General features: G+C 50.7%; 3 protein-coding genes across 3 annotated transcripts in view; 2 read left to right on the top strand and 1 right to left on the bottom strand.

Moving 5' to 3' along the window:
- Positions 1-38065: 38065 nt before the first annotated feature.
- Positions 38066-101971, top strand: LOC144946730 (neural-cadherin-like; the record flags this gene model as incomplete). The annotated part of the gene is made up of 37 exons (XM_078875860.1): positions 38066-38174; positions 50595-50792; positions 51227-51455; positions 51762-51972; positions 53284-53395; positions 55363-55621; positions 56535-56677; positions 56938-57110; positions 57399-57567; positions 58591-58761; positions 59214-59386; positions 62178-62345; positions 64312-64546; positions 65202-65329; positions 67932-68118; positions 69865-70008; positions 71334-71620; positions 72704-72993; positions 73510-73912; positions 74473-75487; positions 75719-75812; positions 77127-77311; positions 78019-78381; positions 81640-81756; positions 82103-82233; positions 83235-83323; positions 83748-83871; positions 84495-84711; positions 85539-85717; positions 86138-86456; positions 86864-87077; positions 88412-88761; positions 92203-92345; positions 94340-94562; positions 95145-95272; positions 95363-95655; positions 101782-101971. Coding segments are annotated over 37 exons (8163 nt in total), but the record flags the coding sequence as incomplete, so codon positions are not given.
- Positions 101530-134839, top strand: LOC144946682 (uncharacterized). The gene is made up of 21 exons (XM_078875766.1): positions 101530-101937; positions 105383-105593; positions 109832-110003; positions 115099-115204; positions 116892-117196; positions 117296-117544; positions 117856-118226; positions 118831-120409; positions 121609-121800; positions 122949-123064; positions 123677-123856; positions 125001-125093; positions 125623-125741; positions 127223-127293; positions 127772-127886; positions 129123-129225; positions 129618-129800; positions 131126-131256; positions 131962-132151; positions 133396-133500; positions 133966-134839. Exons 2-21 carry the CDS (start codon positions 105540-105542, stop codon positions 134446-134448), a joined length of 4917 nt encoding a protein of 1638 aa, XP_078731892.1. The 5' UTR covers positions 101530-101937; positions 105383-105539; the 3' UTR covers positions 134449-134839.
- Positions 134840-142238: 7399 nt separating this feature from the next.
- Positions 142239-144179, bottom strand: part of PIGU (phosphatidylinositol glycan anchor biosynthesis class U) — a 15874-nt gene continuing 13933 nt past the window's right edge. Inside the window, exon 12 of the mRNA XM_078875767.1 lies at positions 142239-143488. Coding sequence (XP_078731893.1) covers positions 143375-143488 — 114 coding nt within the window. The 3' untranslated portion in view covers positions 142239-143374. The remainder of the gene's footprint in view (positions 143489-144179) is intronic.

Genomic DNA, 144179 nt, shown 5'->3' with positions numbered 1-144179 from the left:
ACCAACCACCACTACTCCACTACCAACCAACACTACTCCACTACCAACCGCCACTAATCCAATAACAACCACCACTACTCCTCTACCAACCACCACTACTCCACTACCAACCACCACTACTCCTCTACCAACCGTCACTACTCCACTACCAACCACCACTACTCCTCTACCAACCAGCACTACTCCTCTACCAACCGTCACTACTCCTCTAACAACCACCACTACTCGTCAACCAACCACCAATTCTCCTCTACCAACCACCACTACTCCACAACCAACTGTCACTACTTCACTACCAACCACCGCTACTCCACTACCAACCAACACTACTCCACTACCAACCGCCACTACTCCACTACCAACCACCGCTACTCCTCTACCAACCGCCACTACTCCACTACCAACCACCACTATTCTTCTACCAACCGCCACTACTCCTCTACCAACCGCCACTACTCCACTACCAACCGCCACTATTCTTCTACCAACCGCCACTACTCCACTACCAACCTCCACTACTCCACTACCAACCGCTACTACTCCACTACCAACCGCCACTACTCCTCTACCAACTGCCACTACTCCTCTACCAATCACCACTACTCCACTACCAACCGCCACTACTCCTCTACCAACCGCCACTACTCCACTACCAACTGCCACTACTCCACTACCAACCGTCACTACTCCACTACCAACCGCCACTACTCCTCTACCAACTGCCACTACTCCTCTACCAACCACCACTACTCCACTACCAACCACCACTACTCCTCTACCAACCGCCACTACTCCACTACCAACTGCCACTACTCCTCTACCAACTGCCACTACTCCTCTACCAACTGCCACTACTCCTCTACCAACCACCACTACTCCTCTACCAACCGCCACTACTCCTCTACCAACCACCACTACTCCACCACCAACCACCACTACTCCACTACCAACCGCCACTACTCCTCTACCAACTGCGACTACTCCTCTACCAACCACCACTACTCCACTACCAACCAACACTACTCCACTACCAACCGCCACTAATCCACTACCAACCAACACTACTCCTCTACCAACCACCACTACTCCACTACCAACCACCACTACTCCTCTACCAACCGCCACTACTCCACTACCAACTGCCACTACTCCTCTACCAACTGCCACTACTCCTCTACCAACTGCCACTACTCCTCTACCAACCACCACTACTCCTCTACCAACCGCCACTACTCCTCTACCAACTGCCACTACTCCTCTACCAACTGCCACTACTCCTCTACCAACTGCCACTACTCCTCTACCAACCACCACTACTCCTCTACCAACCACCACTACTCCACTACCAACCAACACTACTCCACTACCAACCGCCACTAATCCACTACCAACCACCACTACTCCTCTACCAACCACCACTACTCCACTACCAACCACCACTACTCCTCTACCAACCGCCACTACTCCACTACCAACTGCCACTACTCCTCTACCAACTGCCACTAATCCTCTACCAACTGCCACTACTCCTCTACCAACCACCACTACTCCTCTACCAACCGCCACTACTCCTCTACCAACCACCACTACTCCACCACCACTACTCCACTACCAACCACCACTACTCCACTACCAACCACCACTACTCCACTACCAACCACCACTACTCCTCTACCAACCAGCACTACTCCTCTACCAACCGCCACTACTCCTCTAACAATCACCACTACTCCTCAACCAACCACCAATTCTCCTCTACCAACCACCACTACTCCACAACCAACTGTCACTACTCCACTACCAACCACCGCTACTCCACTACCAACCAACACTACTCCATAACCAAACCACCACTACTCCACCACCAACCACCACTACTCCACTACCAATCAACACTACTCCACTACCAACCGCCACTACTCCACTACCAACCACCGCTACTCCTCTACCAACCGCCACTACTCCACTACCAAGCACCACTACTCCTCTACCAACCGCCACTACTCCACTACCAACCGCCACTACTCTTCTACCAACCGCCACTACTCCACTACCAACCTCCACTACTCCACTACCAACCGCCACAACTCCACTACCAACCGCCACTACTCCTCTACCAACTGCCACTACTCCTCTACCAATCACCACTACTCCACTACCAACCGCCACTACTCCTCTACCAACCGCCACTACTCCACTACCAACTGCCACTACTCCACTACCAACCGTCACTACTCCACTACCAACCGCCACTACTCCTCTACCAACTGCCACTACTCCTCTACCAACCACCACTACTCCACTACCAACCAACACTACTCCACTACCAACCGCCACTAATCCACAACCAACCACCACTACTCCTCTACCAACCACCACTACTCCACTACCAACCACCACTACTCCTCTACCAACCGCCACTACTCCACTACCAACTGCCACTACTCCTCTACCAACTGCCACTACTCCTCTACCAACTGCCACTACTCCTCTACCAACCACCACTACTCCTCTACCAACCGCCACTACTCCTCTACCAACCACCACTACTCCACCACCAACCACCACTACTCCACTACCAACCGCCACTACTCCTCTACCAACTGCGACTACTCCTCTACCAACCACCACTACTCCACTACCAACCAACACTACTCCACTACCAACCGCCACTAATCCACTACCAACCAACACTACTCCTCTACCAACCACCACTACTCCACTACCAACCACCACTACTCCTCTACCAACCGCCACTACTCCACTACCAACTGCCACTACTCCTCTACCAACTGCCACTACTCCTCTACCAACTGCCACTACTCCTCTACCAACCACCACTACTCCTCTACCAACCGCCACTACTCCTCTTCCAACTGCCACTACTCCTCTACCAACTGCCACTACTCCTCTACCAACTGCCACTACTCCTCTACCAACCACCACTACTCCTCTACCAACCACCACTACTCCACTACCAACCAACACTACTCCACTACCAACCGCCACTAATCCACTACCAACCACCACTACTCCTCTACCAACCACCACTACTCCACTACCAACCACCACTACTCCTCTACCAACCGCCACTACTCCACTACCAACTGCCACTACTCCTCTACCAACTGCCACTAATCCTCTACCAACTGCCACTACTCCTCTACCAACCACCACTACTCCTCTACCAACCGCCACTACTCCTCTACCAACCACCACTACTCCACCACCACTACTCCACTACCAACCACCACTACTCCACTACCAACCACCACTACTCCACTACCAACCACCACTACTCCTCTACCAACCAGCACTACTCCTCTACCAACCGCCACTACTCCTCTAACAATCACCACTACTCCTCAACCAACCACCAATTCTCCTCTACCAACCACCACTACTCCACAACCAACTGTCACTACTCCACTACCAACCACCGCTACTCCACTACCAACCAACACTACTCCATAACCAAACCACCACTACTCCACCACCAACCACCACTACTCCACTACCAATCAACACTACTCCACTACCAACCGCCACTACTCCACTACCAACCACCGCTACTCCTCTACCAACCGCCACTACTCCACTACCAAGCACCACTACTCCTCTACCAACCGCCACTACTCCACTACCAACCGCCACTACTCTTCTACCAACCGCCACTACTCCACTACCAACCTCCACTACTCCACTACCAACCGCCACAACTCCACTACCAACCGCCACTACTCCTCTACCAACTGCCACTACTCCTCTACCAATCACCACTACTCCACTACCAACCGCCACTACTCCTCTACCAACCGCCACTACTCCACTACCAACTGCCACTACTCCACTACCAACCGCCACTACTCCACTACCAACCGCCACTACTCCTCTACCAACTGCCACTACTCCTCTACCAACCACCACTACTCCACTACCAACCAACACTACTCCACTACCAACCGCCACTAATCCACTACCAACCACCACTACTCCTCTACCAACCACCACTACTCCACTACCAACCACCACTACTCCTCTACCAACCGCCACTACTCCACTACCAACTGCCACTACTCCTCTACCAACTGCCACTACTCCTCTACCAACTGCCACTACTCCTCTACCAACCACCACTACTCCTCTACCAACCGCCACTACTCCTCTACCAACCACCACTACTCCACCACCAACCACCACTACTCCACTACCAACCGCCACTACTCCTCTACCAACTGCCACTACTCCTCTACCAACCACCACTACTCCACTACCAACCAACACTACTCCACTACCAACCGCCACTAATCCACTACCAACCACCACTACTCCTCTACCAACCACCACTACTCCACTACCAACCACCACTACTCCTCTACCAACTGCCACTACTCCACTACCAACTTCCACTACTCCTCTACCAACTGCCACTAATCCTCTACCAACTGCCACTACTCCTCTACCAACCACCACTACTCCTCTACCAACCGCCACTACTCCTCTAACAACCACCACTACTCCACCACCACTACTCCACTACCAACCACCACTACTCCACTACCAACCACCACTACTCCACTACCAACCACCACTACTCCTCTACCAACCAGCACTACTCCTCTAACAACCGCCACTACTCCTCTAACAATCACCACTACTCCTCAACCAACCACCAATTCTCCTCTACCAACCACCACTACTCCACAACCAACTGTCACTACTCCACTACCAACCACCGCTACTCCACTACCAACCAACACTACTCCATAACCAAACCACCACTACTCCACCACCAACCACCACTACTCCACTACCAATCAACACTACTCCACTACCAACCGCCACTACTCCACTGCCAACCACCGCTACTCCTCTACCAACCGCCACTACTCCACTACCAAGCACCACTACTCCTCTACCAACCGCCACTACTCCACTACCAACCGCCACTACTCTTCTACCAACCGCCACTACTCCACTACCAACCTCCACTACTCCACTACCAACCGCCACAACTCCACTACCAACCGCCACTACTCCTCTACCAACTGCCACTACTCCTCTACCAATCACCACTACTCCACTACCAACCGCCACTACTCCTCTACCAACCGCCACTACTCCACTACCAACTGCCACTACTCCACTACCAACCGCCACTACTCCACTACCAACCGCCACTACTCCTCTACCAACTGCCACTACTCCTCTACCAACCACCACTACTCCACTACCAACCAACACTACTCCACTACCAACCGCCACTAATCCACTACCAACCACCACTACTCCTCTACCAACCACCACTACTCCACTACCAACCACCACTACTCCTCTACCAACCGCCACTACTCCACTACCAACTGCCACTACTCCTCTACCAACTGCCACTACTCCTCTACCAACTGCCACTACTCCTCTACCAACCACCACTACTCCTCTACCAACCGCCACTACTCCTCTACCAACCACCACTACTCCACCACCAACCACCACTACTCCACTACCAACCGCCACTACTCCTCTACCAACTGCCACTACTCCACTACCAACCACCACTACTCCACTACCAACCAACACTACTCCACTACCAACCGCAACTAATCCACTACCAACCACCACTACTCCTCTACCAACCACCACTACTCCACTACCAACCACCACTACTCCTCTACCAACCGCCACTACTCCACTACCAACTGCCACTACTCCTCTACCAACTGCCATTAATCCTCTACCAACTGCCACTACTCCTCTGCCAACCACCACTACTCCTCTACCAACCGCCACTACTCCTCTACCAACCACCACTACTCCACCACCAACCACCACTACTCCACTACCAACCACCACTACTCCACTACCAACCACCACTACTCCACTACCAACCACCACTACTCCTCTACCAACCAGCACTACTCCTCTACCAACCGCCACTACTCCTCTAACAATCACCACTACTCCTCAACCAACCACCAATTCTCCTCTACCAACCACCACTACTCCACAACCAACTGTCACTACTCCTCTACCAACCAGCACTTCTCCACTACCAACCGCCACTACTCCTCTACCAATCACCACTACTCCACTAACAACCGCCACTACTCCTCTACCAACCGCCACTACTCCACTACCAACAGCCACTACTCCACTACCAACCGCCACTACTCCACTACCAACCGCCACTACTCCTCTACCAACTGCCACTACTCCTCTAACAACCACTACTACTCCACTACCAACCAACACTACTCCACTACCAACCGCCACTAATCCACTACCAACCACCACTACTCCTCTACCAACCACCACTACTCCACTACCAACCACCACTACTCCTCTACCAACCGCCACTACTCCACTACCAACTGCCACTACTCCTCTACCAACTGCCACTACTCCTCTACCAACTGCCACTACTCCTCTACCAACCACCACTACTCCTCTACCAACCGCCACTCCTCCTCTACCAACCACCACTACTCCACCACCAACCACCACTACTCCACTACCAACCGCCACTACTCCTCTACCAACTGCCACTGCTCCTCTACCAACCACCACTACTCCACTACCAACCAACACTACTCCACTACCAACCGCCACTAATTCACTACCAACCACCACTACTCCTCTACCAACCACCACTACTCCACTACCATCCACCACTACTCCTCTACCAACCGCCACTACTCCACTACCAACTGCCACTACTCCTCTACCAACTGCCACTAATCCTCTACCAACTGCCACTACTCCTCTACCAACCACCACTACTCCTCTACCAACCGCCACTACTCCTCTACCAACCACCACTACTCCACCACCACTACTCCACTACCAACCACCACTACTCCACTACCAACCACCACTACTCCACTACCAACCACCACTACTCCTCTACCAACCAGCACTACTCCTCTACCAACCGCCACTACTCCTCTAACAATCACCACTACTCCTCAACCAACCACCAATTCTCCTCTACCAACCACCACTACTCCACAACCAACTGTCACTACTCCACTACCAACCACCGCTACTCCACTACCAACCAACACTACTCCATAACCAAACCACCACTACTCCACCACCAACCACCACTACTCCACTACCAATCAACACTACTCCACTACCAACCGCCACTACTCCACTACCAACCACCGCTACTCCTCTACCAACCGCCACTACTCCACTACCAAGCACCACTACTCCTCTACCAACCGCCACTACTCCACTACCAACCGCCACTACTCTTCTACCAACCGCCACTACTCCACTACCAACCTCCACTACTCCACTACCAACCGCCACAACTCCACTACCAACCGCCACTACTCCTCTACCAACTGCCACTACTCCTCTACCAATCACCACTACTCCACTACCAACCGCCACTACTCCTCTACCAACCTCCACTACTCCACTACCAACTGCCACTACTCCACTACCAACCGCCACTACTCCACTACCAACCGCCACTACTCCTCTACAAACTGCCACTACTCCTCTACCAACCACCACTACTCCACTACCAACCAACACTACTCCACTACCAACCGCCACTAATCCACTACCAACCACCACTACTCCTCTACCAACTACCACTACTCCACTACCAACCACCACTACTCCACCACCAACCACCACTACTCCACTACCATCCACCACTACTCCTCTACCAACTGCCACTACTCCTCTACCAACCACCACTACTCCACTACCAACCAACACTACTCCACTACCAACCGCCACTAATCCACTACCAACCACCACTACTCCTCTACCAACCACCACAACTCCACTACCAACCACCACTACTCCTCTACCAACCGCCACTACTCCACTACCAACTGCCACTACTCCTCTACCAACTGCCACTAATCCTCTACCAACTGCCACTACTCCTCTGCCAACCACCACTACTCCTCTACCAACCGCCACTACTCCTCTACCAACCACCACTACTCCACCACCAACCACCACTACTCCACTACCAACCACCACTACTCCACTACCAACCACCACTACTCCACTACCAACCACCACTACTCCTCTACCAACCAGCACTACTCCTCTACCAACCGCCACTACTCCTCTAACAATCACCACTACTCCTCAACCAACCACCAATTCTCCTCTACCAACCACCACTACTCCACAACCAACTGTCACTACTCCACTACCAACCACCGCTACTCCACTACCAACCAACACTACTCCATACCAACCACCACTACTTCACCACCAACCACCACTACTCCACTACCAATCAACACTACTCCACTACCAACCGCCACTACTCCACTACCAACCACCGCTACTCCTCTACCAACCGCCACTACTCCACTACCAACCACCACTACTCCTCTACCAACCGCCACTACTCCACTACCAACCGCCACTACTCTTCTAACAACCGCCACTACTCCACTACCAACCTCCACTACTCCACTACCAACCGCCACTACTCTACTACCAACCGCCACTACTCCTCTACCAACTGCCACTACTCCTCTACCAATCACCACTACTCCACTACCAACCGCCACTACTCCTCTACCAACCGCCACTACTCCACTACCAACTGCCACTACTCCACTACCAACCGCCACTACTCCACTACCAACCGCCACTACTCCTCTACCAACTACCACTACTCCTCTACCAACCACCACTACTCCACTACCAACCGCCACTACTCCACTACCAACCACCACTACTCCTCTACCAACCACCACTACTCCACTACCAACCACCACTACTCCTCTACCAACCGCCACTACTCCACTACCAACTGCCACTACTCCTCTACCAACTGCCACTACTCCTCTACCAACTGCCACTACTCCTCTACCAACTGCCACTACTCCTCTACCAACCACCACTACTCCACTACCAACCGCCACTACTCCACTACCAACCACCGCTACTCCTCTACCAACCGCCACTACTCCACTACCAACCACCACTACTCCTCTACCAACCGCCACTACTCCACTACCAACCGCCACTACTCTTCTAACAACCGCCACTACTCCACTACCAACCTCCACTACTCCACTACCAACCGCCACTACTCTACTACCAACCGCCACTACTCCTCTACCAACTGCCACTACTCCTCTACCAATCACCACTACTCCACTACCAACTGCCACTACTCCTCTACCAACCGCCACTACTCCACTACCAACTGCCACTACTCCACTACCAACCGCCACTACTCCACTACCAACCGCCACTACTCCTCTACCAACTGCCACTACTCCTCTACCAACCACCACTACTCCACTACCAACCGCCACTACTCCACTACCAACCACCACTACTCCTCTACCAACCACCACTACTCCACTACCAACCACCACTACTCCTCTACCAACCGCCACTACTCCACTACCAACTGCCACTACTCCTCTACCAACTGCCACTACTCCTCTACCAACTGCCACTACTCCTCTACCAACCACCACTACTCCTCTACCAACCGCCACTACTCCTCTACCAACCACCACTACTCCACCACCAACCACCACTACTCCACTACCAACCACCACTACTCCACTACCAACCACCACTACTCCACTGCCAACCACCACTACTCCTCTACCAACCAGCACTACTCCTCTACCAACCACCACTACTCCACTACCAACCACCACTACTCCTCTACCAACCGCCACTACTCCACTACCAACTGCCACTACTCCTCTACCAACTGCCACTACTCCTCTACCAACTGCCACTACTCCTCTACCAACCACCACTACTCCTCTACCAACCGCCACTACTCCTCTACCAACCACCACTACTCCACCACCAACCACCACTACTCCACTACCAACCACCACTACTCCACTACCAACCGCCACTACTCCTCTAACAACCACCACTACTCCTCAACCAACCACCAATTCTCCTCTACCAACCACCACTACTCCACAACCAACTGTCACTACTCCACTACCAACCACCGCTACTCCACTACCAACCAACACTACTCCATACCAACCACCACTACTCCACCACCAACCACCACTACTCCACTACCAATCAACACTACTCCACTACCAACCGCCACTACTCCACTACCAACCACCACTACTCCACCACCAACCACCACTACTCCACTACCAACCACCACTACTCCACTACCAACCACCACTACTCCACTGCCAACCACCACTACTCCTCTACCAACCAGCACTACTCCTCTACCAACCACCACTACTCCACTACCAACCACCACTACTCCTCTACCAACCGCCACTACTCCACTACCAACTGCCACTACTCCTCTACCAACTGCCACTACTCCTCTACCAACTGCCACTACTCCTCTACCAACCACCACTACTCCTCTACCAACCGCCACTACTCCTCTACCAACCACCACTACTCCACCACCAACCACCACTACTCCACTACCAACCACCACTACTCCACTACCAACCACCACTACTCCACTACAAACCACCACTACTCCTCTACCAACCAGCACTACTCCTCTACCAACCGCCACTACTCCTCTAACAACCACCACTACTCCTCAACCAACCACCAATGCTCCTCTACCAACCACCACTACTCCACAACCAACTGTCACTACTCCACTACCAACCACCGCTACTCCACTACCAACCAACACTACTCCATACCAACCACCACTACTCCACCACCAACCACCACTACTCCACTACCAATCAACACTACTCCACTACCAACCGCCACTACTCCACTACCAACCACCGCTACTCCTCTACCAACCGCCACTACTCCACTACCAACCACCACTACTCCTCTACCAACCGCCACTACTCCACTACCAACCGCCACTACTCTTCTACCAACCGCCACTACTCCACTACCAACCTCCACTACTCCACTACCAACCGCCACTACTCTACTACCAACCGCCACTACTACGCTACCAACTGCCACTACTCCTCTACCAATCACCACTACTCCACTACCAACCGCCACTACTCCTCTACCAACCGCCACTACTCCACTACCAACTGCCGCTACTCCACTACCAACCGCCACTACTCCACTACCAACCGCCACTACTCCACTACCAACTGCCACTACTCCACTACCAACCGCCACTACTCCACTACCAACCGCCACTACTCCTCTACCAACTGCCACTACTCCTCTACCAACCACCACTACTCCACTACCAACCGCCACTACTCCACTACCAACCACCACTACTCCTCTACCAACCACCACTACTCCACTACCAACCACCACTACTCCTCTACCAACCGCCACTACTCCACTACCAACTGCTACTACTCCTCTACCAACTGCCACTACTCCTCTACCAACTGCCACTACTCCTCTACCAACCACCACTACTCCTCTACCAACCGCCACTACTCCTCTACCAACCACCACTACTCCACCACCAACCACCACTACTCCACTACCAACCACCACTACTCCACTACCAACCACCACTACTCCACTGCCAACCACCACTACTCCTCTACCAACCAGCACTACTCCTCTACCAACCACCACTACTCCACTACCAACCACCACTACTCCTCTACCAACCGCCACTACTCCACTACCAACTGCCACTACTCCTCTACCAACTGCCACTACTCCTCTACCAACTGCCACTACTCCTCTACCAACCACCACTACTCCTCTACCAACCGCCACTACTCCTCTACCAACCACCACTACTCCACCACCAACCACCACTACTCCACTACCAACCACCACTACTCCACTACCAACCGCCACTACTCCTCTAACAACCACCACTACTCCTCAACCAACCACCAATTCTCCTCTACCAACCACCACTACTCCACAACCAACTGTCACTACTCCACTACCAACCACCGCTACTCCACTACCAACCAACACTACTCCATACCAACCACCACTACTCCACCACCAACCACCACTACTCCACTACCAATCAACACTACTCCACTACCAACCGCCACTACTCCACTACCAACCACCACTACTCCACCACCAACCACCACTACTCCACTACCAACCACCACTACTCCACTACCAACCACCACTACTCCACTGCCAACCACCACTACTCCTCTACCAACCAGCACTACTCCTCTACCAACCACCACTACTCCACTACCAACCACCACTACTCCTCTACCAACCGCCACTACTCCACTACCAACTGCCACTACTCCTCTACCAACTGCCACTACTCCTCTACCAACTGCCACTACTCCTCTACCAACCACCACTACTCCTCTACCAACCGCCACTACTCCTCTACCAACCACCACTACTCCACCACCAACCACCACTACTCCACTACCAACCACCACTACTCCACTACCAACCACCACTACTCCACTACCAACCACCACTACTCCTCTACCAACCAGCACTACTCCTCTACCAACCGCCACTACTCCTCTAACAACCACCACTACTCCTCAACCAACCACCAATGCTCCTCTACCAACCACCACTACTCCACAACCAACTGTCACTACTCCACTACCAACCACCGCTACTCCACTACCAACCAACACTACTCCATACCAACCACCACTACTCCACCACCAACCACCACTACTCCACTACCAATCAACACTACTCCACTACCAACCGCCACTACTCCACTACCAACCACCGCTACTCCTCTACCAACCGCCACTACTCCACTACCAACCACCACTACTCCTCTACCAACCGCCACTACTCCACTACCAACCGCCACTACTCTTCTACCAACCGCCACTACTCCACTACCAACCTCCACTACTCCACTACCAACCGCCACTACTCTACTACCAACCGCCACTACTACGCTACCAACTGCCACTACTCCTCTACCAATCACCACTACTCCACTACCAACCGCCACTACTCCTCTACCAACCGCCACTACTCCACTACCAACTGCCGCTACTCCACTACCAACCGCCACTACTCCACTACCAACCGCCACTACTCCTCTACCAACTGCCACTACTCCTCTACCAACCACCACTACTCCACTACCAACCGCCACTACTCCACTACCAACCACCACTACTCCTCTACCAACCACCACTACTCCACTACCAACCGCCACTACTCCACTACCAACCGCCACTACTCCTCTACCAACTGCCACAACTTCTCCACCAACCGCCACTACTCTACCAACCACCACTACTCCACTACTAACCTCCACTACTCCTCTACCAACCACCACTACTCCTCTACCAACCGCCACTACTCCACTACCAACCGCCACTACTTCTCTACCAACCACCACTACTACACTACCAACCGTGACTACTCCACTACCAACCACCACTACTCCACTACCAACCGCCACTACTCCACTACCAACCACCACTACTCCACTACCAACCACCACTACTCCTCTACCAACTGCCACAACTTCTCCACCAACCGCCACTACTCCACTTCCAACCACCACTACTCCTCTACCAACCACCACTACTCCACTTCCAACCACCACTACTCCTCTACCAACCGCCACTACTCCACTACCAACCGCCACTACTCCACTACCAACCACCACTACTCCACTACCAACCACCACTACTCCTCTACCAACTGCCACAACTTCTCTACCAACCACCACTACTCCACTTCCAACCACCACTACTCCTCTACCAACCTCCACTACTCCTCTACCAACCGCCACTACTCCACTACCAACCGCCACTACTCCACTACCAACCACCACTACTCCACTACCAACCACCACTACTCCTCTACCAACTGCCACAACTTCTCTACCAACCACCACTACTCCACTTCCAACCACCACTACTCCTCTACCAACCACCACTACTCCACTTCCAACCACCACTACTCCTCTACCAACCGCCACTACTCCTCTACCAACCACCATTACTCCTCTACCAACCACCACTACTCTTCTACCAACCACCACTACTCCGCTACCAACCACCACTACTCCACGACCAACTACCACTACTCCTCTACCAACCACCACCACTCCACTACCAACCACCACTACTCCTCTACCAACCACCGCTACTCCTCTACCAACCACCACTACTCCACTACCAACCACCACTACTCCTCTACCAACCACCACTACTCCACTACCAACCGCCACTACTCCTCTACCAACCGCCATTTCTCTTCTACCAACCGCCACTACTCCTCTACCAATCACCACTACTCCACTACCAACCGCCACTTCTCCACTACAAACCACCACTACTCCACTACCAACCACCATTACTCCTTTACCAACCACCACTGCTCCACTACCAACCCCCACTTCTCCACTACCAACCGCCACTACTCCACTACCAACTGCCACGTCTCCACTACCAACCACCACTACTCCACTACCAACCACCACTACTCCACTACCAACCACCACTACTCCACTACCAACCACCACTACTCCACTACCAACCACCACTACTCCACTACCAACCGCCACTACTCCACTACCAACCACCACTACTCCTCTACCAACCACCACTACTCCTCTACCTACCACCACTACTCCACTACTAACCACCACTACTCCACTACCAGCCACCACTACTCCTCTACCAACCACCACTACTCCTCTACCAACCACCACTACTCCACTACCAACCACCACTACTCCACTACCAACCACCACTACTCCACTACCAACCGCCACTTCTCCACTACCAACAGCCACTACTCCACTACCAACTGCCACGTCTCCACTACCAACCACCACTACTCCACTACCAACCACCACTACTCCACTACCAACCACCACTACTCCACTACCAACCGCCACTACTCCACTACCAACCACCACTACTCCACTACCAACCGCCACTACTCCACTACCAACCACCTCTACTCCTCTACCAACCACCACTACTCCTCTACCTACCACCCATACTTCACTACTAACCATCACTACTCCACTACCAACCACCACTACTCCTCTACCAACCACCACTACTCCACTACCAACCACCACTACACCTCTACCAACCACCACTACTCTACCAACCACCACTACTCCACTACCAACCACCACTACTCCTCTACCAACCACTACTACTCCACTACCAACCACCACTACTCCACTACCAACCACCACTACTCCACTACCAACCGCCACTTCTCCACTACCAACCGCCACTACTCCACTACCAACCACCATTACTCCTCTACCAACCACCACTACTCCACTACCAACCGCCACTTCTCCACTACCAACCACCACTACTTCACTACCAACCACCACTACTCCACTACCAACTGCCACGTCTCCACTACCAACCGCTGCTCCTCCCTGAATGCGGCATGGCTGTCCCTAATTGGTGCTCACTAACAGCATTAGACCAAGCACTTTAGCCTGCCTAATAGATAAGGGGAGCTCTGCTTTTTGTGTGTGGGGGTAGGGGAGCGGTGACGCAGTGGTTAGCGCACGCCGCGCTACGAATCCGGCGAGTTAGATTCCCCATCATGGCTAAGATCAGTGTCGAACTATATTCGAATCGGCACAGGGTCTCGCTTCCACTCATCAACCAGCAATTTACCAGCGTGGTGAAGTATGGTCGAACCAATCCAGCAGTGCATTGGCACAGGGCTGTAGTTTACGATTGTTCTCATTGTATTTTCTCATTGTGTTATCTGGCTGTATGATATCATTGTATTATCTCATTGTATTATCTCATTGTTTTGTTATCTCATTATGTTATATGGTTTACTTTCTCTGGACTCGTGGCGTAATTCGTCACAGAACAGGAACCACCTGAGTTTGATTTCCAACGACGGCTAACATCAGTGGCGAGTGATCATCTAAACCGCTCCCTGGTCTCCCCAAGGTCCATCCAGCCTGACCATGATTACGTTGTGCAGTTCGTGCTAAAACATCGCCCCTGGGGGAGACAAAGGCGGCCGGCCGTGGTGCTGTCCACACCGACTCCTCATGCGCCCTGCCGGCCTTGATAGGTAACTCGCTAACAGCACTTGTCCCAAAAGTCTATGGAGGTTATACGGGGAGAGTCTTTGCCTTTTGTGTGTTCATATCGTGTGGGCGGGGTATGTGTGGGTGGGAGGCGTGGCGTGCGTGTATGTTTGAGTGTGTGTATGTGTGTATGTGTGTGTGTATAGCATTCCAGAAATCGCCTCTCTGATTAATGCGTTTGCGTAGGCGTGGGTTAAACGGGAGCTGTCTGTCCAAACGAGATGACCACTGCTGAAAAACGGACATATGCGCTCGCATACAAAATATAACAAAGACACAGATCCACCAGCCTTTGACAAACTGCTGGGGAAAGTGCTTTCGCGAGCACCCATTAAGGCCGAAAAGGAGGAATGACGAGATGGGAATGGCCAGGCCGTCTTTGTCTCCCTCGGTGATGACGTTTAGACACCGCCAGTAGCTATTTCTGTTAAGGCTGCGTGAGCCATCTCTCGCGGTACTGCGATGTCACGCTCCACCCAGCTATCGTGCATTTAAACACTCATTCAGCTGCCGATGTCACTTTAATATTTCATATATATCGAGGACTGCGGAGCTTGGGTAATTGTTAGTGCCGGATGATCACCGCGTGGCTGCTGCTGCTGCCTTTCCACTCCTCGTCTGTGGTTCCTCCTCCTGGCGCCTCTGAGTCGTCCTTTCTCTCTCTCTCTGAGTCGTCCTCTCCCTCTCTGAGTCGTCCACTCTCTCTCTCTCTGAGTCGTCCACTCTCTCTACTTGAGTCGTTCACTCTCTCTCTCTCCGAGTCGTCCACTCTCTATCTACCTGAGTCGTCCTCTCTCTCTGAGTCGTCCTCTCTCTCTCTCTGAGTCATCCTCTGTCGCTCTGAGTCGTCCTCTCTCTCTCTGAGTCGCCCTCTCTCTCTCTCTCTGAGTCGTCCTCTCTGGCCCATTCACTCCTTTGGCTGCCACTCTGTGCTTCGTCTCGACCGCCGGAGAGCATCGTCCCGTCAAGGCGTTTCTTCGCAGTGTTCATCATCTGGGTGCGTGTTCTCTATTCCTTGTGCTCCTCTGTCTCTCTCCCTCCTACTTTGTCTGCGCAGTTATTTTATACGCCGTAGAAGCTGGGTGCGTACATATATACATTAAAATATACACTCTGCACTCAGGCCCAAAACACACAAATGTACTCTATATCGCATTGACAATCATTCACATAAATACAAAAATACACTATCTCATACACAAGCACACATACATAAATGCATAAACACATACTATATTGGACGGACACGTGTGCACGCATGCATACACAATTGCGCGCACACACACACACATTCAGGTTTTCGCGCAGTCGCATAGTGTGTGTACCTGTGTTCACAAAAACAAAGATCCCCCGTATAGCCTTGACACACCATGGGGGAAAGTGCTGTTAGCGAGCACCTATGGAAGCCGGCACGGCACACAGGAGGGTGGTGTGGCCATTACCACGACTGACCGCCTTTGTCTCCTCAGTGCAAATGTTAACACACCGCACTGGATGAACATTCAAGGCTGAATCGACTTAGGAGGGCGCCCAGGACCGGTTCAGATATTCACCACTGTTATTAGTCGTAAACGGGAATCGAACTCGGGTCGCCGGGTTGGTATTCCCGTGTGCTAACCACTGCGCCACTGTTCTCCACGGGTTCAAAGACAAAGATCCCTCGTGTAGCCTTAACAGACTGTAGGGGAAAGTGCTGTTAGCGAGCACCTATGAAGGCCAGAACGGCACACAAGTGGGTGGGTGACCAGCACTACGCTCGACCGCCTTTGTCTCCCCAGTGACGATGTTTACACACCGCACCAGGTACAATTTGAAGCTGAGTCGACCTAGGGGAGGCCCAGGACCGGTTCAAATAATCGGCACCGGTGTTGACCGTGAGCGGGAATCGAATCCGGGTCGCCAGGTTCATAGCGCAGCGCGCTAACCGCTACACTACCGCTCCCCACGGGTTCGCACGCACACACGCATTGTGTGGGTATATGTCTTTATCTTTGTGGGGAGCGGTAGTGCAACAGTTAGCGCACTGCGCTACGAACCCGGCGACCCGAGTTCGATTCTTGTTCACGGCCAACACCAGTGACGATTATCTGAACCGGTCCTGGGCCTCCCCAAGGACGACTCAGCCTAAAACGAGTACCTCGTTCGGTTCGTAAACATCGCCACTGAGGAGACAAAGGCGGTCGGGCGTGGTGCTGGTCACCCACCCCCTTGTGTGTCGTTCCGACCTTCATAGGTGCTCACTAACAGCACTTGCCCCTACAGCCTGTTAAGGCTACACGGGGGATCTGTGTCTTTGTCTTTGACGCACACACGGGTTTGACGCACACACACACACGTGGACGGGTTCGCATTGAGTGGTCCATACGAGCGCCTGTCGCAACATCACATTTGTGGCCTTTTAGCCACTAAGTGTTTCAGGCGCAGACAAAAAAAAGTGTGGTTTCTTATCTCATTCACATATATAGCATACACAGTACACACAAATACAAAAATCCCCGTGTAGGCACATACATCGTTGGGGCAAGTGCCCATTAGACGCGATGGGGTGGTCGCTAGCACCATGTCCAAGCCGCCTTTGTCTCCCCAGTGCTGATGTCCACACACTGCTCAAGGTGCTGAATCGACATCCGGGTTTACCTAGAGGTGGCGTAGAACCGGTTCACGATATCCGCCGTGAGTTGTAGTCGAACTTGGGTCGCCAAAAATAAGTGATTGGTACTCATTCTAGATTTGAAGCTTTCGTGACTGCAAGGATTCATACTCTTAAGTTTTTTCGGTAAAGTCACGGAGGTAAAAAAATAAAAATAAAATTAATAGAAGTAATAATAGAAATAAAATAATTTATTGGTACTTGTTTAAGGCTGAGTCGACCTAGGGGAGGCTCAGGATCAGTTCAAATATTCGACACTGATACTGGACGTGAGCGGTAATCGTACTCGGCTCGCCCAAACTGAAGTGATTTGGGTCGCAACAGTCCATGTCAAATTCCAAGCACGTGGTTCATCATTGCATGGCACGTTGTGTGAACAACCTCCCAGTAGACATCATCAACTGCACATTTCGTGTACGAGCCAATTCATCGCTATTTTGACTGCATAAAAGCCACATTTGAAAAAAAGAAAAAAAACGGCGAAAGAGGATTTCACTAAACATCCAATTAAAACCACGAAATCTGTTTTATCGCAATAAATACGCGCTCACGCTCCATGGGGTCTAAGGTGGTTGTTGAGTGAAATTACCACACAAGTGGAAAATCAAAGCATCTCCCCCGCGTGTGACTGCAGCTACCAAGTCCAGACCATGGATTGTGTGACTCTGCGCTGCCCTAAATATGCAGGTGGACGCGGTGAGTAGGTCAGTGGGTGAATGGGTGAGTTAGTGAATGGGTGAGTGAGTGAGTGAGTGGATGAATGAGTGGTTGAGTGAGTGGGTTAGTGAGTAGGTGGGTGTGTGAGTGAGTAGGTGCGTAAGTGGGTGGATGGGTGAGCACGTGGGTGAGTAAGTGGGTGAATTGGTGAGACGTGGGTGAGTAAGTGGGTGGATGAGTGAGTTCGGTGAGTCGCTATAAATGAGTGGGTGGTAGTTGCTCTCCACAGTTATATTAAAGAAAGAAGTTACATCCCCCCAAATCAGACATTGCTACGTACGTTGAACTTCTTTCGCACCGTACGTAGCCAACCGTGCTAATCGGAGGTGCGGGGTAAGGACAACAAACTAAACACAAGCAGCTATACACATACAGACAAGGGCTACATGAAATCCGATACGACGTTGGCGGTGGCATAATAAACAAAACACTCAACACGTTCGTCAATAGCATTGCCCTGAAGAAGAAACATAATCTCAAAAAGACGTTTCGGCCAATATCCCTTCTTCATCGTACAGAGAGGACGACTCAGAGGCGTCAGGAGGAGGAACCACAGACGAGCCAGATCTGCAGTCCTCTGTATATAAAGTTGTTCTTTGCCCGTTAACGTGTTTACGTGTGATTGGAAGGGTGAACTGGATCACCCACAGAAATACTTTACATCCCAATTTAAAAATATATATTCTAAAAAACTACTTTTATTTGACCAAATAAAGCCCACTGGGATATGTAGCTCAGTAGGGCACGCACGCGGCACACGGAGGCTGCTGAATGCTATCGCCATGAAAGGCCACCAACACGTGGTCGCCTCTTGTTGTTCCCGGTGGCGCGGAGACGAACTTCTCCAATCCGATTTGGCACGCACGGCTTGAGCCGCCCCCCCCCCCTCCTCGATCCTCTCCATACAAAAAACTAAGACAACGATCCCCCGTGTAGCCTTAACAGACTGTCGGGGCAAGTGCTGTTGGCGAGTAGCACCTGCGAAGGCCGGCACGGCACAAGAGAAGGGTGGGTGGCCAGCACCACGCACGGCCGCTTTTGTCTCTCCCATTGGCGATGTTCATTTGAGGCTGAGTCGACCTAGGGGAGGCCCAAGACCGGTTTAGATACTCGTCATTGATGTTGCCCGTGAGCGGGAATCGAATTCCGGTCGTCGGGTTCGTAGCGCAGCGCGCTAACCGCTACACTACCGCTCCCCACACACACACAGGCATAGACAAAGATTCCCCATCTAGACTACACAGGATGACCGGTCAAGTGCTGATAGCGGGCAGTACTTACGAAGGCCGGAAAGCGGCACACGAGAGGGTGGTGTGTGGCCAGGCCTACACTCGGCCGCCTTTGTAGAAATATCAGGCTGAGTCGACCTAGGGGAGACCCAGAAATAGTTATGGTCGGGAATCGAAGATTGAACATGTGCTATGAATAAAGGCCGTTGCCCGAAACATCGCATACTATATATATACAGTTTCATATATAAGGCCACAGTGTTATTGACGGATTAAATAACTTTGTAAATGTTCGCAATCACGGGGAATTGAACTCAGCTCGGCCGGTTCGTAGCGAAGTACACGAACTACTACATCATCGTACATACACACATGCATATACATACCCGCGGAGACCTCGAACGCATACACATCGCCTGTCAGCAGAGAGTCACCCAAATTCTAATAATCTTGATTTGAAGCTTTCGTGACTGCAGGAATCCATACTCTTTGTTTTTTCGGTAAAGTCACGTAGGTATAAAATAAAATAAATCACGACGTTTCGGGCGCAACACAAGCGTCCATCATCGCAAAGACAATGGGAAAGCGCTTTCCCACGTGACTTTACCGAAAGAACCAAAGAGTAGAAATTCGAATAATGTTATACAAGCGCTAGAATATGACATTTGGGGCAAATTTGGTCCAGCCCATATGTTTGTAACGAGAAAATCGATATTTTTTTGTGTCAAATATTGGCTGAGTCGACCTTACACAAGTTCGATTCCCGGCAATGGCTACAAGTTCCCGGGCCTCTGCTAGGTCGACTCAGCCCAATTAGATGTCTGCATCCAACATAGCGGGTCCTACAGTTTTTCACTCCTAGTTTAGAAACATGCGTTTAGAGCATTTGACTGTTATACATTTCCACGCGATAAGCCACTTCGTTGCGCTATCATTTGTGGCCAAGTCACTTCTGAAAAATAGCTATATAGCTCAGTGGGCCTCAGCTGGTAACGTAAAAATAGTTCATAGTTAGTTAGTTTCTGGTCGCCGGGTTTAGAGCGCAGTGCGCTAACCACTGTGCCACCGCTCCAACATCAATACACACGCATAGCTTGCATCTCAAACACACACGCGAATGCATGCATATATACAATACATATACGCGTTTTGTGGGTGAGCGTGTGAGTGAGTACAGTAGTTGGTATTAACGGTAAATACAACAGTCTTGTAAGGGCTAGATGAATGTAATATCGTAGAAAATAAGCCAGTGGTGAGTAGCTATAACTTGAACTGTTTGAAAGTCAGGTTTATCATTACTTTGAAGCGCCCCAAATAGTTGGGTCAAAAATGCTGAACGCGTTCGCTCTCGATTCTTGGGTTGACCAAAATCTGTACCGTATCTGGAAATCTCGAAAAGTTTAACATCGAAATATAAAATCAGAAGTTCAAATAAAAAAACAGTATTTTCAATGTTGTTGGACGTGTGCAGGAATCGAATTTGGATCGCCGGGTTCGTAGCGCAGTGCCGTATCTCCCTTGTATTCACTTGCCACGCACACACACAAAGATCCCCCGTATAGCCTTCACAAACTGTTGGGGAAATTGCGGTCAGCGAGCGCCTATGAAGGCAGGCATGGCACACGAGGGGGTTGGTTGGCCAGGACCACGCCCGACCCGCTTTGTTTCCCCAGTGGCGATGTTTATACGCGGCACCAAGTATTCATTTGAGGCTGAGTCGATCTAGGGGAGACCCAAGACCGGTTCAGATAATCGTCACTGATGTTGCCCGTGAGCGGGAATCTTACTCCGGTCGCCAGGTTCGTAGCGCAGCGTGCTAACTACTACACCACCGCTCCCAATCCCACACACACAGAGACAAACATTCCCCATCTAGACTACACAGGATGACCGGTCCAGTGCTGATAGCGAGCAGTACTTACAAAGTTGAGGCTGAGTCGGCCTAGGGGAGGCCCAAGACCGGTTCAAATCATTGTTACTGGTGTTAGCCGTGAGCGCGGGATTACGAACTCGTGTCTCTGGGTTCGTAGCGCAGCGCACTAACCGCTACACTACCGCTCCCCACTATTCACATGCCACGTACACACACACACATACATTGACAAACACACACACACACGTGGACAATTCGTCTCTCGCTCGACACAAACACAACACGCGTTCCACACGCGGCGCGGTGAGACTCGAGCAGCCGTGGAGGGCATGCAATCACACCTAATTGTACGTAATAGTAGTTCTTAGTGGGTGTACAATAGATCATTATGATACACACACTAATTATAATCATTGCATTTCCATTGAATATGGAGAGGGCCGTGGCGCAGTGGCTAGCGCACTGCGATAATCAACCCAGGTGGACCCGAGTTCGATTCCTGGCCACGACTAACATCAGTGGCGAATGTAAACTTCTTTCGCACCATACGTAGCCAACCGTGCTAATCGGAGGTGCGGATGATACAACCCACATACCGTATCGGTCATGGGGGGGGTTGTTTGACCATATTTCACCACGCTGGTCAGCGCAGGCTAGTTGAAGTGATTAAGACTGAGACAGGACCGATTACAGATACTGATGCTAGCAGTGGCCGTCGTGGTGTGGATACGAGGTGAGCGAATTAGCGGTGTGGTCAAAATAAGAATCATGATTGTTTATTCTGGAGAAATCCGATGAGCTGTGAAGCTCTTCGCCACGCATGTCCGGTATGGGCGGGTCAGAGAGTTGCAACAAACAATACAAACACACGGTCGGAGTGCAAAGTGTAGTAAAGGTAAGCAAATCATATTCTTGGGTTTTTTCGGTAAAGTCACGTAGGTAAAAAACTTAAAATTAATAAAAGTAAAATAAAAATAAAAATCACGACGTTTCGGGGGCAACACAAGCTTCCGTCTTCAGGTGGAACCGTCACAGCACGCTTGCTGTATCAAGTAAATGAGAGATTCCAAGAGATACTACCCCGTATATATACTGGTTGAGGGGGGGGGGGGATGGGCCAGGAACGGCCCCCTTTTTATTATTATGGTAAGGTGCGGCTTGAGACTACGGCTAGTCTACATAACAAAGGACTGAGCCTTTATTATGGTAAGATGCGGCTTGAGACTACGGCTAGTAAGCAAATCACTAAAAATAATTACATAAACTGAAACTAAATTTCGATTTAAAGCTTTCGTGACTGCAGGGATTCATCTTCTTGGTTCTTTCGGTAAAGTCACGTAGAAGGGAAGTAATAAAATAATAAAAAAATAAAACATAATAAAATAATTCTCACGACGTTTCGGCCACAACGCAAGCAGCCGTCCTCAGGTGAAGAACATGTCTGTCGATAAGACAGAGTTTAAATGAACACGTCTTAAACCTAAGACGTATCATTAAACCTAAGACGTGTCATTTAGACTCTGTCTTATCGACAGACATGTTCTTCACCTGAGGACGGCTGCTTGCGTTGTGGCCGAAACATCGTGAGAATTATTTTATTATGTTTTATTTTTATTATTTTATTACTTCCCTTCTACGTGACTTTACCGAAAGAACCAAGAAGATGAAGCTAAATTCTGTTTAATTTTACCAGGTAAAGCCCACTGAGCTATGGATTATTTTTCAGAAGCGACCTGACGGCAGACGATAGCTCAACGAAGCGGCTTGTCACGTGGACATTTATATCAGCCCACGACTCGAAATGCGTGTGGCTTCTACATGTGGAGGGAAAAACCGAAGGACCCGGAGAAAAAAATCCACGCAACTACGGGGAGAGAGAGAGAGACACGCACACTCCAAACACACAGGCATCAATCTTGATTTGAAGGCATCGTCAGAGTGGGGATCGAACCATGTACCCCCCAGTTTATGTGTTCAAACACAGCGCGAGATAGACATTCAAATATGCAGCCACACGATGTTTTATAAATACTGTCATGAATTACATATACATACCAGATATATAGACGCACACGAATCCATACGTACGCCTTCATACACGAGTCTACGCGTGCATATATTTGTCTCCTCGGTACTTACGCTCGCACGGCGCAGCAGATCATTATTTAAGGCTGAGTCGACCTAATGAGGGGAGGAGGACAGAGAACTGCTTCAGACATCGCTCGCCACTGATGTTGGGGCTGCTGAACGGGATCGGTAGGGCGGTGCTCTCACCACCGCGCCACCGCTCCCCATTCACATGCACACGCACTGCACCCGTGTCTCCGTGTCCCTCCGTCGTCTCATGTATCCACGTCACCGTGTCTCCATGTCCCTGTGTCCCCATGTTCCCACGTCCCCGTGTCGTCAGTTAAGCACGTCGTAGGCTTTCGCGACCAATATTATCCATAATAGAGTTTTTTTTGGGTTAGATCGCGTAAATATATAAATGTGTCGTTAAACCCGCCACCACCCGACACAGCCAATTAGTAAGGTTTGTCACGTAAACAGAACGTACCAATTCATTACTAGCTCAGCACACCGGTGTGTTGGAGAGTAAACCCACAACATTTACAATCTGAGCACGACGTTTCGCCAGTAATTACAACCGGCATCATCAGGCGACCGCCAGATTTGTGGAGAAATCCTCCTCCTGTTTCGTTCCTGAAATCCCCGTGCCGTCCCCACAACCCCGTGTCGTCGTCAGGTAACCGGGCCGTGTATGCGTACATCATCGCCGGCAGTCACACCGTGAATCGCGCCAATCATTGTCCCACCGCTCCACCCTACACGTGCCACAGCACTCGGCACTCAGGCTCTCCAGACCCACGCGGAGGAAGGAGGAGGTTGGAAAGCTCCCTCCTCCTCCTTAATAAAGCCGATTATGTGGCGTCCCAATAGATTTGCGCCGTGCCGAGCCGCATTCACGTCTCTCGCACAATAAGCCAGCCAGGGGAAGCCGTGCGCTGGGGCATTGCACACACGCACACACACGCACACGCGCGGCGTGTCGCACAGAGAGACACACGCGTACGTTGATCGATAAACACAACAGCGGCGGCAGCAGCAGCGGAGCGGCGTATCGCACGGACTACAGCCGCTCACAACTGCGGGGCTCCAGTTCGACGCCTCCCTTCTCCGTGGTCGCACTGAGATTTGTTGCGGCTGCTGCTCCACCTGCTTGTGCTGGTTTTGTTTTTTATATCGCTGCTGCTACTGCAGCTGCTAACATAGCTGCTCGGGGCTTGTAGTGGTGGTGGATGCAGCAATTGCGTTGCTTACTGCCGCTGTAGCTACTGTCACAGCTGCTGCGACTTCTGCTTGTCGTAATTAGTCTGCTACTGCTATCGCCGCTGCTGCTGCTGCTGTCGCTGCGATAGCTACTCCTGCTGCTACATTTACCGCCGTCGTTGCTATAGCTGCTGCTACTGCTGCAGTGGCTGCTGCTACAGCTGCTGTCCACGATGGCTCTGCCGTGTTCGAACTGCGGCGCTGGCTCCCTGGTCCGTGTGGCCTGGGCCGGTATAAGTTCGAGTCTGGGTGACCTTACGAAGAAGAGGCGCTGGACGATGATGATATCGACGATGATGAGCATGACGATGATGAGGAGGAGGATCGCTGTGGTGGTGATGATGTTGATGATGGTGATGATGACATCGGCGGACGATGCGATCCCACGGGGGGATCTGGCTGAACCCCGATTTCGACGGTTCCCGGCGGCCCAACGGGGTCTGGGATGTGGGGATCTCGAGACGCGGAACCGGTAAGAGGGCATGGGGACACGGGGACATAAGGAGACGGGGACACGAAGACATGGGGACACGGGGACACGTGGACACGGGAACACAAAGACATGAGGACACAAAGACATGGTGACACGGGGACATGGGGAGACGTGGAGACAAAGACACGGGGACATGGGGACACGTGGACACGAAGACATGGGGACACGGGGACACAAATACATGGGGACACGGGGACATGGGGAGACGGGGACACGGAGACATGGGGAGACGGGGATAGTGGAACACAGGGACATGGAGACACGGAGACAAGGGGGCATGGGGACACACAGGGATACGCGGACATAGCGATATGTTAGAATTGAGAGATTAGTACACTGGGATAAGGAGACATGGAGGTAAGCGGACACGGGGACACGGGTCAGTGCGCGTGTCTGTATAAATGTGAAAGGTGGCGCAGTGGTTGGCACACAACGCCTACGAACTTGGCAATCCGGGTTCAATTCCCAGCCACGGCTAACGCAACATTAGATGGGTATACGTCACGGTGTGTGAACATCAGCACGGGAGAGACAAAGGCGGCCGGTTGTGATAGCCGCACCACTTGCATGTGCGCCACATAAGCCTCAAGGTGTGCTTGCCAACAGCACCTGTGCACATCGGTGGCAGCTTGAATCATTGCCTCCCCCTAGGTCGACTCAGCCTTAAATTAGTACCACCTGCGGCTACACGCTCATGAACATCGCATTAGGAGACAACGGCAGCCGCGTGTGTATATTAGTGTGTGTGCGCTACGAACCCGGCGATCTGTGTTCCAATCCCGCATCACGACCAACGCCGGATGACGATGATCTGAATCGGTCCTGGGCCTGTCCTAGGTCGACTCAGTCTCAAATGGGTATACGTGGTGCGATGTGGAAACATCGCCAATGGGGAGACAAAGGCGGTCGGGCGCCGTGATGGCCACCCACCCCCTCGTGTGGCGTGCTGCTACTCACTGGCCGTGCTTGACGGCCGTCACTCAGTGATTTATGTAAAATTATAATGATGTCTTCGGAAGGCTAACCAGAGAGGTGACATTTAGCACGGATTTAAGTTAAATATATCCTGAACAATCTTGATTTTAAGCTTTCGTGACTGCAGGAATCCATACTCTTTGGTTCTTTCGGTAAAGTCAAGTAGGTATAAATTGAAATAAATCACGACGTTTCGGGCGCAACACAAGTATCCGTCATCATGCTTTCCCACCTGATGACGGACGCTAGAGTTGCGCCTGAAACGTCGTTATTAATTTCATTTCATACCTACGTGACTTTACCGAAAGAACCAAAGAGTATATCCTCACAACTAGAAACATCCGAAAGTCGAAAAGTGCAAACTAGAATTTTTTTTCAAAATCAAGATTAGAAAAATTAGAGCAGAGAGATTTTATTGATTGTTCTGACAGGGTAGTAGGATCTGCCCAGAGTCCCACATCGCCCCAACTATCGCGCCAAACACTTACAAAAACACATGACCCAAACAAATGACCTCCAAGTGAACCGAGTAATTCGCCTTCGTTGAGTGTGACGCTAATGCCGATAGAGAGCGCACGAAGCTCACCGTGGGGGTTCACTTCGCGCTTTCGTCGGCTGCTCTGTGAGCCCGGTATACCCCAGTTCGATCCCTGGTCACATTGTGGCATTGGTTACATCAGGGGTCCCCAACCCCCGGGCCGCGGACCGTGGCCTGTTAGGAACCGGGCTGCACAGCAGCAGGAGGTGAGAGCGGTGCGTCCGCACGTGGCCTGCCCCCATTATTTTGTTGACTACTTCCGTCCGCGCATCATTCCCCCATGGGGCACTTGCCTCAGTCACAGTTGTGGTAAGCCCACACACAAGCTAATCCCTGGCCAAAATGAGTAAAAAACAAACGTCGCTGGAGAGCTTCTTTGAAAAGGGGGAAAGACCCAATGATGACCCCCCCGCCCCCCGGTCCATGAACAAATTGTCTTCCACGAAATTGGTCCCTGGTGCTAAAAATGTTGGGGACCGCTGGCGTCATGTGAACCTGTTGTGGGCCCTCAACTAGCTCAGCTCAACCTAAAATGAGCGCCTTGTGTGGTCGCTGAGAAGACAAAGGCGTCCCGGTATGCATGGTCTTCGTCGCACTTTTGTGCGTGCCTTTTGGCGTCATCTGGTCGAACACCATATGAGACTAGGCTCTAAAGAAAGCTGTCTCTGGTGTGGACCAATCAGTTTCAAGGACAATGCATAAATTATCAGAGTATTGTTTTTTGTTTGCATTTGACTGCAAGTATTGTGGTTAATGTTAACGTGATTCCTTGCAAAAGGTGTCAGTTTTGTTGCCAGAAAAAAAGGGGAAAACCCCTATTAGTATATCTTCGACATTCTTATATTCTTGGGTCTTTCGGTAAGTCACGGAGATAGAAAAAATTAATAAAATGATTCGACATTGTTCACGAGTACTCGCTGAGGGTGGGCCTACTGTGGTACAATACTCAGGTGAAACCCTGGCTCGTAGTATTTTTATAGTTACAGGATTAATATTGTATTATTAACCAATGAGATAGATTCTCATATAAGAATAGGTTTTACCCTCTCGGGCAATAAAACAGCTGTGTTAACATGTTAAAACACCAAACAGAAACCTTTTGCGAGAAATCATGTCAGCTTTAACCACACGTACTTATGGTGAACATGCAAACAAGCACATGCTCTGGTAATAAATGTATTGACTTTAAAACGGATTGATCCACACCAGACTAGATAGATCCTCGTAATGTCAATCAATATTAATAAAATCGTTATTTTAAGAAAATCGCCTCTGCTCACATTACATTTTCCTAAATAGGAACCAGTCTATGAAACCGTTAACATGCTCCAATATAATGACATAAATGCGACCCTTTTATTTTGCTGTATTCTACAAATATATAACATTGCGGAATTAGCAATGCACAGCAAATCGACTTACTGAATCCATCTGTGTGGAGATTTGTTATCTGCCACACCAAGTCAAACACTCGCTTTTGGCATTGCCCAAATATCCCAAGTTGGCAGGACCCTCCTGAAAAGAGTTGTGGGACTCAGTGAGACTTTCTTCGATGCATAAAATGACGTTACTATTATTCTAATGAAGCTGATGTATTGGTGTTGAGTAAGACGGGATTGTGTTTTGAATTGTTTTAAACGAGAGGGAGGAACATTATTTATTATTTAATTAAAATAGGATGTCCGAATTATGGCGTCTGTAGGTCCATTTGTTTGTTTGTTGTTGTTGTTGGTTTGTTGTTGTTTGTTGTTTTGTTGTTTGTTTGTTGTAGTTTGTTTGTTGCTGTTTGTTGGTTGGTTGTTGGTTGTTGTTGTTTTTGTTGTTGTTGTTTGTTTGTTGTTGTCAGTGTCTATACGTTTCTGATCCGCACGTCACAGCCGACGATACCCATTGATTGAAAACTTTCTTCTTCGGGCACTTCGGTTTGCTACGAATCACGATCACAACTCACAACAACTCCACTCCACGCTGGTCTCACCCAACTCCTTGTGTAGCCCCAGTAGCTGCCGAACGCAGCTCATTGTGAGTGCAGGCACGCTTCTCTGCACACTTTTTTATTATTATTTTTGTCTGCAATTCTCATCGTGAGTGCCCATGATATAACAAGTTCAAATTAGATACGAGACAAGACAGAGACAAATGAAAATAAAAAAAAAGTTCCTTGGAAAGACGAATACATTTAATGTGTGTGCCGTTTTAATATCAATTGCTGCTGTGTGTTTAGCCTTTGCAGACTCTGCCAAGGAATTCGATTGAAAACTAATTCCTTTAGATTTACTTGTTCTGCTTAGTTTGTTGTCCTTCCCCGCATCTCCGATTAGCGTGGTTGGCTACGTATGGTGCGAAAGAAGTTCAACATACATACGTTATGGAATGGCTTTGATGCACATACTGTACGTATGTTGAACTTCTTTTGCACCGTACGTAGCCAATCGTGCTGATGCCAGAGCCGCAATCAGCACCTGCCCTCTCGGCTCACGCACGCTGCCGAGTTTTCCACTCGCGTCTCCACAACTTTCATTAATCCATTTGCCGAGTGAAATTGTTGAATTCGGCGCTTCTCCCCCAGAATTTCGCTGAAGTCGAACTTTGCATCCGTGTTTATGACGATCTTCAATTGTTTTGTCGTCGCTTTTTTTACGTGCTTATGATTATGACCATGATAACCTGATATGGTTGTTACTTTCTTAAGTTTAGTCGAAGCCTTGTTTCTAAAATCAGTATATAATTATGTATTCATCAGGGGGTTATCTTCTGATGCTGATGCATCACGGTGTCGAGATGTTAACTACCTCGCCTGGTATACAGGAGGTGGTGGGTTCGATCCCGACCCTGACGCCTGCTGAGTTAGCCTGTTCTCTCTGTGGTCGCGTGTATTTTTCTCCGGGTCCTCCGGGTGTTTCCCCTCCACATTAAACATCAACATCCGTTTAGAGTATTTGGCTGCTATACATTTCGACACGATAAGCCACTTCGTTGAGCTATCTTTGTGGCCAGTTTGTTCCTGAAAAAGAGCGACATAGCTCAGTGGGTCTTATCTGGTCAAATAAAATTCAGTTTAGTTTAATAGTAACCATCGTGGAGATGGAGCGATTCTACGATGCGCAGGAGCAATATACAGAATTGTGACAATTTCAGGATTGTAAGGGATGGTGATGGCACTGAGAGGCATTATTGAATTAAGCAGTGGATTAATATATGCCAGGAATTAAACTACATTTTTGCGTAAGGAGGATGAAGATTACTGATGGGGAAAAACACTGGACCAGGTGGTGTAACTGTGAACAATATGAACACCAGCGAGATCACTTGATGGTTAACAGCGAGCAGCTCTGTTTACTAAACGTTAACACAGACAGATGAACGATCTCAATTCAATAAACGACGCCTCACTCATTCTTCAATTCAATAAGGGGACTACAGAGCGTCGTCAAGGGATCACTAGACACTGAATCTAATTCAAGGCAATAATCTACACAATTTGGAATTACAGAACCATTAGATTACACATCCATTAGCATCTTACCACACGTAGGTAAATTGACAAAGTTCACTGGGAGAGGAATAACGGACGAATCAGAGACCCAGCGACTAAGGACCAAGCGAAGTTTGGAAAAGGTTTATCTACTTTGCAGCACTCACATCAAACTCTAAGCCAGATTCTGGAAAAGACCAAGGAATTTCAATAACCATTGTGCCTGATCGTTGGAGGCTATGATACGGTATTGATACAGCCATCCAAACTCTCGCAAAAACCCAACCGTAAAATATAAACTACTTTATAGATTATTAAAACCCATTTACAAAAACGTAATAACCACAATTACACAAATACATATACACATGATAAGCCACTTCGTTGAGCTATCATTTGTGGCCAGGTCGCTTCTGAAAAAGAGCTACATCGCTCAGTGGACCTTACCTGGTCAAGTAAAAAATATATAGTTTAATCGTTTACTTTAAATAAGAGATAAAACAAACGTAATGCAGTATACGAGGAGCGGTGTCGCTATTGGTCCAACACGTTCACACAAACAGGTTCGCTAGGCGAGATTACCTGGGAGAGGAACGTTCACAAAAAGACTGAGTATTTATTCATTCCTAGGGCAGCCATTGACAGGCCACTGGGATGCTCTAAAGAGGAAAATAAAGAGGCGATATGAGCTCAGTCATGGAAAGCCACAGCAACCAGTCTGCCGTGCAGCGTTGTTGTTGGTGGTGGTCATGGCTATGCACGTGGCCTCTCACCCAGCACTGTGGAGACGGCAGCGAGGGTTGCTGGACCACCACACGTGTGTATGTGTGTGTGTGCTGAACTTCTTTCGCACCGTATGTAGCCAACCGCGCTAATCGGAGGTGCGGGTGAAAGACAACAAACTAAACACAAAGTTGCAAGTAAATAGGTTTTCAATCTAGATTATTTAAAAGTGCATTGCTCCAGAGGCTTCCTAATATCGGAAGGAAGAGCTTTCCAGCGCAACTGAAAGCGCCGCGCGATGTTGCGGTGACCACCGCCTTTGTTCGATGTCCAGCAGCCAAAAGCCGCTGCTGCCGCTGCTACTGCTGCCGCTGCTACTGCTGCCGCTGCTGGTGCCGCCGCTGCTGTTGCTGCTGCTGCTGCTGCTGCGAGGATGACGACGGGAGTTGTCGTGATGGTGGTGGTTGATGCTCCTTCTAAGATGTTGTGGAACTCACTCCCAGGAAAAGGCGGCACAGCAAGCGGGCTGATCTCCATCTGTTTCCATCTGTCCCCGCTGTGCGGTTTACCGCAGGTGCTCCGGTTTCCTCCTGCCACGTGAATTCACAATTCATATATCGGCTGAAAACATCTTATTAAATAATAACCCATTGTTGCAGGACTCGCTGCGGCTACCATGGATAAATGTTGTTATGATTTTAAATAAGGCTTTTTATCTGTGAATGTGTAATGAGTTTGCGTGTTCTCCCCGTGGTGGCGTGGGTTTTCCCTCCACATTTAGAATCAACATCCGTTTAAAGTATTTGGCTGCTATACATTTCCACATGATAAGCCACTTCGTTGAGCTATCTTTCGTGGTCAGATTGTTTCTAAAAAAAAGATCTACATAGCTCAGTGGGCTTTACCTGGTCAAGTACAAAGTTTAGTCAAAATCTGCCATGACGTATGGATCGGAAAAACGAACCTCACAAAGTTGTCCATTATTTCTCATGCAGATTTTTTTTTTTCGTGCTTAAATAGTTCGACCAAACAATGCATTACATTTTTTGACTAACCGGTCAAGATTCGGGTTCCATTCGTCAGTGTCTGACCCACAGAGACACGAACAGACACACGCGCGTGTCCGCGCTCGCTAATGTCTCCCTGGCCTAGCTGTACAGACGAAGGGGTTGTTAGCAAGCAAGCAAACCGCACCCGGTCGCCGAAATCTCTCCCGCGTTTGTGTTTACTTACACGGTAACGTTTAAGGACATATCGATAGAGGACAGGTACAGGGGAGATATACGATATCACTCGTCGCTGCTCCCTCCATAACAACATGCACACAATGACACAACAACAGCAACCGCCATTCGCCACTAAGTGGCGGGGACGTCACCACGGCGCTTGTGCCAGGCTAGGTGCACTTAAGGCCACTTGAAGTGTCGAACGCCCGCTGGCAGGAGGTCACGGGACAGACCCAGATGCCATGGGTTGACTGAATGAGATGATTGGCTGATGCACCACCTGTGCCCCCTACTGTGCCAACTTGCTGTGATTTCTCCACCCTGCACCCAGCTCGTTGTTGTGAGCGTCGCTCCTGCACAGAAACCGATCTTGGCACCGCTAGTACTGGTCATCGGAGGGTCCACTCAGCTCCACATCATCTTGTACCGCATCAAACCCAACATACACAAACATATACATAAGAGCACAATCTACATACACGCAAGAATACGCAGTGGCACATAAACACGTTCGCGAATAAATAAAAACGTGCATTTACAAAGAGGCAAAAAAAGACAAAGATTCCCCTATAGCCTTTAGTTAACTGTTAGGGCAAGTGCTATTGGCGACTTCCAAGTAAGGTTGGCACGGCACACTAAGGGTGGGCGGCCAACGTCATTCTTAGCCGCCTTTGTCTCCCCAGTGCTGATGTTTAAGCCGCACCAGGCCATCATATTCAGGCTGAGGAGACCTTCGTGAAGTTCGGCGGGACCGTTGCAAATATTCATCGCTGTTATTGGTCGGTAGCGTCGATATCAATTCCTTCAAGGTAAACGGGGAGATGTTCGCTTTTTATCGGCTTTGGTGTCACACTCCACGTGTACACATACGGGAGCGGTGGCGCAGTGGTTATGGAACTGCGCCCTGAGCCCTGGCCAACTGAGTTCGATTCCTGGCCACGGCTGACACCAGCGACGAATGATACCGGAGGCGCTCCTGGGTCTCCTTCACCAACCAAAGGCAAAAATCCCCCGTATAGCCTTAACAGACTGTTGGGGCAAGTGCTGTTAGCGAACACATATTTAGGCCGCAACGGTACACGAGGGGGTGGGTGGCCAGCACCACACCCGGCCGCCTTTGTTTCCCCAGTGACGATGTTTACACACCGCACCAGGTACTCATTTGAGGCTGAGTCGACCTAGGGGAGGTTCAGATAGTCGTCACCGGTGTTGGCCGTGAACGAGAATCGAACCCGGGCCCGCCGAGTTCTTAGCGCAGCGCGCGAACTGCTACGCCACCGCAACCACTCCAACCCACGGCGACAAACCCGCATTGACCGGCGTGGTGAAGTATGGTCAAACAATCCTACAATGCCGTACACGGAAGTGGAGCGAGGGACTTAATCTAGCAGCGCGTCGACAAAGGGGCTGTAAATAGTCACAGTTCATTCTTAATGAGACGATTATTGTTGCCAGCGTTCGTCTCGTTTCGTCTGGGCATTCACAGAAAGAGGGTCGAGGTTTTTCTCTGTGAATGATCCCCCCCCCCCCTGCAGCTGCCCCGTGCGAGAGCCGCTGGGGGTGATCAAGCGGCACGGACCCCGCGTCCATGGGCCTGACCCAACAATTTAGCCGATAACGTTCACGGCTAGGAAGCGCGTGTGCGTGTGTGTGTCCGTGTGTGTGTCTGTGTGTGTGTCTGTGTGTGTGTCTGTGTGTGTGTCTGTGTGCGTGTCTGTGTGTGTCTATGTGCGTGTGTCTGTGTGTGTGTCTGTGTGTGTCTATGTGCGTGTGTCTGTGTGTGTGTCTGTGTGTGTGCGTGTGTCTGTGCGTGTGTCTGTGCGTGCGTCTGTCTGTCTGTGTGTGTGTCTGTGCGTGTGTCCGTGTCTGTGTGTGTCTGTGCGTGCGTGTGTCTGTGTGTACGTGTGTCTGTGCGTGTGTCTGTGCATGCGTGTGTGTGTGCGTGCGTGTGTCTGTGCGTGTGTGTGTGTGCGTGTGTCTGTGCGTGCTTGTGTCTCTGTGTGTGTGTCTGTGCGTGCGTGTCTACTTCGCGGGGGAGCGGTAGTTTAGTGGTTAGCGCTACGCTGCGCTACGAACTCGGTAACCCGAGTTCGATTTCTGCTCACGGCCAACGCCGGTGACGATTATTCGAATCGGTCCTGAGCCTCCCCTAGGTCGATTCAGTCTCAAATGAGTACCTGGTGCAGTGTGTAAACATCGCCACTGGGGAGACAAAGGCGGCCGGGCGTGGTGTTGGTCACACACCCCCTCGTGTGCCGTGCCAGCCTTCATAGGTGCTCGCTAACAGCACTTGCTCCAGCAGTCTGTTAAGGCTACACGGGGGACCTTTGTCTTGTGTCTACTTCGCAGGGAGCGGTGATTATCTAAACAGGTCCTGGGCCTCCCTTAGGTCGACTCAGACTCAAATTAGTACCTCTTGCAATATGTAAATATCGCCACTAGAGAGACAAAGGCGACCGGCAGTTGTACCCAACACGTCACCCCCATCGTGTGCTGTGCCGGCCTTCATAGGTGCCACTGTTTGGTTATTTCGGTAAAGTCACGTAAAAGAAAATAAATTAAATAATAGAGTACAACGTTTCGACTGCAACACAAGCAACCGTCATCAGGTAGAACTACATTTGAGAGAGAGACAAAACACAAGACACGTGTCTCTCTCTCAAATGTAGTTGTACCTGATGACGGTTGCTTGTGTTGCAATCGAAACGTCGTACTCTCTTATTTAATTTATTTTCTTTCTACGTGACGTTACCGAAAGAACCAAAAAAGTAATTCCTGCAGTCACAAAAGCTTCAAATCAAGTTTCATAGGTGCCGGTTTGTTTGACCGTCCACCTGAAAGCCACTCGTCATGGAACGCAGATGAAAGGCGTGGTCACGTTGACTCTAGATTTGAAGCTTTCGGTTTTTTCGGTAAAGTCACGTAGGTAAAAAATTTAAATTTAAATTAATCAAAGTAAAATAAAAATAAAATAAAAAATAAAAATCACGACGTTTCGGAGGCAACACAAGCTTCCGTCTTCAGGTGGAACCGTCACAGCACGATAGCTGTATCAAGTAAGAGAAATTCCAAGAAAACAGTCCTTGTATATATACTGGTTGAGGGTGGGAGGAGCCAAGGTAGGCCCTGGATTGACTGTTTAAGAAGAGTCAGTGGGGGGCCTTGGGCAGGAGGCGTCACGTCTAGAAGGGACCAATACCATCCAGTGGTCGACACTAAAGACGAAGTTGAGCAGCCGAAGTCGGGGAACGGCGCACTAGAGAGCAACGTCCATCGCGGAGATGGAGCGATGTGCACGTGCGAGGGTGGATGGCGGGGGCTTGGGGAAGGTATCTTCATTTCGGCAGTGGATACATCATGGTTGGTTGATGTCGATTACCAGGAAATCCGCGACGTTTGTCGCGATCTTGTTCCTCTTTGCTCGCGCGTTCGCTGCGCGGCGCAGAGAGATGCCGTGGGGTGACAGCGCCCGTCTGAGCGTCATATAAATGCAAATCGTGATCCGGACTGTAATTCATTTCCTATGGGAACCTGAGCCGTGTGCCCGTATGCCACCATCACCGCACTGCCGCCACCACCACCACCACCAGCCAAATACTCTAAACGCCTGGTGTTGATTCAAAATGTGGAGGGGAAAACCTGAGCACCCTGAGAAAAATCCAGGCGACGACGTGGAGAGAGAGATAACATGCAAACTCCGAATATACAGCAGGTGTAGGGGTCGGGATCGAACCCACGACCTCCTGCATACAGGCGAGGTAGTTAACATCTCCTAGCCACCGTGGTGATGATGAGAGAGAGAGACACGCAAACTCCAAATATACAGCAGGTGTCAGGGTCGGGATCGAACCCACATCCTCCCGCATACCAGGCGAGGTAGTCAACGCTAAGGGTCACAGGATGCGGTACACCCACGGGCTTGCCCCCACGTGTGTTGTTGGAAGTGTGTTCATCACCGGCTGTGTGTCTGTGTGTACGGCCTGCAAACGGCCACTCTGCGGTTCCGTGTCAATAACGCGATGATCCGAAGAGGAAACATATACGGTACAATTGGCGACGTTTCGGACAATGACCCTTCCTCATCGCAGAAATGCTACTGAGAAGGGTAATTGCCCAGTATGCAGTATAATCATCAGTATTGGCCATGGTCGATCCACTGCTGGATGAAAGTTTGATTTCATAGCTACATTTCCTGAAAACTGCTTTTTGTGTTTAATTTATTGTCCTTATCCAGCACCTCCGATCAGCACGGTTGGCTACGTAGGTATGTATGTTATTGAACTTCTTTCGCGCCGTACGTAGTCAACCGCGCTAATTGGAGGTGCAAGGGAAGGACAACAAACTAAACACACACACAAAAACAGTTCTAAAGAAATTAGTTTGTCAATCTAGATTTAAAAGTGCAGAGCTCCAGTGGCTCCCTACTATCGGGAGAGCGTTCCAGACGGCCGCAGAAGCACTCGATGCAGTGGCCGTCTTTGTTCGACGGCGAGCCAAAAGTACGGTGCGAAAGAAGCCAGTGTTATGTACACACACAGTTGTTTGCTGTTCGGGTCGCGCTACTGGGGAGTGTGTTGACCAATGTGTACAACAACAACCACAACGTCTCGCTACGGGGTTGCCGTTCTCTCTCTCTGCCACAGCCCCAGGCGAGCCACGGCAACGCTCAAACTCAGCGCCGAGGTTTCAGAAGATGCCCGCCCTGGATCTCCCGTCGCGCGGATTCCACAGGGCAGGTTCCTCCTAGCCAGGTTCGAGCTCGTGCCTGAGCCCCAAGGACACGGCCACCACCACCACCACCAGCAGCAGCAGCTACACCCGTGGCTCACGCAGCTCCCTGCCGACCAGACGGGCACTCACCCGGCACAGGCCCTGGCCGTGGATGGGGCCACGGGGCAGGTCGTGACGGCGAGGACTTTGGATCGGGAGACGGAACCGCAGGTGACCTGCACGGTGCGGGTTCGAGATTCGAACGGTGAGACGGATTTTTCATTGTGGGGCGGGCATAGGCGCAGCACTGCAATTTCTCGCGCACGCCACTGGTGGCAGAAGGGCTCCCGCTATTTTGGCCTACTCTTTCACGCCGGACAGACGTCTCTGGAGGAATGAGAATACCCACACTCTAGGCCACCACACGCGACTTGCCCGTTTGACTGTGAGTTTTATTACCATAAATTAGCAATTCGAATGTAGTCTACCCCCCATGTCACGTCGTTAATGCCATGCCAGAGGCAACAGCGGCAGCAGCAGCAGCATCATTAACATAATCACAATCACTTGCAGTTGTAGCATCAATATCAATATCACCGTCAGCATCATCAACATCATCGTTATGTCTCATTTAAAACTCCCACTGAGACTGAAGTTTATTTTTCAGGAGAGGTGTTGTCGAGACCACCACCTGCTTACGCGTTCGTTTTGCGCGGGGGTTTCTCTTTTCTTTTCTTCACTATTAGCAGCAGCCTCGGATTATGTCGAACAGAGGCGGGCATTGAACCGTGAGAAATTGGCGCAGGGGCCGGCCGAGCGAGTGGCCTTCAAAAGAGCGATCGATTAGAGAGAGAGAGAGAGAACGAGCGAGTGAGCGAGCGCCTCTTTGCTCGGGTGCGCTTATTTGAAACGTCGCCCAACAGACGCGCCCGAGACACCGCGGGGTTATGAAATAAACACAGAGGCCAACATCGCGCCACTCATACTTTTCCAACTTTGAAACTCTCCGTGCAACTTGCGCCTTGGCTTGTGGCTGTGTACGAGCCTTTTAAGATTCTGTTTGTTCGCGGCAATCTTGTAATGGGGTCCCACTGATATAATACGCATGCAGCTGATGATATGAAACACATTTTTTTTATATATATATAAATCTCGTGTACTACGCGTGTTTGTATTCTTGTTACAAACAAACGTTCATAAAGACAAAGATCCCCCGTATAGCCTTTAACAGGCTGTTGGGACAAGTGCTGTTAGCGAGCACCTATGAACACGAGGAAGGTAGTGGCCAGCACCACGCCCGGCCGCCTTTGTCTCCCATGTTTCTACATCGCCCCAGGAACTCATTTAAGGCCGAGTCGACCTAGGGCAGGCCCAGGACCGGTTCAGATAATCGCCACTGTTGTTGGTCGTGAGTGGGAATCGTACTCGGATCGGCGTGGTTCGTAGCACAAAGCGCTGAACACTACACTACCGCTCCCCACATTCACATAGACATTAACACACAAAGACAAAGATCCCGCGTATAGCCTTCACAGACTGTTGGGACAAGTGCCATTAGCGAGCATCTCTGAAGACCGGCACGGTACACGAGGGAGTGGGCGGTCAGCAGCACCACGCCGGGCCGCCTTTGTCTCCCCATTGGCGATGTTTACACATGCCACCGGGTACTCAATTTTGAGGATGAGTCAGTCCCACGCACACATGCCTGTACACACACACGCTCCAACACACACACACACACTCCAACACATACATACACACACACGCACACACACCTGTACACACACGCACACACACCTGTACACACACACGCTCCAGCACACACACACACACACTGCTGGTGGCTTGAATGCTCCCCCGCGTGTCCCAGGGGTTCTCTGCCCCTCCTGAGTCCCCCCCCCCACTCCTTCCGTGCCCCCACGCAGCCATGCGGAATGAAACGAGAGCGACAGACGAGACCGGGTCGCTGAGCGGAGAGCAGGGATGTGGGAATGTGATCGTTAAATGTCAAGACACACACACGCCCACACGTGTATGTGTGTGTGTCCAACACGCCAATAGAGAGCATGTATACATACACGTGTATGTGTGTATGCATCCACCCACTACAATACAAGACATCCATACACACCACACATGTATACATGCACGTGTATGTGTGTATGCATCCACCCACTACAATACAAGACATACATACACACCACACATGTATACATACACGTGTATGTGTATATGCATCCACCCACTACAATACAAGACATACATACCACACATGTATACATACACGTGTATGTGTGTATGCATCCACCCACTACAATACAAGACATACATACATACCACACATGTATACATACGCCAAACAGACATGCTCAGGCTGTTAAAACAGGTTAAATTGCGTCACCGGTAACCGCTTACAGAAAGAAAAAAAACACGGTTATAACGGTTACCGGTTTGTCGCACGAATCGAAATGTATCTATTGACTCACGGTAGCGTTGTTTAACTTTTCAACCGCAAAAATTTAAGGAAAACGTGCCACGCGGTGACTTACGCCGCCGTGCCGTTTGTACGTTCGCCCACGCCGCTCATTTCGTGCATTCACGACTCAGATTCCACCGGATATTGATGCCGGCTTGCCGACTCATCGGTTCGCGGATAATGAAACACGATTTCAAATCGCGGATTCCACAATCCCCCCTCCACCGTTACGCGCAGCCACAGTCAAGGGGGTGTTCATTTCCTTCCAGGCTGAGTGACAGCGCGGATAAAACTTCTTTTTCTATCCTCTCTCTCTCCCTGCCTCTCTCTCTCCTTCTCATCCAAGCCGAATGCAATAACGGCAAGCGGGAGAAAACTCCACACAAGAAGACAAAGCGATGCAATAAATGAATCGAAGGCCCCTTCTCTGGAAGCTCTTCGCACACGGGACACACAAAGGCTCGCCGATGCGATGGGTATTAGGCGGAGAGCTCATTACGATGGGATTAGAGAGCTCTTCTCGAGAAGGGATGTTAGCTGCCGCTGCTGCTGCTCCAGGTTCTCATTGCAGAGTCACTCACTCAAAAGCCGGGGCTGACTGGCCTGCCTCTCTAAACTAAATTGTTACATTTTTTTTTATTCTACCAGGTAAGACCCACACTGAGCTATATATAACTATTTCTTTTTTTAGAAGTGACCTGAAATTTACAGCAACCAAATGCTATAAAACGCGTGTTGGTTATAAATGTGGAGGGAAAAACCGGAGGACCCGAAAAAAAAAAATTCACGGGACCACGGGGAGAGCGACACATTGCAAACTCCAAATCTACGGGATCGAACCCACGACCTCCTGCATACCAGGCAAGGTAGTTAACATCTCTCCTAGCCACCGCGTCTGCCTGCAACGCCTGCCGCAATAACGAACCACAATCTCGTCACCTCCCTGCACCCGCCTCCACGCGAGACGAAAGAAGGGGAAGGGGGCAGAGTAAATAGACGAGAGGCGCAACAACTCCGCCAAGACGATGTGGAATTCAGGGTTGAGCGGTGGCGCAGTGGTTAGCGCACTGCACGCGCGTTACACGAACCTCGCGATTTGAGTTCTGTCGATGGTTCCCCTGGCACGGCTACCGAGGAAAGGGAGTGGTCTTCAATCTCCAACCCCTTGGCACCCTGTAAATGAGTGTCTTATGGGTATGAACGAGAGATAATGCATGGAATTGTTGATGTGTATTGAACCCTATTTTTATAAATCTTGACATTCCGGGAGAGCTTTAGCTTCTAGAGCTAAAATCAGCGGCGGGTGATCTCTGATACGGCTCTAGGTCGACTCAGCCTTAAACGAGTGTCGGTCTTGTTGTGTTTAGACATCGGCGCTCGGGGGCAACCGAGGCGTGTTCATGGCCACACCGCCACCTGCTTGTGTGCCTATCCGACCTTAATAGGTGCTCGCCAACATTACAGCCTGTGTGGCTATAGGGGGATATCTTTCTTAGTCCGTGTATACGCCTCTGAAATTAACAATGCACTGTCTAGACCAGGTGTGGTGTATACATGAGCCTTGAGTGGTATTAAATCCTTAGATTGACACCCGTGACTTAATGTGCCTCTCTGATCCTCGGCTATTAACGCTGAATCACAATAACCCTGAAGGTGTCTCTGTGAAACTCACCTCGAAACTGAGACCCCCCCCCCATAGGAATCCCAAACGTACATTGATCTATGCGAGTCTTGGATAACAATAATGTACCCTCCGAATCATGAATTTGCCTTTGCCTATCTGAGCCTTGCGTATTCATCGTGAACTTTACAAATCCTACAAAGGCTTTAATCTGGTTATCTGAGAGCATAATACAAACATTAGTGGGTGTTAGCTACATATATAACAGTTATCATAATTGCGTCTAGTCTGATATAACGCATAGTTGCTTTGGAACCATAGACGAGCTCGCAAAGTAGCAGCCAGGCTGAGCCGGCGCTACCAACAATTGCCCAAGCTCTGCAGTTCTCTATATATTAAGATGTTTTCAACCAATTAATGAGCGTTTATTCGGAATGATTTCCCATCCTGGTTCACAAACTCAACGAGCACGTGGGCTTGGGCAGGACACGTGGTGGCTACAAGAGGGGACGATGGGCAATGGACGAGACTGACATTGGAATGTCAGCTAGGGCAGAGAATGTCTCCCCGCGATTGTAGGGTGCCAAGGTGGCGTTACGTTAACTACCTCGCCTGGTATACAGAAGGTCGTGGGTTTCATCTCGACCCTGACGCCTGTATACTTGGATTTTGCATGTTCCTCCTGTGGTCGCGGGGAATTTTCTCCGGGTCATCCGGGTTTTCCCTCCACATTTAGAATCGACATCACGCGTTTCGAGTATTTTGCTCCTCTAAATGTCCACAGTATATACCACTTCATTGGGCTATCATTTGTGGCCATGTCGCTTCTGAAAAAGACGCTATATAACTCGCTGGGCCTTACCTGGTAAAATGAAATAAATAAAAATAGGTTAAGATTATAACACTGAAACCTAAAAATCCTGAATGTGCCTTAGTCTGGCTCAACGCGTGTTTGCCGTGTACAGACTTAGCCACGGGCGTCCTCACGGAACCCTCAGATATCCCGACGTGGCCGGAAGGAAGTGGTATATATATATTTATAGTTTGATGCACTTCTATGAACCCATTGAAGTTTGATTGAATTTGACTTGATAAATGCCACCGAAACATGATGTAATTCGACGTGAAAAGTCGCGCCGCAACGCAATAAGCTCGGACGTGAACTACATGATGAGATGTGACGTGAAGAATATGAACCTGGCGTGACTAAAACTGACCTGGAAATATCAACGGGGATATGATGGGGATGATGATGATTATTATGAAGGTTGCCCTAACACTTACCGGGCATCGCTCTATTGCTGCGAATGTGTGCGCGCGTGCGTGCGTGCGGCTTGGTGAATATCGTTAACTTAAATTAGCAATCCACTCCTTTCCTTTGTACGGCTAATGATGTTGATGGATAGCAACAGCTGTGATCTTACATTGTGGTGCCGTGGTGGTGAGATGTTATCTAACTCGCTTGGTATGGAGGAGGAAGTTCGTGGGTTCGATCCCAACCCTGTATATTTGGAGTTTGCATGTTCTCCCCGTGGTCGCGTGGATTTTTCTCCGGGAATTTTCTTAGGATATTTGGCTGCTATATATTTTCACGTGATAAGCCACTTCATTATTGTTATTATTACACGCCTTTACTGGTAGGAACCTCCTGGTTCCACCAGCCCACAGGGGATTATAGTGTCCATCCGTCGTGCAGGGAGGGGCTGGGTGGGGAGGAAGGGGAGAGTGGGGTGGGGAGTGTGGGGTGGGGCTGGGCGGGGAGGGTGGGGAGGGGCTGGGTGGGGAGGGTGGGGCTGGGTGGTAGTGGGAGGGGTGGGGCTGGGTGGGGAGGGGCTGGTCACCCCGTGGTGCCCTTATAAAACTCAACGTTTAACCTACTCACGCCGGCTTGTGCCCACCCTCACAGTCGGCCATATTTGTGGAATACACCACGCCGCCGTTGACCCTGGCCATTGACCGAGCAACCCAACGTTCCTACCAGCTCCCTCCGCAGGAATGTTTTATTTAACCCACTCTGTTGTCGTTGTTGTATCCTCAAATCTTGTAACTCAATTTAACCCACTTCCCAATTTGGTATCGCTGCTAACTTGGTATACTTATGTCATACTGATGACAATACTATATTCTATCATGAAAAATAACAAAATATTTATTTTTAAACAGAATTTTTTATATGTTATGTTTCGGCTTGGGTCTAATTGTCCACGGTCAACTGACGTTGGCTGTAATTGCCCACGGTCCCTTACGTTATGGAAAGTTTCGGGGCAACTTCCTAGAGTCGTGGAGTTCTTCCATTACCAGCACATTTCATAACAGCGTGTTTTTAAAACGTTTTTAAAATATCTATTTTTTTGGCTAGGTTGCTTCTGAAAAAGAGCTATGTAGCTCAGTGGGCCTTACCTGGTAAAATAAAAACATTGTTTAGAGTTTAGTGTTTATATGTGGTTAATGCGCCATATCATTGCGTCAGTGAGTAGTGGAGTATAAGCTCCGACGATGCCTCCTTCTTCGTACAGCAATACCGCGGTTTACGTCGGGGATGCGTTCCTGAAATCTGCAACGAATATCGAATCGACGTAAATCGAAGCGATGTACAGGGTAGGTGGTGGAGGCGAAGGCTGAGAGGCGACGGATAATGAGATATGACGGATGACGATGCTGTCAGCGACTTCAGTGTGGGTTGAGGCGACGCAAATCAGGTAGCGGTGTTCATCAAGTGACGAGGTCTTTGCGAAACGACGTAAACGGGAGAGACGTAAGTCGGGGTATGACTATATTTGTGAATCGGGCACAGAGTCATTGCTATATCTGACCACGGTTTATGTTCCTTTGCAGTGAACGCAGTCGCCGCACACTGCCGGAGAGTTTTTGTTTAATTTTTTTACAATCTAGATTTGAAGTTTTCGTGACTGCAGAGATCCATACTCTTTGGTTCTTTCAGTAAAGTCACGTAGGTAGAAAATAAAATACATTAAATCACGACGTTTCGGGCGCAACACAAGCGTCCGTCATCAGGTGGGACAACCACAGCAAGAAACAATTGCTGAAGTGGGCATCAAGTGTCCTCATCCATGAGAAAACCATTACCACCCCCTCTCCCCCATCACCCCATTGTTGTTCGGATCCTGGTGCTAATGAAGTGTAGCCGATGAATGAATCAGAATATTTATTCCGGAAGAATCCGAAGAGCTTTCAAGCTCGTTTTTACAGTTGTCCAGTAGAGACGGCTCCGAACGTTACAACAACAAACAGTACAACACACATCTCATAACGCCATCTCGGAAGCTAAGCAGGATTTTTGAGGCTTGGATAGTGCTCGGATGGGCTATCACCATCCGCGCCATGCACGCAACAGCGCTATGCACGGCACACTCCACCGTTGTACTGTACCATGCTCCAACGGCTATGCTCCCCGCCATTCACCAACCCTCATTGTTCTGGACATCTGAACCTCATGGCGGGACCCCGGGGTCCCGAATAAACGGAAGTCAAAATCGTAATTAATATTTAATTTTTCGATTTAAAGCTTTCGTGACTGCAGATATTCATATTCTTGGTTCTTTCGGTAAAGTCACGTAGAAGGGAAATAATAAAATAATAGAAATACAACATTAAACGTCATATGTTTCTTATTTTATTATTTCCCTTCTACGTGACTTTACCGAAAGAACCAAAAATATTAATAATTAATTTATTCATTTTTGGCGACTCCGTCCCACCGTGCACATCAACGCCGCGACCCGCCAGAAATCAGTCCTCTCGTTCTTCACCGAGCACCCGTCGTTGCCAAAATTTCCGTAGTCACAAACAAAACGTTGAAACTTTGATTAGCGCATCGTGCAGAGCACGTCGAGAGGGACAGATCGCCGTGTCGTTCGCCTTCAACAGACATAAAATGACGTCGCAACGCAGTTCATGCGGGAGCCGGGGGCTGATGGAATCCCGGGGTCCCGCCATAAGGTTCATCTGTGAACAAAAGCTTCATAACTCATCGGATTTCTCCAGGATGAATAACGATTCTTATGATTCTGTCCTCTCGTGATCTCCGTTCGCATGTCTGAGCCAGTGGTGGAAATTCCCCGATGCTGTGACGGGGACCCTGCTTATTAATCATGCGGGTGGAGTTATACAACCATCAAAGCACATGCAGCACTCCATTGGAACCTCCTTGCCAGTAGCAAAATATGATCATTGTTTTTTACCCTTTTATCTGGCAACAAAACTGACACGTTTTTTTTACAAGGAGTCATGTTTGCATTGACCACAATACCTGCGGTCGGAATGCAAACAAAAACACAACTCTGATAATGATATGCACTTGTCCTTGAAATTGATTGGTCCACACCCGAGACAGCTTTTCTTAGAGCCTAGTCTCACATGGTGTTGGACCAGATGACGCCAAAAGGCGCACAACTCAAAGACAATGGTAGTCAATGCAAACATGACTCCTTGTAAAAAAAAGGTGTCAGTTTTGTTGCCAGATAAAAGGGTAAAAAAACAATTATCGTGTGCAGCACTCTTTCTCTGGCGATGTGCAGGGTTCCGTGGCGTTGTTCAACAACGAGTGTGCCAGCGTTCCGGAGTCACGGTCTACATTCGCCAAATATGAAAACACGACTGAGCAATTACTTAATTGGGTAAACATCGCTCCCCCTCCGACTGGCACCCAATACCCGTCTGTGATGCACGGCGCTCTCGTAATAGCCCTGCACAGCAACACCAATAATTACTGTGGTGAAAATGCTAAATGTGGATGTAACGTTGGTTCGATTGTATCGAGTCTTAAAAGTTAGCAAGCTTGGACGAAGGGATGATGGGGGCTGGCAATGACCGAGTGGCAGCCGAGGGAGGGAATGCTGCCGAGAAAGTCGCCCACCGCTGAGATGGAGCAATATTATATTAATTATATCATTATAATCGCAGCGGCTTTGACGAGCCATTGGACAAAGACGGTCACCGCATCGCGCGCTGTCAGATGCACTGCTGCGGCCGTCTGGAACACTCTTCCTTCTGTAATTCGGAAGCCACAGGAGCTATGCACTCTTAAATAATCTAGTTTGAAAACTAATTTCTTTCGAACTGCTTTTTGTGTTTCGTTTGTTGTACTTCCCCCATACCACCGATTAGCACGGTTGGCTACGTACGGTGCGAAAGAACTTCAACATACATACATAAAATCGGATCGTGTGCAGGCGGCACTTGGGTAGATTATTGAATCATTGAATCGCGGGGTCGCGATAGAGGACGACAGCTTGGCAATGCCTTCATCTAGCAGTGTTTTGATCACGGATAATGATGACGACGACGACGACGATGTCGATGATGAGGGTGACACGCGCTCGTGCAGTAGCACGGCTTTGAGAGGCGCACTGAAGGAGCGCTGGCAGGAGACAGGAGACAGCTGTCGCCAGCTGTGATTAGCTTTGGCGAGGGTCTCGCCGTCCGCACTGGCCGCTGGGGAATATTGACAGCCAATTGCAGCCCGTGTGTGACCAGACATTGAAGGGGGTCATCTGAGCAAATGGGATTAACGGGATTATGATCCCAGCGCCCCTTCCCCGGCAGTGCCCTCTGGACAATCCACGTGGCACCACGCGGTAATCCCAGATTTGCGAAGCTCCACCAGCCGCCTCCGATGCGGTGTTGCCGTTTGCAGTTGGGCAGGAGCGGTGGCGCAGTGGTTAGCGCGCCGCGCCAACGAACCAGACCGACCCGAGTTCGATTCCAGCGCACGGCCAACATCAGTGACGAATTATCTAAAGCCGATGCTGGGTCTCCCCTAGGTCGACTAGGCCTCAAATGAGTACCTGGTGCGGTGTGTAAAACGTCAGCACAGGGGAGACAAAGGCGGCCGGACGTGGTGTTGGCCATCCAACCCTCGTGTGCCGTTGCGGGCTTCAAAGTGTCTATGTGTGTCTGTGTATTTGTATCTCTGTATTTGCATGTCGCGGAAATGTACACGAGATTGTGCGTGTACATGTCCGCGTGCGTGTTTATGTGTGTGCGATTTTGATAAGTGTGTGCGCGCCTATGTGTGAGGCTGTTTGTCTATGCGGTTTTGATGTGTCTGTGCGTGAGGACAAAATATAGCACACTAAAACATTAATGGGCTCCCTTGGCTACGATGCAAAAATATAAACTGAACACATATCTCATTAGCGATAATTCTCTGCAATACAGCAGTGATAATGCCCAATGCTGTGGTGTGTTTTGATTTGTGTGCGTGCTTTTATACTGTGTATGTGTGGGGAGCGGTGGCACGAAGGTTCGTGTACTCCGCGACGAGTTCGATTGCCGCTCACGGCCTACATCAGTGACAATTATCTGAACCAGTCCTGAGCCTTCCCCTAGGTCGACTCAGCCTTTAATTAGAATGTGGTGTTGTGTGTTAAACATCGCCGAGGAGACAAAGACAGCCGGGAGTGGTCTTGTGTGTGAGTGTGTGTGTGTAATGGAGCATCTTCGCCGGTTTGAAACATTTAGGCTGGCCTGCCTACGATCCATCCTGGGTTTAACCAGGCTGGATTGTGTGAGGAGCTCACAAATCCTTGAAAGATCTGGGCAAAGTCCCATCGGTGAGCTCCTCCGGCAGGCAAGGCTGCGTTGGCTGGGTCATGTAGCCCGCATGCCCAGCCATCGCATGTCTAAACAGCTTTTGTTCGGCGGGATCGAGGGGGCTAAACGGGCGCGGCACGGGTTAGAGAATGATGTGGTACAGGAGGACGTTGAGCTGAGTGGACTTGCCGATGACTGGTACCAGCGGTGTCAAGATCGGCCTCTGTTGAGGAGGCTCGTGAAGGACGCTACTGGGCAGTTGGAGGCAGTCGTCCTCCAACAACAACGGAGGGCGAGGAGCGACGCTCACAACAACGAGCGGAGCGTCGGGTGACTAAAGCACAGCAAGTTGGCACAGTAGGGGGCACAGATGGTGCATCAGCCAGTCATCTCGGTCATCTCAGTCAGTCGACCCGTGGCACCTGGGTCTGCCCCGTGACCTCCTGCCAGCGGGCGTTCGACACTTCACGTGGCCTCAAGGTGCACATGGCCTGGCACAAGCGTCGTGGTGACGTTACCGCCACTTAATGGCGAATGGCGGTTGTTGTTGTTGTGTTTATATAGGTGTGTGTGTTTATATAGGTGTGTTTATATAGGTGTGTGTTTGTTTATATAGGACTATAGGTGTATGTTCATATAGGTGTGTGTTTATATAGGTGTGTGTTTATATAGGTGTGTGTTTGTTTATATAGGACTATAGGTGTATGTTCATATAGGTGTGTGTTTATATAGGTGTGTGTGTTCTTTGTGGGGAGCGGTGCTGATAAAAATTTCCACACGATAAGACACTTTGTTGAGCTATCATTTATGGCCAGGTCGCTTCTGAAATGTAAGTTAATACCTCGGTGGACTTTGCCTGGTAGGATGGGGATGGTTTAGTTTGTGTTTGTTTGTGTCTGGGTGATTTGTTTACCTTTCTTGTGGTGTGCACTACTACTATTGTGTTGTTGCACTGTTTGTTGTTGTGATTTTCTCATCCGCCCCTACTGGACATCTGTGTAACAGAGCTTTAGAGCTCATCGGATTCCTCCACGATAAGTACATATGAACGTGTTGGCGGTGCACCGGTCCGCGGTTTTAAAGCAGCAACATTTTGCAAACTACATTTATTTTATTTCATGTTCTCGCAATTCGCAACCACGCTCCGAAACTCTTGCGGGGTGGTGGGGAGCGCATCGTCACTTCTCGTGATGTCCAAGCAGTCGGAAGACGAATCTTAAGAAACGGCTGAACACCAAGACGCGTCACAGTCTGGCTGCCGTATCGCAGCACCCAGCCTGGTGACGATTTGGCTGGCTCCGTGGTCCCACAGGCAGCGAGATTTGACTCCTCGTGCCCGAGGCTTGGTCGGAGGGTTCCTCGATTCATTTCCAGAATTATTTCTTGGCGGACGGCGGCATCGATAGATTACAGCTCGCTCGAGTGTGAAGGCAGGTGCTGCATCGAAGGCGACTTCTGATGGAGAGTCTGCAGCTCAGTCGAGGGCGACAGCGACATTGTCAAGACTGTTTCATGAGGAGCCGGGTGTGTTATGCTGCACAGGTCTTAGGGGTCGTCCATAAATGACATCACTCGATTCTGGACGATTTTTGACCCCCCCCCCCACCGAAGTCACATGGCGTCACAAAAAGTCAGACCCCGCCTGAAATATGACGTCACCAATATCTGCCCCCCCCCCCCAAAAAAATATATAAAACTTGCTTCAAATCGCTTTAAACTATTGTCATTTTAGTGCGTATTTAATGTGCCGCTGCACTCTAGTGTTGTAGGAGAAAACATTTATAAAAAAAAGTCGATTTAATTAAGTAGGACGTGTTGTCTATATTTATTTAAAGTTGCGCATTTTGATGTGACGTCACATTTATCAAACCCCTACCCCCCGCCTCGTCACACATCGTCACAAATGTCTGACCCCCCCCCACCCCCCCTAGGTGCGCGACGTCATTTATGGACGGCCCCTTACCGCCAGTAGGTCCATCTTCTGATGTTGATTCTGTGCTCGTGGTGTGTGTGTCACGTGTGTGGGTGCACAGGCGCGGACTGGTTCGACGTGGAGCTCGCGGTGGCGGTGACGGACGTCAATGACAACGTCCCCGAGTGGCTCATGGAGCCCTTCCCCTTCCTGGGCGTCGTGGCGCCGGACGCGGCCCCGGGCACCGTCGTGTACCGCCTGGCGGCACGGGACGCCGACTCGGGGCCCAACGGGGAGGTCCGATACCAGCTCATCGGAGGTAGTGCCGGCACGCCAAGAGCCCTGTTGAACGCGCCGACGTTGGGCCGACGTTGGGCCAACGTTGAGTGAACGTTGGGTGAACGTTGGGCCGACGTTGGGACAACGTTGAGTGAACGTTAGGTGAACGTTGGAACAACGTTAGACCAACGTTGAGTGAATGTTAGGTGAACGTTGGAACAACGTTAGACCAACGTTGAGTGAATGTTAGGTGAACGTTGGGCCAACGTTGAGTGAACGTTGGGTGAACGTTGGACCAACGTTAGACCAACGTTAGACCAACGTTGAGTGAACGTTGTGTGAACGTTGGGCCAACGTTGGGCCAACGTTAGACCAACGTTAGGCAAACGTTCCATATCCACTGGCAGCACCGCGTTGCACAGGCGCCATGCGCGGCCAGGGCTGATTGTTCGTGCGACCCCGCGGTGTGCGCAGGCGGGGAGGGCCGCTTCGAGGTGGACGCGGAGTCGGGCGCCGTGCGCACCGTGGGCAGCGCGCCGCTGGCCCGCGAGCGGCCCTTCGTGCTCACGGTGCTGGCGAGCGACGCGCTGGGAGCGCAGGGCGCCTACGCCTCCCTGTCGGTGAGCTCGGCGCCGCGCGCCCCGCAGTTCGGCCGCCAGGCCTACGAGGTGGCCATCCCCGAGGGCACGGAGCCCAACCGCACGTGAGTCGCCGTCGTCGTCATCATCCTCGTCCTTGTCACGGTCATCATCATCATCGTCGTCATTGTCGTCCTCGCTTAAGCAATCTTGTCATCGTAGTCATCATTGCGACATCGTCATCATCGTCGTCGTCATTGGCAGCATCATCACGAGTACAATTGTCATCGACGTGATTGTGATCTTCATTATAATCATAATCAGCAGCAGCATCGGGATCATCATCGTTCGCATCAGAATTCGAGTTGTAATGCGTCGCGCGTGCGTGCCCGCGTCTGTCCGTGTGCGTGCGTGCCCGCGTGCGTGTGCAGGGTGCTGGTGGTGACGGCCCGCTCGTTCCAGGGGGGCCGCGTGTCCTTCTCGCTGCTGGGAAACCCGGCGGGGCTGCTGGCCGTGGCGCCGCGCACGGGGGAGCTGTCGCTGACGCGCGCCGTCGACTACGAGAGCGAGCAGCGGCGCTACCTCGGGGTCATCCGCGCCACTGAGGAAGCGCCCTCGGGGGGGCTGAGCAGCGAGGCGCAGGTCAGGCCCAGGGGTGCGGGCGGTGTCGCATTGAGCACCTCGCAACAACGGGCCACCTGGGTTCGATTCGCGACTCGGGAGCCTTTGTGCGTCGAGTTTTGTTCGTTCTCCGGCCGGTTCTGGCGCAGAGTGTGAGCGAGTGTGTGGAACCCCCTGTGTTCTGCAGAGTGTGAGTGTAGCAGTGTGAGTGTGTGTGAGTGAATGTGTGGAGCCTGTGTGTTCTGTGTGTTCTGCAGAGTGTGTGAGTAGCAGTGTGAGTGTGTGTGAGTGCATGTGTGGAGTCTGTGTGTTTTCCCCCTGTGTTCTGCAGAGTGTGAGTGTATCAGTGTGAGTGTGCGTGAGTGAATGTGGAGTCTGTATGTGCTCTGTGTTCTACAGAGTGTGAGTGTAGCAGTGTGAGTGTGAGAATGTGTGGAGTCTGTGTGTTCTGCAGAGTGTGAGTGTATCAGTGTGAGTGAGTGTGAGTGAATGTGTGGAATCTGTGTTCTGCATTGTGTGAGTGTATCAGTGTGAGTGTGTGTGAGTGAATGTGTGGAGTCTATGTGTTCTCTTCTCTGTGTTCTGCATTGTGTGAGTGTATCAGTGTGAGTGTGTGTGAGTGAATGTGTGGAGTCTGTGTGTTATCCCCCTTTGTTCTGCAGAGTGTGAGTGTAGTCTAAATATTTTACGCTTCGGGTAATAACCCTGCTTTATAGAATGTATTGAGTTTTTTGTTTGATCATTGGGCTTGTGCACCACCGACAACACGGCATCACTAAACAATTTATTTCACAATTATTAATATCAGCAGCAGCACAAACAGCAGAACCATCGGCAGAAAAACACAGCGATTCCCTGTATAGACAGAGCGGACTGTTGGGGCAAGTGCTGTTAGCGAGCACCTATGAAGGACGGCACGGCACACGAGGGGGTGGGTGGCCAGCACCACGCCAGGCCGCCTTTGCCTCCCCAGTGGCGATGTTTATACACCGCACCAGATACTCATTTGAGGCGGAGTAGACCTAGGGGAGGCCCAGGACTAGTTCACATAATTGTCACTGGTGGCCATGAGCGGGAATTGAACTCTCCAAATGGTGGCGCAGCGCGCGAACTGCCACACGACCGCAGACAAAAAGAAACATACGTGGATGGACGTTTGTTGAACTTCTTTCGCACCGTACGTAGGCAACCGTGCTAATCGGACATGCGGAAAACATCACCATCACAAGAGCGGCGACCACAGCAGTGCAATCGTCATCATCGTCGTCGTCGTCAGCTGACGAATCGCTGGTGAATCGATAAGAGGGGGTGGTGGTGATTTTCTGTGCTCAGGTGACGGTGATCATCCTGGATGACAACGACTGCGTCCCGGAATTCCTGCACTCGACCTACAGCTACGACGGCCTGGCCGAAGACGCGGAAATCGGGACGTTCGTCTTGCAGGGTGAGCGCCCTGCCTGTCTGAGCTTCATAATTGGCCGTGTCGGAGTCGATGGTTCTGGAAACTCTGAGATCCTGCGGTTCAAGCCCTGGCGATGTTTGCGTGTGTCCCTCAAATGAGTACCTGGCGCGGTGTGTAAACATCGCCGCTAGCGAGACAAAGGCGGGCGGGCGTGCTGCTGGCCACCCACCCCCTTCGTGTGCCGTGCGATGCACTTGCCCTAACAGTCTGTGAAGGCTATACGGGGGTTCTTTGTCATAATGGCCATGCCAGAACAGCGTAGATCCTGGGTTCTACATTAGATTGATCATAGAGCTTTAGCAACTTCGTGAATTTAATAATACGTAATATTAAAAAATACTTGTTTAAAAACATGCTTTAATTAAATGTACCCTACTCGTAATGGCAGAACTCCACGACTCTAGGGAGTGGCCCCGAAGCTTGCCATAACGTAAGGGACCGTGGTGATTTACAGCCAACGTCAGTTTACTGTGGACAATTAGACCCAAGCCGAAACATAACATCTAAAAAATTATATTCTTGGTTCTTTCAGTAAAGTCACGTAGAAGGGAAATAATACAATAATATTAATATAAAACAATAAAAATTCTCACGACGTTTCGACTGCAACACAAGCAATCATCATCAGGTGTTAATATTATTTTATTATTTCCCTTCTACGTGACTTTACCGAAAGAACCAAGAATATGAATCCCTGCAGTCACGAAAGCTTTAAATCAAGAGAAAAAAATATGTTTAAAAACATTTACTTTTAATTTGCAATGATAGAATATACTATTGTCATCAGTATGACATAAGTATACCAAGTTTGCAGTCGATACCACATTGGAAGTGGGTTAAAATTGAGTTACAAGATTTGGGGATACAACAACAACAGAGTGAGTTAAATAAAAGCGTGTAATAAAAAACGAAAGGGCAGGTAAGATGGTGTGGTTCTGACCCGCCCCTACTCAACATCTGTGAAAAAGAGCTTCATAGCTCATCGGATTGCTCCAGTATGAATACAAGTTCTGATTCTAATTCTGTTTTTATGCTCTGGTGGATTGGAGACTACGTTTCCAGTTTATTTTTCTTAACGAGGTCGTGAGAACCCAAGAGACATACGACGAGTAAAATTTTTAAGAATCACCAAAATGATAAAATCAAAACGAGTGGAATTAATTACAGCAATGAACCAAATTTAAATCAGATTTTAAAAAATGCGTTGTCACACGAGGAATCGAAAATATTGCACGAAACACAAATCTATGTGAAATAAAACATTCCATGTGGCGTGAGTCGGCTCGGCAGGGTTATTTTTAGACCGATCACAGCACCACGACAAATGAGTTCACTCCGGCTCTGACTCCCACACTTGACGTGAGTCGACTCCACTGTCACCCTCTCTCTCTCTCCATGTGTCTGTGTCACCCCCCACTCCCTCCCCCTCTCATTCTCTCTCTCTCCATGTGTCTGTGTCACCCCCTCCCCCTCTCATTCTCTCTCTTTTTTTTACGATCAGTGGAAACAAGAAGATGCTCGGTGTAGTCGGCAATTTGCTTCGTTCATCATCTCGTTTTTTTAAATGCTTTGCTTAATGTGCCCCCCCCCCCCTTTTAAATGCTCTGCTTTCCTTACCCCTCCCCCCTCTCTCTCTATCCCTTCTCTCTCTACCCCCTTGTCTCTCTACCCCATCTCTCTCTACCCCCCTCTCTCTCTACCCCTTCTCTCCCTACTCCATGTCTATGTTCCCCCTATGTTGTCTATGTAATATTTGTAATATTATTCATCTTTTTTTTTACGACAAGTGCTGCATCTGCTCTCTCCATGCGTCTGTGTCACCCACTCCCTTCCCCTCTCTACCCCCCCCTCTCCATGCGTCTGTGTCACCCACTCCCTTCCCCTCTCCCATTCCCCCCCCCCCTCCTTGTCGCCCGCTCCATCCCTCCCCCTCTCCCGGTCGCCGGCAGTGTCGGCGCGAGACTGCGACTCCGGCCTCAACGCGCTGCTCTCCTACTTCGTGGCGGGAGGCGGCGGGGGCGACTTCACGGTGTCTGCCGACGGCTCCGTGTCGGTGGCGCGGGCCCTGGACCACGAGCGGTCCCGCGGCGCCTACGAGTTCGCCGTGGCGGCCGTGGACCGGGGCCACCCACCCCGCACGGGCACCGCCGCCGTGCGCGTGCGCGTCGCCAACGTCAACGACGAGGCGCCGCGCTTCTCCCGGAGCACGTGCGTGTGTGTGCGTGTGCGTGTGTGTGCGTGCGCATGTGTGGGTGCGCGCGTGTGTGTGTGCGTGCGTGTGTGTGTGTGTGTGCGTGCGTGTCTGTGCGCGCGTGTCCGTGCGTGTGTGTGTGCACGTGCGTGTGTGTGTGTGCGCGTGCGTGTGTGCGTGCGTGTGTGTGTACGCACGTGTGGGGGTGTGTGTGCGCGCCTGCGTGTCCGTGCGTGCATGTGTATGCGGGCGTGTGTCTGTGCGTGTTCGTGCGTGTCCGTGCGCGCGTATGTGTGCGCGTGTTTGTGTGTGTGTGCGCGCGTATGTGTGTGCACGCGTGTGCGTGCACGTGTGTAAATTCGCACTTGCGAACCGATCCGCGGAACTATTCTGTTCAGCGGAGCGTTCCTCCATCAGATGTGATGAGTCGCAGCATTGCGCTGGGAGTGTGTGCGTGTGTGTTTGTACAGATCGGTAGTGCAATGGTTAGCGCTCTGCGCTACGAACCCGGCGATTCCCGCTCACGGCCAACACCAGTGACGATTATCTGAACCAGTCCTGGGCCTTCCCTAGATGGACTCAGCCTCAAATGAGTACCTGGTGTGGTGCTAGCTCCCCCTTCACCCCCCCCCCCTCGTGTGCCGTGCCGCCCTTCATAGGTGCTCGCTAACAGCACTTGTCCCAACAGTCTAAGGCTTACGAGAGATCGTTGTCTCGATGTGTGTTCATGTCAATTCGTGCGTGCGTGCGTCCGTGTGCGTGCGTGCGCAAGCTTCTGTTTGGCCGGATAGAGGGAGCTCAACGGGATGGGGAGCTGAATGGACTTGCCAATGACCGGTAGCAGTGCTGTCAAGATTGCCCTCTTGACAGCGCTGCTTGGGCTCGATGCGTGTCGCTGAGCGAAGGGCCCCACGCGTGTCGCTGCGTCAGGTACCAGGCGCTCATCTCGGAGGAGGCGGGTCCGCACGCGCTCGTGGGCTCGGTGCTCGCGATCGACCCCGACGGGGACGCCGTCTCCTACGCAATCGCCAGCGGCAACGAGGACGGCAACTTTCTCATCGACCCACACGAAGGCACGCTCGCTCACTCGCTCGCTCGCTCGCTCAGTCACTCGATAACTGTTTTACTCACGAACTCGTTCATTCACTCGATCACTCATTAACTCAGCGCACTCACTCATACATTCGCGCAGCAATGTATGAATTCGTTCGTTAATTCGCTCACTCGTTCGCTCACGCACTCGCTCACGCTGATGATACAGCAGCTGTTGCTGATGGTGATATTTGTAATGCTGCTGCCTATAATGGTGATGCTGCTGCTCCTGCTGTCGCAGGCATCATCCGCTTGCGATCCTCACCGCCGCCGCGCCTGCTTGGCCCCTCGTACACGCTGGGGGTCACGGCGACGGACGACAACGCGTCGGGTGGCGCGGGGCCCCTGCGCGGAGACGCCACGGTCATCGTCACCGTCCGCGACGTCAACAACAACAAGCCCCACTTCGCCGAGGTGGCGCACCCCCCGACCCCCCCTCCCACCCCCTCTCCCCACCCCCTCTCCCCACCCCCTCTCTCCACCCCCCCTCCCACCCCCCCTTCCACCCCCCCTCCCACCCCCCTCCCCACCCCCACTTCCACCCCCCTCCCCACCCCCCCTTCCACCCCCCTCCCACCCCCTCCCCACCCCCTGGCCACCCACCCCCTCATGTGCCGTTCCAGTCTAAATAGGTGCTCGCCAACAGCACTTGCCCCAACAGTCTGTTGAGGCTACACGGGGGATCTTTGCCTTTGTGTGCAGTGTGCCCGCTACAGCGAGCTCGCCGTGGTTGCCGAGAACCTCCCGGCGGGCCAGGCGGTCGTGCAGGTTGAGGCTCACGACGCTGATGAGGGCGACAATGGGAGAGTCCGCTACGGGCTCATCCAGCGGGCGGATGCCTCGCCGGCTCTGCACATCCACCCCGAGAGCGGTGAGGCCTCGCCCGCACCTGGGATCCAACCCATCCCGCAGAGCTGCCCTGCCGGGTGTGGTCGCTTGCAGCGCGAGGTCAGGGGGGAGCATCTCCCCTCCTCCTGCAGCCTCCCTCGATCCCATCCCCCTTCCTCTCCCTCCGCTCACAACCGCCTCTCTATCGCCGTCTCATCTCCCCTCCCCTCTTATCTTCGAATCTACAATCTCTCCCTCTCCCATCCTCTCCCATTCTTGCTCATCCCCCCACCTCGCTTCACTCCTCTCCCATTTTTTTTATTTTTTTTATTTTCTTTTTTCTCTTTCCTCTCCCACCCCCTCCACTCCCTCACCATTATCTCATCTCCCATCCCCTCTACTCCCTCACCATTCTCGCCCCTTCCATCCCCTCCACTCTCTCACCATTTTCTCATCTCCCATCCCCTCCACTTCCTCACCATTCTCTCCTCTCCCATCCCCTGCACTTCCTCACCATTCTCTCCTCTCCCATCCCCTCCACTCCCTCACCATTCTCTCCTCTCCCATCCCCTCCACTCCCTCACCATTCTCTCCTCTCCCATCCCCTCCACTCCCTCACCATTCTCTCCCATCCCCTCCACTCCCTCACCATTCTCTCCCATCCCCTCCACTCCCTCACCATTCTCTCCCCTCTCCTCCACTCCCTCACCATTCTCTCCCCTCCCATCCCCTCCACTCCCTCACCATTCTCTCCTCTTCCCTCCCCTCTACTCCCTCACCATTCTCTCCTCTTCCCTCTACTCCCTCACCATTCTCTCATCTCCCACCCCCTCCACTCCCTCACCATTCTCTCCCCTCCCATCCCCTCCACTCCCTCACCATTCTCTCATCTCCCACCCCCTCTACTCCCTCACCATTCTCTCATCTCCCATCCCCTCCACTCCCTCACCATTCTCTCATCTCCCACCCCCTCTACTCCCTCACCATTCTCTCATCTCCCACCCCCTCCACTCCCTCACCATTCTCTCCTCTCCCGTCTCCCGCACCCCCCCACCCCACCGCTCAGGGCTGATCACCACAACGCGGCCGCTCGACCGGGAGGCTCAGCGCGAGCACGCGGTCACGGTGACGGCCACAGACCAGGGCTCGGAGCCGCTGGTGGGGGTGTGCCGACTCGTGGTCACCGTCGCCGACGACAACGACAACACCCCGCGCTTCGAGGCGGCGCGATACGAGCGTACGACGAGAACAAACAGCTATAACAACAACAAACAACAACAAACAACAACAAACGAAACTGTAGATGGCTCGACAGTTTTAGTTGATATTCTTTGGGTCTTTAGGTAAAGTCACGTAGAACAACATTTTTTAACAAAAAACTACGACGTTGCGATCGCAACACAAGCAATCGTCATCAGGAGAAAAAAGAGTGGGGAAAGCTGCTGAGGCAGGCTGTTTTAAATGTTTGAAATGGGTGTAGCCCAAGGGTCATAAACGAAGTGGGCAGGGCTAGTGATGTTAAAGTGAGAAATTAGCATGTCGATGTAAGCGTCATCAGGAGGAAAAAAGAGTGTGAAAGCTGCTGAGGCAGGCTGTTTTCAAGGTTTGAAATGTGTGTCGTTTATCCGGGTGTCGCCACTCTGCCACCCACCCACCCCCCTCCCTTCTGTGCCCCCCCCACGACCGCAGACATCCTGCGAGAGGACACCCCGGTGGGCACGAGCTTCCTGCGCGTGGCTGCGCACGACGAGGACCAGGGCGCGAACGCCGCCGTCACCTACTCGCTGTCGGGCGACCAGCCCGAGTACATGCGCGTCAACCCCGCCACCGGCTGGGTCTACGTGCACCAGCCCATCTCGCTGGTGCGCTGCAACGGAGAGCGGTGGGATGCCCTGCCGCGGGGGGGGGGGGGGTTGGCGTCGCTCTGCCACGTGTGCCGTGCCGGCCTTCGAGGGTGCTGCTCGCAAACAGCACTTGCACCAAGTCGTTTGATTTATAAATTTATTGTTTTATCTTTATACGTGACTTTACCGAAAGAACCGAAGAGTAATTCCTGCAGTCACGAAAGCTCCAAATTAAGTTTGCACCAAGTCGTTTAAGGCTACGCGGGCAGGGGGGGGGATCTTTGCACGAGAGCTGGGCTGGGGGCGGTGTTGCGGTGGTTAGCGCTACTTGCGCTACAAACACATGCAGCCCGAGTTCACTTGCAGTCCTTAGCCCTACATCGGTGTTGATTATCCGAACCGGTCCTGGGCTCCCACTATATGTCGATTCGACCGGTTATGATGCAGCGACGTATGGTGTTGGCCTTTCATAGGTGCTCACTAACAACACATGCCCCAACAGTTTATGTAGGATCGTTGTCTTGTTTCCTTCAAGTGTGTGATTTCAAGTATTTATGTATGTATGTGAGTGTGTGCATATTGGTGTGATTGTGTTTATTTGCATACGGTAAATATGTGTGCGTGTCTGTTCACGTATGCATGTGTGTGTGTTCGTGGGCATGGATATGTGTACACGTGTGTAACCATGTGACTGCACGCATTTGTTAGTAAGTATCCACGTGATATGTGGTGCGTGTGTGCTGGTGGTGGTAGCAGCGGCACACCAACCCCCTGGCACTCTGTTCTGGCAATCATTCATCCACCAAATATCCACAGACACATCGTGCAAACCGCAAGGCAGTTTCCACGTTTTCTTGCCAACGACAACCACCTATTCTTAGGTTTTTTCGGTAAAGTCACGTAGATAAAAAATTAAAATTAATAAAAGTAAAATAAAAAATAAAATAAAAATCACGACGTTTCGGAGGCAACACAAGCTTCCGTCTTCAGGTGGAACCGTCACAGCACGATTGCTCTTACTTGAAACAGCAATTGTGCTGTGACGGTTCCACCTGAAGACGGAAGCTTGTGTTGCCTCCGAAACGTCGTGATTTTTATTTTATTTTTATTTCACTTTTATTAATTTACATTTTTTACCTATGTGACTTTACCGAAAAAACATAAGAATATGAACCCTTGCAGTCACGAAAGCTTCAAATCTAGGACAACCACCTACCCATCAACTAAAATCCTCAGCAGTGTCACTTCGCCATCGAATACCCAAGTCCCAATCCCCCTTCTGGGATCGCGCTGCTGCCGTTTACCATTTTCTCGTCAAGGAGCAGAAACCATCATCACGCCAACTCCGGTGGTCATCCTTACAGCAGCAGCAGCAGTAGCGGCTTTTTACTCGCCATTCAACAAAGACGGTGGTCACCGCATCACGCATTCTAAGATGCGCTTCAGCGGCCGTCTGGAACGCTCTTCCTTCCGATATTAGGAAGCCACTGGAGCTCTGCACTTTTAAATCATCTAGATTGAAAATGCATTTAGAACTGCTTTTTGTGTTTAGTTTGTTGTCTTTCCCCCGCACCTCCGATTAGCACGGTTGGCTACGTACGGTGTCGAAAGAAGTTCAACATACCTACACATGCAAAATCAACAGGTCGATACGCACATCTCCTTCATGAATGAAAAATGAAAGACACAAGAGCCACAGTGGTAGCGTGGCTGTGGCCATACAACTATAAACCACTCGCTGTACTACCCGGCTTCGCCCGGGACTTGGATTCACCACACCCGGCCGCCTTTGTTTCCCCAGTGGCGATGTTCACACCACAACAGTTACTCGTTTGAGGCTGAGTCGACCTAGGGGAGGTCCAGGACCAGTTCAAATAATCGTCACTGGTGGTGGCCGTGAGCGGGAATCGAACTCGGGTCGCCGGGTTCGTAGTGCAGCGCGCTACCCGCTACACTACAATACGTTAAGCTGCCACATGCGCGGGTCACGTGACAGATTTAACGTCACAGCCCACTTGCCGTGCAAAAAATAAATGCATTGTTGAGCTCCCCACCCCTCCCCCCAAAAATGTATTTTAATAATTTTTGCATGGTGCACAGTCTGGAAAGTACCCACATTGGAAATGTGTAGTTTGTTGCATGTCGGGAAGTACGCTAAACATTTTGAACAGACACACATTCACAACGTTGCCTTTTATATATATGGATATTAACGAAACCACTGTGCTCTGCACTCCGACGGAGGAGGAGGAATAGCAAAGCGACACGAACTCTTGTCTTCTGAAGGAAGCCCTCTCGTGGCCAGCAGCTGACCTGAACATCTGTGAAAGAGAGCTTTACAGCTCATCGGATTCCTCCAGTATAAATAAATGTTGTGATTACGGCCTCGACATTGGCGCCTCTCGATCCTGAACACATCGCTGCTGCCATCTGATGGTGGCTTTGGAGGCCATCACCTCACAAGCCATGGCAGTAGATGCGGATACCTGATGCACAAATAGAAAATTAAAAACTTTCCAGCAGTGTGCGATTGTGGTCATCCAGGACAGACCGTACAGAGCGTATAACGACGCAAACCCCGACCCACAGATGCGAAGCAGACATCACAGCGATATACTCCGCTGCTCCTGACTCGGTTATCTGACTTGACCACCCGAATGTGAAGTTGTCGTTGTTGCTCCGCATTTAAATCGTCAGCCGTACGACAAGAACGAGCCGCAGTTGGAGCTTCTTCTTCTGACGTTCTCGTCTCCGCTGACGGGGCCGGTCACGTGTGCGTCTCCCCGCCTCCCCTCCCACCCACGCGTAGAACCCGCTCATCCGCCGCCTCGTGGTGGCGACGGACGGAGGCAACCGCAGCAGCTCGGTGGAGCTGTCGGTGAGCATCACCAACCTGCGCAACCAGCCGCCTCGCTGGCACAGCGACCGCTACGACATCACCGTGCCCGAGAACACGACGCGCGACACCGTTATCCTGGTGCGCGCACGAACACACGCATTCACGCGCGCGCACACGTAACGCGCACAGCAATACATGCACATAGCTGTACACAGTGCGTTTAAATGCAACTGCATCGCAAGACACTTTATACAATTGTAGTGGCTTCAACTGAGTCGCAGACGTAGACTTTGGAGGCAGCGCATTTATTTAGTTCCAGCACACGGGGTAACTTCCCCTTAACAGAATAACACCCGGCTAACTGCACTAGTTACTGCACTAGTTACTACACCAGTTACCACGTAACTGTTACTACGGACCTGGAACCAACAGCATCTGCCCGGGTCCACGTGCTGGAAGACTCGTAGAACGGAGATCGTAGACGAAGGGTTTTTTTCCCAGGATGAACAAACCCGGTCCCTCTCGGGACCCGGCTTCTATTCTCTGCGGCGTGGCCGACTCTGCCCTTAGCCACGCCCACCTTCTAGAACCATCGGGAAGGACCTGGGTCCCAATCACGTGACCCCCCCCTAGCCCCCTCTTGGGGGCCACTCTGTCATCTTAACCGGTCACGTGTCCTCCCGGGTCAACCAGAGTGCCATGGCCTCACACGACCTTCCCCTTTGGTCGGCACACACACCGTGTCCTGTAGGGCCGGCACTGCACTTACAACATGGTGACATCCAGTGATGTCGCTACACAATGAAAAGAACCGCATTAGGTAAGGGTGGGTGGGTGTGGTGGGATTGGGGGGGCAGGGAAACGGGGGGACAGGAGAGGAGAGAGTGACAGCCCAAACCAAAGTGTTCCCAGGGCCAGTGGGTCACGTGGGGGTGCTACCTTGCCGGTAAAATTCGAGTGGGAAGGACGCGGACGCCGTGAGATGACGGGGGTGGGGGGGGGAAACTCTAAAACAAAAATAGTGGAAAGTGTCACTGGGTACGCACCCCATGGCAGCGCATTCCCGTCACGTTCAGCTGTATCTCGGGGATACTGGGGAGGCGAGTGTGATATTTCACGCGCATTGAAACGCACCACCAGATGAGAATATCGCCACAATATATTACGTGTGGATGCGCGATGGAATAAATGATTCACCGTGGTTCCAACGGGCTTTTGGGGGGAGCTGTTCGAGGGCACGGTGGCTAGGAGATGTTAACTACCTCGCCTGGTATGCAGAAGGTCGTGGGTTCGATCCCGACCCTGACACCTGCTGTATATTTAGAGCTTGTGTGGTTGTGTGGATTTTTCTCCGGGTCCTGCGGTTTTTCCCCTCCACATTTAAAATCAACATCTCACGTTCGGAGTATTTGGCTGCTGTAAATATCCACGCGACAAGCCTCTTCGTTGAGCTATCACTTGTGGTAGCCAGATCACGAATCTGAAAAAAGAGACGTACAGTTCAGCGCACTGGCGGAGCCTGTTGGGGGGGGGGGTGGCACGTACCCGCCCCAATTATCCAATCTAAATCCCTAATTTCGATCAGATCATTGGGGTTTATTAGTAATAAATCGGCATTTGCGACCCGCACTGCCACTGTGAAGCATATTATTACGTGCCAGGGACTCTATGAGATGATAGGACAATAGTCTGAGTCCATAATTGGCAATAAGTAACGGCAAAGCGGTTATAAGTGACTCAAAATTGTGCGCAGTTGCGTATACAGTACAGCGAGCTCGATGCCGATCACACGACGCTGTTCGAATTCGACCCTCGATCGATGGCTGCGTCATCGCCGCACATGCGTCGAATAAAAAGCAAGGGACAAGTCCTTATTTACTAACAACTCCTCTATCATTTTTCATTGCTGGAGGGGTTGCCCCCCCCGTACCTGAAAATCCTGGCTCTGCCATTGGCTCAGCGGGCGTTGTACCTGATAAAATAAAATAGTTTAGTTTACAGTCACCCTGGAACAGTCTCGGTGTGTGGTCGTGAGCCCTTGATGAGCGAGAACCTCTCCCCCGGGGCCTCCACGCCACCGCTCTCTCCGTGGGGCCGCGCGCAGACGCTGAAGGCGAGCTCGCAGCTGGGCGACCCGCGGGTCACCTACACCCTGGAGGAGGGCGGCCCCACCGCCCTGTTCTACCTGAGCCCCAACCGCGCCGACGGCTCCGCCTCGCTGCTGCTCGCCGAGCCCCTCGACTACGAAGCCGCCCCGCGCCTCTCGCTCCGGATTCGGGCCCAGAACGTGGCCGCGGTGCCGCTGGCCGCCTTCGCCAGCGTCTACGTCTCCGTCACCGGTCGGTGCTCGCTCGTTCGCTCGACCGCTCGCTCGTTCGCTCGTTCATTCGCTCCAACGTTCGTTCGCTCGACCGCTCGGCCTTCCTCGCTCGCCAAAGTCACCCGGAGCCAGGGGTGCACGTGATGGCTGCGCCACATCGAAAAGCACCCACATGTTCAGTTCTCTTGAGTTACGTGGCCGGATGCAATGTGGCAGGTTTGTTGTGCAGTCATTGGTGGCCAGGCTGAGAACATTAATTGACTAAACTTAACAACCCAATTTAATCACAAGCCAGTCTATTGTGTGAATTCATGTTTTTTCTGTGCGAGCCTATGGGGTTTCTGTGCGAGTCTCTGGGGTTTCTGTGCGAGTCTGCGGGTCTCTATGTCAGTTAACGGGCGACTCTACTGAGACAAGTCGCCTTGCAACTCTTCTTTGAGACAGCTGTAGAATGAGGCAAAGAGGAAGCGACATCAATGCGTGGGGTGGCGTCAACAGCAACCGGCCACGTTGACCTCGTAGTCTCTCAGATGTCTGGCTGTGGCCCTCACGACCTCCCGACCATGAGGTCAATACGTGGGTGACCGTTACATCGTCCTGACCTCCACGTCTGCGTAATGAGCCGCGATGACCTCTTGACCCTGGCCGTTGTCGCCCGTGTCCGCCACGCTCAGACGTCAACGACAACGTCCCCTTCTTCACGGCGCCCAGCTACGAGGCCTCGGTGCCCGAGGGCGCCAGCGTGGGCACGTTCGTGACGCAGGTGTCCGCCACCGACCTCGACTCGGGCGAGCACGGCAAGGTGACGTCGTCATCGTCGTCGTCGGTAGCGGCGTCGTCATCTCTTCTCTGTGGCCCATCCTGCTACTGCTACTCCCTGCCCCTGTCCCCTAGCTACGATCTGGCTGAGCCCAACCCCTACCCATATTACTACTGCTATCACTACCCCTATCACTACCCCTGTCACTAACCCTATCACTACCCCTGTCACTAACCCTATCACTACCCCTATCACTACCCTTATCACTACTCCTATCACTACCCCTATCAATACCCCTATCGCTACCCCTATCACTACCCCTACCACTACCCCTATCACTACCCCTATCACTACCCTTATCACTACTCCTATCACTACCCCTATCACTACCCCTACCACTACCACTACCCCTATCACTACCCCTATCGCGACCCCTATCACTACCCCTATCACTACTCCTATCACTACCCCTATCACTACCCCTATCACTACCCCATCCCCTATCGCTACCCCTATCACTACCCCTATCACTACCCCTTTAACTAACTCTACCCCTATCACTACTCCATCCCCGATCGCTACCCCTATCACTACCCCTATCACTACCCCTTTAACTAACCCTACCCCTGTCACTACCCCATCCCCTATTGCTACCCATATCACTACCCGTATCGCTATCACTACCCCTATCACGACCCCAACCCCTATCACTACCCCTCCCTAACCTCTCCCACCTATTCTCCTATCACCATAACTACACCACCACATTTAATAACAATCCCACTCTAATCTCAACCACTGTCATTTTACGTGCAATTTCATAATTACTCTAAAAGCGCTTTTGAATAAGGCGCAATACAAATCCTTATTCGATAAGATAAGACCAATATCATCATCGTCATCTTCATCATCATAAAATTACTCGATAAAGATTCATAACAGAGGTTTGTTGAGTTAGATTGCGTTTATATATATAAATGTGTCGTTAAACCCGCCACCCACCCGACACAGCCAATTGGTAAGGTTTGTCACATACACAAAATACGGCAACTCGTTACTAGTACAGCACTAACCGGTGTGTGTTGGAGAGTAAACCCACGACATTCACAATTCGGTCATTATGACCAGCATTGTCAGGCGGGCAGCCAGAATTGTGGAGACATCATCCACCTTCTGCTGCTGCTGCTTCGGCCATTGGCACTGCAACGCAGCAGCAACTGTCGCCCCCTACCGGCAGACGGGGTCTGAACAACCGCCAGTTGCTGTCCATGGTGCTAACTCTAGATTTGAAGCTTTCGTGACTGCAAGGATTCATACTCTTAGGTTTTTTCGGTAAAGTCACGTAGGTAAAAAAAAGAAATATTAATCGAAATAAAATAATAAATCACGACGTTTCGGAGGCAACACAAGTCTCCGTCATCAGGTGGGACCGTCACAGCTGAATCACTTAATACAGTAAATTCAGCTGTGATGGTCCCACCTGATGACGGAGACTTGTGTTGCCTCCGAAACGTCGTGATTTATCATTTTATTTCCATTTTTTTATTTCATTTTTATTTTTTACCTACGTGACTTTACCGAAAAAAAACCTAAGAGTACGTGGTGCTAACGTTAAGAAAAAACCGCCACTTTTTTTCAAATTTTCCTGCTGTGGTTTTCACACCTGATGATGATTGCTTGTGTTGCAATCGAGACGTCGTGAGAATTGTATTGTTTTATTTTTATTATTTTATTATTTCCCTTCTACGCGACTTTACCGAAAGAAGCAAGAATATGAGACCGGGTTCTGTTCGCAGGCCGCGCGCCGAGTGGACCTCGTGCCGCCCGCACGCGGACAGCTCTGAGAGACGTTCGCTGTTCGAATCTGGCAGGCCGCCCCGAGTTAATACCACGATGCGTATTGACCGCGAAGCACAACGCTCGCTCTGATGTTCACGGTGGACGTTTTAAAATAAAAAATCCCGTGACATAATATGAAGAAGCGTAAGAGATGCCCTCATGGCATCCAATTTGACAGATTCGAAAATTTTACACCGAAATAATTCAATTGCAATTACGAATTGCCCCCCGTATTGGCAGGCTAATGGCATGTGCTGAGTCAACTTGTGCTCACAGGGACAGCTGCCGCTGGGGGTGCCCCTTTAAACGTGTTGCGACAAGATGCAAGGGGCTTTGAGATGATCCGGCAAATATGGTGCATTATCATTGTCACCATCATCAGCAGCGCTTATTAGTATAGCCGCAAGGGACTGGGATTGACATCGTGATCATAATGATGCTACTGATCTATTGGTGATAATAACGATTATCTTAATAGAGTTAATTTTAATCTTACTTATCCTATTGTCGATGATTGATTGTGATGGTAATGATGCTGATGACGATGGTGATCCGAATGGTGATAATGCTGTTGATGCACGGTGATGTTGGTGACTATCATGATGATGATACCATTTGTTTTTTTTACACCGGAAGTATTTTATTCAAAGTAACAAAAATAACCAGGGGGAAGGTTGAGCGTACGGTCAGACAGGGTTCAATGGGTGAATGCGAGGGCTGAAGCGAAACGGATTATCCGGTGCTAATTTTTGGTGGCACCGTTCCGAATGCCGGCGACGGATGTTGACGATGGCGGCGGCCGCAGGTGAGCTACTCGCTGCTGAAGGACGCGAGCGGCGATCACCGCTTCTTCTCGGTGGACGAGGGCAGCGGCGCGGTGTTCACACGCGCCGTGTTCGACCGCGAGAGCAAGAGCTCCTACGTGGTGGAGGTGCAGTCGCGCGACGGGACGGAGAGCGCGCGCACGGGCAGACGCGCGCAGCCAAACACAGGTGAGCCACGCACGCGCACACACACACACACGCACGCACACATGCGCACACACGCACACATGCGCGCACACGCACACACACACACGTGCACACACACACACGTTCACACACACACATGCGCACACACGCACACATGTGCGCACACACACACAAGCGCGCACACACACGTGCACACACGCACACGCGCACCCACACACACACGCACCCACACGCGCACACACACAAACGCGCACGCACGCACACAAACGCACACACACACACAAAGACCTCCTGTATACTCATACTCGTTGGTCCTTTCGATAAAGTCACGTAAGTGAAAAAATAAAATTAAAATAAATAAATTAAATCACGACGTTTCGGGCGCAACACAAGCACCCGTCATCAGGTGGGACAACCACAGCAAGAAAACAATTTCTGAAGTGGTCTAGAGAGCTGCTGCGAAACAAGAGGTTATATACCCAGTAAGAGAGGGGGGGGGGGGGAGGAGCCAGGGAGGGGCGGCAGGGGGGGGGGGTGCGTGGGGCGGGAGGAATGGTGAGGCTGTGCTGTTAGCGACCACTTATGAAGGCCAGAACGGCTCACGAGGGGGTGGGTGGCCAGCACCACGCCCGGCCGCCTTTGTCTGCCCAGTGGCGATTTTTTACGCAGCGCATCAGGTGCTCATTGGAGGCTGAGTCGACCTAGGGGAGGCCCAGGACCGGTTCAGATAATCGTCGCTGGTGTTGGCCGTGAGCGGGAATCGAACTCAGGTCGCCAGTTTCCTAGCGCAGCGTAGCAAACTGCTACACCACCACACACACACACGCATGCACACACACGCATGCACACAGACACACACACGCATGCACACGCATGCACACACACACACACGCATGCACACACACACGCATGCACACACACGCATGCACACACACGCATGCACACACACGCACACACGCATGCACACACACGCACACACGCATGCACACACACACATGCACACACACGCATGCACACACATGCACACACGCATACACACACACACGCATGCACACACACGCATGCACACACACGCATGCACACACACGCACACACGCATGCACACACACGCACACGCATGCACACACACACATGCACACACACGCATGCACACACATGCACACACGCATGCACACACACGCACACACGCATGCACACACACACACACGCATGCACACATACACGCATGCACACACACGCATACACACACACGCATGCACGCAGACATACACACGCATGCACACAGACACACACGCATGTACACACACGCCCGCACACAGACACACACGGGCTGGGTCAGGGGACTGTCGGAGTTTCAGAGCCATGCTGAGGTATGGGGTGGTTAGGCTCAATGCCCCAACCTGCGGGGATCTGCCATCGGTGGTGGGGGGAGCTTATATATGGGGGGGGGGGTCCTGGTGGAAGGGGGGGGAAGGAACACTCTATAAATCATAAAACGTGGGCAATTTATAACTGCTTCAGCACAACCGGTAGTCTTGTGGCTGAAGAGCGACCCAGTTCGCGTTTTAACCGGCATCAGGACCGGTTTCAGATAATCATCACTGGTGTAAACATCACCACTGGAGAGACAAAGGTGGCCGGGCATGGTGCTGGCCACCCACCCCCTCGCGTACCTTTCCAGCCTTCATAGGTGCTACTCACTAACAGCATTGCCCCAACAGTCTGTCAAGGCTATACGGGGGATCTGTCTTTGCGTGCGCGTGTCAGACTCGGTGTACGTGCGCGTCGTCATCAGCGACGTGAACGACAACGTCCCCACCTTCGAGCGGGAGCTCTACGAGGTGACGCTGGACGAGGACGTGGAGGTGGGGACCATCGTCGCCACCCTCGTCGCGGTCGACGGAGACGAAGGTGAGGTCCGCCTCGTCGTCGTCATCGACGTCAATTTCAATAGCGCCATCATCGTCACCGTAGTCATCAATGTTAATATCATGGGCAACGCTTGCTGTGTCTTTAACGTCCACTGTGAGCGAAGCAAATGGCGCGTGGCCATCTGTGAAACTACTGGATGTCTGTGATAAAGAGCTTCATAGCTCATCGGATTCCTCCAGTAAAAATACAATAACACATTCCTGCGGAGGGAGCTGGTAGGAACTTGCTCGTCAACGGCCGTGGTCAACGGCGGCGTGGTGTATTCCGCAAATATGGCCGACTGTGAGGGCGGGCACAAGCCGGCGTGAGTAGGTTAAACGTTGAGTTTTATAAGGGCACCACGGGGTGACCAGCCCCTCCCCACCCAGCCCCACCCCTCCCACCCCCCACCCAGCCCCACCCTCCCCACCCAGCCCCTCCCCACCCTCCCCTCTCCACCCAGCCCCACCCTTCCCATTTTTGGATGCACGACGGACGGACGGACACAATAATCTCCTGTGGGCTGGTGGAACCAGGTGGTTCCTACCAGTATTATTATACTGATACTGAACACAGCCGCGGTATTAAACAGGGCGGCCACTGGATTCGAACGGTGAATGCGCCGACGCTGCGCCGTGGTGTCACCGCATCTCTCCGGCATTGTAAAACGGCTACGAGTGGGTTGAGCCAGCGGTCGTTGTCAAATGGAGAAGAATGTGAAATGTGGAATCTCCACCACTGGTAACTTCTTACGAACTAAACCACCACCTTGAACGTGCCCCGATCTCGGGGTTGAGTCTGGTTGAGGAGTCTGGTTCGTACCCGGACGTGGGACTGCCAGACATTAGCATGTCATTGTCAACTGAAACTATTAGACATCTCCACCATTGGAACCTTATTTGCCAGTAAAACATATGATAATTGGTTTTTTACCCTTCTATCTGGCAGCAAAATTGACACCTTTTTTTTTACAAGGAGTCATATTTGCATAGACCACAATACCTGCAGTGCATATATTATCAGAGTTATGTTTTTTGTTTGCATTATGGCTGCAGGTATTGTGGTCTATGCAAACATGACTCCTTGTAAAAAAAAGGTGTCAGTTTTGTTGCCAGATAGAAGGGTAAAAATACAATAATCATATTAGACATCTGTCAGAAAGAGCTTTATTGCTCATCGGATTCCTCCAGCATAAAAAAATATTCGGATTCCTTTGTCGGCTCGGCTTGCGTCCCGAGTGCATGGCGGCGGAAACTCCTTTTCTCGCGCAACCGGCCACGCGCCGCGGCGATTTCACCGGCGGCCGGCCGCACCGTCTCGCGCAGGCGCCGACGGCCTCCTGCGCTACCGCATCGTGTCGGGCAACGAGGACGGCGCCTTCGAGTTGCGCGCCGAGACGGGGGCCCTCGCCGTGGCGCGCCCACTGGACTACGAGCGGGCGGCGCGCTACGCGCTGCGCGTGGCCGCCTCCGACGGCCGCTGGGAGGGCCACGCGACCGTGGCGGCGGCGCTGCGCAACCTCAACGACGAGGCGCCGGTGTTCGCCAGCGCCGAGTACCGCATCCGCATCGCTGAGGGGCTGCCAAGCGACGCCCCCGTGCTGCTCCTGCAGGTGCATCTTTTTGTATTTTTATATTTTTGTCATTGCTTTGATCGTTTCATTATTTGTCGTCGTGATTGTTTAAACTGTTAAACTATTTTTTTTAATGCCGGGTAAGGACCCTGCTGAGCTTTTTAGCTCTTTTTTGGTTTACCAAGGAAAGCCTCTCAAGACTGCTTTGCAGGAGGGTCCTGCCGAGTTTTCACGGAAGCGGTGTGGTGTGTACTTGTGTAGTACGTACATTGAACTTCTCTCGCACCATATGTAGCCAACCGTGCAGGGGAAGGACAACAAACCAGCTTGCTGCTGCTGTGTGATTCCAATCGGGAATTTTACAGGGAGTTTCTCAGCATTGGCGAAGTTTTGGCCCGACACCTGCTCACATTGTTCCAAAACCAGACGACCCGGTGGGCCCTGCTTCAAAGCAGGGGGAGAAAATACAAACACCACACAGCAACGTGCCCACGTCGGAAACTGAACCGAGGCCCTTGTTCCTGCGAGGCACGAGTGGTACCACTGCGTCCGCTGACAGTCGTGGCTGTAAGGGGCTTTGCTGTTGTGGCGGTGGGTGGGTTGGTTGGTGGGTGGGTTGGTTGGTGGGCCCAGTACAAAGAGCGAGCAATAAAAAGAGAAGGGGCCACAGGAATTCCGCGGACAGAAGCCCAAAACGCGATGCTCATGGGTCAAGGGGAAAGGGTGAGAGACGAGCTCGCTCGCCTACTAGCGTAGGGACTACGAGCGGGAGCACGGCAAGGGGAAAAGGAACAATAGTGAAGGGAGAAGAGAGTTCATATGAATCCTGAAGAGCAGTGATTACATTGAGTCCAACCGTTGGGTGGTGCATGGAACGTCCGTCCCCACCCCACATCTCCTTTTATGAGGCCACGTGGGAGCCATGTGGCAGTTTGGTCGTGTCGGTACAGTTCTCGGTGGTGAATATGATGTCTTTAAAGATAGCGGTGCTACTACGCCTCCGAAAATAAAATGAATGTAGAGCCGCTTGCGCATTCCGGACCCCACCCTGCGACTTGCAGATGTCTTGAAATGGGAGCGGATTAACGCCTTCCTTTGCGTTTTGCCCATCGCTCCTTGCAGGTGTCTGCCCACGATCCCGACCGCCCGTCATCACCACCGCCGTCATCGCCGGCAGCGGCGGCGGCGGGCGTGCGGTACTCGCTGCGTGGCCAAGGCGCCGGCACACACTTCTCGGTGGACGCGGTGACGGGGGAGCTGTGGGCGCGGGCTCCGCTGGACCGGGAGGAGCGCCCGGCGTGGCGTCTGCTCGCCGTGGCCACCGACGAGGACGGCGCCGGCCTCTCGGGCTTCGCCGATGTCGTGGTCGCCGTCGACGACGTCAACGACAATGCGCCGGCCTTCGTCTGCGCCGGCGACGAACGAGGAGGCGAAGGAGGAGCCCGGAGCGATAACGGCGAAGGCCGCGAAGGAGCAGGATGGCACTACCACCACCACCACCACCACGACGACGATGGTGATGGCAGCGACGGCGGTGATGGAAACCGAAACAGCGATGGGAGCACGATTGCTGGGAAAACGAAGGCCGGCATCCTGGGTCATGATTCAGCTACTGGTGGTGCTGGTTTGGGCACAATCGGTCTTGGTGGTGGTGGCATTGGTACTGGCAGCGGAGGTGGTGGTGGTAAAGTGGGCGGCAGTGTTGGTATTGCTGGCAGCGGTAAAATCGGTAGCATCGGTGTGGCCGGTGGCAGTAATGTTGGTGATACTGGGCCTGGCGTGAGCGGTGGTCATCTCGGCACTAAAGGCGGTGCTGATCTTGGTAGAGGCCACCTCAGTCGTGGTACCGGCACCGGCATTGGCGGTGAAGGTCCTGCGTCGCGCTCCCTCGCCGCTCCCCCTTCCGCCGACACTACAACCTCCTCCGGGCCGTCCGGCTGCCTCGTGGGCGAGGTGCTGGAGAACGCCGCTCCTGGCACGGCCGTGATGCAGGTGCTGGCCGTCGACCCCGACGACCCGGCCGCCGGCGGCAACGCGGCCGTGCGCTACCGCATCGTCGGTGGCGACGCCCCGCGGCTGTTCCGCGTCGACCCGGCCACCGGCACGGTTCGCACGGCGGCGGTCCAGGGCGGCGCCGACGGCACGGAGTCGGCGCTCGACCGCGAAGTCCTCGGCTCGCCCCTCCTGCTGCTGCTGGAGGCCGCGGACGGCGGGGGCCTCTCCGCCACGGCCACCGCCACCGTGGCGATCGTCGACGTCAACGACAACGCCCCCCGCTTCCTCGTGCCGCCCGGCGGCGTCTACCGCTGCCGCGTGCCGGAGGGCACCCAGGTGGGCGGTGTGGCCCTGACCCCGACCCCTGCACAAATCCCCTACCCCCAAACCCCTACCTCAAACCCCGACCCCCAAACCCTTGCCCTAGAAAGTCCTGGCTCGAACCCCTTGCTCAAGAGTCGGGCAACCAAATTAATAAGAAGAGCCTCAATATGTCCGCAATGCATGTGGTCAAAACGAGACGGTGGTCCTTCATCAACAACGTCACGAGGCAGTCCTTAAAAAGCCGCATGCGGCTCCAGAGCTGCACGTTGCCGACCCCTGGTCTATTGACAACTAATTTCTTTAGAACTGCTTGTTGTGTTTAGTTTGTTGTCCTTCACTAGCACCTCCAGATAGCATGGTTGGCTACGTACGGTACAAAAGAAGTTCAACTTACATTAGTCGTGGCCCTAACCGCTAACCCTAACCTGACCACAAACCCCTACCCAAACGCCTGCCCTACGTAATCCCTACCCCTAAACCTCACATCCTATACCTAACCCCCATAATCCCTCCGCTTTCCCCCTAACGCTGAGTCCACCTTACCCCCCTACCTCCACGCTGCGTGGGCGCAGGTGGGCACCGTGATCGCGACCGTGTCGGCGTGGGACGGCGACGCGGGCGACAACGCCCTGGTCTCCTTCTCGGTGGAGGGCGGCGACGTGGCCGGCGCGGGCCGCACCTTCTCGGTGGAGTCGGACCGGGCGGCGCGCGTGGGCACCGTGCGCCTCGCGCGGCCCCTCGACTACGAGCGGCCGCGCGAGCGCCGCTTCAACGTGACGCTGGCGGCGCGCGACCCCGACCACGGCGACCGCGCGTCGCTGCTCGTCGAGGTGCTCGACGACAACGACAACGCGCCGCTCTTCTCGCGCCAGCTCTACGAGGCGTCGCCCGTCTCCGAGGCCGCCGAGCCGGGCCACCCGGTCGCCAGCGTCTCGGCCTCCGACGCCGACTCCGGCGCCAACGGGGAGGTGTCCTACTCTCTGGCGCCCCGCGGCGGCGACGGCAACGGAGCAGGAGGGACGGCGCCGCCGTTCGACGTGCACCCGCACCTCGGGCTGGTGTCGCTCCGCGGGCGCCTCGACCGGGAGTCGAGCGAGCGCCACCTGCTGCTGGTGCTGGCGACGGACGGCGGGAGCCCGCCGCGGACCGGCACCGCCACGCTGCTGGTGCCCGTGCTCGACGTGAACGACAACGCCCCCGAGCCGGAGAGCGAGTACCGGCCCGTGGTGTTCGAGAACGGCCCGGCGCCGGCGGACGTGCGCGCCAACGCCACGTCGCTGGCGCTGCGCTTCGTGGACCGCGACGGCGCGGGCGGCAATGGCGCCGTGGCGTCGCTGCGGCTCGCGGAGGCGTCGGCGAGCGCCGGCGACTTTGCGCTGCGGGACGCCGGGGATGGCTCGGCGGTGCTGATGGCGCTGCGGGCGTTCGACCGCGAGGCCGGCAAGCGGCTGCTCGTGGCCGTGGTGGCGACCGACGGCGGAGAGCCGCCGCGCAGCGCCACCGCCACGCTCACGGTGACCGTCGGGGACCGCAACGACAACCCTCACCAGCCTGGCAGCACGGGCATCTACGTGTACAAGTACCGCGGTGAGCGTCTGCCGGCCGCACGCTCGCCAATGGAACCGGCACGCTCACGCTCGTCGACACGTGCCGAAAGATTTAGCCACCTAGAAACCACCCCGCCACAACTCTGCCCCTGATCCTGCTCCTTCTCCTGACCTTGACCCTGACCTTGTCCCTGACCCTGCCACTGCCTCTGACCCCGACCCCGCTACCGTCGCTCACTCCCCGTGCCACTGCCCCCGTGTGCTGCTGCAGGTGCGCTGCCCTCGGGGGAGCTGGGACGAGTGTTTGCCCCAGACCCCGACGACTGGGATAACAAGACGTTCACCTACGAAGGGCAGGAACCCAGGTGAGTTGACCGAGCATGCGATTGTGAGTTCCTTCTCAGGGCCCCCACAGTGTAACGTGCGGTCTGCCACTGCCAGTCGGTCAGTCTCTCTGAATGTTCACGTTCTGAAGGAGCTGCCAGCGCAGGGAGTGGAACGCCGGGAGCCGTACGGCACAACCGCGAAAATCCTACGCTGTGTTCTCTCTCTCTCTCCAATCTAAATCGTCAGCCTGCTGTATATATACACATATATATATTGAGCCTCTTTCGCAATGACCTAGCCAACCGTGCACATCAGAGGTGTGTGAGCAGGACAACAAACTAAATAAAAAAAGTAGTTCTAAAAGGAGTTTTAAATCTAGAATGGAACCAAAACATAGAAGCTGCGTTGGCCTTCATATGTGATTGCTAACAGTCCAATGCCCCGACAGCCTCTGGGCACTTAAACTAAAATAAAAACGATATTTTTATTTTACCAGGTAAGAACCACTGAGCTATTTTGCTCTTTTTTTTCAGAAGCGACCTGGACTCAAATGATAGCTCAACGAAGTGGCATGTTGATTCTAAATGTGGAGGGAGGACCCGGGGAGAACACGCAAACTCTAAATATATGTAGTGGTGGTGCTGACGCGCGCCCGCAGTGAGAGATCACGGGGCGGCGCGGGGTGCGTGGTTGGGCACGCGATGTAGGCGTGGTGTTGACGCGCGCACCGAGAGTGAGAGATTACGGGGTGGCGCGGGGTGCGTGGTTGTGCGCGCTGACACAAGGTGGGAAAGAGGATCGTGGGCAGCGCGCAGTGATTGGTCAACTGGGGTGGGTGCTCTCAGCGATGTCCGCATGAAGGACTATAAAGGGGGACGCGCGGGAGCACTCGAGGAGTTGTTAACCAGTCGAAGACCGAAGACGGAGTTCAAGAGGTAGGCCTTGAGACCCCTAGTCCCGCTGTCCTTGCGAGGGCCGGGGCCCTGTGTGGCTCGGAGGCGAGACTATGGGACCCGTGGTCTGACGTCCATGTGGGCCGAGACTGTGGGACCCAGAGTCGAGACGGACACCCCGGCTGGGTGTATTCCGAGAGGCTACGGGGCGTAAGAGCCCGTGTGGGTGTAGCCGGGGGAACCCCGTGGGTTAAGGCTGGAGTTAGCCACCCGTGTAATATAAGTTGGTGTTAATAAAAGAGTGTGCTACCCGTAAGGTCGTCTCCCGCCAAGTTCCTACATTACATATACAGCAGGCGTCAGGGTCGAACCCACAACCTCCTGGATACCAGGTGAGGTAGTTCACATCTTGCCACTGTGGCGCGTCTGACCGCGTGCGACCGCTCGCTCCGGGCCCAGGTGGTTCTTCCTGGCGCGTGACTCCGGGGCGCTCTCCCTGAAGTTGGCGCCGCCGCCGGGGGAGCACAGCTTCCGCGTGCGTGTGGCCGACGGCGTGTGGCCCGACGCCGTCTCCACGGCGACCGTGCTGGTGGCGGAGCTCCCTGAGGAGGCTCTGGTCCAGGCCGGGTCGCTCAGACTCGCCGGTGAGGCCTTTACCTCCCTCCCATCACCTATCACCTCCCTCCATCACTTCACTCCATCACCTCCCTCTCCATCACTTCATCAACCACCCCCGTCCAGTCACTCATCACCCCCACCAAGTCACCCAGCCACCCATCCCCCCACTTGATAAACTACTGACCAGCCAACTCAGCCACCCACCATCCTGCTCAATGAAATACCCACAAACCCCGTTGCCCACCCGCCCACCCACCCGCCCGCCCGCTCACTCACCGACTCATCCACCCAATCTGAATTTGAAGCTTTCGTGACTGCATACTTTCTAGTTCTTTCGGTAAAGTCACGTAGATAGAAAAAATAATAAAAGAACACAACGTTTCGGTTGCAACACAAGCGTCCGTCATCAGGTGAGAAAGAATGATCTGCTGTTGTGACTTTATATAGGCACGGGAGGGGGGGGAAGGGGGGGTGGTTTCACGACTCTACAAACCCTCCCCTCTCCCCCGTGCCTATATAAAGCCACAACAGCAGATCATTATTTCTCACCTGATGACGGACGCTTGTGTTGCGACCGAAACGTCTTCTTTTATCATCCACCCAACCTCCCAGCCTACCAACTAACCGCCCGCCCACTCGCGCACCCAGCTCAATCATCATTTATTTTCCGGGTCGACTGCTGATGATGCCCCTTACCCCCTGCCCCGTGTGACCCGACCCCTCGCGGCCACAGACACGACCGCCGAAGATTTCCTGTACGACCCACGTGACGGCGTGAGCCGCTACGAGCTCCTGCGTGCCTTCATCTCCTCCGAGGTTTTCGGGCTGCAACGACGACCACCGCCGCCGCCGCAGTCGTCGCCTTTACCGGCGGCGACGGGCGCGAGCGTGCACGTGTTTGCCGTGAGCGACGCGCCGGGCGCGCCGGGCCGCGTGGACGTGTGCTTCGCCGTGCTCGGCGCCGCCAGGACGTACCGCGCCGAGCGGCTCAACGGCAACGTGGCCATGCACAAGGCCAGGGTACGGCCGCCGGGTCTCGTTGCCGCCGCCACCGCCGCTGCCACTGAAACTACATTAATAGATCCGTGGGCGCCGGGTGTCGAGCCATTTGGCAAAGCATTTTGAGATGTGATGATGTGTGCAGCGCGGTAATAAATATTAAATAACGATGACAATGATGATGATTGCGGGGATTGTGATGGCCGTTCGTGGCTCCGGGTTGAGGAGGGCAGCAATGTCCACCCCGGATTTTCAGGTGAAATCATCACAGGTGGAATCATCGAGAAACTGGAATTTGCTCTTCACACAGAGACCCACAGACTCAAATGCATGGGCAGTGGCTTAATCATCAGTGCTTATTCAGAAAGAGATCCGTAGACTCGCATAGAGACCCATAGACTTACATATTTAGCGAATGCTTTTACACTTGACGTTCATACAGTGAGAGCACCAGATATTGCGTATAGACACGTAGGTAAAAAAATAAATATTAATAAAAGTAATAATAGAAATAAAATAAAATAATAAATCACGAAACGTCGTGATTTATTATTTTATTTATTATTTCATTTATATTATTACTTTTATTAATTTTAACTAAACGTCGTGATTTATTATTTTATTTATATTATTACTTTTATAAATTTTAATTTTATTTATTTTTTACCTACGTGACTTTACCAAAAAAACCTAAGAGTATGATTCCTTGCAGTCAAATCTAGAATTGCGTATAGACTTAGAGATACATAGAGACCCATTGAGTAACTGGAGTTTCTTTGTTTTACAAAAAACAATTAATATATTATGCATCACCGGAAGCTAAGCAGAGTTTAGCCTGGTTAGCATTTCGATGGGAGACTGCCTGCTATTACAGGGGGTTGTAGGCTTTGGCTGTGAGGATGGCGGTGCAGGAATGGATTCTTGAATCTATCTGTGCAGAGCTTTGCATGTTATCCTCTCGAAAGTTTGGTGGGTTTTCTAAGGGTACAACGGGGAGAGCAGAGGTCGCAAACGGGTTTTGATTCGGTACCCGTACCCGGCTGGGTACGGGTACCCGGCTGGGTACGGGTACCCGTTCCCTACTCGTACCCGTACCCTACACGAAATGAGTGACAAACGGTTACTCACCAGTGACTCACGGCCTACCCGTACCCGGCCGCACCAGGGTCGCAAACGGCTACCCGTACCCGGCCGGGTACGGGTAGCCGGGTATCGGGTAGGGTACGGGTATCGGGTACCCGGTTGCGACCTCTGGGGGAGAGTGTCTCCTACCGGACCAGACGGGAGAGTTGTCACGTTTGTTGTTGGTCTTGTTGTCTACCGTTGACATCGATGTCGTCAATGTTGTTGTTGTGTGGCCCAGCTGGAAGAGGTTGTGAATGTGTCCGTGGCGAGGGTGGGGGGCCCTGGCCCGTGTCGGACGCCCCCCAACGGCGCCGCCCCCCGCCCCCCGGTCTCGCGCTCCGGGGCCGTCTCAGTTGCTGTGGGAACGGTCGCCGTGGTCACCGACTCCGACCGGGAGGACGAGCGAGACAGTGGACCCGTGTGCCGGAACGGAGGAGTCCCCATCGCACCCTCCACGTCCGCATACGGGTGACGCCCGCTCTCGTTGTCACCCGCTCGCTCGCCCGCCCACTCCCTTGCCTGCTCACTCATTCACCCACCCACTCACTCACTCGCTACCTTGCCCACTCACTCACTCATTCACCCACTCACTCACTCGCTCACTACATTTGTAGGACTCTTACTGACGCGACAACTTCTTTGTCTTTCTCGTTCCTTTTATTTCGCATATAGTTCACATCTCCGACAGCATCGTTCAATGTTCCTCCATTCTCTTCAATGTACAATTCTCCATCAGCCCCACGCGTGGCGAGTGTCATTTCAAGTCCTACACATTCACCACTCACTCACTCATTCACCCACCCATCCACTCGCTCGCTACCTTCACCACTCACTCACTCATTCACCGACTCACTCACTCACCCACCCACTCACTCACTACCTTCACCACTCACTCACTCATTCACCCACTCACTCGCTAACTTGGCCACTCACTCACTCATTCACCCACCCATCCACTCACTCGCTACCTTCACCACTCACTCACTCATTCACCGACTCACTCACTCACCCACCCACCCACTCACTCACCCACTCACTCACTACCTTCACCACTCACTCACTCATTAACCCACTCACTCACTCGTTACCTTGACCACTCACTCACTCATTCACCCACTCACTCACTCGCTCGCTACCTTCACCACTCACTCACTCATTCACCCACCCACCCACTCACTCACTTGCTACCTTCACCACTCACTCACTCATTCACCCACTCACTCACTACCTTAATCACTCACTCACTCAATCACCCACCCACTACCTACACCACTCACTCAATCACCCACTCACTCACTCGCTAACTTGGCCACTCACTCACTCATTCACCCACCCACTCACTCGTTACCTTGACCACTCACTCACTCATTCACCCACTCACTCACTCGCTACCTTCACCACTCACTCACTCATTCACTCATTCACCCACCCACTCACTCACTTGCTACCTTAACCACTCACTCACTCAATCACCCACCCATCCACTCGCTACCTTCACCACTCACTCACTCAATCACCCACTCACTCACTCGCTAACTTGGCCACTCACTCACTCACTCACCCATTCACTACCTTGACCACTCACTCACTCATTCACCCATTCACTCACTCAATCACCCACCCACCCACTCACTCGCTATCTTGACAACTCACTCACTCACTCAATCACCCACCCACTCACTCACTACCTTCACCACTCACTCAATCACCCACTCACTCACTCACCCACCCACTCACTCACTCACTCGCTAACTTGACCACTCACTCACCCACTGCTCACTCACTCCCTCGCTGCCTTGCTGACTCAATAAGTCAGTCACTCGCGCTCACACTTATTCACTCACTCACCCACTCACTCAATCATCCACTTGCTTACCTACTCACTCGTCCCATTCACACACTAACTCACTCCCCTTCTCACTCACTCTCTCACCTACGTATTCAATTGTTTGCCCATTAACTCGCTCATAAACTCACTCCCATACTCTATCACCCTTTCACTCGCCCACATAAAACTCTCCCATATTCAATCTTGATTTATATTCATATTCCCCCCCCTCCATCAGCTGTGAGTGTCCACCGGCTCTGGACGGGCCGCTGTGCGAGCGCACCCAGCGGTGGTGGAACGCCAGCGAGTCCCCGGGGCCCGGCTCGGTGAGCTACGCGTGGTTCCCTCCGCTCCGCCTGGGTCCCACCACCACCGCCACAACCACCGCAACAACCACTGCAGCAACCGCCGCCAGCCTCTCGCTGGAGTTCCTGACAGGCGATCCGGACGGGCTGCTGCTCTACGCCGGACCGCTCGCCGCCCCGGGAGCCAGGGATCGCCGCGACTTCATCGCCATCGGTAGGCAGATCGCGCGGTCCTCCTCCTCGCCCTCCCTCCCAAGGTGCGACGTCCGATGTTTCGTTTCTCTCCTCACGTTGGCAGCTTCTTCAGGAACTTCTGCACGAGCCCCCCCCCCCCCCCCCGGCCGGTTTACGGAGGTGACGGGTCACAGAGCGAAACGTCGGACCGCGTTGAAAATACTTTCGCGCATGCGGTTTTTATTCCCGACAGCGACCCGTCCGTCGGCTTCCACCCCCGCGAATTAAATGTGTACGGAGACAACGGCGCGTACGACACGATGTCGCGTAGCCCTACACACGCACGCACGCACGGCCCATTGAATCATAACGTCGGCTCCTTGCAGAGCTGCGGAAGGGCACCCCGACTCTGAGCATCGACCTGGGAAGTGGAACGCTGCTGCTGAGTGGCAGCGCCGGCACGCGAGGCCTTGCCGACGGGCGGTGGCATCACGCCGAGGTCTCCGTCAGTGGCACGGTGAGCTGCCTGCGCACTCAATCACGGCAGGGTGCATTGCTACGCGGATATAAAGCTTTCGTGACTGCAGTGATTCATCTTTTTGGTTCTTTTGGTAAAGTCACGTAGAAGGGAAATAATAAAATAATAAAAATGAAACATAATAAAATAATTCTCACGACGTTTCGGCCACAACGCAAGCAGCTGTCTTTCTGACAGACATGTTCTTCACCTGAGGACGGCTGCTTGCGTTGTGGCCGAAACGTCGTGAAAATTATTTTATTATGTTTAATTTTTATTATTTTATTATTTCCCTTTTACGTGACTTTACCGAAAGAACCAAGAAGACCCTCTGGAGGTTGTTTCGTTCTGCACCGGTGAGTACGTCGTCTTGAAGGAGGTGGGAGTCACCTTTACCCCACCACCACTGCACGCGATCTGTCGAGAGACTGACTGTGGCGTGCCCCTCGATATATCGCCGGCTGCACAGAGGCAGCAGGCGGCCCGAATCAAGAAGCTCGCTCCGTTGTTTTCATCTGCCTCGCCGGCAGATCGAGCCACCCATGATCCGCGCAGTGTGGGGAGGCCCTCGCCCAGCAATGAATTGACTGACAAAAGGGCATGTGCGTGTATGTCCACACGAGTGTCGTCTCTTTGTACATATGCGTGTACATGTTGTGTACATGTTGTGTACATGTCGTGTACATGTTGTGTACATGTTGTGCATATTGTGTACATGTTGTGTACATGTTGTGTATATGTGCATGGGTGTCTACGCACGGCGACCAGAGTGTGATGCCTGCTCACAGCGAACATGGTGACGAATATCCGAACCGGGCCTCACCTAGGTCGACTCAGCCTGAAATCAAAACCTGGCGTGATGTATAAACATCAGCACCAGGGAGATGAAGGCGGCCTAACATGGTGTTAGTCATACCACCCCCTCGTGCTCGCTAACAGCACTTGCCACAATGGTGTGTTCAGGCTATCAGGGGGATCGTTGTCTTGTGTGCGTGCTACAGGACGTCATCTTCACGCTGGATTGGTGCGAGGTCCAACGCCGGGACGGCGGAGCCTGTGAGGCCCATGGCATCATCCCAGGCGAAGCCAGGTATGACCCACAGCCTTACTCGCTCACCCACTCACTCACCCAGTCGCTCACCACTTACTCACAAACTCATTCACTTGTACACTCACCCACCCACTGACAAACCCTTTCACTCACTTACCCGCTCACTCACCCACTCACCACTCACTCACTCGCCAAATGAGACGAGGGGTTTTATTCCACCCGTGGAGAAAAATAAAAGTTTATAACGTGCACAAAAATAAAAATTGCAGCATATTATTGATATTTCACCTCGTTATTTTCACCGTGGTTTTTGATGCTGCTGCTGCTGTTGCTACTGTTTCTACTGCTGCTTCTGCTACCGCTGCAATTTCTGTTACTGCTGCTTCCGTTGCTGCTGTTGGCACTGCTGCTACTTCTGTTGTTGCTGTTTCTGCTACCGCTGCTGCTGTCCCTGCTGCACCAGGTCCCTGGACGTGCTGCAGCCGCTGCAACTGGGCGGGGTGAAGCCGAGTCCCTCGTTCCTGTACCCTGGCCTCGCTTCCCGCTCCTACACGGGCTGCATCCGCAACGTGGTCGTCGACGGAGAGGTAGGCGCCCACGCTTACCCGCACACTCACCCACACGCTCACCCACACGCTCGGCCACCCGCACAATCAACTACACGCTCACCCACATGCTCGCTCACTCGCTGACTCACTCACCCACGTGCTCGCTGACTTATACACTCACCTGCACACTCACTCGCTCAAAGACAAGATCCGCCGTGTAGCCCTAACATACTATTTCAAGTGCTGTTAGCGAACATCTATGATGGCCAGCATGGCACACGAGGGGGTGGGTGGCCAGCATCACGCCAGATTGCAGTGGCAATGAATTACACACCGCACAAGGTACTCATTTGAGGCTGAGTCGACCTAGGGGAGGCCCACGAATCATTCCCATTATCTTCATTTTTGTTGGCCATGAGCGGGAATTGAACTCGGCTCATTGGGTTCTGAGCGCAGCATGCTAACCGCGACACTACTGCACCCCATTCGCTCGCTCACTCACACACACGCTCACTCACACACACACGTTCACTCGCTTACTCCCTTACAGGCTCCTTCACTCGCTCACCCACTCACTCAATCACACACACGCTCACTCACTCACATTCAACATTCGCTCGCTCACTCACTCGCTCACTCACTCCGCGCCGTACCGCTCGCAGCTGCTGGACATGGAGACACCAGGCGAGGCCGAGGCTTCGGGGCCCGGCTGCTCGGCGTCCGACTCCGCGTGCGCCCCCACGCCGCCACCGGGGGGGTCTCCCGCGTGCGGGGGGCACGGGGAGTGCGAGGGACCCACGCCCCCCTCGCCGGGGACGGCACGGAGCCAGCCGGCCTGTCGGTGTCGGCCCGGATACAGCGGCGCTCTCTGCAAAAGAGGTAACGGTCGCATTGTCATCATTCATAGCGACGAACGTGGGGACGGTGTTCTCTGCTGTGGCCCATGACCCGCTCCACCTGCCCCCCTCCACTGACTACCTGCAAACGGGCACCGACAACATTTGGTGAGGGTGCCTCCCCCCCACCCACCCCACCGTCTTATGTCCCCACCAGCGGAATCATGAACATCATCATCATTATAATCGGCGTGGGTCATTAGATATCCAACTCACACCAATCCGTCCAGCTCCGTCCGGTGCGTTGGCTGATTTCAATGCAATGTCTCCGTGGTGCGCTCCCACAGATGATACGTAAACACATATTCGTGATTTTCTTCTCCAAGCAGTAACTGGTAAACTAAAACATGATTTCAATAGCAGATAGCTGCAGTACTATACACAACCGTTGACTTGATCGTTTGGTTGCTTGTTGAGCACTTTTGAGGAGGTTTTTGCGCCCCAAGCGCGTTGTTTGGCACGATGCCCGACTTTTTTCACTGAAGCTCCCAGCATGTGTGGCGAGACATGGCACATCGTTCTATTTTAATTTACCGGGTAAGGTCCACTGAGCTACATAGCTCTCTTTCAGAAGCCATCTGGCCACAAATTATAGCTCAACGAAGTGGCTTGTCACGTGGAAATGTAAAGTAGCCAAATACTCTAAACGCGTGATGTTGATTATAAACGGAGAAAAATCCACACGGCCACAGTGAAAGAGACACAAGGTCGGGATCGAACCCACAACCTCCTGCTTACCAGGCGAGGGAGTTAACATTTTGCCACTGCGGCATTGTTCACCGGTTGCATCGTTCACCTCACCGCCCACAGTGCTGGAGCCGTTCACGGTGGGTGTGGGCGGCACTGCCCGGTTCCTGCTGTCCGACTCCGTGGCGCCGCTGTCGTCGTTGCGATGGACGCACCTCCAGCTGCTGCTGCGCACGCGCGCACGCGACGCTCACGTCCTCTCGGCGTGCTCGCCGGACCGCTCGCACTACATCTCGCTCGCGGTGAGATGCGCGCGCGAAACACTCCCGCTCGGTGAGGCCCCGGTAGCTCGGAGGGTCGGGGGCCCTGTCGGAGACACGGGACTGGCACGACCGACATTCTGAGTTCGAATTCTGGTTTTAGACACCGGGGATTAAACCGGATGGTGGTCTGACAAAGGTCACCAATGGTTGCAAAAAGAATTTGGCTAAATTCCAGCTCTGTAAAAAAATATATATATAGAAGAAGAAAAAAAAATCACATGAATCAGAAGTCACTTTTAAGGATCTGAGTTATATGATATCAAGAGTTAAAATTCTTAGCGGCTACCACGAAGATCCTGGCTTCAAATCCAGGATTACTCTGCTTGCGGTCAAACTGGGTTATCGAGTGTGGCAATGGAGCTCTTCATCTCGATGCTGACGACAATGCGTCCCGTGTAGGTGTGCGATGGCCGCGCCTGCGCTCGCCTCGCTCTGCCTGCCGCCGGCGGCGCCGGCGTCGTGGAGTCTCGGCTGACCCTGACGGACCCCGGGGGAGCGGGCCTCGTCTCGGACGGGCGGTGGCACTCGCTGCAGCTGTGGCGGCACGGGGCGGAGGTGACGCTGCGCGTGGATACGGGCGGGCGGCGCCGGGAAAACCGCACCAACACCAGGAGACGCGGCCGCGGCGGCGGCGGCGTCCACACTGAGCTCCAGCTGGACCCGGCCGGCCTGCTCCTAGGAGGCATTGGGCCTTACGGGAACCCCACGAGCTTCAACGGTACGTTATGCGCACGTGCGCATGTACACGTGAAGATTATCCGAACCAGTCAAGTCTTGAGAGTACGTATGCGGGGGGGCCTGTGCTTTCTGTGACGACGATTACCTGAACCGCTCTTGGTCAGTATCTGGTGCGGTGTGTAAACACCAGCATTGGGAAGACAAAGGTGGCCAGGTGTAGTACCGGCCACCCACCCACCCTCTCGTTTGTCGTGCCGGCCTTCATAAGTGCTCGCAAAGAGCACTTGCCCCAAGTCGTCTTTTAAAATCTCTAAAATGATCTGTCTTAGTATTGCATGGGGGAGGTGGTGCAAATGCCTATGTTGATGCGCCTGGGGTGACTATTAATATTCCTCATATTTGTTGTTCTTGTTGTGGGGTGCGTGCGTTTGTGAGCGCACGTTGCAGGCTGCGTGCGGGATGTCCGCTTTAACGGGCTCCCCGTGTTGCTGGATGCCGCTCCATCCCTCGCGTCGGGGTCCAGGGCCCCCGTCTCCTCCCCAGTCCCCCGCATCTCGGCCGCCCGTGGCATCAGCGCCGGCTGTGGCTCCGACTCCTGCAGCAGCCGGCCGTGCCGCCCACCGTTCCTCTGCGTCGACCTGTGGCACCTGCATCAGTGCAGGTGGCAATCATGCTGGGGGGGGGGGGGGCCTCGAGCATAGTCCGGAAAAATCAAGCTTTTTAAACAAGAGCGCTGCATTGGTAAAACAAACATTAATTCGAGACTCAAAGATCGTACCTCCTGGCTTTGAAATCCCTCCTCCACGCGCCACACTGGCGGTGTAACCATCAACCGCATGAGCACATCAGCAGGCCAACGTGCAAATCAAGCCACAAGTGTGGTTGTGGCCAAGCAATCCAAACTATGGACCATACAGTAAACCCATGGAGACACATAAAGACCCACAGAGACCCATATAGACATAGAGATACATTAAAGACCAGCCATGTATTACGATTGTGGCCACACAACCTCAACTATGGACCGTAGAGAGCAGGGGTCGGCAACCAAAATAACAAGAGCCATTTCTTTCCAATTCGGTACAAAATTCAGTATTTCAAGAGCCGCAATGCATCTGAGTACATACTGTACATACGTACATATCGTCAAGAAGCAGCCCGTAAAGAGCCGCATGCGGCTCCGGAGCCGTAGGTTGCCGACCCCTGGTATAGAGAAACATCTGAAGTCTGCACTCCTTCATCGGAGCAGGAACAGCCAAACCACACGGACTAAAGCCCTCTCGTCACAGCCAGCAGACCTCAAGATTGCTGCTAAACGCAAGAGCAGAACTGAATGTGTTTTCCCTGCTATAAGTATCAATAACATACCAATTGTGGGTGTTTTGAGCCCAGGGACAGGGAGGACGAGGGGTGCAATCACCTCCACCCCCACCTCTTCCTCTTTGGGAAGGCCTAATAATAATAATATTCTACAGTCCTTTGTCAATCTGCTGTCTAGATGAGGGCCTCCGGACGCTGCACGTGACGTTGGGGGTTGTTTGACTTCACTCCGCTGGTCGGTGCGGGTTGGTAATGAAGGGAGGGGGCCAGCTAAAGTGGTCGCAAACTACTTCACCCTTTAACGTACGCCATCGGAAGGGAATCGGAAATCAAAGGCCATGCGGGAGGGCGTGTGGCACAGTTTGGCGCCAGCTATCGTAGAGTGCGGTCGTGTCGCTACCGTTTTCAGTGGTGAGTAAGATGTCTTTAAAAGCAGCAGCACTACGGCGCCTCTAAACAAAATGAACGCGGAGCCGCTTGCGTGTTCTGAGATTCAGCGGTGAATGGGAGCCCACCCTGCGACTTGCAGACGTCTCGGAAGAGGAAAGGGTTAATTGGTAAACATTCCTCGCCTCCCAATGAGACTCAGCGAACCTCTCGTGGGTAAACAAGCGGACTAAGAATATATCTTTACCCTTTCCCTCTTAATCCTCCACCCATGCTCGTCCAACACAGGTGCCCCGCGGGACAGATGCTCCTGCCGCCCGCTAATGCGAGCGATCCCATCACTGCCGCACGGGCCCCGCCGCCGCCCCCGCCGCCCTCCTCGTCCGCCAGCTCCCCCGGAATCTGCGTCCCGGATCCGTGCTCCCGCGCCGCGTCGCCTCCGTGCCGGAACGGCGGCACCTGCCTCCCCAAGACGCCCACGGCCTTCTCCTGCCGCTGCCGCCACGGCTTTGCCGGCCGCCGCTGCGAGGCACCCGTGGCCGGCGTGCTGCTGGCGGCGGGCTCGGCCGAGGGAGGCCCAACGATCCTGGCCGTGGTCGCGGCGTGCGTGTGCGCCGTGGGCGCTTTCGGCATCATAGGTATCGGATGACGAAACAAGCAACAACAACAAAACACGAACGCTGCGATTTGCGGCGCGTGTGAGCGCACACTCGCGTGGCCTCAGAGTACACCTAGCCTGGCGCGAGGAAGGATAACGATTTGCATTTGAAGGATGCTGGCTTAGATGCCTCAGCGGCTCAAAGCACCTCTAGCATCGCAACTCATCTCAACCGTCTCTTTGTCCTGCTGGGGAGACTCCCTGATGGCAGCTGCCCCTACGCAGCACGAGGTGCATACGCAGCGCCGGCCTGCACATGGACATGAGTCTGCGGAGGGTCGTACCGGCGTCGCCGCCGCTTAGTACAGGACGGAGGCTGCTGCTTTTACATATGGCCTCAAAGTGCACCTAGCCTGGCACAAGCAACGCGGTCATGTCACCTCTACTCAGTGGTGAAATTATTGTACGAGTTCACTTCTTGCCAATATACAATTTCATTGGCAAGGGCTATCTGAACCCGTCTAGGGGCTTCCCTAGGTTTACTCGGCCTTAATTAAGTGGATGATATGTGTGTATGGACATCGGCATAAGGGAGATGCAGGTGGCCAGGCACGGTGCTGGGCTTGCCACGCTCCTGTGCCGTGCCAGCCTTAGTAGGCACTGGCGAACAGCACTTGCCCCTAATATCTGTAAGGCTCTCTCTGGATTTGTTGTATGTACAGTACTGTGTCCATTATATTGGTTGAAATAGGGCACTTTCTGCATGGGGTTCATGAATAACTGGTTGAGGTGTCGGCGTTGTTAAGCTTGTCTTTAGTTTGTATTACTTTTTGTGGACAACAATGATAAGAAAACAACTCAACACCTTTGCCGGTAACACTGCGTGACCTTTTAAAGAATAAGGCGACGTTTCGGGCAATAACCCTTCTTCATAACACACGTGCTATGAAGAAGGGCCATCACCCGAAACGTCGCCTTATTTTCGGGCCACAGTGTTTTTAATGAACGTGTCTTTTTTCATGTCACCTGTGCTTGTGTACCACTGCCAATGCAGCAACATCACCAGAACAATGTCAATAATAACAAGAATGGTTTCGAGAGCGATTTGCTTTGCGCATTCGATCGCCCGTGAACTGGTTGTTAAAATTCTCACCTTCTGCGCCTTCGCCTCCATCGTGATGTCTGTGGCCCATCGTGCGCTTCGTGTGTCGTTCGCTTGCTTCGTGTATCATGTCGCCTCTGTTGTACAGGATTGTGTGTTTCCATCGCCTTACGACTGTCCGTCTCTTTCTGTTTCTCCCAAAGTCGCGTCGTTTGCGAGCGGCGACACGTTTCATTTCGTTTCGCGCGCGTGGGCAGCCTCGCCCGCGTTTCTCAAGTAAGGCCTTGTGTACGACTGTCGACGGTGTCGTCTTGTCATTTTAGTTTTGTCCGGTTTTGTGCGTCTGCCATTTCGCTGTGTGAGCGCGAGCGTCAGAGTTCAGGCGACCAAGCGTCCCGCTTTGGCCAGTGGCTTTGGGAAGGTCCGTCCCCTGCGTCTCCCATGAAGCTTGAGCGGGAACAAAAAAATCGAGATTTTTATTTTGCTGCCCATCTAAAATGTTGTGGCCTCGTGCTCACCTCGTGATGCTGCCCTGGGATTGTCGGGACCCACGCTGCGTAGAAACGTGCTGCCGCAGAGTTCGTCCGAGTCCAATTCGATCTCCTGGCGCGGCAGCTGAAACAATTGCCTCGGCGGTCGATGGGCAGGTCACATGCGGCGGGGTAAAGTGTGGATATTCCCGCCTCCTCTCTCCTGGGATGTCTGGTCAGAGTGAAAGAGGAGACCAAATGCTATCCAGCTCCATCCAGTGGAGACCCTTCTGCCAATGGTGTGAGCAAGCAATTGCAGGGCTGCACCTTTACAATTTTTCTCTCGTTCATAAGGCTCGGTGGCAGCGTGCTTGACTCAAAATTGAAAGGATGTGAGTTCAATACCTGGTCGGGGACTGACTTATCAAAGGGCCCATAAGATAACCACTACTTTTGGGGGAAGTCTACAGAGATCATCCTGATGGAGAGACTGACCTACTATAATCCAGGTGAATGTGGAATTTCCACCACTGGTTAGAAATTATCTATCACTACTGCGTGGGTGTTCCTCTTCGCGTTGTATCCCTCTGCGATGCGTTTTCGGGTTGTGCCGCGTGTCGTTCGGCACGATGTCCGACGTTTCGCTCCCCGTGCTGGGGGCTTCTTCACGGAGAATAGACTCCAGGTCTTCTTGGTCCTTTCGGTAAAGTCACGTAGAAGGGAAATAATAAAATAATAAAAATAAAACATAAAAAAATATATATTTGTAATTATTGTATTATTTCCCTTCTACGTGACTTTACCGAAAGAACCAAGAAGATGAATCCCTGCAGGCACGAAAGCTTTAAATCGAAAAGACTCCAGATCCTGAAGAAGCCCCCAGCACGTGGAGCGAAACGCCGGACATCGTGCCGAATGACACGCGACTCGACCCCAACAACACATCAGAACGCCCCCTAAACATTTTTGTTGGTAAACTCCTCTCAGCCAGCGTTCTTACGCTACTGCCATCGAACCGTGGCAATAATATTGCAGTGTTTGGATATTAGTAACGGGATAATAATGCATGTTGGTGTGATTATGTATTTTTTTTTTTATAAACTAGCGAGCGGGTTTTTTTTCTTTCGCAATCGTCTGTGCGTACGTTTTAAACGGACGTTGATTTGCCCGCTTCAAGACGATCCGTCAAGTGATTTTGACAAGCCAGAACATTTCTCTGGAATTTATCATCGGCAATTCCCAATTCAAACCAATCGGTAATTTTGGTGAATTTCTTAAATCGCAAGGAAGTCACAACCATGCGCTTCAGGTCTCAGAAGCTAAGCTCCGTTGTTGTACTGCACTTTTGCCGAACGTCTATGCTCCTCGCCTTCACTAACCCCGTACTGAGCAGCGTGGGGAAGTATGGTCAAATATCCCCTCACGGTGCGGTGAGGCCCTCATCCAGCAGTGGATCTACAAAAGGGCTGTACACGTGTTGCAATAGTTCGACTGCTAATCTTGCAAACCCGCAAATGGCAGGTCGCAACATACCTCTTCGTCGCGGAAATTGAGTTGAGAAAGATGAAAAGTTCATTGAGTAGCCGACTTAAAAGATTCAGCACTCGGCGGTGCCAGGGCTTTATATTGAACAGCTTTCATATCCATTGATAAATCATCGTTCAAATCAACCCGCGTTCAACCGTTATCTGTAAACATCTTTCCCTCGTTTATATGCAGTAGAATAAACTTCCACGTGCTCTCATAAACCTCTAAGGAACATGCCGTACACATATTGCCTGAAGCACGCTATGTGAATTCTGACATAACTTATTGTGTACGCACTGATTTGGTAATAACACCACCTTCCCTTCTGCCTCATTCCATCGGTCTACCGCATCCCCCCCCCCCCACCTCTGTTTTCTTGTAGTGGTTTTGTCCATCCTCGCTTGCTGGGTACGGGCACGGAGCAAGCGTGGACCACACCACTCACGGGCGCGGGGGAGCATCGTGGGAGACGTGCGCGAGAACGTCGTCTCTTACAACGAGGAGGGCGGAGGAGAGGATGACCAGGTGAACAGCACTGCATGTGGTGTGTGTATGTGGTGTGTGTATGTAGTGTGTGTGTGGTGTGTGTGTGTAGTGTGTGTAGCGTGTGCGTGTAGCTTGTATGTATGTAGTGTGTGCGTGTAGTGTGTGCATGGAGTGCGTGCGTGTAGTGCGTGTATGTCGAGACGTGCGTTGAGATTATTTAGATGACTTTGCTGCAATAAATGTCCACGTGAACACATTCCTGCGGAGGGAGCTGGCAAGAACGTTGGGTTGTTCGGTCAATGGCCAGGGTCAACGGCGGCGTGGTGTATTCCGCAAATATGGCCAATTGTGAGGGCGGGCACAAGCCGGCATGAGTAGGTTAAACGTTGAGTTTTATAAGGGCACCACGAGGTGACCAGCCCCTCCCCACTCAGCCCCACCCCTCCCAGCCCCCACCCAGCCCCTCCCCACCCTCCCCTCCCCACCCAGCCCCTCCCCACCCTCCCCTCTCCACCCAGCCCGACCCCTCCCATTTTTCGATGCACGACGGACGGACGGACACAATAATCCCCTGTGGGCTGGTGAAACCAGGTGGTTCCTACCAGTATAAGCCACTTCGTTGAGCTATCATTTGTGGCCAGGTCGCTTCTGAAAAAGACGCTCAATAGCTCAGTGGGCCTTACCTGGTAAAAGAAAAATATATTGTTTAGTTTTTTTTGTATATTTGTTTTAAGTGATTTGTTTACCTTTCCTATACTGTGCACTCCGATTGTGTTTGCATTGTTTGTTGTAACGTTTTGACCAGCCCCTGATACACGTCTGTGAAGGAGCTTCATAGCTCATCGGATTCCTCCAGTATAAATATTATAATTCTGTATGTTGAACTTCTTTTTCACCGTACGTAGCCAACCGTGCTAATCGGAGATGCGGGAGAAGGACAACAAACGAAGCACAAAAAAGCAGTTCCAAACAAATGAGTTTTCAATCTAGATGATTTAAAAGTGCGTAGCTCCAAAGGCTTCCTAATATCCGAAGGAAGAGCGTTCCAGACGACCGCAGAAGCGCATCTGAAAGCGCCGCGCGATGCAGTGACCACCGTCTTTGGTCGATGGCCAACCAAAAGCCGCTACTGCGAGCGTGACTAGAGTTCGCGTGATGGTCTATGCTCCTTGATAACATTCTGGCTTGCTTTGCCAAGTAATTAGGTTCAATATTGACACGCTGATTAATGACATCCTTTTATTCAACTGATCACTTGAGCCCACAGAACTGCTCTTTCGATTATATACACTGTAGTACTGGGGCATACGATGCTGACGTGGTTTAATGGTTACTACACTGGATGAGAAATCCAGAGGTCGCCAGGACAATTCCATCTGCTGGAGCAGTAGATGAAAAATGGTGCAAGATTCTTGAATTTGCCTCGCCTCTATCCAGCAGGATAAATGGGTATGGCACGGTAAGTCGATCAGCGATTCTCGAGTGTGGGTGTTTACCACCTCTCCAAAGACGTTTTGCCAGTTTGGAAGAGTAGGCCAAAAACACGCTCTTGCTTGACTCACAGTTTGAAGGTTCAGCAGTGGTCTGACAAAGGACTATCACGGTGGCGAGATGTTAACTACCTCATCTAGTAACCAAGAGATTGTGGGTTCAATCCCAACCATGATGCCTGCATATTTGGAGGTAACATGTTCTCCCTGTGGTCGTGTGGATTTTTGTCCGGGTTCTTTGAATTTTCCCTCCACATTTAGAATCAACGTGCATTTAGAGTATTCTTGGCTATTTCCACGTAATAAGCCACTTCGTTGAGTGATCATTTGTGGCCAGGTCGCTTCTGAAAAAGAGCAAATAGTTCATTGGACCTTACCTGGTAAAATGAATAAAAGTTGAGTTTATGCAATTGTCAATGACTAAATGAAACCAAGCAAATGGAACCTATCCGAGAGGATGTCCATCCAGTAGTCGATGGACCGTGACTGACAATGGCCATGTCGATGATGAAACTTGACTGCTTGACTCGCTGCATTCACCAGAACTTGTTCAGCATGGCTGAGCTGCAGAGGCCGCTGCAGGGCCTTGAGTCTCGGCCTGCGGCGGACGGCGAGGGCCCCCCTCGCTTCTCGCCGTCATCGTCGCCGTGCGACGGGGACCCCGAGGGCCCTGCGCTCCCCTCCCGCTCCGACGCGTACTTCTCCGTCATCCGCGGTCGCCCCGGATCGGGTTACGCAGCCCGCTCGTCCGGAACGACGCAGAAAGGCGAGCTGAGTGGAAATCCGGAAACGCACAACAAGAACACGGAACCGTACGGCGGAAATCAGGAATTGCACGGCGAGAATTCGGATCCGCAAAGTCAAAATCCGGAATCGTACAACAAGAACCCAGAACTTTATAGCCAGAATCAGGAATTGCACAGTAGGAATATGGAACCGTACGGCATGAATCACGAAGCACACAACAAACATATGGCATTTTACAGCAGGAATCCAGAACTGTACGGCGGAAATCAGGAATTGCACGGTAAGAATCCGGACACGCAAAGTAGGAATCCGGAATCGTTCAACAGGAATCCGGAATTTTACACCCAGAATCAGGAATTGCACAGTAGGAATCTGGAACCGTACGGCAGAAATGAAGAAGTGCACAACAAGAATATTGCATTGTACAGCAGGAATCCAGAACTGCACAGCACTAATCAAGAAGCACACAGTAAGGATCCAAAACAATATGGTGGGAATGTGGAACTGCACGAGAGCCTCGAGCTGTGTAGGAACGCGGAATCGCGCAAGCCGATCGTGTCACTCCCCGGCTACGGTTTTGGATTTGGCCTTGGCCTGCCAGCCCATGGTGGAGGCGAAGGCAGAGCGCACTTCCTGCCGATCGGAGAAACGTTATCTGGAAATCCTCCGCGCTTCCCCATACCCGGCGCCCCGGCGTCGGAGGCCGCAGCGTCCAACGCCGCTCGCATCGTAACCCCCGAATCTCCGTCTTCGACAGTTCTGCTTGGTTACGGTGGCAGCGGTTGCGGCAGTGTCAGTGGCAGCAGTGGTAGCGGTGGCAGTAGCGGCGGCGGCGGCGGTTTACGTGGTGGCCGCACGGCCGCTTCGGGCCGCCCGGCCCCACCGGCCTTCAAAGCCCAGCGGCCGCCCCCGCCGGACTACAGCCATTATTTGGCTCGGATCATGGCCCGCGCCGAGAACCAGCCGGACGACCCGCCGCCCCGGGTGTACGCCGTGGAAGGCGGCGGCACGCCGGCCGGCAGCCTCAGCACCATCACGTCCGGCGAGTGGGGAGAGGAGGAGTCGGATTGTGGTGGAGGTGGCGGCGGTGGCGGCTGTGACGGTGTTCGTGGGTGCCGGGGTCTCGCTTTGCATTCCACGAGTGGGGGGCACAGGGGGGCTGTCCTCGGGGGGGAGGACGGCACGAGGGGAGATGGAGCGCGGTTGGTGTGGGTGGTGGATGCCGTCGCGGAGAAAACTTGAGCGGCGTCCGTTCGTTCGTGCGCGTCCGTTTCACTTATTCATTTTGTTTTGTATCTTCTTTTTTTAGCACTAATTAAGTCACGTTTCCGTCAAGGGTGTCTCGACAGTGCTGGCTAATTGAACTAAGCACTATTTGTATTTTTACCAGGAAAGATCCACTGAGATATGCAGCTCTTCTTCAGAAGTGACCTCGCCACAAATGATTGCTCAACGGCGTGGCTTATCATCACGTGGACATATAGAGCAGCCAAATAATCTAAACGCGTGTTGCTCAATGTGGAGGGGAAAACAGAAATACCTTGGTGAAAGATCCAAGTGACCACGGGGAGAACATACAAACTTCAAATATACAGCAGGCGTCAGGGTCGGGATCGAACCCACTCCCTCCTGCATACCAGGCGACGCAATTAACACCTCGTCACCGCGGTACCCTAATTGCTCTGACATGGCCATTACAAGACCCTCAGAGCCCCCCCACACACACGTCGATGAATATAGATTTGAAGCTTTCGTGACTGCAAGGATTCATAATCTTAGGTTTTTTAGGTAAAGTCACGTAGGTAAAAATAAATAATAATTTAAAAATTGAAATAATAATAGAAATATGAAAAAAATCTATTCTTATTTCTATTATTAATAAGTAATTATTATTTTTTATTTTTACCTACGTGACTTTACCGAAAAGACCTAAGAGTATGTCGATGAATATGTTGCTTGTGTCTTAGGTCATTCTTGTGCCAAAAACTTCATGCAGTTCAGCAATAATTTATCATTCAATTTCACGCCTTTGTCTTCATGCATGTAACAGTAATATGACGATAATAGTGAGTAAGCCTTTGTTAATCCACTGCTGGATGAAGGCCTCTCCGTGGAGTGTATTTTGTGGGAGGTGATTGACCATACTTCACCACACTGGTCAGTGCGGGTTGGTGAAATATTCGCCAAGAAATACCTCAGCACTTACGGAAGATAACCTAATATGCTAAACGGTTTAAGTTGTATTAGCTTATATAATTTAATTAAAGTTGTTTACCTCTGCAACACAAATAGACCTCAGACATTTCAAATTACTAATTATATGGTGATACTACGTTGGCAGTGGTGCAAAAATTAAACTCAATACATTCGTCAATAAGACTGTGGCCTTAAAAGGAACATTTTTAATAGGCGTTACACAATAAGTGACATTTTAGACTCTCAAGAATGACCAATGCCTAAAATGTAATCTATTATATTTATATTTTAAGGACACGTGTTATTGACAATTGTATTTTAAATTACAATTCGGATTTACAGTCTCGGGTTCTGAGTTTGAATTCCTGACCAATGTACATCGCTTATCGGGCAAGCGGCTTCACTCACTGTTGTTATTATTCAGACCAAATAAGTGTTTATCTCTGCTATGGCAGGGTTCCAGTTTTTCCATACAATTTGCACTGGTGAATTAATAACAGAGTTTCAGTAAATACACATTAACGCATTCGAGAGGAGATCCACCGCGGAGATGGAGCGATGGAATCAACTCGTGTGTGAGAGTGAGATGGACCGTGGCGTTTCAGGACCGCGAGGGATAGAGAGGGCTTTGGGAGGCAATGCAGAGACGATCACTCGTGATAATAATGATGGTGATTGTCAAGATATTCAACAGACATGCGTCTGTCTGTTCCACACAGTGGTATCAAAGGGCTGTTCCATAGAGCATCTGCATCCAAACAATATCGCTTTAACAGTCCAGACTCTGCTGATGGGACTAATAAGTTCAACACCGGAGCAGTGTTTGGCTGATGAAACAAGTACTGTTGGAGAATATTTGACCTGAAGGCCAATAGGCTGATAGATCTAATTTTTTTCATGTGAAAAGGTAAAATAGTTGTATTTATTATTTATTTGATAACCCATAATCTCCTATGTAAGCTGACAATGCCTTTTTGTCCTATTGTATTATTCTATAATGATGGGATTTAGATCGGTAAACAAGAGTGAATGAATTGATATCCAGCAAATCCAATCTTTTTCAGATACCGTTACATTTTTCCTGCGACGTAACAGAGTGCTGTTGTACGTGCAGTCATTCATCTAACATTAATTATCCTTAATCAGTCCACGACTGGATGAAGGCCTGAATCTGTCAGCATCTCTCACAGCCCTGCGGTGCAACTATCGAGCTCCTGCATGCAAGCTGACTTAATTGTTCCATGTCCGTGGTGAATTGCCCATGTTCACTCCGTTGACTGCCACTCTGTCGTTAGTCTCAACCACCGGTTGCCATCGTCCTTTCTAGCCCCGACGCGTACTGCCCAAGCCACTGTTCTTCACAGTCAACGTGATGTCTGTAACTTGCGTACGTTCCCCGAACGAGCATCTAACGTAGATTTCATTGAATATGGGGACTAACAATTTCTGCACTGCGATGAAAGTTAAATGCGTGCAGGGTAACGTAAAAAATTGGAGAAAGGTGAAGCTTAGTTAAAACAACTGTATGAATTTGTAGGAGAAATGTTGTTTCTTTTTTATACCTTGTGGCTGATGAGAATAAACGTGCATTTGTAACTACCCTGCTTTTTGTGATTTTGTGAACGCATTCAACATCCAATTAAGTAGCTTTGAGCCTGCATGATGCTTGGATGGATAACCACCATGCGCACACACAGGGTGTCATAGGATTTGGGGCCGTCCATAAATGACGTCACGCGATTTTTGACGATTTTTTACCCCCCCTTCGTCACACGGCGTCACAAAAAGTCAGACCCCCCCTCAAATATGACGTCACAAAGCTCTGCCCCCCCCCCCCCCCCCAAATAAAACATGCTTCAAATCTCTTTCGACTACTGTCATTGTAGTGCGTATTTAATGTGGCGCTGCACTAATTTATTAAAAGTCTATTTAATTAAGTAGAACGTGTTGTCTATATTTATTTAAAGTTGCGAATTTTTACGTGACGTCACATTTCTCAAACCGCCTCCCCTCGTCACACATCGTCACAAATGTCTGACCCCCCTCCCCCCCCCAGGTGAGTGACGTCATTTATGGACGGCCCCTTTGTGGTACCATTATAGGGCAGTGCAGAGAAATACATTGCAAGGTACTATGCCCTTCACGTCTATGCTCCCTGCTCTTACCAATTAGTAATGACCAGCGTGGTGAAGTAAGGTCACAAATGAAATTAATAAAAAATAAAACAATAAAATCTGGCTGTGACGGTCCCACCTGATGACGGAGACTTGTGTTGCCTCCGAAACGTGATTTTATTGTTTTATTTTTTATTAATTTTAATTAATTTTTTTACCTACTTGACTTTACCGAAAGAACTAAGAGTATGAATCCTTGCAGTCACGAAAGCTTCAAATCTAGAATTAAGGTCACAAACTCAACGTGGCCCACACGGCGTGGGAAGGCCATCATCCAGCGGTGGATTAAAAAGGCTGTACATGTACACGGAGGATATAAATGACTCTTGTGGAAAAATATTGAATGGAATTAAATTTGTCTTCAATATTTCTCAAAACAGTTGAATGTTTTCAACGTGAAATGCTTTTTTACGTCTTGTATGTAAATTACAATTTAGAACACTTTCTCAAGAAACTTTTGGACGATGACCTTTGCACACCATGGAATGTACGGGAAATGTTTGACTATACTTCACCCCGATGCTCCGTCTAGGTTGCAAAAGGAGGCTGGGAGGAGGTGAGTGTGGGGAGGCCGGTTTCGATGCCAACGATGATCTCCGGTTTAACTGAGAGCACGTGCTCTATCCGGATTGTGACAATTAACACATTCCTGCGGAGGGAGCTGGTAGGAACGTTGGGTTGCTCGGTCAATGGCCAGGGTCAATGGCGGCGTGGTGTATTCCGCAAATATGGCCGACTGTGAGGGCGGACACAAGCCGGCGTGAGTAGGTTAAACGTTGAGTTTTATAAGGGCACCACGGGGTGACCAGCCCCTCCACACCCAGTCCCACCCCTCCCACCCTCCCCTCTCCACCCAGCCCCACCTCTCCCATTTTTTGATGCACGACGGACGGACACAATAATCCCCTGTGGGCTGGTGGAACCAGGTGGTTCCTACCAGTATACCCATTTCATTTCGAGGCTCATGTTGAGTGAACTGCGGTTGAAGAATGTTGAGCTCATCTTTATTTGTACAGCAAAGCGCAAAATACAGACGAATACAACTAAAATCTGAATCACCATTACAAAGTTAAATTGCTGTTATTGCTATTATTTGGATACGTATCGAGCGAAGTAATATCGTATCGTGAAAGATGATATCGCCATTCTATTGCGTATGGATATATGTTCAGGAGCTAATTAATGAAATACCATTGTCGAGGTCTACTGGTCACGTGCAGTTGTTGCACTCCACCAATCAACGAGCGCAGACGACGACAGTTTATGATACATCGCGATAAACTTCTGTGACGTCAGATGTAAAGAATCGATTATTTTAATCGTGACATGGAGTCGCGATTATCGAATCGTGAGGGCCGGATCAGAATCACCGTCAGCTCACGCCCATCACAATCAAGCTCCGCCCTACAATATAAAAAATGCAACACATTTGTGGCCTTAAAAGGAAAAGATATCGACAATAGCCGACGTTTTGGGCAATTGCCCTTCTTGGTGAACAGTTAACAAAACATTGACGTTTGAATATGAAGCTATGAAAAGGAAACGTCATATGCCAAGTTTAAAACCGAATAGTGGTGTTCAATGCAGTCTCCACGCTATCTCTGTGGCCCTTTTATACGCGCTATGAACAAGGGCTATTGCCTGAAACGTCACCTATTGTATAATGCATTTTATTTTCAAGGCCACACAGTGTTGCTCTTAGTGAACGTGTTGAGGCTTACTTTGTTAATTGTGCTTGTGCACCACTGCCAAAGCAGCATCAGCATCACCACCACTATCAAGACACGTGACCACGTTAACATGTTGTTAGTTGAAAATAATAATTCCATTTATAAAGCGATTTTCATCAAGGATCTCAAAGCGCTGATGGTTTTGTTCATGTTTTGTTTCTGACGTAGTAACCAGGTTTCTTTGGTGCATCCAGCTGCCTCTCGACAATGAGAATGAGAAGGTATTCCCCAGTGACTTCGACTTATGCCAAAATAAAACATCCAGTTCAGCCAATCAGCCACCTACAACCACGAAACATCTCGCCTGCAAACTAAACCCCGCCCCTCAACCGCACAGCCCCGCCCACCTACACTAAGCCCCGCCCATCGCGACCAAGCCCCGCCCATAATTAAGCCCGCCCACCCCCTTCAACACAACCCTCCCCCAATCTCTGCCGACAAGCCCCGCCCATCATTAAGCCCCGCCCATCATTAAGCCCCGCCCCCCCCCAACACAACCCTCCCCCAATCTCTGCCGACAAGCCCCGCCCACCCCGAATAAACTCCTCCTCAGGCGCAATAAGCCCCGCCCACCCCAACAAAACCCCTCCCCTTTAAACCCCTACGCCCTGCCCACCCACACCAAGCCCCGCTCACCCACACCAAGCCCCGCCCATCATTACGCCCCGCTCACCCCCCCAACACAACCCTCCCCCAATCCCTGCCGATAAGCCCCGCCCACCCCAACGAATCCCCGCCCCTTTAAACCCCCACGCCCCGCCCACCTACACCAAGCCCCGCCCCCCAACACAACCCTCCCCCAATCCCTGCCGACAAGCCCCGCCCACCCCAACGAAACCCCTCCCCTTTAAAACCCCTACGCCCCGCCCACCCACACCAAGCCCCGCCCACCAACAACAAATTTCCCGCGGCGAGCGAAGCGTTGCGTAGCGGCAGCGCGTGTGGCGCACACAGCGCGCGATGCGGCACCGGCGGCGGCGCTAATACAAATTGCTAGAGGAGAGTAACAACTGAACTCACGCTTGGCTTGACTGTGGCAAAGATGTTACGCTGCGCCGAGGTGGAGGGAAGTTATCGTGCGTGAGGGATCGCCCTCGCTACACCGCCCTTCCCCCTTCTCCCTCCCCACGTCCCTCAGCCGCCGACACGGAGCGGCCATCTTCAGTGGCGTGAGGCGGCCGTGCCGTGAGGAGCCCTGCGAGCGAGGGGGTGAGATGAGCCTCTCGCCTCCGCTCGGCGATTCATTCGACGACGAGGAGGGCGAGGACAGCCGAGAGACGCCGCTCCGCCACAGGTTTCCGCTGTTGTCTTCTCCCTTCTCCCGCTAGGCGATGTCGCGACGTCGCCCGCTGCTTTTGTCGTTGCGTTCCGTCTCGTCGTGCGAGGGGTTTGCGAGATGATTTTTTTTTACTACCAGGGGGCTTTTCCCTCTTTTTATGGAAACAAAACTGACACCTTTTGCAAGGAATCGTGTTTACATTAACCACGATACTTGCAGTCAAATGCAAACACAAAACAACACTGATACTGGCTAGCAAAGGAGGCCTCGTGATGGAGATAATTAACAATGTTGCGCTCTGGGTTTCTCGTGTTGCGCTGTTTGATCAGACGGCACCAAGCCAGCCGAAGTAATGTTTTATTGCGTGTGGCAATTTAATGTTGTAGTTAAAGGGGATATGCTTTGCACGGCTGCGTTGGCTGTGCAGCGAAATCCACGGTTGCACTGTACTCCTATGCGCCTCAACCCTCCCCCCCAGACGTTACCAGCGTGGTGAAGTATGGTCAAATTCTGTAACATCCACGACTGCCACGTGGGTGAGCGCCTTAATCAACCAGCAGTGGATTGACGAAAGGGCTGATGTGCACATGCGCTAAAGCCGCGTGCGTCATTAGTTTCAAGTGAACGTTGATGAATGTGAAACGAATGCTGACAATCGGTTTAACGTGCTACTTACAGTCGTGGTAGTGAACACAATATTCGTGAGAGGGCCCACAACGTAACGAGTGTACCTTATCTGTAACATCGCTTAGTTCCATCAACACTTGTTCAAGCAAGCGTCACTGCTGATGAGACACTGCGTGTCGAAACTAGTCCAGAGTTGTTCTTGTTTTGAATCGAATCTGCTGAAATTATGCACTTCCCACAATGATTGGTTGTATTAAATACTTTTATTTCGTGTATGTGGAGAGACGGAGACTATATAGGGCCACATTGTTCAATTATAATTATATTTAGAGGCAACTTTTTATTCAAATACATTTATTTTACAGTTTTTAACGTTTATCCGGATTTGTTTTTGGGTCGCGCCACTTAGTAGATTTATGCCTAAACCCATCATCACCCAGCAAGATTTTCACGCTTACAAATGTACACATTATTATGTATACGTGGCTAATGTGATCAAATTCTGACCAATAAGGCTCCTCCCTCCTCGCCGGTGGCTTAAGAGTTTCCACGACTCCCTTTTAACATCCACGTACGACAACGTTTCGAGTGAGGCCGACTCCGCTGACCCACCGTGACACCACCCACAGCGCAGATCGTTCCCCAGTCCTTGGTAATTCGGGGCCTGGCTGCTTTTAATTATTACACTTTATTTAACTTGCCCTGCTGTCTGGATTATATTCTTTCAAATCGTTGACGCTTAATATGTTCGGATCTACGAAGACTAACGAGATGAAACTGGGTACACAGACTCGTGTCGCGTGACAATTCAAGATTTAATTTAAAGAACCGGTCCAGGTCCCGCCGATCCTGGGCCATAATTAACATTAAAATAAATTGGGTTAGAAAAAGTTTTTAATTATACACACTTTGATTTGTCCTCAAAAGTAGAAAATACATTATTTCGACCCCAGAATAAATAATATTTGACGTGCTGAATACAAGTGGGTGGTTTCCTTTAGATTTGTTACATTTTCTGTGGTCAAAATAATTTATGTTCTACTTTTCAGTGCAAATCAAAGTGTGTGCATTGAAAATAATTGATTTTACTTAATTTAATTGTTAAAATAACTTCAAAGTCATCTAATTTTACTGGGTCTTCAAAACGACTTCTATTTGCATGGCCTGCTTTTTATATGTTGATTACAAATATTTGTCTTCAAAGAACTCTCATTCTAAAATTATGCCTTGTGTGCTCTTTGATATTGCTTTCTGTGGTTATTGAGTCATTGTTTGTACAATATACTTATCATGTTACAGGTAAATTAGTTTTGTTTGTTTGTTATTGAGTGTACTTTGTAGTATAGTTTAAATAGGGACTTTTTGATAATGCAGCACTAAGCAGCACTTAGTTTAAATGAAAAAATAATCGATGCTACATACTACAATAACATACGTTTTAAGTTCGTATTGAACCTTATTTTTTCATACCAAATAGAGGTATAAACATTAAAGGTGAACTTGATTGTGATTGAAGGTGATTTAAGTAAATAGAAATAGTGTGGTTTTCCCTGAAAGTACCTTCCACAGAGGAGATGGAACGATTAAATTAACTAATTTGCGGGTGCTGTGTGGGTGATCGCACCTTGAAGCTTTAATCCATCATTGGACAGATCATAGTTCTGATCTGCCCTTGCTGCAAATATATGAAAAATAACTTAATAGCCCATCGAATTCCTCCAGGATAAATGAATATTCTGATTCTGATAGCCGATGATGTTTGTATAATTAGTCAAATACAGCATGGAAGGAGGCACGTTGGCGTTGTGTACAGATTTTACATCACCATTGTAACACTGAATTATAATAATCATAACAACAATCATATAATTTTGCACAGGAAAGCCTCACTGACTAGTGGGACTTTTCCCTGGTTCCCTGAAATGAATGAATGGATTAATGTGCGAGAAAACTCACCATCCCTTACAAGGGGTGTTGCACACAGTTTCAATAATTCATCTACTGTCATTTTCTGGCCACCTCAATTGCCCAGCCAGGAAAATTAATGCATAGTTAAGAACAAATGAAAAGAAAAGCGTGTGCATGTGTTGAGTGTGCATGCCCTGCATTCTGTAATTTATGCAGGAAAGCCTCGCTGTGTCTCAGGACTCTTTTCAGGAGGGTCCTGCTCCATTGGAATGTTTTTGGCCGATTTGCGTTTCAATGAGTGGTTTTAATATGGAAGAAAACCGGAGAACTGGGAGATCTTGCCTGTATTGAGACTAAAACGTTTGCACTGATGGGTTCAGAACCCGCTTACTGTACTGCCATATCCTGGCCTCCTTGCAGCCCAGTGAGTTTGGAGTGTCACAAATCTGTGGTCTGCAAACCCCTGCTTCCAAAGCGGTGAGTCACAGGCATGCAACCACTACCTGAGTCCTATTGCACAGATATATGTTGTGGCAGAGTGGTTATAGCACTGCGGCCACCTGAGTTGGATTCCCAGCCATTGCTAACATCAGTTGCGAGTGACTTCTGACCCTGTCTTGGCCCTCCCCTTTCACGAAGTCATACTGACCAGCATGGCGAAGTATGGTCAAACAATTATCATGGCTGACACAGTGTGGGAAGGCTTTTATCCAACACTGGATTTACAAAAGAACGCAAAGAGTATAGTACAGTACAACACTCCTAATAATGTAGCCTGCAGCAGCCTGCAACACTTGTTTTATGCATGGTCATCACCCTTTTATGAACTATCCAAGCTGAAACCTTGCTAGCTTCCGAGAACAGCAACAAGTGAGTTTGCAATTTCCTGCATCTTTAATTTGAATACCGATGTTGTCATTTGTAGGTCTGACATGGCGATGGGCGTATTGTGACATAAAACAACAACAACAACTGGAAAGGACTGGTCAACAACCCAATTCGCAAGCTCAAGCAAAACCCAGCCCGAGGTTCATCACCGCAGAGGAGAGGGCAGGGCTCAGGGGGCTGTCTACGACCGGAGGATGAACCATCAGAGGGCCGAGAGACCGAAGCGTAACAGAATACAGAAACAACGGGTCGGCCAACTTTTATAACACAATTCTTGCATGTTTGTATGTTGTGCTGGTCGCGCTCTGCTCGCCTTAGTAGGTGCTTTATAAAAGCGCTTACTGCAAGTCTATAATGGTATAAAGGGGAACTTTGCCTTGATATACCGTACACGCTCGGTGTGGGGAGTGGTGGCGTAATGCTTCATGTGCTGCACTCTGACACTGGTGGCCTGAGTTTGATTCTTGGCCACGGCTAATATCGGTGTCGAGTGATGTCTGAACCAGTCTTGGGTGTCTTCCAGCTCAACTGAGCACCTGGTGCAGTGTGTAAACAGCACTGAGGAGACAAAGGCGGCCACCCACACCACCCACACATACACCGTGCCATCCCTCACTAAAAACAACAGTCTGGCTATATTTGAATGTCTTTGTGTATGTAGTGTTTTGCGTCAAGCACTAGAATCACAGTGACTCTGGTTTAATTTTAACAGCAGTGGCGTGTGGTTTCTACACCATCTCGGATGACCTCTAGGAAAACTCAGCCTTAAATGAGTACCTGGTGCAGTGTGTATGTACACAAGAGCTTTGGGGAGGCCTCAGTAGGTGCTCGCTAACTCCAACGTTTTGTGTGGATATATAGTGGAAGCTGCTTTGTCTCTGTGTGTGTCGAGTGGTAGTGCAGTAGTTTGCGGATTGTGCTCCAATTACATGTTGGGTATTCTTAGGTTTTTTCGGTAAAGTCACGTAGGTAAAACATCAAAATTAATGAAAATAAAATAAAAACAAAAATCACGACGTTTCGGAGGCAACACAAGTCTCCGTCATCAGGTGGGACCGTCACAGCCGAATTAGCTGCATCAAGTGAGGCAATGATTCAAGAAGTAATCCCTTATAAGCAAGTTGAAGGGGGGAGGAGAGGGGGGGGAGCTCATCAGAATGTGGTAGCCAATGAATGGAACGCATCGGGAGGGAGGGGGGCGGGGCTCAAAGACAGCACTGAGCGCTAAGCACAACGCATCGGGAGGGGGAGGGAGCGGGGCCAAAACAATGGACGACGGCTTGGACGCGGCTGCCGCTGCACACGCCAACACAATGGACAGAGAGGGGGGAGGGGAGGTCTGATACACATGATAGACAAAAGAACGAAAATGCCCATGTTGATACCAATGCTGGCTGAACAATGAAGAGAGCACTGCCAAAAAATAACTGGGGATGTTAACACTCGGTAAAGTAAAGTAAAATAGTGCCTGTCAGATAAGATGGTCCAAAAAAGTGTAATTATCTCTTTTTTGCGTGGTTGATAACATCTTTCCAATGATTACTAAGTTTGTACCCATCATCACGGTTGAAATTATGTCTGTGTTTGTATATTTGTATGGCTTCGTGTACAAACCTTTGATGGTAGCCGGGAGGTTTGCAGAGAACCTTGGTCTCGGAAACACCACCTGACCGGTGAATTAAGACATGTACATCGGGCCCTCAGGATGAACGGATACTCTGACCGTACTATCCGCCAAGCTGTCTCTTCCACCACACAGAAACAGCCACTTGAAACTCCGACCAAAACCATCACGTTACCATACATAGCAGGCGTGACCAAAAAGATCTCCAAAATTCTAAACAAACATAAGATCCAAGTCCGATTCAGTACAGTGCATACAATCCGTGATCTGATTCCATCTGTGAAGGATGTCGTTCCTGACTTACAGTATCCTGGAGTCTACAAATTGAGTTGCATTTGTGGTGATTGCTACATTGGAGAAACGAAACGTCATGTTTCTGATCGTGTCCGCGAACACAAGTCAGATCTGAAACACGGCAGAACTGATTCTTCTGCCGTTGCCGATCATTGCTACAACTCGGTGGGCTCTCATGAAATTGTCTTTTCCGAGACCAAGGTTCTCTGCAAACCTCCCGGCTACCATCAAAGGTTTGTACACGAAGCCATACAAATATACAAACACAGACATAATTTCAACCGTGATGATGGGTACAAACTTAGTAATCATTGGAAAGATGTTATCAACCACGCAAAAAAGACTTAATTACACTTTTTTGGACCATCTTATCTGACAGGCACTATTTTACTTTACTTTACCGAGTGTTAACATCCCCAGTTATTTTTTGGCAGTGCTCTCTTCATTGTTCAGCCAGCATTGGTATCAACATGGGCATTTTCGTTCTTTTGTCTATCATGTGTATCAGACCTCCCCTCCCCCCTCTCTGTCCATTGTGTTGGCGTGTGCAGCGGCAGCCGCGTCCAAGCCGCCGTCCATTGTTTTGGCCCCGCTCCCTCCCCCTCCCGATGCGTTGTGCTTAGCGCTCCGTGCTGTCTTTGAGCCCCGCCCCCCTCCCTCCCGATGCGTTCCATTCATTGGCTACCACATTCTGATGAGCTCCCCCCCCTCTCCTCCCCCCTTCAACTTGCTTATAAGGGATTACTTCTTGAATCATTGCCTCACTTGATGCAGCTAATTCGGCTGTGACGGTCCCACCTGATGACGGAGACTTGTGTTGCCTCCGAAACGTCGTGATTTTTGTTTTTATTTTATTTTCATTAATTTTGATGTTTTACCTACGTGACTTTACCGAAAAAACCTAAGAATATGATTCCTTGCAGTCACGAAAGCTTCAAATCTAGAATCACATGTTGGGTGTCTGCCCATGATGTGGCTCGCCGAACACAAGCACCAGCGATGATGTCAGCTATGCTTAGTGGTGAAATTATCGTCGTGTGGGGAGTAGCGGGGCAGGGGTTTGTGCATGGCACTGCGTTGTCGACGACCTCGGGTAAGTTCCTGGTCATGTAGAACTTCAGTGGCAAGTTGCATCTGGACCTGCCTTGGGCCTCCACTAGGATAACTCGGCCTCAAAGGCCTGTGCATAGGAGAGACAAAGGTGATGATAATGACCGAGTGACGTGGTTGGTCTTATTGTGGCAGTGTGATGTTGAAACCCAACGATAAACATCACTAAGTTCATAATATAAACCGATAAGTGTACGTAAAAGCACATCCTACGTCTCTCTTGTGGAAAGGGATAACGTGTCAGTTGTTGAAATCAAGGACGTTGAGCTGAGCACACAAATGCTGCATGAATCTGCATCGGGATCTGTAACTATTATTAAATGTTCAGTCTTAGTTTTCATGATAGTCATGAATCGCCGATGGGACGCGAGCAGAGAGTTGCAGGCAGCGACTGACTGTGACGAATCTCATTAAACGGAGCTTTTGCGGTCGTACCTCAACCAAAGCCTGAGAAATCCACAGGCTTAAGTTGCTTTTGTTAAGGCATGTTAAAATGCACTCCTCCCACACAGCTCTCCGCATCTTGATGAATTGTTAGTATTCTGGGTCACACCCATTTAATTAAAAGAGTTGATTGTTTTTTTGTCTTGTATGTATTGTTTCGTTTTTGTCTTGTCGGCCTTGTGTGGCCTGTGCTTTTCGTGCCATTAGCCTAAGCATCTTGATGAATCATTAGTATTCTGGGTCACACCCATTTAATTAAAAGAGTTGATTGGTTTTTTTTGTCTTGTATGTATTGTTTCGTTTTTGTCTTGTCGGTCTTGTGTCGCCTGTGCTTTTCGGGCCATTAGCCTAAAGGTAACATTGCTGTATATATAATTATAATAATAAAACATCTTCAGCCCTTTGCCAGTCCACTGCTTGATTAAATATCTCTGCATAGTGGGCTGGTTTTTGGGGGTTGCCAGATGGGTTTGAATCCTGTCAATGGCGAACATCAGTGGCAAGTGTTACCTGAACCGGTCCTGGAGCCGACTTCCACCAGCATGCACTGACCAGCTGTTTAAGTATTGTCAGACAGACATTTACGTGTAATCGGCATGTGTTCACACACTCAAAACTACTTGGTTTCTCTTACAATTAATGTTGTTCCCTCTCAATCTTCGAGGATAAACCGAATGCTGGGATCATAAAATTTCAGTGCCAATGCTTTTTGCCATTGAACCTCACTCGTCTGTTTATTGTGTTTAATTGTTTTGTTTTCGTTTTCACTTGGCTGTTCCTATTTGCGAGTAATTTGAAGAATGTATTGCTTGCAACAGGTGAGTGCTCGCTTGTACGGACGTTATGACGTCACGAGGCAATGATATTCATAACAGATGCACACTTGAAACGATGTCACTTGGCCCACCGGCAAACGCTAGGTTTATTTTGTGAGAAACCCAAATGTGGGGCCCATGCTGACGTTACGTTTTCCCTGCCACCCTCTGCCACCCTCTGCCACACCGTCACCCGCAGGACTACAACAATGGCATCCCATGGTGGGAGGAGCGCTATGTACAGAGGGCCCTGCACCTCTCTCTGAAGGACCACAGGGCCTCCAAGAAGCCATCGGCGAGCCCGGCGGTCACTGACATTGGTGGCAGCTGTGCCGATGATGATGGCATTGGTGGTGCTTTGGACGTGAAGTGTGAGTCTCTTTTCCTTAAAATGCCGTTTTCTAGGGCCCCACAGTGTGATCTACTGTAAGTCGGTTTACAGTATCTCCTTACCGTGACTATTCCGAGTAGCACGGTTGACTACGTACGCTGCGAAAATAGTTCAACATACACGTAAAATAATTGAACTCGTTTGTTTTAAATCTTCATTCCCATTCCCCGCAGAGTCCAATTTCTCATGTCACTCTCTCTACCCTCTCCTCCATCCTACACAAACGCACCCCACCCATCGCAGGCTCCTCTTACTGATTACATCTACAACGCTCGCCTGCCACATTCTGTTTTAGCTCATAATTGACTCCTTGTAAGCTGATGCGCCCACATGTGCCGTGTGTGTTAATGTGTCTGTGGGGAGCGTTGTTGTAGTGGTTGGTGCAATGTGCTATGAATCCTGCCAGCTGGGTTTGATTCCTGGCCATGACTAACATCAGTGGCTAGTGATGTCAGAACTGGTTCCGAGCCTCCCTTGTTTTTATTCGGCCTAAATTGTCGCTGAATGACAAATGGGTAGACAGTCGGTCAGGTGTGGTACTGGCCACGCCACTTCATTGTGTGCAATTTTGGGTGCTTTAGATGCTCGATAAACAGGATTTGTCTGTGGCTGTGTGTGACATAGATTTTGAGAGGCTGCAAAAAGGAAGGCCCATTCCACACTGCCAAATGCTTCCTACCCATCCAACACGATTACATGTTTGGGGTAGTTGAGTGTAATGGGAGATGGAAATCGCATCCGTCTAGATTCTCGTGTTATATTCATGTGGCCTCGACAAAGACTTTATAAACAAACAGTAAAGAGGGTTATTAAGATGGTCCTACATTAAGAACGTTTGGCCACTGCTATTAGTTAGCATTTTGCATGCGAGAGGAAAGTCATGAATACTTGTGGATAACACTCAAAATTCCATACAGATGGGTCATCATGAACCTAATTTCTTTCTTGCCATATCTCAGCCACCTCGCAGCAGAGCAGGTTTAGCAGGCTTGCAACTCACAATGGCCTCTGTGTAGTCCACCAACCCTTCAAAGTACTGGATATGGTGGATGAATTGCCAACATGAAAGAACGTCAAAATTAATTGGCATTGGACCTACCAGACTCATCGCATACCAATGCTGAATTTAAGGCGCATTGGCAATGTTCAGAAAGCACCTGCTTGTGAATTCCATTGGCTCGTTGTTATTTGTCGCAGCAGTCTTGTGATCACGGGCGGGTGTAAGCGAATATGGATGAGGGCACAGCTGTAGCTTGATTAACAATTCGCTTTGCAAATGTAAAACATCCACATCTAAGACAAGTAAGTATGCGATCGCTACTCACTGTAGGGGTAAATAATGTAATTTGTAGTGATATTCTAAAGTTACAATTCAATCCACAGCTCTTTTTAACTCCGGTGTTAGATGAAAGCCTCCTTGTGTCGTGTCAGTTATGGGGGTTGTTTAACGCCACTGTACACTGCTGAGTGAGGGTTGATGAATGGGTGGGCGGGTGATGAGACCCTTTCAGATATTGCTCATAATTCACGTTAGACTGTGGGTTTGGACTCAAACTGAGGTCTCTGAGTTCATAGTGCACTGTGCTAATGACTGCTCCACTCCAATATTGCGAAAGGGGCTAGAAATATTAAATGTTGCATATATATTCGAGTCTATATACACAGATATAATATATTTTTGGTTCACCAAAAATTATGGCTGATCTTTTGCATTCACAGAGTCGGGTCGGCTTCAAATGAGAAATTGCTTAAAGTCCCATGCTGGACGCTTAACAATTCACAATCCCCATAATTAAACAACCAAGTATAGTAATTCACTTCCTGTGGAGTCTGACGCTAAAGTCGACAGAAAGTGGCCATAGCCTGCTACCGGTTTCCACCTTAATTATAAAGGAAGTGTAGAAGACTACATTTTGTTTTGGATCTTCTTTTCAAATATCCACCGCAGCAGGTGACATACGTCTGTACGGTGCATGTTCTTCATGTGGCAAGCCTCACTCTATGCCCGGCGATGCCCCCCAGGCACGTGTAGGGTGCCTTTTAGGTCCTCATTCCACATTTCATCCCTGTTCACCCCTCTAGTTGAAACCTTGGAATGTTAGTGTTATCAGGGATTAAGCTGGAATCCACCCTTTATATCCTCTAGGCATCCAGCGATTCACCTCTTCCCATCCCCCACCCTCCCAAATCCTCATTAAATGAGTTCTTACAACTCAAAATCGTGGTGGAGTTTTGATTCGGCACTTAATTTGGCTGTATTCCAGCTCTTGACTTACATAATATTTGTTTGACCATCATGCAACGGACATTACCCTCTGGCAGTGTGAGTAGAACAGAGCCTCGCCATGCTTGTGTGAAGCAGAGGTCACTGAAGAATTTTCTGAGGTAACTCGGTGGTATCCGCTTCTGTGGGCCATTGCACTGCTCTGAGCATTCCGATTGGATTCTTCATCTCGTGATGTGATCCCTCAAACAGAATTGTGATGAAGTTGGGGAAAGAGGGCAGAAAAATGTAAACCAACGATGTATTTTTAATCGATGATTCGTAACGTGCCGTGTATTCAGAAATGCATTTTTAGTCTTGTTAAAAGTGTTAAATTTTTTCCCGATCTGTGGCTTTGCATTCAGTTAGCATGTAATTTAATGATCGCACCAAATCTGCGTACACTCTAGCCCCACACCTGCTCAGCTGACAATTGAGAGTGAAGCTGATCTTAATCCCATTCTCTTCACAGTTGTATATCAGTTTACAAACATTTTCTAATTTGCATAACATGCATTCATTGTATAAAAGGTGGGGAGCGGTGGTACAGTGGTTATCGTACCGCGCTCTGTGCCCGAGTTCGACTGCTGGCCCCGGTTAACATCAGTGGCGTTTGATATCTGAACCAGTCTTGGGCCACTTTGCCTTCACCAACCCACACTAACCAGCGTGGAGAAGTATGTTTAAACATCCGCCTTGAATGGCATGCCGTTGCCGTCCGAAGGCCTTCTTCCAGTAGTGGATTGGTATAGGGCTGTGATTTATATACATTTTAAATTTTAAAGTCAAGCATAGTACATATTGTGCACACCTATGAATAAGGTGGCAAGCCAGTCGGTTAAGCGAGCTTCCACTTAATTCGGGAATTCCTAGGCTATTTTCATAACAATGTGAGTGCAGAACTGTAACATTGAAGGCATGTGGGTGGGTGAGTGTGACTGATGTGCGGTGCCGGCATTCATAGGTGCGCTAACACCACTTTATCCAACAGTCTGTTCAGGTTATGTGGAGAATCTTTGCCTTTGTTTGCGCTCTCCACCTGCGTGTGCAATCGCCCCTCCCTCGTGCCAGCTCACTCCCCCTCTTGCCAGCTCACCCCCCCACCCCTCTCCTCCCCACAATGAGATTCCTCTAATCCATTCAGCACGTTTCCACCCCCTCCCCCAGCCCCTCCACTCCTCTACGTTTCATACTCGGTTTGGCGCGATATCATTTTTCACGATACAATATGAATGTCACTCACAATACCAATTTCCTATCTCTGCTTAATTGTATTTTTCAGATTCATGGCATTGGTTCTGTCATTTTTGTACTACTGCTAGGAACACACATTACCTAAAGAGTTCACTCCAAATAAGCCTGCCATTAAATCTTCTAATGTTGTCAGCCAATAGGGTTTTTTATATAGAAACAAACATTGTTTTCCCATTAGATTTTGCCTGAAAATTGTTGAAGATATCATTATACCAATCTTTGGCTCCTGTGATGCTGCTTAGAGATCAGCTACTAATGAAATCCTGAAAGAGACTAAACCTGGTTTATCATTCTGCTCTTTGATTTGCACTGGATGTACCATACAAGACTCACCATGGTGACCTCATTAAATCCAATCTCACTTCACTTGATGCAAGAATAAATCTATATTGGGCCTTATTCATCCATAAAATCCCTACTGACAAATCTGTACTATACTTTGCTTATTCGTTAACCCTTTTGTCAAACACAAGAAACCTAAGACGTCCATCTCGTGGCCTTTTGACTTTCTCAAGAACAAGAATTGGAATAGGTGACAAAGCCTTTGCCGTTGTAAGACCAACATTTTGGAACAACCTTGTTTCCTGAACATCGTTAATCTTTCTTCAAAAATTATTCTGAAGCAGAATATTAGTGCTGGACACAATCACATTTGCAAATGTCTTTTGTGACTTTTATCCTTACCCCTGTATCGATAGTTAAATGTTAACGTGCAGTTGTATTGAATGACTACTGTGTGTTGTCTTTGTGTAGTTTGGGACTTTTTTTTGCTGCCTTGCCCAAGATTGCATTTGGTGTTGAAAAATCGGCAGGAATTGATGTACTTATGCAATTCGTACTTATATACTTTACTAGTTTTACTACCTGGCTTTGCCTGGGACTTGGATTCACCACGCCCGGACGCCTTTGTCTCCCCAGTGGCGATGTTCACACACCACACCAGTTATTCGTTTGAGGCTGAGTCGACCTATGGGAGGCCCAGGACCAGTTAAAATAATTGGCACTGGTGGTGGCCTTGAGCGGGAATCGAACTTGGGTCGCCGGGTTCGTAGCGCAGCGCGCTAACCACAACACTACAATGCGTTAAGCTTCCACATGCGCATTATTGAGCTCCCCCCCCCCACCCCCAAGAAAAAATATGTGAGGTTTTTTTTTTGGTATACAGTCTGGAAAGTACCCACATGGCAAATTTCAAGTTTGTTGCATGTCAGGAAGTACGTTAAACATTTTGAACAGACACACATAATCACAACTTTGCCTTTTATATATATGGAGATTTACTTATATTTAGTGACTTGCTTAGCTTTCCTATACTTTACACTCCTATCTGTTCTTGTGGTGTTTGTAACTTTTGGACCCACCCCTACTGAGCATCTGTGAAAGAGCTGCATAGCTCATCAGATTCTTCCAGTCTAAATAAAGATTCTGATTCTCTACAATCTGTACGCATGTCTGTTGAACTTCTTTCGCACCGCACATAGCCAACCGTGCAATGCGTATAATGCAATTACTGCTCTTGCTGTTATTGTGGTTGCTATTGTGTTGCTGCTGCTGTCAGTGTCAAGAGCGGCGGTGCTGCAGCGGCAGGATGTGTTTTCCCATGCGGACTCGGAGGAGACTGTGGACAGAGCGAGGCCCGTTGGCGCCCTGGCTGCTGTCACCTGGTATGGGTCACGCTCTCAAACACAGGTGGCGTTTGTCTGAGACGGAACCTCGGTCGGTGTTGGGTTTGCCCGATGTACATGTGGACGTGTGAATCCATCCACTGCTAGATGAGGACCTCCGTGCAGGCTCGTGGGGGTTATATTGATCATACTTCACGACTCCAGGGGTGCTGCTGAGGATATGTGTTTGGCTGTTATAAGTTTCCACATGATAATACACTTTGTTGAGCTTTCATTTGTGGCCAGGTCACTTCTGAAAATCAGCTATATAACTAAGTGGGCCTTACCTGGAAAAATCATTTAAAAATATATTTTTTTAAACATGCTTTAATGAAATGTACCCTATTAGTAATGGAAGAACTCCATGACTCCAAGAAGTGGGTCCGAAGCTTGCCATAACGTAAGGGACCGTGGTGATTTACAGCCAACGTTAGTTGAGCGTGGACAATTAGACCCAAGCCGAAACATAACATATAAAAAAGATTGTTTACATTTTTTGTTTTAATGATAGAATGTAGTATTGTCGTATGTAAGACATACGTATACCAAGTTTGCAGTCGATACCACATAGGGAAGTGGGTTAAAAATGAGTTACAAGATTTGAGGATACAACGACAGAGTGAGTTAAATAAAAGCGTGTAAAAAGTGGTTAAAAATAGGTTAGTTTAGACTTGCAATGCAGATAAAGTTTATAACCCCCCCCCCCAACCGTCTTAGATTCACCCAGCAGCATAACTGGGTATAGCACAGATAGTCGGACGGCAGGTCCCGTGTGATGGGCAAAAGTGCGAGTAATCCATTCTCTACCAAGACGTTTGGCCAGTGTGGAAGAGTAGGCCAAATACTCTCTTGAAGGACTCTCTCGAAGGGCTCTCTAGTAGGTGCCCTTCCACCAGCAGTGGCACGAGCAGGCAATACAGGGCTTCACCTTTACCTTCTTACTTTGGCTTCACCACACCAGCCAGTGTGCGTTGGTGATGGTTGGTAGCTTAGCTGCCGGAGCGTCGAATTATACACTTTTTACTGACAACGTAATCCCACAGCAGCCTATACAAACACCTGTGTTGTGCATCTTGGTTGCCCATTCGAGCAAGGTCCAGACTCAACACTGCCTAGCTACAGAGATCTGACGAAATGGGGCGTGGGCGATTCTATTTGATGACAACATATTGATGGCGAATGGTTAACACTCTTCACGGTATAGTTCTCACCGTGCTAGAGTCTTGTAATTTGCCACCTGGACTTTCACAGGCCAATATAAATAATTAAAAGGAAGGATATTTAAGTGCATTCTTTGTTACCCTGCTTCTCTAATATCTGTAGATTTTGGTAGTGGCTGTGAGTCCGAAAGGTTTTATGAACCACTGGTTTAGCAACTACAATAACTTCTCCGATAACTATTCTGGGCCCAGTCTAAACCGAGGTAGCAAGTTCTCCTTGCTGATAGTGCTATTGGAAAATAATTTATCAGAAAATCACATCACACATCAGAGTGATTCGTAAACACTTCGAGTTAAAGGCCAGCTTTCAGCTGCCTGTGATTGGACTGGATTCTATTGTGTAGTGAGTCGATGGTCACGGCTCGGTCAAGCTCATTTCCTGACGCAAAGCAAAATCATAGAAAAATATAATTGGGAAGAACGCATGAGAGAAGCCTGACGTGCATCGCTGCTCGTTTCCCGGCCAGGCCACGCATGCAGGCCCAACGCAAGTTCGCTCAGATCTACCCGCCGGGCTGCCCGGGCTCGCCGACGTCCCCCGCCGGCTCCGTGGGGCTGGCAGGCCGCTGTGTCGACGCGTTCGAGAGGTCCTCTCCGTTGCCGTTCGGCTTCGGGCAGCAGCAGCAACCACCATTCCTCCTGGGTCCGTGTCCCCGTTCGTACCCGGGGTCCGTTCGCGCCCCCTACCCTGGCGCGGTGCAGGGGCGGATGCGAGACCTGTGCAAGAAAACACCCAAGACGGAGGACTTCCTCACGTACCTCTGCCTCCGAGGTGATGCCATTTGTGTTGCCCATAACGCTGCGTTTCTCGACTCGGGTCGCGTGCCCCGTCGTAGCGGTGTGGTGACGGGCGCGTTGTTTGGGAGCGCAGGTTCCTCCGCGCTGCCGAGTTCGCTGCGCTACTACGGCATGACCCCGGAGAGCAGCCGTCCGCGACGGGAGACGCAAGGCAACGTGGCGACACGGCCCAGCAAGGGTCCTTCGCCCGAGAAAATCGTTCCCGTCGCCGTGCTGCCAACACAGCCTCCACCACCGCCGCCACCACCACCACCAACTCCGCCACCGACGCCTAGCCCAAAGAAACCGCCAAGGAGCCCACCCAGCAGAAATGCGATCCCATGTAAGTGGGGTGCATGCGAGCGGGATCGCCAAGGCCGGATTGACGCAATACTGTAGCACAATGATACAAAATCATATCGATGATTTGATAATTATAATTAAAGCCAAAGCACCACTTAGTATTCATACCGGTAACATTTTTGATTTAGTGTTACAATTCGTATTTTGCATTATACAAGCAAACCTGAAATATCCTCTAGAGGAGCCCCCTGTTGAGGATATTTTGCCCCATCTTTTAGAAGAGTTGGGTGTACCACAGTCTCCTGTACACGCCTGCCAATCCATCGGATTGTCTGCGGGGTCCCCCTCCAGTGCTCGCGGACATCAAAAAGGAGCTTATCTGGCCGGAGGAAGGCATTCTCGGCGAGAAGCGGAGAAGCGCACGCAAGAAGGGCAGCGCCGAGCCAGGCGGCGGCGGCGGTGGCGGCGGCGGTGGTGGCGGTGGCAGCGACACGGGGCCAACAGCCGAGCCTCCGAGGCCCGAACGGGCTCGGCGAGTCGCGGCCAGCGGGAGTGGCGCGTGGAACGGCGGCGGGGAGCACCAGCGCGGCCCGGACTGGCGCGGGGATACCGGGTGGAACGGCCGCGGGCCCGAGGAGGGCGACGGCAATGCGGGGAGGGGCGACGTCAGCCACGCGGAGGAGGTTCCTGCTGTGGCCAGCAGGGACGCCGGCTACAGACCGGCAAGTCCGCCTCGCTGGCGTCGTCGCATTTAGGGCCGCAGAGATGTGGCGATACAGCACTACGATACGTCGTGCGATATGTAGGCGGTATCCGTATCGCTCCTTTAGAAAAGCTTCGTTATATTTCGATCTTGGATTTCATTGCTCCCATTTTTTATTTGCTGACCAACATATATTACAAAAATAACAAACACAATAATTCAGGTACGATATATATTCCCAGTATCCTTAAAATTATTGCTCAGCAAATATTTTTTCTCAAACTTTTTTTTATGGCGGGTAAATAGTTCCTTTTATATATTTGTTTGTTGCATAACTGACAGCATGTGGGTTATAATAATTAAATATCATAATGGCAGACAGGTTATGACAGCTGAAGACATCGATCGTCACCTCTCTCAACATCTGATTTGGTGAAATTAAAACGGGTGTGTGAATATCTTATGCAAACAATATGACAATCCTTTGATATATATTTCTCAATTAACCCAAGGCAATGATCGTTAGAATAATCGGTGATTTTTAAGTCGTCGAAACGTTGGAAACCCGGTAAACGACCGTCCGTTTGCCCAGTCCCATCACTGCCTCTGGTGCCTGCGCGCAGGCCGCCAAGATGTCCGCCTCCAAGTCGGCGGTGCCAGCGCAGTACCCGCAGACGAGCCAGGGCCCCGCGCAGAGGGAGTCTCGCGGCTCTCGTCGCTCGGCCCGCCATGCCTCCCGCCACGCCGCCGCCCTCAACGCCCTCGCCGCCGGCAGCCCGGCCGGCGCGCCCGAAGCCGCCGCAGCCGCCGACGATGGCGGCGTCTCCCGGGGTCGCTCCAGGGCGACGCGGCGCCGGCTGCGCTCTCTCGAGCCGGACTCTGATCCGGGGCCCCCACGCGAAATGATGCGGAGGAGACACGCGCTTCCCGTTGAGTCTCCGAGGACGAGGGAGGAGCTCCGCAACGGTCTGGCTCGGCTGCACCGCTGTCACGGTGGCGGCGGCGGCGGTAGCGACACGGATGCCGAAGAAGCAAACGGAACCCGCATGACGCGCAGGCAGAGAGCGGCGGAGGTTAGAGGGAGGGCATCCGGAGATTCGGCAAAGGCCGGCGCTGTTTTGAACCAACAGCAGCAGCAAAAGAAGCGTCCGCAGCAGTCGGCGCTGCCCGACAAGAAGAGGAAGCTGGAGGAAATGGCGAACTCTGTCTTCCAGGTGGAAGGGAAGAGACAGCCGGCACCGCCAAGGCAGAAGACTGGCGTCGTTTCTCCACCACGGGCATCGCCTCGCGAAGCTGTGCAGTCGGCAATCACCGTTGGGCTCGCCGGAGAATTTAATCCCAGCTCAGGCGGCAACGAAGAAGACCGAGAAAAGAGTGCGGAGCCCTCGGTTACGAGCGAGGCTCCGACAGACGACCCTGCCGCTGGCCGAGAGAACGACCGCAGGACCCGACGGAGGCGCAGGAGCGCAAGCGTCGAGCGAGCCGTCTCCACCGCAAGCGATGGCGACGGTGAAAGCTCACGGGCCTGCGCCGCGCCACCCGATCCGGCCCCATCCCAGCCCTCGGCCGACTCTGCGAAGCACGACGACGAGCAGCGGGGGACGAGGGGTCCTCCTCCGGTCGCTCCCAGTGCCATTGTTCTCCCGGCATGTGCGAGACCGGCGCAGAGGCCCCGGCGCGCCTGCAGTGCTCCTGACGCTGACCCCGGCCGCCAGCAGCAGCAACAGCCACCACCGACGCTTCGCTCACATGGCAAGCGTCTCCGCAGCAACAGCAATCTTGCCAGTGGGGACGAGACTGAGACCGATGAGCGACCGGCGGCCCCTCGGGCCGCGCCCGCTCCCACGCCCGTGTCGCCCACGCTGGCGTCGGCGTCGGCATCGGCCGCGCCCTCGTTCCTGGCGCAGGCTCTGCCGGAGGTGCCGGTGCTGTACCCGACGGCGCGGGAGTTCCTGGACCCATTGGCGTACGTGGAGGGCATACGGTCGCGGGCGGAGGTGGAGGAGACGGGCGCTTGCCGCGTAGCGCCGCCCACTTGCTGGAGGCCCGAGTGCCGGCTCAGCGATGACATGCGCTTCGTGACGCGCGTGCAGCACGTGCACAAGCTGGGCCGGCGCTGGGGCCCCAACGAGATGCGGCTGGCGTGCATCCGCAAGCACCTGTTGCGCCAGGGCATCGCGCTGGAGGAGCTACCGCTCATCGGTGAGCGTGGCATGGGAAGTGGCGAATTTGGGTTGGCGGGAGTACGGCAGTTCTACAGATGAAACGGGGCGCGCAAGCGGATATCACAGAGCTAATTCTGAGTTCCCTTCAAATGTCTGGTCACCTGCCCTCTTACAAAGATCGATGTTCAATCGCATACCGACCGGTCAAACTAATATTTTTACTTCTCAATGCTGGAATTTAGCCAAATTAAGTGCAGAACTAATTTTTTTTGTTGAGTCGGTGAGGAATGTACCTCTGACCAATAAATACATCCATATTCTTGGTTCTTTCGGTAAAGTCACGTAGAAGGGAAATAAAACAATAATACAAATATAAAACAATAATGAAATAATACAAATATAAAACTATTTGTATTATTTTATTATTTCCCTTCTACGTGACTTCACCGAAAGAACCAAGAATATGAATCCCTGCAGTCACGAAAGCTTTAAATCAAAATTTAACTGCATCCAGTTAATCACAGGTGTGCTGAAACAGGTTCCAGCCCAGGATTTCAGCATTTCAGGTCAGTGCTGTGTCCTGTGATTAGATTTTTTGAAATTTGAGAACTTAAAGTAATATTACAAGTGGCAAGATGCCATGGAATTACATCCTTCATCAAAGTGTGGTTCTTTGGACTCAGATAACACGTTGAGCATTTAATCTCTTAAGCTTCCGCCTCGCTATGCTGTGCCCAGACTGCCTGGAAAGTCCCAAACAGGCATCTGGGAATTATTGGAGCCATCCAGGACATAGTTATAAAAAAAACAATTACAAAACCACACAACAGATAATGGTGGAGACCAAGCGAGATTTCTAAGTAAAACTCCTCAAGATGCCCAGAGCAGTGCGTGGCGAAAGTGAGAGAAGAAATGCGAAACACACTGCCTAACCCGGAAGAGCGCCCTTGTATGGCGACTGGCTGCGGAAACCTCAGTCCTTCCCTTGCTCTGCAGCACATTGGGCAAGACATCCTCGCCACAACTTCTGCTCTTCAGCCAGCTGGTCCACATCATCCCATGTTATTTCAGTGACCTTTACATTAAAATATATTACGTCTCGCCAGTTATTTTTTTGGCCTTCCTCTTTGCTATTTTCCTTTCTCTAAACAAAATGGTTGCCTTCGCTCGTTCGACACCGAAATTGCTACGCCACCGTCCCTCCACCTCGTCCTGTTTTTCTCCCCGTCCTCTCAGGCGGCTGCGAGCTGGACCTGGCCTCGCTGTCGGTGCTGATGGAGTCTCTGGGCGGGATGCAGCAGTTGCGCGACGCTCGCGCGTGGCAGCGCTTGGCGGACGCGCTGCGAGTTCCACGCGCCGCCCAGGACCGCCTGGCACGGCTGCAGGAGGCGTACTGCCGCTACCTACTCGCGTTTGAGGTCCTGCCAGGTAAGGAGGAGAGGGAAACGTGAAGCCCCGTGTAAAGCGATCAGTCTGGAGCAGGGGTTGGCAACCAAAATAACAAGAAGAGACATTTTTTGTTTAGTCGGCAATAACTCTATTTCAAGAACCGCAATGCAATGTGAATACAAGACTGTAGTTCTTATTAAATAACGTTATGAAGCGGTCATTAAATAACCGCATGCGGCTCCGGAGCCGCAGGTTGCTGACCTCTGATCTAGAGTTTTGGGCTGTCAGCAACAGCGGCGTCAATGTAATTATAAGCATCGACCGCCACCACCCACGTCATCGTGATCGTCAGTCAGTTTCGTCCGTGGATCATCAACCACTCCACCCACATCACCGTCGTCAACAATGCGCATCAAAGCTCTTGTCACCTGGAGCAAGAACCTAAAACAGACGCAAAAAAAGGACAAAAATAATATAAATAAAAACATGAAAAACCAGATGTGACATTTTGTGGGCGCTTCAAACCTTTTTAGTTGGGGGTAAAACATCAGCTCGCATCCATCAGTGCTTGACCCGGTCAGTAAAGTGCATAGCAGAGCCCGGGATATCCGATTAGTTGCGTAATCAATTAGGCTACCGATTGTTTGAATTACTGAAAATAAATAGGATAACACGAATATGCCCCTGTTCCCACATGGGCTGCGTTCCGATGCCTCGATGCTTGCGGTTATTTCTGTTGTCGGCTGTGTTGAGACGTGAGTGCGTCATTGTGCGTATGTATCATGTTTGTCGAACTTCTTTCTCACTGTACATAGCCAACCATGATAATCGGAGGTGTTGGGGAAAGACAACAAACTAGACACAAAAAAGCAGTTCTAAAGAGATGAGTTTTCAATTTAGATTTAAATGACATGCATAGCTCCAGTGACTTCCTAATGTCGGAAGGAAGAGCGCTCCAGACAGCCGCAGAAGTGCATTTGAAAGTGCACGATGCAGTGACCTTCTTTGTTTGATGGTTAGACAAAAGGCGCCGCTGCAAAGATGACCGGAGTTCGCGTGATGATGATTTATGCTCCTTGACGATATCAGCAAAGTATTTGTGGCAAGCGCTTTGTGTGTCATGAACGCGACCTCATAATGTATCCGTTCAGCAACCGGAAGCCAATGTGTCTGTCGGCCGAGTTCAGACGGTGAGCGACGCGGTCTGGAGCGGGAGGTGCTGGCAGAGCGCGAGCGGATCGAGGCGCGCGGGGGGGCTCTGGAGGGACAGCAGGGCCAGGGGGACATCCCTGAGGGGCTCGGGGTGAGCGCTGTCGTCGTCAAACCCCCGTCGTGGTGGTCGCTTGCGGTGTCCACGGTAGAGATGCTGAGCTGGTATTGGTGACCTCTTGGGTCTCAGGTTTGGTACCGCAAATCTGTCTCTGTCTCAGGAGGCTGATGATGGCTATGTCAAAGACACTGAACTGGTAACACATTAGGTCTTGGGTCTAAGACTTCTGGCTATGTGTCTCAGGATTGACATTTGGTGAAGTTCTATTTATAAAGCAAGAAGGACCGCTATCTGGTGTTGGTGGAAACAAGCCTATTGCATTGACTCTAGGTAATACTTTGATGTGGTCTTCCAGTTGCGTTATAATTTGAGATTAAATCCAAATTGTGCTCTTATAACATTTGAGGGAACCTGCTGAGAGATATCAATTGCATGAGCAGCCAGACCTAAATATATATAAAGGCACTCAGTCAGGCCTACATGTGATGTTTCTCCCACCCATTTAAATTATTGGGGGTCAAGGATAGCAGGAGCAGAGTATAATTGGGCCTTGGATAATATAATTTTCACTACAAATGCTGCAGGAGAAGCTACATTTTTCTTGTCAATTTGAGTAACCCCGTGACCTTGCATTGTGTTCTTCAGCTCGGAGCTAGCTTCAAACCGTGGAACAGACTAACGAGCCGCGTACGGAACGGAGTGTCCTCCAATGGGATGTCTCCACTGCCGAGCGACGGAGAGGACGGGGAGGGTGTGACGAACCCCCCCAAAGAGACGCACAGGGACAGCGGAGTGCTCAAGGACGTGCACAAGTGGTGCTTCAAGGTAAGCGATGACGGTGACGACGTTGGTGATGACGGCAAAGTCCACCTTCTGACATCGTCGGTCGGCCAACCCTCGCCAGGTTGGCTCATGAGGTCAGAGTGTTGGCCTGGGACCATATCGCATTAGATTTGTTCTGCACTTAATCTCCGATTGACATGGTTGGCTACGTACGGTGCGAAAAAAGTTCAACATACGCACATACAATCAGGATAAAAATTGAGCTGAGAATTAAAAATATCGGTTTGATTATCATGCGACGATTATTGCCCTTTGCAGCAGACAGTGAGAATGAACTGCCCCAAACTGTTTGGACAGTAGGTCACTTGGAGGGGATTTCAGAAGTTATTATTTTAACCACTTTTGTGAGCCATTCCCTAACATGGAGGAGGGGTGCACTTCTCTTTAAGAGAGATCGGAATGGATTCTCCCTCTTGTGACACGACGCCGAGAAGCACAAGCGGTATAGATTTGGACAAGAAGACAAAAATACGTAAATGGAATCATGGCCAAGAATTGTGACTCGTCACCGAATCTCGGAGAGGGAGAATCATTTATCTACCTCACAAGGTATGGAGGAGGTTGTGGGTTCACGCCCAACCCTGATGCCTATATATTTTGAGTTTGCATATTCTCCCCGTGGTCGCATGGATTTTTTCCGGTTCCTCTGGCTTTTCCCTCCACATTTAGAATCAACATGCGTTTAGAGTATTTGGCTGCTATACATTTCCACATGATAAGCCACTTCGATGAGCTATCAGCTATATAGCTGTTACAATTAAAAGTTTAGTTTTAACTTCGTCGGCATGCGAATTGGCCTAAGAAGGGTCACAATTCATACTCTGGGATTAAGGAATTTGAGTACCATTCCCGCGGCAGTTGGTCAAGAACGGCTTTTCTCTCCACGTTTGTCAATGTGCGTGTAGAGTATTCGTTTGCTATAAACTTCCGTGTGATAAGCCACTTTGTTGAGCTAATCCATATGTGGCCAGGTCACTTCTGAAAAAGAGCAATATAGCTCAGTGGGCCTTGACTGGTTAAATAAAAATAGTTGAGTTTTTTGGTAAAAAAATTTTTGTGACATTTCATGGGTGGATCGTTGAATTGCCCACTCTCACCCCCCCTCCCTCCCCCCACCGCCTCGCAGGGCAAGTCGGTATCGCTGACGGCGTTTTACCGAGCGGCGAGGAACCTGCTGAGCACTCACTGCAGCAAGGAGCCGTCAGCGTCGCTCATCGAGGTGAGATGCAGTGGAGATGCATCTCGTTTGTAAATGCTTTTTGAAAGGGATCCTGAACGTGGGTGGTAGGGCTGGGACGATCAATCAATTTTTCTGATTGATCAACTAAGAATTATGGAAACGATCCTGTTTAAAAGCGGCGGTCTCCCCCGCATACTGATGATGTCACCAAGCCCAGCCCATCATCTCCCATCATGGTGCACGCATCTTGCTCTGACACTGACCCCTCGACGGTCACACCTCACTCTTGCCTGGGTAAGAGCGTACGATGCGGCTACAAAAACAGGTTCCTGGGAGCCAGATCTACTTGTTTCGCTTGCAATTGTAATTACATATTGTCACTAATTTCAGCTAACGATGCTGCTGTAATTGTAATGATAATTAATTGGCCCAGTTTTGCCTGGGATTGGTTCGGCACGGAAGTACAGCTGTAGCAACACGAGCTCACGGGTCCAGCCTGGTGCAAGCGTCGAGCCGGCACAGTTTCCCGCGACTGTGGAAACGTGCGTTTTCGTTTTGCTCGTTTCAGCAAAAGTACTGGGAGATCGTTCAGAACCAGGACATGCACGTGTCCGTGCACTGCGGCAAAGTCGACACAAACTTCGTGTCCAGCGGCTTTCCAATCGGCCGCTCCGAGCCCTTCTCAAGGTGATGTCTCCTGGACACCGGCTCGCCACCATGTGACGACACACAAAGCAGCCGACATTATGAATGCTTATGCCCGTAGCTGGCCAACTACCGTGGGAATGGTACTCAAATTTCATACTCTCAGAGTATGATTTGTAATTGTTCGTTGCCTGATTCTCATGCTAACTAAGCTAAAATTATTTTTTTATTTTACCAGGTAAGGCCCACTGAGCTATGTAGCTCTTTTTCATAAGCGACCTGGCCACAAATAATAGCTCAACGAAGTGGCTTATTGTGTGGCAATGTATAGCAGCCAAATACTCTTAAGTGCATGTTGATTTTACATGTGGAGGGAAAAGCTGGATAACCTGGAGAAAAATCCACACGACTATGGGAAGAGAGACATGCAAACTCCAAATATACAGGCTTCAGGGTCTGGATTATACATACAACCTCCTGTATGCCAGGCGAGGCAGTTAACATCTCGCCACCGCGGCTCCCCACGATCCTGTCTCCTGCACTACAATGGGATACCAACAGGATTAGTGATTATCGTCATGATGCTCGTTTGCCCAGAAAAGCCGAACGTAAATCTCAAGACTCCTTTTCTTGGGAAGGTTCTACCAAGATTTTGTCCATAACGATAATAAATCCAACAATATTGAGTTTTATTTAGCGTCGTTCTTATAATTTACATCTTGGAATTGCTGAGGAACCGCAGACCAAGCTGAAAGGCAACTGGGCGGTTGGTCCAGCTCCACCGGACCTGTGTACATTCAGATGTTTTCAGCCATTTAATTAGTAGACATTGTTGGGAACAATGTTGCAATGTCTAATCTCGGGTTGAGTCATTTGCATATGATTTGTCAATACCAGTTAAACTGCAGAACAGGGGGAGAACATTCAAATTCCACGCCAAGGCACCCGAATCAGAAATTGAACCCAGCCCTTGCAGTGAGGCACAATTGTTACCACTCTGCTATCCACCTGTGTGCATGTTTGTGCTTTTGTTGGTTCATTATGCTGTTGTGGAGTGACTCATGCAGCCAGCTATGGCGACAGGGTTTGGTGGTACATGTTGTTTATGTCGTTTATTGTGAAATTTCGGTCACAGTTCCTATGATCACTGTTACATTGCTTATGGCTTTATTTTGGTGATTTCGAGAAGTTTTTTGGTTTGGCCATATTTGTTTGTAGTAGTACGGAGTTAGAATGATGGCTTTAATCTAAGTTGTCTTGTGGTTGTTGTTTGACTTGCATCCCACTGGGATTTTTGCACAGCATTGGTGTACGGTGCTTTTTATCTGGAAGACTTTGCAGTTTTTTCCTGGATTTTTCTGTTTGCGCATAGTCACTTTAAGATGTTTTCTTGTTCATGTTTTTGTTTTTGTTTGTTGCGGTTGCACCCGATTCAAGAGCCGAATGGCTCACAGGGCTATACCAAATAACTGAAACTGAATTATTTCTTTCACTTTGTGTTTGGGCGTCTGCATCGTCATCAGGCACAGCTGGAACCTGACAATGCTGCCCAGCAACCCCGGCTCCGTGCTGCGACACCTGGGAGCTCTGTCCGGTGAGCCCTTTGGCATCACATGAGAGTCACTCTGAACAGGACGGGTGGCTCCTAATCCTGGGGTGCAGAACCTACGGGTCATGGGCCGGATATGGCCAAGGAATTTATTTCATATCACCCATGGTCCACATGAATCCTAAAATTTCAAAGGAGCCTGAAATAATATTTGCACTTTTTGGATACTAGAGGGGGAATATTTTGAATCGCGTATCTAATATTGGTGTGTGCCAAATCACCTATTGCTTTCAAGTAGTTCTCGGCACACGATGAATTGCGTAAAATCATAGCCTGATCAAAGCTCAGTGTCAATTGTATTTGAAAGTCCTAATTTGGCCCTCTGTAAGGAAAAGGTCCCCCTGTTCCTGGCCTAAAAGCTAACCAAGAGAAACACGAGAGTAGGCCAACTTCACAGTTGATGCTGTTCCAAACGAGTTGGGATTTAAGCTCATTGTGATGACACAATGTTTCCGAACCTCAGGGGTCACGGTGCCGTGGCTGAACGTGGGGATGGTGTTCTCTACGTGGGTGTGGGCCCGCGACCCGCACTACCTGCCCTCCATCGACTACCTGCACACGGGCGCCGACAAAATCTGGTGGGTGCACCCCCCCCCCATCCCTACTTTCCACTTCTGTCCCCACCGGTGGAATCATGACCAGCGTCATCATTATCTTGTGTCGTGATAAAATCCCCTGTAAGATGAAGGCCTTTCCCATACCCCCACCCCACCACAATATTCCTGCGATGCGACAAGCCACCCTGTGCCTGCACTGCACGCAAGCTGATGTCTTGGTGCGGTCTCCACGGTGGAATCATCATGCTTCTGCTTCCCATCTCTCTTGTTGAGAGTCACAGCAGTGTGAGCCCCTGTGTGTGTTGGGCATGTGACTGTTCTTGTAACGAAGCATTGGCTGATATAAAAAGATCGATTCTTAACATTGCATCGAAAATATATATACATCAAACTGCACGTGATTGAATGCGTTCGTATGTTGTCATGCAATGGGTTTGTAGAGGTATTATTATGCACTCTCCATGCTGTGTCAGCCGGTAGTATCCCACACGTGTCAATAGTGGGCAGTGTCAACAGACTATGGCCCAAGGGGCCAACGATAACCCCGATGAGAAAACGGATCCTGGGACGCAGACCCCAGATCCCGGGAGGGGGACTGGGGGATGACGTCACCGTTCCAGAACCTGGTAGTAGGTCCTGGAAGGAAGGCGTGGCTGGGGTGGAGCAAGCCATGGACTTGTATAAAAGCCGGACCTCTGAACGGTCCGAGGCGGTCGTCGTCCACCCGAAGATCAAGAGCTCCTGAAGACTGAAGAGAAGAGCCCACGGGCAGAGCCGCACCCCTGGCAAGGGTCGGCTCCAGCTTATGTACCAGTGAAGACCAAGCTTCACCCAAGAAGGGTTTGAATAGCCAGGGAGAGGCGTATTTAGTGTATCGGGTGTAGGGGGCCGTTACCCCTTTGGGTTAAGCAGTTACTGTTAAATACGTGTTGCCTCGGAGAGAGAGAGATTCTCCTCTAGTTACTGAACCACTACAGGTTCATGCTAACCACTAGAGCTCGCTACATTTACAACTGTTAAAATAATATGCTTGAATTTAAACTCGACCGCATATCAAAATAATTATATGAATCGCTCACCCCCTTGTTTTGCCGTGCCAGCCTTTATAGGTGTTCGCTCACGGCACTTGCCCCAACAGCCTGTTAAAGCAATTATGTGGAATCTTTTTATTTTTTGTTAACATATGTTCCGTGTGCATGGTGATGATGATAAAATGTCTTAAGTAGAATTCTGTGTGGACATGGAACCTCTCCCTAGGTACTGCATCCCAGCCAGCCAGAAGGATAAACTGGAGAAGGTGGTCCACTCCCTACTGCAGGCGAACGGCAAGTCTGGCTTGGAGATGCTGCAAAACAGCATGGTGAGTGGTGGAGTGGAGACTTCTTAGTGCCATTTAATTTTCATATTGCTGTGGGCAGCAGAGGGCATCGCAGCAAATTCCATATCACATCTATTCTTACCTCCACCAACTCACACTAATAAGAGTGGCGAAGTATTGTCAAACAACCCCCCCCCATGACGTGTGAGATGAGCGAGTTATGGTGTAACAGGTTGAGAGGCTGCGGTTACTATAACTAGAGAACTGCTTTTTGTGTTTAGTTTTGTTGTCCTTCCCCCCGCACCTCCAATTAGCACGGTTGCCTACGTACGTGTACACGTACAGTATATTTGCTATTGAATTGATCGTGAGTACCCAGAGTGAACCCACACCCCCGGGTCCTGCCCCCCCCCCCTCCGCTGGTGTGTGTACAGGTGTCCCCGGAGGTGCTGAGCCATGCCGGCGTGTCCGTGTACCGCACCGTGCAGCGCAGTGGGCAGTTCGTGGTCACCTTCCCGGGGTCCTTCACCTCGTCCGTGTCGTGCGGCTACTCGGTGTCCGAGACAATCACGTTCGCCCCCGCTGACTGGCTGCCTCTCGGCTGCCGGGCCGCTGAGGTCTCGCCGCTTTTGTCTCGTCTGTCCGTCTGTCTGTGCATTTTTCCATCTGTCCGACCAACCGTTTATCTGTCTGTCCATCCATCTGCATTGCCAATGAGATGGATGGGACAATTGAAGGACGAGAGTGATGATGAGAGACAGAGCGATATTGCAAATAAGACGTACGGCTATGAGAAATACGAATCCCCCGCGTACGTTCCGTCTGTCAGACTACTATAGAGAGGGTACAATTCATAGAGTACAGATGGTACCATTAGGAGAGTACGATCGTAGCACATAGTACAGGCGGTTCAGTTGGGAGAGACGGTACATACAGGGGGTGCCACGGTGACTAGGAGATGCTAACTACCTCACCTGGTATACAGGAGGTCGTGGGTTCGATCCCGACCCTGATGCCTGTATGTTTGTCGTTTGCATATTCTTCCTGTAGTCACTTGGATTTTTCTCCAGGTCCTCCGCTTTTTCCCTCCACATTTAGAAACATGCATTTGGAGTATTTGACTGCTATAAATTTGCACGTGATAAGCCATTTTGTGGAACTATCATTTGTGGCCAGGTCACTTCTTAAAAAGAGCAAAACAGTTTGGTGGGCCTTACCTGGTAAAAAAAAAAAAATAGTAAAACAATGTCCATTCATTGTCCGTTTGTCCTCCCGTCTTCTGTCCGTTTGTTTGTTCATCATCCATCTGATTGTCCATCTACATTGAAGACTCATTTCTACAGAACTGCTTTTTGTGTTTAGTTTGTTGCCCTTCCCTCGCAGCTCTGATTAGCACGGTTGGCTATGTATGGTGCGAAAGAAGTTCAACATGCATACATCCTTAAATCTGAATGTCCATCTGTCTGCTCATCCATCTGTCATATGAGATGAATGCCTATGTTTCATTCAGACTCGCGGTTGGTACGAACAAGAACAAAACCCAAATAGGGCAGTGCATGCGAGGTAGTCAAAATGAAGACCGTACCAACAAGGACCGTACAGGCATTGCAAATGAGATGGTCAGCACAGTTGATAGGTAGAGATGAGAGAGAGAGAGATTGCAAATAAGATGTACAGCTAGAATACAACATACTGTACAGGCAGGAAAATGTTAGATGGCACGAGAACGAGTGAGAGGCTACACATTTAGCGTACAGTCAAATTAGGATGTTACGAACGAAACTAACAGTACAGGCAGTACAAGTGGGAGATGGATCGTTACTCGCGAGATGGACAACCGCAGCAGGATGAACCCCAGCGAGTCCAGGCCCACCCACCCACCAGCTCGGTGTAACGGTACCCACTCATGCGGCGAATCCCCTGCGTACGTTCCGTCTGGCAGGAGGTGAAGCGACGGTGCATCCCCAACATGTTCCCCATGGACAAGCTGCTTTACCTGACGGCCGTGGGCGAGCTGGAGAAGGGCAACGCGGCGGCGCTGGCCCACGTGGGGCCCCTGCTGGGCCAGCTGAGGTGGGCGCAAGCATCGCACCGCGTCGCGTCGCACCACGTAGCACCGCGTGGGGACACCGCACATTGAGACAATGATGCTGCTGCTGCACCCAAATCTCCCCGCGTGGTCTCTTAACCCTTACCGCCTTCCGAGACGTCACCGCTGGATCTCGGAACGCGCAAGCGGTGAGCGTTGATTTTCTTTAGAGGGACGTATTGGCACCGTTGTTTTTGAAGACGTACTCACCGCGGAGAACTGTAGCGATACGACCGCACTCTACAATAGCTCTTTCCCCCCTGTCTAGCAGCCCCCAGACTGGAACTCTTTCCCACAAGATATCAGAGTCTCTTGACATTTGTCAAACTCGTCTTAGATTGTTATTTACAATCATTCGTCTGTTGGACTTTAAGGCAATTTAGCAAATTCCTTCCAATATTTATTTGGTTATATTGCTGATTCTTTGTTTTTAGTTTCATGTCTTATTGTCATGCTATGTCTGCTGCTGTCTTGTACAGCACTTGGAAATCCTTGATGAAGGCGCATTATAAATAGAATTATCATTCCGCACTGCGTATCATGTACCACATACCGCGTTCCACATGCCACGTGTCGCACCACACGGAACCTACCGCACCACCGCACACCACGTTTGGTACGGTGTGAAAAAACCAACCACGCTCACGATTCCGCTTTTTGTCCCCTGGGCCGCCGAAAAAACCCAACAGAGACCGGGAGTTGAACCTGCGGCGAAGGCTGCACGTGCGGGGCCTGCGCTCGTGGGCGCGCTACGGCTGCCAGGACGCGCACCATCCCGGCGTGGCCGAGGTGCGCAAGCGGCCGCGCAAGTGGCTTCCCATCGAGTCGGCGGAGCGGCGCTGCCTCACCTGCCGTCAGCTCTGCTACCTGTCCATGGTGAGCGAAGCCGGGGGGCGAACGGGGGAAGGGTTGTGACTTCAAATCGTGGTCGGGCGGTACCACTCCCTGGACCCAAGAGCACCGAGTTCGGGGCTTCGGTCCGTGACATTTCTGTACCGGCCCCCTCCCTCGTTTACGGTTTGTGCCTTTTTTGTAAAAAAAAATGTTGGTCGGTGGTTAACTCGGCCCATCTCACCTCTGGGATAGATTTTTTTAAATCGAATTCCGCCGTGTGGGGAAGTGAGCACAGCGATTATCCTGTGGTTAGACTTTGCCCTGCCGTGGGAATGTGAGGTTTTCACCACTGGCTCGGCTGTAAGCGGGAGATGAACACCGACTCTCTGGTCATTCGAATAGGAAATTGCTTTCCCACCTGATGACGGATGCTTGTGTTGCGCCCGAAACGTCATGATTTATTTTATTTTATACCTACGTGACTTTACCGAAAGAACCAAAGAGTATGGATTCCTGCAGTCACGAAAGCTTCAAATCAAATTAAGATTATTGATTACTGTTTACTTAGAGGGGGAGGGCTAGAGCAGAATTCATCTTATAAAAATGGTAATTCTACTCTTTCTGTTCATGTATGTATGTTGAACTTCCTTAGCACCATACGTAGCCAACCGTGCTCATTGGAGGTGTGGAGGAAGGACAACAAACTAAACACAACAAGCAGTTCTAGATAAATGAGTGCTCAATCTATATGCTTTAAAAGTGCATAGCTCCAGTGGCTTCCTATTAATGCCACACATTCAGTGTTTGGCATTTGTTTCATGTTCGTTTGAACTTTTCCCTCCATGAGATTTTGTATAGGCTTCACTTTCAAACAAAGTCGCGCTTCAGGGTTGTTTGTAGTAAGCAGGCAGGAAGCAGAGAGTGCATGACCAAGTTTTGGGAAGCATGGAGCGGGTGGGAATCAAGTGGGGAAGCAGGAAGCAGGTAGGAAAGGTGCAAAGACTGGGGACCTACACTCACATCGACCCTTCACTTGAGGAGCAGCAGCTGATTACAGAACCGGCATACTTGGGAATTGCTTTTGTAAGCACAGTTAATCCGCAACCCGGATAATCGAAAGTTCACCATATTGGGGTGATTTCAAAATTCCAACTGTGAGGTTGTCTAATTTGAGGAACTGCTCGTGGAAGGCATCGTATGTCTGCTTGAATTACAGGAGTAGTGAATGCTCACTCGCTCTGCTGTGTGGTTTGCCTCCGCGTGTGAATTGTTGGGGGGTGGCGCCGGTGGTGGAGGAGAGCGAGAACGTGGTCTTCTGTCTGCACTGCGCGCTGGCACGCATGGAGGAGCAGGGCTCCTGCCGGCGTCTCAAGCTCATGTACCGCTACGACCAGGTGAGAGAGACGTACGCGCGGTTACGGCAACGCCGCGCAATAAAACACACAACACGCTGCAAGCAGGGAGCCCTTTTTTTACGACGATGTCAAGATAAGCCTCTGTGGAGGAAGCACGTGAAGGACGCTACTGGGCAGTTGGAGGCGGTCGCCATCCATTAACAACGGAGGGCAGAGGAGCGACGCTCACAACAACGGAATGCCGGGCGGCTAAAACACAGCAATTTGGAAGTTGGTCAACCCTTTGCACCTGGGTTTGTCCCGTGAGCTCCTGCCAGCGGGCGTTCGACACTTCACGTGGCCTTGAAGTGCGCATAGCCTGGCACAAGCGCCATGGCCACTTAGTGGCGAATGGTGGTTGTTTTGTGGTTTGTGGGTTATGACGTTAATTAGTAAAAAAAAAAATGTATACGACTAAAAATCCTACGTGTATATGTGTGCCTTTTTACGCGTGTCATGCTGCAGGAGCAAATGGACTCGCTTGTCGACCGGGTGAACGCCGCGATCGCTCTCAGCCTCGGCGCCGGCCTCGCCTCGCCAGGGACTCACCGCAGCCCAGTCCCCTCGGTGTCCTCCACCGCCGCCACCACCGCCACCACTCCTCCTCCCCCTCGCCGCACCGCCAACTCTACCCGCCGCCACCCGGCCTCTGAGCCGGCCAGTGCCACCAATGCCACCGCCCCCGCCGATACCGCCGCCACAGTTGCCACCGCCGACGCCGCCGCCACCGCCGGCTCGGCATACGATGGAGCCGACGGTCGGCTTTCCTCTCCGTCGCGGCGCAGGCGAGGGGCCGAGCCGCGTGGGGGGGAGGCGACGGCGGCGGCAGCCGCGGAGGACGGGGCCTACGGCCGGCAGGGACAGCGACAGGTGCGGCGTGCGGCGCTGGGGCCGTACGGCGCGCGCCAACGTGGGGAGGCGTCCGGCCCGGCGAGGCCTCGCCCGTAAGGGATGCCGCGTGGGGTCCGCTCGGGAGGTTTAGCGGCGATCGTTGCTTGGCGGTCATCACCGGCAATGCGTTTTAAGCCGGGAGCGAAAGCGGCACCCTTGGTACGGCAGTGGCGTAGAGCAGCGATTCCCAACCTTTCATTTGTCCGTGTACCCTGACCTTACCTATCACCTTTCCATGTACCCTTTCAGCATATAGGGTTTATATTCAATGAAATAGTTGAATAAAATACAACGTAATAATGACATGTATTACAAATATATATAATTATCACCGAAGACGTTTAGTGAACACTTAATAACTTTAGAATATAACTAAATATTTACAATTTAATATTTACCCTTTAATAGAAAAACAATTTTTAAACTCTACTGTGCAATGTCTAGCCGAGTCACTAGCCGAGTCACTATGAAGCAGAGGAGACTGGCTGAGGTTCAGTGGGCATGGAATGTTTAAGATATTTTTTTGACGGTCTTGAAGATTGTTTTATTTATTTGGAAACTTATAAAATAATGTGAAAAACGAGAGGAATCGGGAATCCTCCTCCCCCCCCCCCCCCTCAGCAGTTCGCATGGACGATGGAGGCATCCAATCGCACGGATTCGCAAAATGAAACAAACGGATAAGCGTGTGTCGCAAGCACACACGCACGCAGAGCCAGCGCTGCTTCGTGACCTCGCTTCAACCCTACTCCAGTACGCGATTTGTCTCGCGTACCCCTCAGATATGCCACGCGTACCCCGACGGGTACTCGTGTTCTGTGCCGCAGGTTGGGAACCGTTCGTGTAGAGTGAAGGAAATTTGTTTTGAAGAGCTGCCATTGGTCAACAGAGCACACGACGGTCATGTGGGCCTGTCTGCCTGTGATCTGTTTGGCAGTTGCCCTCATTTGCCCACTCGGGAGGGCGATGGTCAGATCTGCCTGGAATTACAATAGAAACCTTACAAACACTCATCACATTTGTCAATAACACTGCCGTAAAGAGGAAACGTACAATAGGAAACATTTCACGCAATGGCGTGGCAACATTTGCCATTGCCGGTTTTCGTCGGCGACGTTCGTTCTCAATTGGCCTTTGTGGATCCATTGCCTTGAAGTGTGCGTCTACGTGTCATCCCCATGTGGTTTCTTTTTTTTTTCTTTCCTCGTGTGGAAATCCCATTTTGCGGTTTTACTCTGGAACACAAACTTCAGGGATGGCTGCGAGGGGAGGGTCCAGGACCTCGTTCGTGCGCTGGAACGATATTTGGAGGAAAACAGTCAAATCGGTAAAATGTAGCGACCATTTGACGCTGGGTTTTTTTGCCAAACATTGGCAGCAATGTTTTACCGGCACATGAATTGTGGCCGAAATTCATTTTTGTTCCCCCCCCCCCCACCCCGCAACAATTTTTTGTACCGTGTTGTAATATTTTTTTTACCTGTGCGTGTGTACATATTTTTTTATTGGACTGTATTACGTTTTTTCGTTGTTATAAAGTGAAACAGGTCACACAAGCGGGAACGCAGAGTGTTTTGCTCATGCGAAAAAAACCCCAGAATTTATAGTTTTTTTTAAGTGATGCCACCTCGCGTTTTGGAGGGGCGTTTAAGTTCGTGGTCTTTTACTGAATTTCTACTGTTTTTATCAGAAATCCTCGGCAGACTGTGACACTGGTGTTGCGCTGCTGACAGCAGCCCACCCATTCCGACAGGTTTTAAATGTGCTGCTCGCGTAAAACCTTTCTCCATTCCAAAATGTAGTATTTTATTTGAATCCGATTGCCGATTTTAAACGCTAAAAGTTTAATGCATCGTTGCTCTCGTATGCGTTGCCTTGACCGCACGACCGATTTTAAAACCGTGAAGTGATGAGAGAAAGAGAAAAAAGGGCAGTGTTGAGTGACTGTCTGACAGTAAGCCAGTACATGACCTGTGTACGTGATTCCCAAGGGTTGAACTTGCTGTGGAATGGATAGGGGGGGGATAAGGTGAAGTTGGTGGGCTGTGGAGTTGCTTGGATGCGGTCGTTTATTAATGTGAAAAATTTAAGGGGGTCGATGCTCATGTTAAAAGGATTTGCACTAGCGAGGAACTTAATTTACTGTATGGAGATAAAGCAGCGAAAGAAAGGAAGTGATGCTTGTGTAAAATGAACATGTCCGGAAGCTGGTATTTGTGTAAAAGCCCGAGGCGTGATTCATATGTTGGTGGACATGCATTGTCCACTGATATTTGACGGAGAAATGGTCACGTCGCTGCTATTACACGATCGTCCATTTCCCTCCCGGCTGAATTTCGGCGGAATTTGGTTTCACCCAACACACGTGGAGCCAGGTGCTCTGTCTCGAGCGGAAGTCGACAAAGTTTCTCCTTAAATTTGATCTTTATCAAGTATGGGCACCCATATGGATAAATCTCGCTCTTTCAGATCATCGAAGTGACATTCTGCCCAGTGGGGAACTTTAGCCCCAGATCTTTAAAGACGTCTGCACGAGTTCTCGGAATGTGAAATTGTCAAAAGGAAGAGCTGCTGAACGTCGGAAGTGAATTTAAGTTTTAGGTGAAGTGCTTAATTGTTTTTGGAAAGATGTTTACTCCATCCCAAAGAAAGATTTAATTGGCCCAGCTGTATGAGTGAAAGGCAAAAGCTGAGGTCTGTTCATTCGCGTTGGAATAAAAGAGTAAACTTATTGTTTTACTATCGATATCAACGATGGTGATGGTGTGCCCACCTGCAGAGTGTTAAAAGTACCCCGTGAACGAAATCGTGAGCTCATTATTTTAAGAATATTTCTGGGAGGCACAAAAACTTGATTGTGGCAACGGGCGACCCGTGACGGTGCGTCGACGCGACCACTCGGCGACTCCAGAGGAGTTCAGTCCGCGTAGGCAACGTGGTCTGTTGCGTGTTTTACAAACTCCCGACGAGAACAGCTCCCTCCCCCGCCTCCCCCACACTGAGCGCAGGTTGGAGTTGAGTTCTCGGGGAGAGAGTAAAAAAGAAAACACGTGGCGGATCCAAACTGCCTGGCTAGGCTGACCGACCTGGGTTGCCTGCGACGCGCTCCATCGAGAGCGGCGCCGGTTCTAAGTGTTCAGTGCAATGAGTTTGCAATGGCCTTGCTGTTGTGGAATGTAAATAATTGTTATTGATACAATCATCTTCGCGTTAACAAAAAAAACGGAATTCATGGCTTAAAAGGAAAGAAATGGATTGTGTGCCCGTTATCGAGCGTTGTGGTTTTTTTTCCCCTTGTGTCGTCATCGTGAGCTCGCGAATTTCAATCAATCGAGTGGCAATTTGTGCGGCGGTATTGGTATGCAGTGATTGGTGCTAAATGTCGCGCTTCACCCCCTCCCACCCCCCCCCCCCCCCCCCCCCCCCCCAGAAAAGCTTTATTTTTTTGTGCTGTGCCCGGCGCGGTGGGTGGCACAGCGCTCTCCTGCCGTCGCGATTGTGCTGTGTGTGTGGCTTCTGCAGATCCTGCTTGAACGTTTACCCGTAATCGATGAGGGGATGGGCGGGGTGTCCCTCTTGCGAATCACTGCGGCTCTGTGAAATACTGCCACAGAGAATTGATATATCTATCTGTAACCCTAAAAATCATAACCCACGACCATAACCGTGACTCCATATGCATTTTGCCTTGTGGGTTTTTTTTTCATGGCACATCCATTCCAATGCTCTGTAGGGAGAAAAACCAAGTCTGGCTGGAGGCAGAAATATAGACGTAACAATAAACTCGTGCAGGGAATCGATGAATCGTCACATTCCGCATCGCGTTTCAAGTAAAGAATCGATCTTTTTTTTATATATATTAACATTTTTTTGCCTCTTTTGTACAGGTATGTGCACCGTTCAGTTGAAACGGTATATAATTTGCACAGATTGAAAATACTGTATTTTTCGTGCGTACAGTTTGACATGCGCATCCGGTGCGCAGCGGGCGGTTTTAATCCAATGCACCTTTACGTGCCGCATGGAGCAGCGGTGCACCACCACCACCACCACATTGGGTGTCTCTTCTGCCCTGAATCTTGTCTTGCCGGACCGAGGCAGCATTGTCCTGCGACAGTCTTGGAATCGCCTTCCTGCACAACTGAAAGCCGTCGTCGGATCGATTGAGCCCGGTACTTAACCCATTCCAGTCGCTCGCTGGCGGTTAGCAACCTCATTGTCACTCTTCTATCAACACTCGCCTGGTTTCTGTCAACGTGACCGTCACCGATTGATTCCTCCACCCATATTTAGCACTCCGTCTACCTCTGACTTGTCTCGTTCCTGCCGTGTTCAAACAACAGACTGCAGGTTGCGTCTTCACTCCCGTCGTCTCTTCCCAAGTTCTTAGAACGTTTGTCAATTCCAGAAATGTAGTGACTCCGTCGTGGCGTTTGTCGATTTGTTTTTTGGCCTTGTGCCCAGCGAACATTAAACAAATGTAGTTAACCATTTATACATTTACATTGCATACACACAAAAACGAATGCAGTGTGCATTGGCATTGCTCGAATTCAACCTCTGCTATTCCATTACTGCCAAGAACCTAAAAGCCACCACAGCTGTCTACGAGAGTACCCTTACTGGATCACCAAGCCCTCCATTCTCGCACTCTCGGTCTCCCTTGCAAGAGACGTTTCGGTTGTGTACCGTTTATCTGTGAGGCTCTCTCCGTGTGTCGGAAAGGGCACTTTGTGACACTCTTCAAAGCTCCCAACAACACTGCTTCCACCGTTCCTTATTGGTCGAGAGCAGGGGTGGGGAACCTTTTTTCTGCCAAGGGACATTTGGATATTTATAACATCATTCGCGGGCCATACAAAATTATCAACTTCAAAATGAGAAAATTAGCCTGTTATATTTGGTCAAACATTTAATTAACTCACCCCTAATGTGATGGCTGAAACTGGTTCTCTTTCATGAGGCGTGATGTTATCTGGTATTGATGATGTTGCTACTCGCAACTGCTTTTCCAAGTTTGCGCCTAGATTTATTGAATATCGAGTCCTGTGGTTGCCTTGGCAGAGCCAGACTAAATGATTTTGCGGGCCCTATTACAGCCCGCGGGCCAGACGTTCCCTACCCCTGGTCTCGAGGACCGATCCATGGGGTGTGGCAATGGAGGTCACATCACCCCCGCGTGGAAATGAGGTGACGGATCAAGTTGGAGCTACTGAATTGGCTGCAGTTTTCGGGCAGCAGTGGTTTGCAGTTTAGTCGGGGCGATGGTATCTTCAGATGAAGCCGAATACCGGCTCCATCCACGATAACAATGATGTACAGTATAACATTGCATATTTTTCACGCCAAAACCTCGGCGTAGGTGGTTCTGAAGGATTTAGCCTCCCATTGTATAAGACTCTATACAATAAATTGTTTGCAACTTCATCCAACAGCATATCTTACGCGTATATCAGGGGTTTATTTTGTTCACATCGTGAGAGATAGCCGACCAAAAGTAGCCGTCTTCTAAAATGTATAATTGCGGACCTTGTCCATTAATGACCACTTTAATAATGTCACGCGCAAATCTTGGAATTTTTGTTTCAGAAAAATATTCAAAGTCTGAATATACGTAGTCTAAAAAAAAATACTGCAGAAGATTTTCTCTGCTCCCATTTACGGAGGTTCCTTGTTTTTCTGCGATGAAACAGACCGGCCCTGTCCCTGAAACATCACGTGGCCGCTGATTAGAGGAAACGTGTCCTGGACTCAACAAATCGTAGCAGTTGTGCAAGTATTGTACTCTCGGTAAAGTCACGTCGAAGGGAAATAAAACAATAAAATTCTCACGACGTTTCGATTGCAACACAAGCAATCATCATCAGGTGTGGAAACCACAGCAAGAAAATTTGAAAAAAGTGGCAGTTTTTTTCTTGCTGTGGTTTTCACACCTGATGATTGCATGTTGCAATCGAAACGTGATAATTTAATTGTTTAATGTTTATTATTTTAATATTTCCCTTCTACGTGACTTTACCGAAAGAACCAAGCATATGAATCCCTGCAGTCACGAAAGCTTTAAATCGAATTCTGGGGAGTATTTTCTCATGAAGCAGTCAGCGATCGTTTTAATCCCCCTTTGGACAGAGAAACTACTTATTGGCATTACAGTACTCCATGCATGCCATCGGAGCAGCGTTTTAGTGAATTCTAGCAGAGTAATCGCACCACTCCGTAGAGGCATCGATACACAATCCCTTCAGAGGCTGCGTACAGAGAAGGTTTGAAATGTGACCGATAAATGATGGCATATCGTTAATAATTGTAACGACGTGTTGCAGCTTGAGCTCTGGTGGTGTTCAACCTGTTGCTACTACTGTGACATCCCTTGTTCAATTTAGTTTCAATCGAGTGTGTACCTCCCCCTCGCCTGGCCCCAACATGGTTCTGAGAAATAATTGTATGAAGAATGAACATCAACATTTTAACGAATTGTCCATTTTGTGAGGTAATCCGAACTTAAGTCACTGCAAGGGAATAAAGGAAAATGAGCGTACACTCTGTGCACGCATGAAGTCATTTGTTCACGCCCCCACTGGTTCCTCTGGGAAACCACTGTGTACAATCAATGAGTTTACAAAGGTCGCTCATATCGATAGAGGTTACCATATGGATTTAAATTATATCGCCGTTATTTTATTTTGGCAGATTCATACATCATTATTCACCAATGGCTCGTATGACACAATTTCACCTTGATAAATCACCTCATGTACCCCCTGTTGAGAACCACTGAATTATTGTAACTCGCTAACCCCCCCCCCCCCACCACTGCCTAACTCAAGGAGTGCTGGCAGTGGTGTCGTGGTTGGCATGGACCTTGCTGCAAGGAAATAAATGGGGCCACCCCTTGCCCAATGTTCCCCTCTTCATGGTTCTGTGCCTGGCCCCTGGTTCCAGGTGCAGTTGCACCGCCTGCACACTTGACAGCAAAGCCACTGAAGTGCTGGAGAGGGGGGGGTGGAGAGGAGTGGGGCCGTAGCATGTTCATCTGATGATGCTTGAGTTTGTTTCCATTATATATCTAAAATGCCTAAGGAGTATATTGTTTTAAGTTTAAACTTGTGCCGATATAATAAAAGTGGAAGGAGAGAGGAAAAAGTGTCATGAGTTTTATTTGCGTTCAGTGAACCACTCGCAGACCTGGAAGATCGCTGTCGGGGCAATTTAACGCGTCGGCTTTCAACAGCAAATGATCAGGGCGTTTACTATCAAATGGGTGTAATGACAATTTGAAGTGGGCCTTTAAAAACTACACATTACAACATGGATGGATGATCCCCACATACTTGTAAATGTGTACATGCGCTGGTCTAATCGAATGCAAAATTAAAACGTTACACATTTCTACACGTGCAGACTAAGTACACCACTAAAACAGATTGTAAATGGATACGTGGGGGCCACCAACGTAACATGATCACTACACAGGCAATACATCGATAAGAGGATACGTTCCTGCAACCATGCTCATTCTAAACAGGAAATTGTTATAATTGTGGTTCTTTGTATGAACTTTTTTCACACCGTACGTAGCCAACCATGCTCATTGGAGGTGCAGGAAAGGACAACAATCTAAACAAGCAGTTCTAAAAAAAATAGTTTTCAAACTATACTTACAAGTGCATAGCTAGTGACTCCCTAATATCGAAAGGAAGAACGTTCCAGACGGCCATAGAAGCACATCTGAAAGCACGCGATGCCGGTGACTGTTTTTGTTAGATGGCGAGCCAAAAAAAACCTTAAGGAATTCAAACTCGTGCATATTATCAACAAAACCTAACCAAGAAAGAAGACGCATTGGCTGAGCAACACATTTGCGTTTTATTAAAACGATTCCGACAAGAGTAGACCACGTAGTGCATTCACCGCATTACGAGGTTTGGAGTCAACCATCGATACCGATAATTGCTCATTCTACTTGTGTAAAAGACAGTCCCTGCCCCTGATCAGTCTCCAAACATACAAATCCAAAACACGTATAACAAAACAAACAAAAAACGGCAAAAACACAAACGTAACTCGTTTTAAATTAAACCATCACGTGGTCCTGCAAGTAGGATTGTACACCGTCCGCATTCACGATTGGGCCAAATCAGCAATACTCACATTACCTCCCCAAGCTGAAGCCAAATTGCACCGTATGTTTTCCAACTCTTTCCAATGAAGGTTGAGAGCGTTGAGATGCATCAGCTCTGTCGGCAAGGTGGGGTGGGCGGGGTGACGATTACTCTCGTAAAGATGACAATACGTTCCAAGCTGTCTTTTTAAAAACAGCCAAATTGATCGAAGGGATATTTGCAAACCAGTGTAAAAGGAGGACCATTTGCAAACACGCAAACGTATTTTACCCCTGATAACTACCCATCAGATTCCGTATGAATATAAATGCTTTTTAAGACAAACGCATGTTGAACATCATTACTGAAAGCCTATGTATGCTTGATCTTTCCCAAATTGTTCTCCAAGATATGTCAGACAGATAACACAGCACAGATGATACATTGATGGCAATCAGTTTAAAACTATCCAGTGTCGAAGGTCTTTAGTATTTATTAATCTCTTTTATTTCTGCCGAACATGAAGCAGTTATTCGGTGCTCGCTTACTCGCAACGTCGCGATAGCAGAAGGCCAGAAAACAAATACACGAATGCTTGTTTTGGACAGCATCGCCTCGTGCGACATCACCACCGGTGAACATTCCGTCCCCTTTAATTCACGTGGCGATCCATTCCCCAGGTGGTAACCGCACGAAACGGTGGATTGGTGGGAGAGCTGGGATGTGGTGGTGGTGGGGGGGAGAGAGGGCCTTCAGTACCGAAGATGCGAGAGTTGCGTTCAATCTGCACGGCGCGCCTCACCGCCTCGCTCAAGTCCGGCCTCGGCGATAGTTTTGTTGTTGTCGAAAGAATTTCTCGTCGTCGTCGAGATTGCTGAATCTCATTTGAGCAGCACGTACGAGTCCTTGCCGTCGTCGCTCTTGACGCGTAGGCCGTGAAAGAGGTGGAACTCTCGTCGTAGGAAGGCGTAGAGGTAGTCGGATATGAGGAGGATCTGCGCACACACACACAGCATGTCCAACCATCGTCTTCCATCATTAGGCAGATCACAACACATCTCCCCAGAAATTTGATGTCACAAACCAGCGGTCATTATTCGATTCGAGAAACAATATTTCTTCGGTATAATTTTCATAATTTTATTTTGTATTCTGCTCTTGGTTTGTTTTTTATGATTTCTATTAACTTAAATCAATGCAATGTACAACCCTTTAGCAGTCCACCGAGAGATAAAGGCTTCCCTAAGGCATGTCGGCCGTGAGGGATGTGTGACCATACTTCGCCCCGCTGGTCACCGTGGGCGGGCAAAGGTTTGGCCATGTTTGTTTGTTGTAGTACGGAGTAAGAATGATGGCTTTAATCTAAGTTGTCTTGTGGTTGTTGTTGTTTGACTTGCATCCCACTGGGATTTTTGCATACAGCGTTGGTGTACGGTGCTTTTTTTCTGGAAGACTTTTGCAGTTTTTTCCTGGATTTTTCTGTTTGCGCATAGTCACTTTAAGATGTTTTCTTGTTCACGTTTTTGTTTTTTGTTTGTTGCGGTTGCACCCGATTCAAGAGCCGAATGGCTCACGGGGCTATACCAAATAAATGAAACTGAAACTGAGCCCTCACTGATGTTAGCCATGGCTAGATTTTGAAGACCACAGCTTGCGTGTCCCCTGTGCCATTCCACCGCCTTCACA

The sequence above is a fragment of the Lampetra fluviatilis genome, chromosome 42, assembly GCF_964198595.1.
Source record: "Lampetra fluviatilis chromosome 42, kcLamFluv1.1, whole genome shotgun sequence".
NCBI lineage: Eukaryota > Metazoa > Chordata > Hyperoartia > Petromyzontiformes > Petromyzontidae > Lampetra > Lampetra fluviatilis.
The sequence above is the reverse complement of the archived record's forward strand: the minus strand, read 5'-3'. Positions and strand labels throughout refer to the sequence as shown.

Excerpts from the sequence above, each read along its gene's own strand:
- LOC144946682 (XM_078875766.1), top strand. The coding sequence starts at position 105,540 with ATGAACCATCAGAGGGCCGAGAGACCGAAGCGTAACAGAATACAGAAA. Across the intron at positions 105,594-109,831 it reads ACAGAATACAGAAACAACGG|GACTACAACAATGGCATCCC; the intron begins GTCGGCCAACTT and ends CGTCACCCGCAG. Across the intron at positions 110,004-115,098 it reads TGGTGCTTTGGACGTGAAGT|TGTCAAGAGCGGCGGTGCTG; the intron begins GTGAGTCTCTTT and ends TGCTGCTGTCAG.